The following is a 138,953-nucleotide window of genomic DNA, read 5'->3' as shown; positions in this document are numbered from 1 at the left end:
CCAGTCTGTCAAACCACCATTACTCAGTTTCCCAAGGTGATTCTGCTGATAGAGATTACTCCAGGCCAAACAACAGTCTATGTCATTGGACTAGCTAGGGTTGTGCACCAATGGGTCTGGTCACATGGGGTCTCTGAGAAGCCAACTTGCCCCATGAGCTTGACTCATGGACTAAAAGCAGGCTACTGATCTCTTCAGCTCCGTGCTGATGAACTTTCTTGCTAATGTTGACTCTGCAATCTAACCATACGTGTCTTTCTCCCATGGCAAGTGGAGGCACAGAAAGACCCAGCCCTTTGCTCTCAGGCTTAGAGCCAAGCTTCTTTAAATCATATGTCATGTTTCATTCCCACCCTGAGGCTCTTATACAGGAGGCAGCTCCCCATCCTGTGACTCCTGCCATGTGGCAGGTAAGAGCAAAGGATGAGTCATCTTAAAGATGGCATCCATTTCTCTTCTACGAAGTGCTCTACCCACTAGTCTCCATCCGTAGTTTCATTCTGCCCTATATCCATATAAAGCATATCTGGAAATTGAGAAATGAGGACTTGGGGGACACTAAGCCACCTTTGGAAATCAGAACATGAGGCCAACAGGTAGAGTAATGTTTGGGGAGTTTACACCAATTCAGACCACATAATGGACAATTTAGATAATGCTGGGAAATTGTTCAGTTTCTCCCCTATACAGTCTACATGCCAGTATTATGCTGGAGCTAACTCATGGGCCAATCATTAAATAAGAATGTTGTGAGCAAGTTGTTAAAGTTATCAGTAGTTAGAAATTGGCCATGGTGGGAGTATTTACACCACTGAAATCAACAGATGCCATAAATTAGGGCTTCTCCCATTTACTGGGAGGCGGTTTACAAGCCCATCACTAGCTACTGCCTCAGTCTCTCCTAAACTTTCCATATCACTTGCCTGACAGAGAAAACAATCTACTTCAGAAAGCCAGCTCAAGATAAGCTGCTTTAATATTTATTATACCACTTACATATTCCTTGGCTTATACAAATGGTTTGGTTTAGTTTATTTTCTTGGCTGAAGTCCACCTAGAAAATAAAAACAAGCCACAAATAACAATAGACTTACAGAGGGAGACTATGCAGAGACGGCCTAGGAATCTATATGTGTAATCTTCCAGATTCTCATAGGTAGTTTGGGAACAACTGGCTTTGGGGTTATAGTAGCCTATGTTCTAGTCCTAACTCCACCTTGAGCAAGCCAATTGAACTTTGAGCTTGTATTCCTCATCTTGCAGATTAAGATCACTCACCAATTTAGTTTTCAGATTAAATGGCATAAGGTCTGTGAAGTTTTCATATATGCTATTTAAATGTTATTCACTTCAAAATGTTTAGTTTTATTATGTCGGCAAATTTTCATTAAAACAACAAGAAAAAAAGCCTTGTTTTAGAGAGGCTAAGGTTAAATCTAATAAGCAGGTGACAGGGTACCCTGAAATCGTGGCCTCTCATCACAGACCTATCAGTTGTGACCTACATTCAGCTTACCCAGAGGCAGTTTCAGGTAGGGGTGCTGAAATGATTTGTCTATTTCCGTTATGTGGTAAAGCGAAAAAAGACTGACTACAGTGTTGTGACTCAGCTACTCTAGAAGGTGGAACTAATTACCTGATAAATGCAAACTATATTAGCGTAACCATGAATTGGAGATGTTATCAGCTTTGAGTCAGGAAATGCAGAGATAAAGTACCCACGATAATTACTGATGAAAGGAAAGATAGTCAAGGTTGGTCCCTGAATGAATGCGTGCCCAATATCAAAGATTTCCTATGTTTGCTGCAAGTTTTTTTTGAATAAGGTGAATTAAATTAAACTCAGTTTTGTAATTTTAAGAAGAAAATATAAACTAACCCAAATGCCACACATTATGGGAAGATGCAGGCACTTTACACTCATAACTTCAATGATAGTCAGAGTTTGGGCATCTCAGGAAAAATTTGCCCACAGTGAGTACCTTAGCATTCAATGTTCCTGTCAAAAAACTATTCAGGTCAAAACAGTTAAGGTTCTGGGGAAACCAAAAGAAAATCGAAAATAGGTTGTATGGCAATACTAAATTTTGGTTCCACAAGGAACGAGTAATATGAAGTTTAACTTGTAATTTTGCAAAGATGAAACATCCGAAGTGCTTTACTAATTTGAAAACATATACCTGGCACTAACAAATACCCTAGCATGATCATTTAAATCAATTACCGGCCAGGTGCGGTGGCTCACGCCTGTAATTCCCAGCACTTTGGGAGGCCTAGGTGGGTGGATCACGAGATCAGGAGTTCGAGACCAGCCTGGCCAACATGGTGAAACCCCCATCTCTACTACAAATACAAAAATTAGCTGGGTGTGGTGGCGGGTGCCTGTAATCCCAGCTACTCGGGAGGCTGAGACAGGAAAGTTGTTTGAACCCGGGAGGCAGAGGTTGCAGTGAGCTGAGATAGCACCATTGCACTCCAGCCTGGGCGACAGGGCAAGACTCCATCTCAAAAATAAATAAGTAAGTAAATAAATAAATAAATAAATTACTATGAATCGTTGCTGCCAAGACTTTTTGTTTATTTTTTATTTTTAATTTTTTTATTATACTTTAAGTTCTAGGCTACATGTGCACAATGTGCAGGTTTGTTACATGTGTATATTTGTGCCATGTTGGTGTCCTGCACCCATTAACTCGTCATTTACATTAGGTATATCTCCTAATGCTATCCCTCCCCGCTCCCCCCACCCCACAACAGGCCCTGGTGTGTGATGTTCCCCTTCCTGTGTCCAAGTGTTCTCATTGTTCAATTCCCACCTATGAGTAAGAACGTGTGGTGTTTGGTTTTTTGTCCTTGTGATAGTTTGCTGAGAATGATGGTTTCCAGCTTCATCCATGTCCCTACAAAGGACATGAACTCATCCTTTTTTATGGCTACATAGTATTCCATGGTGTATATGTGCCACATTTTCTTAATCCAGTCTATCATTGTTGGACAGTTGGGTTGGTTCCAAGTCTTTGCTATTGTGAATAGTGCCGCTATAAACATACATGTGCATGTGTCTTTATAGCAGCATGATTTATAATCCTTTGGGTATATACACAGTAATGGGATGGCTGGGTCAAATGGTATTTCTAGTTCTAGATCCTTGAGGAATCACCACACTGTCTTCCACAATGGTTGAACTAGTTTACAGTCCCACCAACAGTGTAAAAGTGTTCCTATTTCTCCACATCCTCTCCAGCACCTGTTATTTCCTGACTTTTTAATGATTGTCGTTCTAACTGGTGTGAGATGGTATCTCACTGTGGTTTTGATTTGCATTTCTTTGATGGCCAGTGATGATGAGCATTTTTTCATGTGTCTGTTGGCTGCATAAATGTCTTCTTTTGAGAAGTGTCTGTTCATATCCTTCGCCCACTTTTTGTTGGGGTTTTTTTCTTCTTGTAAATTTGTTTGAGTTCATTGTAGATTCTGGATATTAGCCCTTTGTCAGATGAGTAGATTGCAAAAATTTTCTCCCATTCTGTAGGTTGCCTGTTCACTCTGATGGTAGTTTCTTTTGCTGTGCAGAAGCTCTTTAGTTTAATTAGATCCCATTTGTCAATTCTGGCTTTTGTTGCCATTGCTTTTGGTGTTTTAGACATGAAGTCCTTGCCTATGCCTATGTCCTGAATGGTAATGCCTAGGTTTTCTTGTAGGGTTTTTATGGTTTTGGGTCCAACATTTAAGTCTTTAGTCCATCTTGAATTAATTTTCATATAATGTATAAAGAAGGGATCCCGTTTCAGCTTTCTACATATGGCTAGCCAGTTTTCCCAGCACCATTTATTAAACAGGGAATCCTTTCCCTATTTCTTGTTTTTGTCATGTTTGTCAAAGATCAGATGGTTGTAGATGTGTGGTATTATTTCTGAGGGCTCTGTTCTGTTCCATTGGTCTATATCTCTGTTTTGGTACCAGTAACATGCTGTTTTGGTTACTGTAGACTTGTAGTATAGTTTGAAGTCAGGTAGTGTGATGCCTCCAGCTTTGTTCTTTTGCTGCCAAGACTTTAAAAATATTATGGATCAATACACTAACAACATGTCAGTTTCTTTTATCAGTCAGAATCAAAATGTGGGGACCCAAAAAATTTTATTCAGATTTATTTTAATAATTTGAAGACATATAAAAATACAGAATAGTAGAGACATACATCAACATATACAGCTCTTCAGTCACTACTTAAATAATAATAAAAATAAAACTCAGAAACAGTGAATATTTTGTATTAGAGAAGCTTCTAGAAAAATATCTGATGACCCTCCTTATTATACAGATTTAGTGGTTATTTTCATTCACTAATTAAAACTGTCTGCAACAATTCCAGACATTTTCTGCTGTGTACAACACATTAATCTTAGTATATAAGTAGAAATCTGTTTAATCTTAAAAAGTCACAGTCACAAATTACAAAATAATTTACTAGACAACTAGCTTTTTAAAAATTATTTGTTAATCCCATATAAGGAGAAGGATTAGTTTCGACTGATACTTCAGGAAATTTTAGATTTACTGTGACAAGTAATTTCCATTTCCTCTTCTCTCTGAACAACAGCAGAGCCAGCGAGTCTTACTTTTTCCCATGCTAGGTTCCCTTCGGCAAACTCTATTTCCTAGTTGCTAATAAAAAAAAAAAGTCCATCTAAGCCACAGTAAAATATATGAGTTGCGTGGCTTGTGTGTGCGCATGAGTACATGTTCCCATGTGTGTTAATGACAACACCAACACACTACCATTGTGTCATTTACCACTGTTCCTTTGTGTGCACTCAAAGATAAAAATGTAACAAATTTTTCCTTCTGCCAAACCAACCTGCTTTAAGGAATATTTGCCTTGTCTTTGCCCTTCTGGTTTTCTATGTGCATGGAGCACATTCTCTTTTGTGTCTAAGGCACTGGTTACTCTAGGACTCCAGAATTTACCTTTTCCTTGGCCTTTGTAGGGGATCTCAAATCTAGACACGGCATGACACCAACTCAGATGTGTTTAGAATATATTCACTCACCATATTTTCCTGAGTGAATGACTCAATCTCCACAAGTCTCTGTACAATAAATTTTCTTTAATAATCTTAACAAGACCACCAAGGAGCTAGAAAAAATTAACAAATGTTAATTTTTTTTTTGCGGGGGCGGAGTCTTGCTCTGTCACCCAGGCTGGAGTGCAGTGGTGCTATCTTGGCTCACTGAAACCTCTGCCTCCCGAGTTCAAGTGATTCTCTTGCCTCACAGCCACCCAAGTAGGTGGGATTACAGGGGTGTGCCATCAAGCCCAGCTAATTTTTGTATTTTTTTAGTGGAGACAGGGTTTCGTCATGTTGGCCAGGCTGAACTGCCTCAGCTGATCTCCCACCTCAGCCTCCCAAAGTGATGGGATTACAGGCTTGAGCCCCCACACCTGGCCCACAAATGTTAATTTTAAAAGAAGCTTATACTATTGGGTCAGACAAGAGCATGTTCTGCCACTTGTTAGCTCTGTGATCCTGGGCAAGTTACCAAACTCTGAGCTCCAGTTGCTGAGTAAATAGGAATAATAATTATACATTTTCTGAAATGATTTTTGTGAGAATAAATCATCTCATGCATTGAAGTACATAACACTGAGTTAGAGCTCAATAATTGCTAACTATGATTGCTCTTTTCTATCTTATTTCCTATACATAGCTTTATTTTATGGGAGGTGAGAGATCTGGAAGGGATAAAAATTATCTCAACTTGGTGTTTAAAAAAATGTAACTAACAAGTGAAACACGGGCAGTTAGGGCAGTGGCCTAAGGGCCAGGAGGGTCAACCCGAACAGGCATTACAGCACGTTCGCATCTTTTGATCTGAGCCCTGTGCCCACTCTTGAGGCATTCACTGAAGCCATGCTGAGTCTTCACCTCCTAAGGAATTGGGCGAGTGCTGGAAACAAGTGGTCGAATCCTTGGGAAACAGTGCTGGCAGGCGCTTTGGGAGATGCGAGAGGGAGTGAATTCTCTGTAATGTAGTGAGATACTATTTTGATACAGTGAATATAGATTCTTCCCACCTCTTTCTCCCAAATCTGATATTTTCTGTTAAACTATTTTTCTCCCTCAGTTCAGCACTAGGCAAGAAGCCATGATTATCTATTATAGTACATAAGCCATTACAACCAGAGGGTTGTCACTGCATAACTGGAGAAGTAGAGCCTGGCTTTTGGTTTTGTTTTTGAAAGATAAAAATTGGATGACAACGTGGGCAGGCAAAGCCAATGTTTCTAGCTCCCAGCCAGACTGGGAATGAAAATGGGAAAGAGAAGGGGTAAATGTTGGTGTGTTCCTAAGGAGGGCCTATTCCCTGAGACTCTCCTAAATGGAGCCCTGGGTTGGCTGAGTGAGGACTGTGGACGTTTTGGTTCGTTTGGAGCAATGGTGTGCTGGAGACAGCTTCACCCTCAGGACTCACTGGAGCATTTCTTCCCAACGCCTCATTTGGTGCTCTCATGTTGCTTGCTTGAAATTGACCATGGTGGGAATATTTACACTGCAGAAATTGGCAACTGCTACAGATCAGAACTTTTCTCTTTGGAGAGCTGATTGTTAAGCATTTGTTCCTCATACCACTGGTTTGGGACCTCTGTCTTACTTCCCTGGTGCAGTCCAGAAAGATGGCAAACTTTTGGAAATCTGCCTCCTCCTTGCCCTATGTCTGGCAAAAAGTAGAAATGGCTGTGTGACCTGTGACCTATCTTGGCAGAAAGGTTGTATGACAGCATCCAGAATTTCCCATGGCCACAGCGAGTTATGGGAGACCACTCCAATTTGTTCTGTACTTTGGAGAGAGGCTCAAACGTGATTGAAATGGAGCCATGCCTGTGGGCATGGACAGTCAAAGATCATTCAGGAAGGAGCACATCTCAGTGGATGAGAGAATGAACAGGTGGGGCTAGGCGCTGTGGCTCATGCCTGTAATCCCAGCACTTTGAGAGGCTGATGTGGATGGATCACTTGAGCTCAGGTGTTCACAACCAGCCCAGGCAATGTGGTGAAACCCCGTCTCTACAAAAAAAAAAAAAAAAAAAGCTGTGCATGGTAGCACATGCCTGTAGTCCCAGCTACTCGGGAGGCTGAGGTGGGAGGACTGCTTGAGCCCAGAGGCAGAGGCTGCAGTGAGCCGAGGTCGTGCCACTGCACTCCAGCCTGGGTGACACAGTGAGACCCTGTCTCAAAAGAAAAAAATAAAAGAGTGGACAGGTGATGACACAGGACCAGCTTCCTTCCTCCCCACTCTGGTGGCAGAAAAGTAATGGTAGCAATAGACATAATACAAAAATTAGAAAGATTCTTGATTACAAGTGCCTGAAGTTGGCCCCATTCTACCACCCACCTGAATGGGACTTTGAAGAGAAGTTAAGTATTATTACAGTGAAAAATAAATAAAACTGTGTTTCTGGTACAGCCGAGCTTGTAGCCTGCACTTTGTGGGCACTACTTTAGCTCTTCGGAAAGTTGTAGTACCATTGGAGGTGTCTCTGCAAGAACCAGTTGAGAACCACTTCTCCAAGCCCCTTTAGTTGTACAAGTTCTATACATTTGATAAGTGAAAATACAAAGTGTTCATCAGCTTGCGATTTTTTTTCAGAAAAGCATCTCTATGGGAGGTGCAGTGATTAAACACACGAGCTGTGGGCTTTGACAGGGTTCAGATCTCAGCTTTGATAGGTACTATGTCATCTTAGGCAAGTTACTGGGCTTTTCTAAGCCTGTGTTGAGCTCCTCACATAAGAATTAAACAAGCAGGTCCACATAGGATTCTTACATAGCCACCTGTACACAGCAAACACTCACTACACATTAGCTATTACTAGAAGGGAAGTAACAGTCATCAGTAATAAGCGGATGAGGGGCACCTCCAGCTTCCTCTCAAATCCGTGACCAGCTGAGAGTTAGTTAGATGCCAAAGTTCAACTGAAAACAAGAGATTCTGACTCTAGATCCATGAGGAGTCCACATTATTTAATTCAATCTTTCGAATGATCTTGTGAGTACTGTCTTTCTTCTGCCAGTAAGAAAGTTGAGGCTAAGTTGAAATCCAAACTCAGGTCTTTTACCTTCAAAGCCACATTACATTCATCTCTACTGCTTTGGAGAGGTGGATGAGTGGGCACCTCCAGCTTCCTCTGAAATCAGTAGCCAGCTGAGAGTTACATGCCAAAGTTCAACTGACAGCAAGAGATTCTGACTCTAGATCTGAGGAGCCTCATACAATTTTTTTGACATTTGAGGTATAAGTGAAAAATGAAAAGGTTTTCATTAGAGAAGAATAAAGAATACCAAGTTTATTCTAAACACGCAAAGACAGCCATTCAACTATGTCAGTATAAGAATGGTGTCACAGTGGACCCACATATTTATTTTTATTTATAAAAAAACCTTAGTCTAAATTGCATATTACTTTGCTTTTACTAAGCAATTAGAGCTTGGTAAAAATAATTGCACTAGATAGTTAATGCAGCTGTATTTTGGGTATGCCTAGGAGAGCTCAGTTGGCTGTCCCACGGAGCCTGAGGCTGGGGCACCACCAGGCACCTGGTGGCAGCTACATAAATGTCAAAAGTGGTAACCTATGACCGGATGCGGTGGCTCATGTCTGTAATTCCAGCACTTTGGGAGGCCAAGGCGGAAGGACTGCTTGAAGCCCAGGAGTTCAAGACCAGCCTGGGCAACATTTGGAGACCCGCATCTCTACAAATAATGAAAAAAATTGCTGTGCATGGTGGCATGTACTTGTAGTTCTGACTACTCTACCAGGGAGGCTGAGGTGGGAGGATCACTTGAGCCCAGGAGGTCAAGGCTACAGTGAGCTGTGATGGCGCTCCACTGCACTCTAGCCTGGGCAACAGAGCGAGATCCTGACTAGAAAACAAAAAAAAAGTGGTGACCTAGATGAAAATACCCAGTCTAAGGGGCTAGTCCTTAAAAGTGCAACCTTAAGACATCACACATGAAATTAAGTTGTACTGAGAAAAGTTGCACTTGCTTCTTTGAGACAGCAGGTTTAAATTAAATGAACATTAAATTCAATTATTAAATTGAACCATAAGAAATTGCTATTTTTGGCTGGGTGCAGTGGCTCACGCCTGTAATCCCAGTACTTTGGGAGGCCAAGGTGGGCGGACGCTTGAGGCCAGGAGTTCGAGAACAGCCTGGCCAACATGGTGAAACCCCATCTCTACTAAAAATACAAAAATTAGCTGGATGTGATGGCGCATGCCTGTAATCCCAGCTACTCAGGAGGCTGAGGCACAAGAATCGTTTGAAACCAGGAGGCAGAAGTTGCAGTGAGCCAAGATCAAGCCACTGTACTCCAGCCTGGGTGACAGAGCAAGACTCTGTCTCAAAAAAAAAAGAAAGAAAGAAATTGCTAGTTTTTTGCAGGTAAAAAGTGGTAAAATATCAGCAATTGAGGTGGCTCAAGCTATTGATTAAGTTAAAATTTCAATTCCAGGCTGATTTTTCTTCTTCCCTAAAGAAGGACTGGATAATAATTATAGTAATAGGAGGAGGATTCTTTGTTATCATAGTCCTTACACTTACTGAGCTCATGAGGATCCCACTTCTAGTCTGTTTATATACATTAACTCACTTAGGACCACAATAACCATAAGAAATAAGGACAATTATTATTTGTATTTGACAGATTTATCAGGTTACATGTGGCAGCTTTATTAAATAATATCTGTAGTTTTGGGTGCTTATATTAAGTGTTGTACTAAGTGGCCTTCACAAATAATCTCTTTACCTCTGAGATTCACAAATGACCTCATTACTTCCCATTACTATGATTTTCCTTATCCTTCAGAGGAGGACCCTGAGGTGAGAGGTTCAGAAATTTTCTGAGTTTCACAAAATTAGTAGGGGGCAGAGGAAAAATTTAAAATGAGATTGGTCTACTTCTGGGCCTCAGTGTGTAACTATGAAGTGACTCTGTTTCAGTCTATGCTTTTCTTTCCATCTGGCCTTTCCAAGTCATAGCAGCCTCCCCCATCTTCTTTGATAATTTAGCGAGTTTCACTAAGTACTTGATAACTATCCTTGCATGCACACTGGTTTCATATGTGGCTGATTTTTGAGAATGTGGCATTGCCAAGGTGCTTGTGAAACTAGGCCAATCAAATGTATTGATTCCAATAAAGTTCTTATTAAATTGATTCCTCCTTATATAATTGTGAAATGGCCATAGAAACACCACTAGAGTTAAGCATGCGCAATTTCCTTAAATGGGATTCTCAGATAAGCATCAGCCTCTTAGAGCTTATGATATCTGAGAAAATAACAGCTAAACTCCCCTGCACTGATGTGGCAGTGAAATGATTTCTCTGGTAGTGGCTCATTTCTTAGTTACCAAGTAAAGTATTTACGGAATCTTCCCTTAGGTACAGATATTACGGTTAACATGAACAATGAGATGAGAAAATTGAGGAACCAAGGTGATTACAAAACAGCTAAAGCCAAACTGGCTGTTTGGCACCCACATTGAAAAGATTTTCTGAAGTCTAATGATTTAACTGGTTGTAAAAGATGTGCTGAGTTCAATCAAAGATGTCCAAACTTAGTTTAGATTTTCTTTCACACGGGATTAAATTGCTCTAAGTGGCCTGTTTCCTGCTGTGCGGGGTCCCCCTCCAGGTTTGCATATGAAGAGTAGGTTCTCTTGGGAGACTAGCCTCACTCACATGCACACCTTCACTCACATGGCTCCATCAGGAGCTGTGAAAATGGGGGTTTTACTGTTTAACTTAAAATATGAGTTGAAATGGAAAATAAAATAAAAGGGAGATAGTGCAAGTATCCGATATCCCTCCTTCAAAATGCAACAGGACGCCAAGGCAAGAGGATTGCTCGAGCCCAGGAGTTTGAGACCAGCCTGGGCAACATGGTGAGGCCCCATCTCAAACAAACAAACAAACAAACAAACAAACAACAACAAAACCTTGCAATGATGTGCAGCCTTGATGAGATAGAGAACAGGCTCCCTTTAGTACAGGCCAAATCACATGAATGGTTTCTATTTACTGGGCACTTACTATGTGTCAGACATTGTACCAAATGCCTGAATGAGGATAATCTTATGTACTTTTGCCTATTATTACCTGTATTTTACAGATGAGGAAACTGAGGTTTACAGAAACTGAGTAACTTCGCCAAGTCCATATCCTTCATAAATGGTGTAGTTGGGGCTGCAAGCCATGCCTAACTGGCCTTGGAGACCAGGTATGTTGCTGGTCTTGAGCACCATGGTATATTGCTTCTCATAGAAAATGTAGCCCATACACAGGCAGACTGAATCTGCAAGCTGCAGCCCCTTGACTGTAGAGTCCTGCTTTGTTCAGCTCTCCTGCACAGTATATTCCAGATTCCCCGTCTTGGGTGAGGGATTATAATGGCAGTTTATCTCCAACCACACACCAGTGCTCTCATGTCCTGCCTTCCCTTCAAATATGAAGTCTGCCTGTGATCTCATTCCTGTGTCTGAGCCGATAGAGCTCCTATTCCTGTGTCATTCTGTAAGTAGAGGCTCCTGTCCATCTGTCATGTAATAAACCTTCCTTCAGTGGGAAAAAGAGTGACTCAATAAATGTCCCTAGGAAAGCATAGTTCTGCAAGGCTTGGACAAATCCTTACCTGAGGATGTGATTTACTTGTTACAACGAAAGGAGGAGGCAAAAGCATGGGGTATTTTTTGGTCTTTATATCTTACTCTATGCCAACATTATAGTTCCTTAAAATTTAAATTCATTAATTCAATAAATAATATATACATATATAGTTCAAAATCAAAACAATATAAAGCAATTACATATAAAAACATATTTTATTTCTACCCTTGTCCCCATTCACCCTGATTCTCCCTCTAAATTAGTAAGCATTTTTATTAGTTTCTTGCATATTCATCTCATCCTTTTTAAATGCAAATATAAATACCTGTTTATTCTTTTTTTTTTTACACAAAAGCTGCACTCTGTCCTCACCTTTTTTACTCTAAGTATTTTAATAATACATAGAGAACATGCACTTTTTACTGTTTACATCTGCATAGTATTCCTTGTGTACCTGTCCCACAGCGTATCTAACCAGCCTCCATGAATGGGCGTTTAGGTTGTTTGCAGTCTTGTAATTACAAAAAACATTGCAATGAATTTGCTTATGCAGTGGTATCTGTAGGATAAACTCCCAGAAGTGGGATTGCTGGGTCGAAGAGTAAATGCGCTTTACATGGTTATTGCCAAATTGTCCTTCACAGGACTCTCCCACTAGCATTAGATAAGAGTCCCCTCCACTGCCCTGCCAATAGAGTGTGTTGTCACACTGGATTTTTGCCAATCTGATAGGCGAGAAATGGTTTCCTAGAGCAGTTCTGACTTAATAGTTGTTTTTTTTCATGACTGAGGTTGAGAGTATTTTCATATGTTTAAGGGTATATTTCCTTTCTGTGAAAAATATGTGTAGGGGAGTCTATGCCTGAGATGAGTTACAAATATTTTTGCTGGTTTGCCACTTATCTTTTGACTTTGCCTTGGTGTGTTATTATTATTACTACTCTTTTGCCTTCAGAGGGCCTTTGTTTGTTTATGTAGTTAAGCATCATTACTCTCTCATGATCTCTGGATTTTCAGCCATAGTTAGAAAGGCCTTCCCTACACTGATGTTACAAAGGGATTTGCCTGCATTTTATCATATTTTGACAATTCCTTTCCCCCTCATCTTTAAATCTTTGAATTATTTGGAGTTTATTCTGATGAGTATTACGTTAGTTATGGATCTAACTTTGTCCTTTTGCTCCTGACTACCCAATCGCCCCACCATTGTTCTATTTAAAAATCATCATGACTGATTTGGGATGCTGCCTTTGTCATATACCAAATCCCCATAGGCATTTGCTTATAATTCTGACTCTGCATCTTTTCCATTGGTCTATTTGTGAATTCATTTAGCAGTACCACTCTGCTTTAATTATTAAGTCTTTATAGCCTCAATAATATTTGGGGCCTTGTGATATTTCTTTTAGGGAAGAGAGAAAATCCTTTAGTGCTTTCAATGAGAAAGAGAGTGGCCCCTGTCAGTTATCTTGAGTATAAAAGTTTCACATTTTTGCACATCAATATATAGTAGGACTAGGCATTTCTATCACAAATCACCTTGCAAGGGAAGCAGCAGTTGGCCCTTACGTGCTTGGAGCTGGATGATACACGATGCTCCTTTTCACCCCCTAATTTGCCAGGAGGCATGAGGAGCATGTGAGTTTGGGAATGAGAGGGGTGGAGGCCTCCTGTCCTACTTGGATGCTTGAAATGATTCCAGGGAAGGAGCCGCATTGGAGGAGCACTGAGAAACCAATGCTGGGAATGTCTAATTGCTACCAAGTGGCATCTAAATTGAAAGCGTTATGCTTGATGCCTGTCTTGGAGTTCTAAACTTTTTGCTCACTGACTTTAAAAAATGTGCTATGAATTTAGAGCTCTGAACTTGGCTAACAAGCCCCCTAAACCATCTTTTTTCCCCCTAAACTATGTTCTCAAAAAACATAGCCACTGTGTGAGAAGCTCTCTGGATTGTCTTCAAGCAGGACAATTGTACACTCAATGATTTGCACTTCCAATAATGCTATAGAACAATGTTTAATTAAGAGAAAATGTATATGTAGCATGAACTACATCTGTGACTTTCCCTAAGGTGTATACAAACTGAGCTTGCCTTTTCATTCAACTACCATGATAATAACTTATTATGAGCCTGCTGCTGGCTTAACTATTTCCATGAATCCTCAAGCAGCCCTGATGGAGTTGGCTCTGAGGGTTTAATACCTTGCAAACTGCACACAGGAGCATGGCAGAGCTGTGTGTGCGTGCTTGGGTGACTGTGAGCTGAGCAAGGAGGTGGGAGTAGGAGTGGGCAGGAAACCCTCTATTCTTGATACTACAAATCTCTGAGTCATTTTCTTTCTCAGTAGGAGCCTTTGTTATTAATCCCTCGATTCTCTGCGGTTTGTTTTTAGCACACCTCAACCTCTCACAGTGGGAATGTCTCTCTCTTTCTTCCCATCACCTTCTCTTTCTCTTACTTTACAGTAGCAATTGTATCTTCTCTTATTCTCCTTCCAGATTGCTCTGATGTTTGAAGGAAGCTTCCATGGCTGTTCCGGGGTGTGGCAGGCGACCTCACAAAACTTGTTCTACATGTTGGCCAAAGATCTGCTAATTTCCTACTTAGGCAACATTGTACAATCCAGTTCTAACAGTAATAGAATTTTCTCTATAAACTCTTAAAGTGTTTTTAAAATTTATTTTTCTCAATAGAAGTAATATATACATTAAATAAATTTTAAACACTGAAGAAATATGTATTGTAAAAAGTGAAGGTGCCTCGTAATTCTACCTGCAGAGAAAACCACTTTAGTAGTCTAGTGATCCTCAATTTTTTTCAATAGGTATGCCAGCTAGATTCTTCTTCTTCTTTTTCTTTCTTTCTTTCTTTCCTTTCTTTCTTTCTTTCTTTCTTTCTTTCTTTCTTTCTTTCTTTCTTTCTTTCTTTCTTTCTTTCTTTCCTTTCTTTCTTTCTTTCTTTCTTTCTTTCTTTCTTTCTTTCTTTCTTTCTTTCTTTCTTTCTTTCCTTCTTTCTTTCTTTCTTTCTTTCTTTTTGACAATCTGGTTCTCTTGTCCAGGCTGGAGTGCAGTGGCGCTATCTTGGGTCACTGCAGCCTCCACCTCCTGGGTTCAAGCAATTCTCCTGCCTCAGCCTCCTGAGTAGCTGGGATTACAGGCACCCGCCACCATGACTGGCTAATTTTTGTATTTTTAGTAATGACGGAGTTTCACTATGTTGGCCAGGCTGGTCTCGACCTCCTGACCTTAGGTAATCCACCTGCCTTAGCCTCCCAAAGTGCTGGGATTATAGGCATGAGCCACAGCACCAGGTCAGATTATTCTTATTTTTCAAAAATGGGGTCACAGTATACACATGGCTTTTCATTTCGTTTTCTTCACTTTGGAAGCCTATCCAGCCTGTCCATATGTGGCAATTGCTGTTGTAATGATGAGGCAACATATTTTTGCTCCATTTCCATTTATCTCGTCTTTGGTCCCATCGCAAATAAAAAAAGTACACTGAAGTAAAAGTGAGGAGCCTTGGGTTTCTAGCATAGTTTTGCCACTAGCTAGCTGTGTGGCTACAGACAAATTGCTCAACCTCGTTGGTTTCAGTTTTCATTGTAAAGTGTTGGGAATATGATTTTAAAAGCCCCTCCTAGCTCTGTCAGATCAGGCCTATTGGTAATAGTATGTGTTGAGTACCTGCTATGTTCTAGGAACTGTTCTAGGTACTAAGAAAGCAGCAATGAATGTAGGAGAAGAAAACCCCTATCCTCACAGAGCTTTCATTTCAATGTTGAATGTATTCCCCTCTGAATAGCGCCACAAAACATCCGAAAACAAGTGCATCTTCTCCCTCCATTTCTTTACCCCGCAATTATTCTCCAACTCAGCAACTGAACTCTTGCTTCAAACCCTCCCACGAAAGTCCTCTAACAAATGCCAGCAATTAACCTTCTATTCACAACATCCAATGGATTCTTCTAGTCTGCATTTTACTTAAGCTCTAGGTGGAATGTAACACTATTATTTGTTTTCTTCTTAGACTGATTGTCTCTTTCAGCACTGATTTCTCTCAAGAATGACCATTCCTTTCCCTGAATAAATATGTAGTCAACCTTTATTATTTATGGAGTCTGTTTTTGCAAATTTGCCTATGCTAAAATTTATTTGTAACTCCAAAAGTGATCCTGATAGGGTTTTTGAGGTCACTCACAAACATGTGCAGAGGAGCACAAAATTTGAGCTTCCCGATGGGCATGCTCTCAGCTGAGGCTGACCAAGGTGATGCTTTGCTTTCCCGTTTCAGTTCCCATCCTATTAAGAAGTTTCCTTATTGCGGCCTATTCAGTGTGCATTTTCACATATTTGTGCTTTTTGTTGATGACTTTACTGTTTAAAATAGCCCCAGGCCTAGTACTGAAGTGCTGTTTAGTGTTTACAAGCACAAGAAAGCTATACTATGCCTTATGAAGAAAATAAGTGTTAGATAAACTTTGTTCGGGCATGAGTTCAACATTAATAAATTGACAATGTAGATTAAATATGTTATTTTTAAACAGAAACACACATAAAACAAGGTTACCACTGATAAGTTGGTGAAAACATCGTGACCAGAGGCTTGCAGGAACCTAACCCTGTATTTCCCCTAAAAGAAATGGTTCAGCATTTTCTAATTCAGGGTTCACAGTGGCTTCAGAGAATGTAACTGCCATGAATAATGAAAATCAACGTATTTTTAAATCCAACTTCTCTTTCCGTACTGTTCCTTAAATGTTGGCATTCCTTGGGACGCCCTCTTGGTCCCATTGCTCTTCTCATCCTGTGAATTCTCCAAGACTACCCCCTTCTCTCCTAGAAAGGACTCCAGACATGTATATCTAACTGCTGTATATGTGTATTCCATATTCCTGGCCCCAACTAAAAATCCCAAACTAGGAGTTCGAGACCATCCTGGCCAACATGATGAAACCCCATCTCTACTAAAAATACAAAAAATTATCTGGGTGTGGTGGCACGCGCCTGTAATCCCAGCTACTCAGGAGGCTAAGGCAGGAGAATCACTTGAACCCGGGAGGTGGAGGTTGCAGTGAGCCGAGATCGCGCCACTGTACTCCAGCCTGGGCAACAAAACCAAAACTCTGTCTCAAAAAAAAGAAAAAAATCCCAAACTACGCTTACTACCTCATTGATGTGTTCTTCCTTGAAGAGTCCCAATTTAATAAATGGTATCACCCAAGTAGGTAAGCCAGATCATGGAGAATCCTTCTTCACTTCTCTGATTCCTTCCCTACTCCCTCTAGCTCCCAGGTGGTTGACTCTATCTCCTTAACGTCTCTCAGCTCACTCTCTTCCTTTCTGCTCCCATGGCTACTCCTTAGATCTGGCCCCATGGTTGTGGCCTAGGGTGATGAACTGGCTTCTCAAGTCCTCTACCTACAGTCAGTATTGTACCCCCATTTCGACACCTTCAATCCATCTTCCACATTGGGGCCCAAATGAGAGTTCTGTTTAATAGCAGTGTAATAGCTGACATTGACTTCTTGGGTCTGTGTCCCAGGCATCATGCTAGAGACCTGACACATACTATCTGTAATCCTCAGGCTGCAGGTATACACAGTTATACCCATTTTCCATCAAAGGAACTGAGATTCACAGGTGATAAAACCCTAACTGCTAAGTACTAGAACACAGGAGCCTTTATGATTTAGTCTCTGGCCACTTCATTAATTTCATGTGTTGACAAATTTTTTCTTACCTCTCTGTGTATCCTACCCTCTAGCAGTTTAAAGCTACATGTGGTTTTCCCAAACATTTTGTGCTGCTTCACATTTCCATGCCATTCTTTAGCTATGCCCTCTGCTTGTCATGATCTTTCTTGCCTTGTCTATGACAAGGCCTACTCAACTTACTACACTCAGCTTAATAAAACTGGCTTTAATAAAACTTCTAGAGCTTCCCAAGTAGAGCAGGCCACACAGTCTTTTCTGTTCCCACTATACTCTGTAGAAACTTCTATTGCAGTGTCACCTTACCACATTTACTGCTTAAATGCCTTTCTCTATGTAGACTCTTTAGATGTGACACCTTTTCTCTGGGTGGACTCATTTTTGCTTATTACTTCTATGACGGTCAATAAGATCATGATTTCTAACCAATATTATGGCTCAGTTGCCTCTACTCAGCTGCCTATCCTAATATCTGCTTACTGGACCTTTGTACCAGAATGGTCCAAGCCAAATTAATTATTTTTTCTCTAATTTGCACTACTTCTAGATGCACAATGAATGAAACTCCATCTGTCTGCTGTTCAAGCAAGAAAATTTGGAATTGTCAATTTCCCCCCTACTTCTATCTACACATAGTGTCTATCTTTAAATTCTATTTACCCTAGAGCTATCCTAATAATATATTTTGTACCCATCACCTTTCTCTCCACCCCAATTGGCCACATCAGATCACTATCTTCCTGTCAGTGCACCCAGCTCCTAACTTGTTTCTCTACCTCCAATCTTGCTAAAATGATTCTCCTTATTCTCATCAGAGTGCTGCTCATAAGGAACAAATGGGATCTCCCCAGTTCATTCCATCTTAATCCTTTAGTGTCTTGCCATGGTCAGTAGGATAGTGTAAGCTCACAAGCATTACAGAACCCTTCATGCTTTTCTCTCCGGTTTTGTCTCTCTCTCTACTTCTCCCTTTCGTATAAGTCTTTCAGCCTCATCTAACTATTCACAGATCTTCAAAGGTGGAATTGTGTATGTTCTTTCTTTTTGGGCTGGGTGAATTGTATATTTTCTTTTTTCTTTTCTTTTCTTTTTCTTTTTTGAGATGGTGTCCCACTGTGTCACCCAGGCTGGAGTGCAGTGGCGTGATGTCAGCTCACTGCAACCTCTGCCTCCTGGGTTCAAGTGATTCTTGTGTCTCAGCCTCCCAAGTAGCTAAGACTACAGATATAAGCCACCATACCCGGCTGATTTTTCATATTTTTGGTAGAGATGGGGTTTAGCCATGTTGACCAGGCTGGTCTTGAACTCCTGACCTCAGGTGATCTGCCTGCCTCGGCCTCCCAAAGTGCTGGGATTACAGGCGTGAGCCACTGCACCCGGCCGAATTGTCTATTTTCTTTATGACTTGGCTCAGAGAATTTCTAGTTTGGATTATGTCCTCTACTTTCAGAGAACTCTGCCTCTGACTTTGCATACTGTGCAATTTAAACACCTTAAAGGCAGGAACTGTGTATAATACTCAGAGCATGGCCTAGGAGCCAGCATGGAGGAGGTGAGGTATAGATGTTTGTTGAATGACTGTATGAACTCACAATTTTGAAGGTGTTGACCATGGGCATTGTTGACCTGGTATATATTTGATTGACCAATGGCAGCATCACAAGTCATACCATTGACCAATGGACAGGATCACTTGTGATGGCATCTTCTGATGCCATCAAGGGCTGCATTCCCAGGAAAAAACAAATTACTGGGATCTTAGAGATATTCTCCCTTTCCTATGCCTTCAGAGACATATCTAAGCTTAGCTATGCTTTCCCTCATCCTCTGAGTTTCAGCAACAACCATCCATAGCAGTTAAGAAAATTTCAAATAGCTTTAAGTTAGGCAACAAGTTACCTTTTGCATAATGTTTGCATAATGCATGATGCAAAATGTTCCTATGTCACTAATTTTTTTTTCATGGAAAAAATGGTGTGCTACATCTTTTTGACTTATGTTTTAATTTCTAGATATTCTTCTTTCCTCCTGGCAAAGCTAACCATACGGTCGGAGGACTTGAATGCCCAGTGACGTTTGGTGACAATCTGAAGCCACCAAGGAAAGAAAATATTTCTTCTTTGTGGTACAGTTGTTTAAAACATGGTTGCAAGCAGGTTTAAGTAGGACTTTTTTTTTTTAAAGCATAGTTGATTTAAGCAGAAACTTGAAAAATAAAACACAAAAAGACAACTACAAAATAATATGCATAGCATGACCCCATTTTTGTAAAACAAGAATAATCCAGTTAGCATAGCTTAGAAAAAATGGAAAGAAAGAATATGCACTTGGCTGTTTAATAGTGGGTTTTTTTTTTTGTTTTTCTGGAAGTTATGATTATAGTGGACCTTCACTTTTAACATTACTTATTTCTGGTTTTGCTATGCAAAAAAAGGGCAGAAAACTCCGGGAAAAATTTTATTTATAGCTTTATCCTGGGGGCTGTTTTGCTTTTCTACATCTTCAGAGTGGAAATGCTGTCTAAACCAATCAGTTAACAATTTGGTTAACTATTGTTACTGCCATTATTTTGGTTTCCTGTGACACTGGAAGAATGTTTTCTAGCTTGGTCCCTTGTCCAAGCAAATGTTACCAATTTTTAAAAAAGAGACTGCGCAACATCCTCAGAAGTAGCCAAGTCTAGCATGTATCTTTTGTTTAAATGTGTGGGGATAAGTTATTCTATAAGCATATGATTATACTGTAAAATCTTAGACATTTATAATTCAGTGAGTAATGATTTCCCAAAAGCTAAAATTTGTCAATTACGTGCAGCTAGTAATTTCCAGGTTATGAGGCTACTTCGACAATGGGTGAGACTCTGGGGGTTGCTATGGGGAGCGCCTCCAGCAGTGAAGCTAATGTGGGCTTGTGCCACTGTCATAGGGGCCACACTCTGAGTCAGAAAGGACCTCAGGAAAGGAGTTCAAACGCCCAACTGATGCAAGAATCCCTCTGCAACATCCACGACTGCCAGACTCCTGTTTAAAACTTTCTGACAGCTTCCCACGCTCACAGGGCAAAGTTCAAACTCCTTGACGTGCTTCAGGAGGCCTTGCGCAGTCTGGCCTCTACTTACATCTCCAATTTTGTTTTTAAGTATTCATCAATTTGCTTACTAATTCCTTTATCAACCCATGCATCAAATATTTAGTGAGTGCTTACAGTGTACCAGGCACTATTTTGGGAATTGAAAATACACAACAATAAATGAAACAGACAAAATCCTCTTGGAGCTTTCATTCCAGCGGTCTAAGAAACACAGTAAACAGGCTGGGCACAGTGGCTCATGCTTGTAATCCCAGCACTTTGGGAGGCCAAGGCGGGTGGATTGCCTGAGGTCAGGAGTTTGCGACTAGCCTGGCTAACATGGTGAAACCCCGTCTCTACTAAAAATACAACAAAATTAGCCAGGCGTGGTGGCACACACCTGTAGTCCCAACTACTTGGGAAGCTGAGGCAGGAGAATCGCTTCAACCCGGGAGGCAGAGGTTGCAGTGAGCCGAGATTGTGCCACTGCATTCCAGCCTGAGCAACAGAGGGAGATTCCATCTCAAAAAAAAAAAAAAGAAAGAAAAAGAAAGAAACACAGTAAACAAATAAATAAAACATGTTGTGTCAGGTAGTAATGAATCCCATGGGGAAAAATAAAGCATGGAAAATGTAGTGATTTTAAATACAGGCACACATTCTTTGATACTTCTCCCTCCAAGAGGTTGAGCCTAAATCCTTTTCCCTCTAGTTTGGGCTGGACTTAGTGGCTCACTTCAAATGAATGAAATAAATCAGAAGCAATGATGTGCGACTCTGGAGCTTAGGCCACAGAAAGCACTATGTCTTCCTCTTCTCTCTCTTAGATCACACTCTCTGGGAGATGTTAGCTGCCACGTTATGAGCAGCCCTATAGAGACAGCCCTGTGTGATGAGAAATTGAGGCCACAGACAGCAGCCATCTGAGTGAACTTTCTTGGAAGTGGATTCCCCAGCCCCTGTCAAGCCTGCAGATGACTGCATCCTTGGCCAACTCTTGACTACAATGTCATGCGTGACCCTGAGCCAGATTCCTTAGAAATGATATGAGATGACAAATGTTCTTTGTTTTAATCTGCTGAGTTTTGGGGCAATTTGTTAGACAGTGATAGGTAACTAATACAAAAAGAAAATAGGGAAGGTTTATGTTGGGTGGTGCTGGCTGTTGCCAGGGTAATTACAGGAGGCCTCACCGAGAAGGAGACTTGCAGCTAACTCTTGAAGGAGGTGAGGGAGTGAGCCATGAGTACGTCTGGAGAAGATTTCTTGCAACTCTTCCTGTTGCACTGTGGTCATACAGAACTTGCCTCGGTCATTGGAACACACCATTTTCCTTCTTAACTCCAGGCCTTCCCACATGTTATCTCTTCTACTCACAACTCACACCTCCTCACTCTTCCCTGCCACCCCACCTCACTTCCAATGCTGGCCACCTCATTAACTCCTCATTTATCTATCAGGTCTCAGCTTAGATGCTGCTTTTTCAAGAAAGCCATTCATATCTGCCTAGCCTTGGGTAAGTACCCCTTCTGCGTGGTTCCTTGTGGTTCACAGTCATAGCACTTGACACAGTGTAGGATGATGGCCTTTTGTTTTTTTTTTTTTTTTGGCCTTTAGAGGGATTATATTCTCTGTGAGGACAGGGCCATATCTTTTGCAGTTGTAACTGCCACAGCCAGCAGAGTAATTGACACTTGGCAGGAACTCAGTCAATAGCTCCTAAGTGCATGAAGACATTCTGTTCTACCATCGAATGGCAGTCACAGAAACCCTCACCGTCTCAGTTTCCTCATCTCTAAAATACCCTCCTTCCAGGATTATGGTGAGGATAACAAATGCACTATGTAAGTCACCTAGCAGAGTAAGTTCTATAGAAGCAATAGTCAAATTCTAGTGCAGGAAGTCTGTTCCCTTATAAGACAGTCCCTTCCATTCCATTGTGCAGCAGTTCTAATTAGGAGAAAACTGTTGTCTTGAAACTGGACAAATTGAGGATAAATACCTTCTCCGATTAGGGCCCATTTTGATTTTTCATTCACAATTAGATGGATATTTTAGGACACAAGAGAACAATTCTAGTCAAATCTTTCCTTCCTTCTATTCATCAGGTTTATTGAGGTATAATTTGCTATAGTAAAATTCACCCTTTTTAGGCATGCAGTTCTATGAGTTTGGACAAATGCATGCAGTTTTACTACTGTCACCAGCCAACAGGTTTTCACTTTTTATTAATTCTCTGTTGACAGCTCAAAGTAGTGTACAGTTCTTACTTAGTACTGCTTCCACTCTCTGCCAAAACAAACTCTCCAATTTTAAATGATCTTGGCTTTTTCACTGTGTTTGGTGCTTGGACATCTGGGGGTGCCTGTTTTTGTCTGAATCTCTGCAGCCAGAAGGATTGTTATTCCAAAGTGTAACCAACCATTAACCAAAATATTATTACATTTATCCTGATTCCTTTTATTACTGTCTCTCAGAGCAGAAATTGTGAATGGGCAATGATAACCCTTTAGCTTCATTTGGGACCCTGAAGAGCAAAATTCTTTCTCTTCTGTAATAAAAATAGAAAAAGGAAGATTTTGAAACAAAGAGGGGTTTCTAACAAGAAATTTGCACATGTGTATGTTTCTCCCCTGCTCTGAAGTTCTATTATACTTGTTGTCAACACTGTTTGTCACTTTAGTGCTCCCGAATTACCACTCCTTTGTGTTTGACGGCACTAATTTGATTACAAGATGAGGAACTTTTCCCTGTTTCTTTCCTCCTACATAAAGAGGATGAGCACAGGACTGGGTACACAGTTAAACGCAATAAAAGTTCTTTTGAGAGACTAACTTGTAGGGAGAGGTGGCTTTTGGTAAGTTCATGGGAAGGTTCTTTGCAGATAGATCAGGATTTCTGAACAGAACTTCCATTTAGAAAGTCAGATCTTTTAATTTATTATGATGAATAAAGTTTTCACCAGATTAACTGTGGTTTCACTAATAAATTATGAAATAAGTTGCCTAGCAATACAGTGTAATAAGTGTAGACATCTAGGAAGGTGGATTATCTCAAAAGATCAAGGTAAAGTTTAGGTTCCATCAGTGGGTACAAAGAAATGAAAGAAGGAAGCCTTTGTGGCTCTTGAGGTAAAGTGATGCTAGCATCCACTTCTTTCCCCCAATCCTCCTCAGTTTATAAGTCATTGTCGAGAATACTAAACCACCAGGGCGATACAGGGGAATCCCACAGGTGAACATGACTTTAGAACATGCTTTCGGAGAGGGTCTCTGAAAGAGGTTTTCTGGACATCTCGGTCGGGGGAGCTCATGGATACCTGGCAGTAAGTACGCAGTAATGTCCCAGAAATCAACCTGATGCAATTTTACTGCAATTTTCTGTTCTTGGGTCATATACAAAAATATCAAAAGCACTTTCTGCTCTTTCTCAATAGCAATGAATGCAATAAACCACAAATATTTCCAAAGAGGTTACAGAAATTTTAATGTTATGAGAAAGTCAGAGGGTCAGGATAGGGTTGAGCCTAATGCATATGTGTAAGAGGCACAAGAAGTTGCTAAGAGATACTTATCCAAAATCTTTTTTTTTTTTTAGGCAGAATCTCACTCTGTTGCCAAGATGGAGTGCAATGGCATGATCTTGGCTCACTGCAACCTCCGCCTCCCAGGTTCAAGCAATTCTCCTGCCTCAGCCTCCTGAGTAGCTGGGGCTACAGGCACGCAGCACCGCGCCCAGATAATTTTTTGTATTTTTAGTAGAGATGGGGTTTCATCATGTTGGCCAGGATGGTCTCGATCTCTTGACCTCGTGATCTGCCTGCCTCGCTCTCCCAAAGTGCTGGGATTACAGACATGAGCCACTGCACCCAGCCTTATCCAAAATCTTTACAACCATTTTGTCTACATTTTTTATTAGTTTTTTTTTTTGGGAGGGGGCTAAGATGTTAAAGGATCTTGCAGAAATACCTATCTGCATTTAAGATTTTCTAGCGATTAATGCCTAGGTATGCATTAGTTGGCCGTTATAGTCTCAGTGATCTGGTGCCCCCTTGGGTAGTGGCAACACAGGCCAGGTAAATTTTTATAAGTTTGGGCAGGATGTACCATTCAGAGCATGAGGTGCTTCTATGGAGGTTGTGCCTCCATGGGAGAAACACTGGAGACCCTGGATAGCCTGGGAGTCAAATGAGGGCAACCAGGGCTGGCGAAACAACAAGAGGAGAACAGGTCTAATAAAGAAGATGGGCCTGGTTTTGCATCTAGAGTGCCCTCAAGATGGACCTGCAACTGAGGTGGATGGAGCTGCTCAGTGGTGAACTTGGTAGTCATTGTCATTGGGTCACCCTGAGGCATCTATGCCAGCTGTGTTAGGGAGAACTGGACAACTCTCTTGAGACACACAGGCATCGGCCTTCATGACCCAACCTTCCTTGAGTGGGTCTCCCAGGCCCGACTTTAGCCTAAAGAATAAAGCACAAAGAGGCTGCTGATGTCATGAGGGCAGGCTTTATCCTTCACAACATGAGGAAGTGGGCAGTTTGCCCCTCCTTCTCCCTTGGTCCCACATGTACTCTCTTTCTTCTTTCTTGACACCATTTCAGTAATTCTCCCAACCTCGGTTTCTAAAGTGAGGGGGAAATTTTCTATACACCTCCTCCCCACGTTCTGCTTGAATAATCATGTAATTTATGGGAAGTTTTGTAGGGTAGCCCTATTCTTACTTGATGTTCTTTTTATTTTACCCCAGGCCATCCCCAGGTCAAATATAAATTGGTGTTGTGTGTGTGTGTGTGTGTGTGTGTGTGTATGAGAGAGAGAGAGAGAGAGAGAGAGAGAGAGAGAGAAAGAGAGAGAGAAACAGTGGTATTTACTGGAATTACAGAAAGAAGCCAGAAAAATCTGACCTGTCTTGTTTCCTGCCCTAATGGAACTGGCCATCTAGTCAGGGAGATAGAAAAGTAACCTGGGCATTTTAATTCAGATTTACATGACCACGATAGGAGCAAACACAAGGTCCTGTATGCTTTAGTTAGGAAGTGGTATAGTTTTATGGATTCCAGAAAAGTTTTGTTTTTTTTTTTTTTTTTTTTTTTGAGATGGAGTCTCGCTCCATTGCCTAGGCTGGAGTGCAGTAGCATGATCTTGGTTCATTGCAACCTCCATCTACTGGGTTCAAGCAATTATCCTGCCTCAGCCTCCCAAGTAGCTGGGATTACAGTCACCCACCACCATGCCCAGCTAATTTTTGTATTTTTAGTAGAGACGGAGTTTCACCATGTTGCCCAGGCTGGTCTCAACCTCCTGACCTCAAGTGATCTTCCTGCCTCGGCCTCCCAAAGTGCTCAGATTACAGGAGTGAGCCACTGCATCGGGCCCAGAAAAGTCTCTTTTAATGACCAAGTATATCCCTTGCTTGGATCCCTAATAGCCGAAATCCAGCAAGTAGAGATGCATTTAGCTTGACACTTCACTCTGAGATAGCATGGTGAATGGAAAAAGCCCTGCATTCATCCTGGATTTGTCATTTTATGGCCATGTGACTTGGAGAAAGTTATTTCATCTTTCAGAGTCTCATATTTCTTATCTGTAGAACTGGAATAACAGAATTTGATGGGTTACTATGAAGATGAAATGAGATAAAATCTAGGGAACAGCTTGAAAATTATGGATGTATTAGTTTTATGGTTTGTGACAGTGTGATCTATTAAATAGACTAGGGTAGAAGGTGGAGGCTGAGAAGAAGGAGAGAGAAAAGGGTGAGTGAAAGAAGGTAGAAAGGAAGAGATGAAGGTCCCCAAGTCATGCTTGTTTCATTCCATGGTTTTGCTCCAAGGCAGTTTTGTTGTTGTTGTTGTTGTGTCTTTTTTTTTTTGAGACAGGGTCTCGCTCTGTCACCCAGGCTGGAGTGCAGTGGTGTGATCTTGGCTCACTGCCACCTCTGCATCCTGGGCTCAAGCAATCCTCCCACCCAAGCCTCCCGAGTAGCTGGGACTACAGGAGTGAGCCATCACACCCAGTTAATTTTTTTGTATTTTTTGTACAGACAGGGTTCACCATGTTGCCCAGGCTGGTCTTGATCTCCTGAGTTCAAACAATCTGCCTGCCTTGGCCTCCCAAAGTGCTGGGATTACAGATGTGAGCCACTGCAGCTGGCTTCAAGGCAGTCTTAAGTGCAGGTAATAGTTATTTAGAAATGCAGATAATAGACCTTGGTTATAGTGGAGAAAATGTAGGGAAGACTAGAAAGCGTGTGATGCAGCCAGTCATAGCTGTGCCCATAGGTAAACCATCTCATTTTCTTCCAACAGAAACTAGAATGACATCACCTAACTTCTGTCTTTCTTTTTTTCAGTCCTGAAAAACTGATGAAGTTCCAGAAAGCTCAGCAGGAGTATGTTTTCATAACTGGCTGAGAAGAGCCTGAAAATTTTTAAGTGGTGATAAGAACAAACAAGATTCAGAGACCAAGATGATGCCAAGCATGAAGAATTTTTACTCAACTCATACAGAACCTGAAAAGAGACATTCTAGTGAGGCTGGAGGATTGGGAATTGGGAGAAGAGACCAACAGTGGGCTGTTAGAGTGAGAGAGAGAGAGAGAGAGAGAGAGAGATCGTGCCGAAAATCTTCCCCAAGCAAGAACATCTCTGGTCATTTCCTTGACCTTTTTGGATAAAGTCTTACCTTGCAGATTCAGCATAAATCACCTTTCCATGTCCTCTCTCTGTGGGCGGTGTGTGGAGGTGCGAGGAGCAGGCACTGAAGCCAAAGAAATCAGTTCTCATTACTCACTGGCCTCCCTTGTTGTCTGAGTTTCTGATGAGGAATAGAAAATTTTTGGTCTTACTCAATGCATGATTTTGCTAAGGCTGTGTCGAGAAGTCATCGAAATAACTAGATGAAAGCAAACAGTCTTGGCCAACCCACTTATTGTTTTATTTTCGCTAGCAGTTTTCTGGATTAGGTGCCTCAGCTGTCTCTATGAGGGCAAAGATCTATGACCCACTGACTCCCTTTGTCTCTTTCCACAGACACCTTACACTCTACCCCACATTTACACCCACCCCACACTCCCATTCTCATCACTACTCCACCCCTTTCCATAGGGGAAGTAGTATTTGACCTCTGCTTTTGTTGGTTCCCCTGCCTATTATTTCAACTGGAATAGGGCAGGGGAAGTCACATCTGGGGACAGGATGGGACCTTTGGGCCACTGCTTTATTTCTCTTGGGCCCATGAATCAATGAAGAGGAGAAAGTCATTGAGAAGCATTTGGGCACCTGCAGATATGATCAGTGGCAACAGCAGTTTGGCGATTCTGCCTGAGGTGTTTGAATACGGCTTAAATTCCCCTCAAAGTAGACAGTTCTTATTCCATTTGTCTTTTTCTCCTAAGTGGCTGCACCTTTCTCAGGGACCTTATGCCAGCTTTCCATTCTGGATATGCCAATTATTTGCCAGATCTTTCTGACTGATCACAAGTACAGTACGGGACCACTCTTTAAGAATCACTAGTCCTTAAAACATTTAAAAATAGTTGACTTTGTTTTTCTACTGAATTGCCTGAATGAAAGTTTTGAGAAAATATTTTGTCATAGTCATAAATTAGTTTTAAGTCTAAATCTTACCCACTGGTGGCTCAAGTGTTTTTAGATACTGGTCATAGTCATCATTGCTTCTTATCTCACTAACGGTACTAAATTACCCCCGCCACTGGTGTCAGAAGCCTCCTAGCAGGTCTCACTGATGCCAATTTCTGCCTCCCCAATTCATAACTCTCTGGCTCTCTGCTTAGATTGTTGCTTTTTGCAGGTTCCTTCCATGCTTAACTGCCCACAACAGGTCTCTACTGCCCTTCATATCAAGTGCAGACTATCTGGCTGGTATTCAAAGATGCTCATAAGCTGTTTCCACCCTCCCTCCCTTCCCTTCTTTGCCATCACTTCCCAACATGTACATTCCATTCTAATCCAAAGAGTCATTTCTTTATCTTGAACTATGTTCCCATGTTCAAGTTTTATTTTTCTGCTGCTTCCTCTTCTTGGATAGTTCTTCTTCCATTCTTTCAACTGGCCCAAGTACTAATAATATTTAAAATGTTACTCAAATCCAGCATCCTTCTTAAAGTCTTGAATGAGTTTTCAGTATCAACCATCGGATCTCTATTGCAGTGGCTGTAATTTCATTGTAAAGATGTTTTATTCATTTAAAGTTAACTCATATTTGTGGGGCAATAAATACTACATAGAATTGTTATTTTTCTTCTTTGAATAATTGTCATCTCCACTATACTCTGAGTGCTCCAAGAGCAAGAAACATGTCTTTTTCATCTTGCATCCCTAGTGTCCAGCCCAGTGCCTGAGACATAGCAGTTGAATTGAAAATGTTACAGTATGAATTGTATTCTGAAGTTCCTTGAGGACAGGGCTATGTCTCAGTCATTTTATATGCCCCAAAGTCAAAGACAGTACCAGGCCCATGGCAGATATTCAACAATCTTTATTGCATTGAGCATTCAGAATAGAAAAGTAGGAATTGTCATGCTTGGTAACATTAAAGAAGGACAGAGATTAAATCTAGAGTGTGAATGGTCAGTTCTAGGAATCAGTAATTATGTCCTGGGTTTTGTCCACAAATTAAGAGGAGAGGCCTGAACAGATAGCAAAGGCCAACATGGCCACCTCCTGGGAGGTACAGAACTGAGCAGAGGAAGGAAGCCCTGGAAGTTATTACCCGAATTCGAGAACATTGGGACAAGATGAGAATTGACAAGATTTAACTGATTCTGAGGAATAATGACTTTAAGAACATTTTCAGTAAATTACAAAATACATATAGAAAAGTGAATAAATCATAAATGCATAATTCAATAAATTTTCACAATATAAACACACGCATACAGTCAGCCAGATAGAGAAAAACATTACCAGCATCCCAAAAGTCCCATTCCAGTGTCTCAGCACCCCTTAAAGTAACTACTCTTCTGACTTCCAATGTATTAGACCAGTTTTGCCTGTTTTTTGAATTTTATATGAAAGAAATGATATTACTTGTATTTTTCTGTATTTGGTTTCTTTTGCTCGGCATTTTTTCATGGGATTTATTCCTTTGTAGTTACATGTAGCAATATAATGTATACTGTTATTGCTGTATAGTATTCCAATATGTAACTATATTGCACTTTATCCATTCTGAATTTTTCAGTGTGGGGCAATTATGAATAATGTTGTTATGCATATTTCCTTACATATCTCTTGGTAAACAAGCTCATTTCTGTTGGGTATGTGGCTAGAAACTGAATAGTTGAATCACAGGGTATGTATTTGTTCAGCCTTAGTAGATAATGCAGAACAGTTTTCTAAAATGGTTTTTCCAATTTATACTCTTTAGAGTAGCATATGAGAGTTTCATTTGCTCTAAATGCTTGCCAACAATTGGTATTGTCTGTCTTTTTCATTTTAGTCATTCTGGTGGGTGTGTGGTTTTAATTCTGCATTTCCCTTTGCCTAGTAAAGTCAAACCCCTTTCATGTGTTTATTGGATCTCTTTTGCAAAGTGCCTGTTCAAGCTTTTGTCCATTTTTTTTTCTCCTGGGTGGTCTTTTATTGATTTGCAAGAACTCTATAAATTCTGGATTTGAGTCCTTTATTAGATGTATTACAAATATCTTTCTGGGATTATTTTTGACAACAACTCACTCGTAGTGGTTCCAAAAATAGAAAGTGTCAGTAGATATTTATTGATTGAAAGAGGAAAAGATTCTACATAAAGAGATATTTCAAAGGAAGACACAGGAGGGTTTAGGACAGTTTGACCATACAGGATGAAGGCAAAAGGAGACTCATGCTAAGATTTTAAGTCAAGAACAAGACTCATTAATTCATTGAAGAGATTTGACTTGTGCAAGGTAAAACATCTAGCTAAGTTGCAGAATCTCTATTTCCTGACTCGTGGTTCACTCATTACTATTTCCATGTCTTTCTCTCAGTTGCTACATATGTTGTTCATGAAGAAGCTCCTTGTAGTTAATAGCTGGTGTTTCCTGAACGCTTACTATATTCCATGCCTGCTGAATGGTAGGAGCTTAGTAAATGGAATAGTCAAAGATATTTACTGTAACAATCATTTGGTCATCTGTGCTTATAATTCATTCAGTCATCCATAGAACTTACTGAGGGTCTATGATGTGCCAGGGACTGTTCCGGGTATACAAACTCTTTGCTTTTGTGGAGCTGATGTTACAGTGAATGAATGAATGAGAAAATGAAGGAATAAAGCACATTGCCCCCTTTCTCTCATGCAGCACCTTGTGTGTAGCTTTTTGTCTCTGCTCCATTTCCTGGGCAGACCTCGCTCAGATATTTCCTCTCATACTCATGCATTCACAAACTGTGCCTTTTAATGGATGATTCCACTTGTCTATGACTACATTATTTATTGTAACTCTTTCCTTTTCCAGCCTGTCAAATAGTCTATGCACTATTTCTATTTGGTTCTTATATTTAATTGCTTGCCCCTGCCAACTCATTTGAGTACTTTTACTTTCTCTAAAGGCATGTTAACTAACTAATATGAATACAGTTTAAATTCTAATTCTCTAATCAGCATTTATGTACATTTAATCTTTTCTTTCAAAAGCAAGTCCATTTCAGATTAATCCTGAGGTTACTACAATATAATTAATGCTATTTTTGTATTTTTTTAGAAGTAAGAAATGTGGAGCCAAGATTCCTTATTTGGCAAAATATTCCAACAGCAACAAAACAGATATTTGTTAAACAGGTTGAAATATTATTATCTTCGTTTATTTGGTTGTAAGAATATGAAAGGAATAACAAGATTGCACCTCTTTTGCAACAGGCTACATTTCAGATCTGCCCTGATTCAGAGCGACATCTTGTCCAACTAACCCAAATTTGGGATAATTTACCCTATTTATAGTACACATGCAGCCGCTGAATTAGAACAGTGACAAAGAAAAGGAAAAAGGGGCATTTTCTCAGGATTGATATTTGTGATATTTTAAAACCAAATCACCCAGGCTTTGGAACTGTGTTTGGACAGACAATACCAATTGTTGGCAAGCATTTATAGAAAATGAAACTCTCATATGCTACTCTAAAGAGTACAAATTGGAAAAACCATTTTAGAAAACAGTTCTGCATTATCCACTAAGACTGAACAAATATATACCCTGTGGTTCATATTTTTAAAAGTTTAACAGGGTCGTGAGGGTGTAGCAAATGTTTAGTTTACTTGGCCCACAATGTTCCCATCAAAGGCTGAGAGGATCTGGTAAGACAACACCAAGAATCACGGAGTTTTGAATATGAATTTTTAAAAGTTATGTTTTAAAATAATATGTAGCGTCTGCAAAATGTGAAAAATGTTAATAACTCTAAAACTGATTAGAGAACTGGGATAAAATATTCACCGATATTAGTAAATTAATTGTGTTTTGAATCTCTGGTGGCAGAAGCAAGTGTGGGTTATGACTCTTTACACCTATTTACTCGCCAAAATAATAAATGAAAAGAGAGACTGGGATGTACCTGTGGTCTTCAAAAAATCTATGACAGTAGAGGGCAGATGTTAGGAAGCTAATATCAAATTCTGTTTGCACTAGAGTAGTGAAGAATTTCCATAAATGTTGCCTTCCTCTATCTTTTAAGTTGATTTCAGTACTTAGCATTAGTAGGGAGAAAAACATGCTCGTTTACATTATGACACATTCCTGTGGATAGAGTCTTCTCTTTAAGATGAGATATAATACTGACTGAGAAGACTCAGTCCCCAGGAAGAAGGGAAAGGTGGCTATGGTTGACAAGTGTCTTTGTGGGCAGATTGTGGCAGGTGAGGTGGGACTGGTAGGAAGTTACTCTGGGTACCACCAGGGTTACCTTAGAGCAGAAGTGGGAAGTAAATGCAGTTTATGTTTGAAAACCCCAGTCTCTAGCTTTTGTTTTTTGCTGTACCTCTAACCTCTTCTCCTCACTGGCTGTGAATCACTTGCTCTTCGTGTTCTCAGGAGATGAGTAATTGAATAATCCCTTTCTCCAAGCCAGCTGGGTACTTATTCACACCAAGGTAAATGTGACTAATAACAGCTTCGCATCTTACTTCTCCCATGAAGTAAGTAGGAATTAAATCTTATACACAAGACCTCAGTGAAAAAATTTTTGAAAGACTAGCAAAAGGGTATAAAAGAAGGTCTTTGGCAGAGACATGGTCGATACTCTTGGATGTAATGAGTTCACATTACAAAGATGTTAATTCTCCTTAAACTGGTCTTTACATTAAATAAAAACCTAGTAAAAATTTCTGCCATATTTTTCCAGGAACTTGACAAATTTATCATAAGCTTTATATAAAATATATATGAAAAGTCCACGAATAGCTAAGTCAGCCCTGAAAAAGTAGAGCAAAAAACGTAAAATTTCCTGTTCAGTTTTAAAGACACTCTTCAGTAATGACTGGCTTAAGAACAAAAAGAAAAATAAATAAACCAATGGAACAAAAAAGAGGACTCAGATATATATTTCTATGTATGGGAAATTCACATATGATAAAAGACATTGTTTAGTGGACTATGTTGGGAAAACTGGCTCACTATGTGGAGAAGAATAAAGTTGGATTTCTTACCTTTCATCACATACAAAAATGCATTAAAGACCTGATTGTGAAAGGTTAAGCCATAGAATAAATAGAAGACGAGATAGAAGAATGTCTTTGTGACCTTGGGATGGAGAGAGGCTTTTCAAACAAACCTTGAAAAGTGCAAATCATATAATTATAAATAATGTCTTAGATGACATCCAAATTAAGTCTTGCTGTTCAACAAAGGCCAAATAAACAAAGTGAATTGACAGATAAAAAATTGGGAGAAGGTCAGGTGTGGTGGCTCATGCCTGTAATCCAGCACTTTGGGAGGCCAAGGTGGGTGGATCTCTTGAGGTCAGGAGTTCGAGACCAGCTTGGCCAATATGATGAAACCCCATCTCTACTAAAAATTAGCCAGGCATGGTGGCGGATGCCTGTAATCCCAGCTACTTGGGAGATTGAGGTGGGAGAGTTGCTTGAACTGAGGAGGTGGAGGTTGCAGTGAGCTGAGATTGCACCACTGCCCTCCAGCTTGGGTGACAGAGCGAGACTCCGTCTCAAAAAAAACAAAAACAAAAACAAAACAAAAGGAGGAGAGTTTGTTATGGCTACAACCAAAAATATACAGGGAACTCTTACAAATCAACAACAGAAAAAGAGCAAAGCCCGCTAGAAAAATGAGTGACTAATGTAAGTAACCAATGTATAAAAGGTGGAAACCCGAGTGGCTACTAGTGTATGAAGAAAAATGTAAATTAAAACAGTAACAAGATAGATACCATTTTAAACCTCCAAAGCCTGGCCAAGTTAAAGCTGGATCATACGAAGTGTGGAGGGGGATTTAAGGAAACAGAGGAAGCTTTATTTGCTGGTGTGAGAGTAGATTAACACTCTTTCTGGAGAGCAATCTGGCAATATTTAGTAAATGCTAATAAACTTATCCTTATGACTTAGTGGACATACTTCAAAAATTATGTCAAAAATACTCTCAAAAAATACCATAAAAATGACTTGGTTAAGGGTGTTTAGAGCTACAATGTCTGTGGTCTGGGCAATTGGAGGCAGTTCAGGTGCCCACTGTTGGAGAATGAATAAGTAAGATGTGGTCGGTACACACTCTGGAATGTCACATTACAAGCAGAGGCTACACAAAGAAACATGGACAGATGGTAAGACATCATGCTCAGTAAAAAGGTAAGAAAGAGAGCCATTCCTGTAAAATAAAAATACCTACACACACTAAACAACACTTCTTTTTGCACAGGGATGCATCGATATTCAGAAATACACATGAAACATTAGAGCCATGACCTATGGCAATGGTAGAGGTGGTGGTAGGTGTTTAGTGGGGAGGGAAGGAGAATGATGAGGGTAGGATCACACCCACGCACGTGTGCACACACACACACAGAAACTTGTATGGAACAATGATCATGTGCACTGGACTGAAGAGTATGATGAGTACAAATCTTTTTACCTGTGATACCAGAAGTCTTCTTTCTTCTAGGGAGATTTGTGTCTTAAAGAATGCATTTCCAGTCATGGATTTTCTAGCATCAGTCAATGAGTTGGGAAACTATTTTATGTATGTGATCAATGAATATTTATTTTGCCACTATATGCCAGGCACTGTTCCATGTGCTAGGCACAGTATAGTGAATGAGACAGCCAAAGCCTACTTCTGGTTGAGGATTCTGATTAGTCCTTCTTGGCATTAGATCAGGTAAATTGTTACATATTCCAAATCAACCATGGGTATGGTCTGTCTGGGACCTGGGAGGTGGGCTTTGGGGTTGCTCTTCATCTGCGGTGGCTTTGGGAGAGACTTGAAAATTCACAAGGAAACAACTGCAGAAAAGGCCCATTATAATCTGAAAGTATTTAGCATACATATGTCTCTGGTTGCTGTTTTCACAGGATCACCTTTTTGTTATACCCACAATCTCTTCCATTTTTTTTTTTGAGACAGAATCTTGCTCTATCACCCAGACTATAGCACAGTGCGGTGATGTTGTCTCACTGCAACCTCAGCCTCCTGGGTTCAAGCGATTCTCCCACCTTAGCCTCCCGAGTAGCTGGGACTATAGGTGCACCACCACCCCCGGCTAATTTTTGTATTTTTAGTAGAGACAGGGTTTCACCATGTTGGCCAGACTAGTCTCAAACTCCTGACCTCAGGTGATCTGCCCACCTCAGCCTCCCAAAGTGCTGGGATTATAGGCGTGAGCCACTGCGCCCAGCCTCACAATCTCTTCTAATAGCAAATATTTCTGAGACTCCTAGTATGACTGTTCAGAAACCCCCATACAACACCAGAGCAGATTTTCCCTTTAGTGAGTTTTAGTTAAACTCATTGAAACTTAAGATCTAGGCTCCATTAACACTATCTTCTTGATGCTTGGTCCATCAGGGGCATACAATGAATAAGAGACACACTGCTGCTCTTAAAGAGGGCTTTGCAATTTTCTGACATTCTCTTTCTGTTTCACAGTGATTTATTTTCTATTCAGGAACAATAAGCTGGTAAGCAGGACTGGGTCAAACATCAACTTTAGAAATACCGTAAAGGCTGTCAATATGCTTTTATTGAGTCCTTCCTATGTGTGTAGCACTGTTCTAAGTGTTGGAGTCACAAAGACGAAAGAGACAGAGACTCTTCCCTCGAAAGCATGTAATTCAACGATGTCAAAACTTATTTTCCCGTGGAAAGAAAATTATGTATGCTGGTCAGTTTCCCAGGCAAACCCACAAAAGCCTATTTAATCGATGAATAGCTTAAATCTAGTGCTAATAGAATTATACGGAGTTCTGGGCAAAAATGGCCATATATAATAGGAAACTGAATAAGGAAGAGTTTCATCATCTTTTCTTGGGCCCATGGTCAACCCCAAGGAAACATTTGGAACACACCTATTTTTTTTCAATTCAGAAAAAAAATCTTATTTTTATTTGACAAATAAAAATTATATATACAGTATTTATGTTACACAATATGATGTTTTAAAAATTACTTATTTTTTAAATTGATGCATTATAATTGTACATATCTATGGAGTATAATTTGATGTTTTGATATAAGTGTATGCTGTATGATACAATTAGGTTAGTTAGTGTATCCATCACCTCATGCATTTATCATTACTTTGTGGTGAGAATCTTCAAAAGCCTCTCTTCTAGCTATTTTGTAAAATACAATATTTTCCTGTTAAATACAGTCATTCTACTGTGTAATAGAACACCGAAATTATTCCTTCTAATTGTATCGTTGTACCCGTTGACCAACCTCTCCCCATCCTCCTTTCCCCACTTACTCCCCCAGTCTCTGGTAAACCACTGTTATATTCTCTGCTTCTATATCAACTTTATTATTATCATTATTATTTTTTAGATTCCACATATCAGTGAGATCATGCAGTATTTGTTTTTCCGCATCTGATTTATTTCACTTAACATGGTGTCCTTCAGGTTCATTCACGTTATTGCAAATGACAGGATTACATTTCTTTTATGGCTGAATAGTATTCCATTGTGTATATATACCACATTTTCTTTATCCATTCATCCATCCATCTGTGGATACTTAGGTTGATTTCATATATGTTTTGATATACGCATGCATTGTGGAATGGCTAAATTGAGTGAATTAACATATATGCATTACCTCACATACTTGAAATTTTTTTTTGTAATGAGAACATTTACAATCTATGCTCTTTGTGATTTTTAAGCATACGATATATTGTTCTTAACTATCATCACCATGATGGACAATAGAGCTCTTCAACTTATTCCTCTTCTTTAACTGAAATGTTGTATCCTTTGGGTAACATCTCCCCATCTCGCTGCCCCTTGCCCACCCAGCCCCTGGCAACCACCATTCTACTCTTTCCTTCTATGAGTTCAAGTGTTTTAGATTCCACATGCAAGTGTGATCATGTGGTGTTTTTTACTCTCACTAATCTTCATTTTTGCTTCTTTCTCCTCTGGCCACCTTCACAAATGCTCAGTGTCCTCATGTGGTTCCGACCCTTTGCAGTGGCACCTTGCTTAGGTCTGTGCCATCTCAAAAAGTGGTCTAGGTTTTACAATTATTTACATCCCTACTTCCAGTTCTTCAACACTCCTGATCTTAACTAGTTGTGAGGAGAAAAATCTGATTATACAAATTTGCACTAATTCACATTCCTTCCCTCAGCAATAGGTATTTGCATTTTGATACTTGCATTTGCTTCCTTGCTCTGCGGGAGAATTTCCAGTCTAGTTTTAGGTGTATTTTTAAATAATTTGAAGGTAACGCGGAACCTCTATATTCCTATATTCCCTTCTTCAGACATCCATGTGTGTGTGTGTATATATGTATATATATAAAATGTTGCATATATATGTATATATATAGTATACACACATATATAATATATATACACACACATATATAGTTGTTATAGGATTATTTGGAAATATTATGTTGAGACTTGTGTGAAGTGTAGAATTAGGTAAAATTTTAAGATGAACTATATCCATGGTATTCTTTTATTTTAAAAAAAGTTTACATGTTAAGAAAAAAGGAGATCAGATTTTCAGCATTAGTATTTACAAACTTAAGTTGATATTGATTATAATTCAATTAATACAATTTTAAGATATATTTACTTCTGCCTTAATTGTTATGATCACTTAAAAATAGTTCCAAAAAGGGAAGAAAACAATAATTAGATTAGCCAAGACAGTTATTTTTGAAACATAAGTCTGGTTTAGAATTCAGCATGTTTAAAAATGAGATAAAATTATTTTAATAATGGAATGATCTGTTAGCTGTCATTACCATTTACTTTAAAGCAGAGGATATAGGACATGGGTCCTTTTTTTCTGATCACCTCCAATGAGATAAGAATCTATAAAGCTGGTAGGAAAATGAGTCCGTGACCAAAATGCTTACTCAGCCACTATAGGAGATCAAAACATTTTATACTAAATCTGAACTCTACTAAGACAAAACAATTGTGTTCTTTGAAAAATATGTAGGGTTTAGAAAATTTCTGGGATTTGTCTGTAAAATACCCTCCGGGCTCTAATAGTGACGTTTTAGGGAAACACTTGCATCTCAAGGTGGAAAGGATAGAGGTGGTGTTTTGTGGGCTCCTGTGGTGGTTAGGTCGTTCTCAGAAGACAGTACTGGAAATTAGATAATTGCTGATGTCATATTTTTCACAATTAAAAAAAAGTCAGTATCCTGGGGGCTATAAAAGCAGCAGCTTCTACCTTCCCCGTCACAAGCAGAATCTTCAGAACAGGTAAGCGTTTCGGCAAACTTGGTACAATTGGTTAGTTTGATGAAATACTTCTTGACTAATTTTGTTCCTTCACGTTGTCTTCGACCAGGTTCTCCTTCCCCAGTCACCAGTTGCTCGAGTTAGAATTGTCTGCAATGGCCGCCCTGCAGAAATCTGTGAGCTCTTTCCTTATGGGGACCCTGGCCACCAGCTGCCTCCTTCTCTTGGCCCTCTTGGTACAGGGAGGAGCAGCTGCGCCCATCAGCTCCCACTGCAGGCTTGACAAGTCCAACTTCCAGCAGCCCTATATCACCAACCGCACCTTCATGCTGGCTAAGGAGGTATACATCTCAATCCTGCTCTTTCTCGTTGGATCTACTTGGAATCCAAATAGTTCTTAAACTTTTCTTCAGAGCATCTCTAAGAGCTTTAGGAACCCACTGTTTATCCCTGAGGGTAGATAAATTTTCTGTTTTTTCAGAGACTCTTTGGGAATCTGGCTTTTTTTTTTTTCTTGAACTTCTTCCTTCCATTTTGGCCTTTATGATACATATGATGAATTTTTCCCAAAGAGCGGCCATTCAGTAATCCATCTGATGATTTTTTTTTTCCTTTATGCCTCTGTGCATTGTTCTAAACTCATGCACACATCTGAATTCTGCTTTTAGTCTTTATGATGTTGCTCTGGGGAGACGGGATGGGGCACATGTCTATGTATAAATTTTTTTTCTATTTGCTCAATGTCCAGACCCTTAGTCTTTTCTTCTCTTCCAGGCTAGCTTGGCTGATAACAACACAGACGTTCGTCTCATTGGGGAGAAACTGTTCCACGGAGTCAGTGTAAGCTACAGTTGTGACGAACAGGGCCGTGTGCCGTCCATGGGTACTTGGGGTGGTGGTGATGATGGTTTAGGTCTTATCCCTTATGACCCTTTCTGTTTCCCTTCCACCTGCAGATGAGTGAGCGCTGCTATCTGATGAAGCAGGTGCTGAACTTCACCCTTGAAGAAGTGCTGTTCCCTCAATCTGATAGGTTCCAGCCTTATATGCAGGAGGTGGTGCCCTTCCTGGCCAGGCTCAGCAACAGGCTAAGCACATGTGTAAGTTCAGCTCTCAGCCTATGCCCACCTACCCCTCCTTCCCTCCTTCCACAGAGACCCCCTTACCCCAACTCTCTCTCCTTCCCCCTACCCCTAAGCTAGCAGGAAGAAGTGTCTTGGCAGCAGTGTTATCAGGAGTCATTTGGGATCATAGAGTATTTGCTTTTGCTTTGACTGAGTCACATCTTGAGTTTATAGTGGTGAATGGGGTCTGGAACTTAAGTGTACAGAAGCCGCATTGGTTTGTCTTCGGAAAAAAGGCAACTCAGGTTGCGTAAGATGAGAAAGGTGTTGGGAAAAACATCTAGATGTGGAAATGGATCCATTGAGTCTAAGTTGTTGAGGGGAGGGGATGGCATGGAGAGAAATTAGAAGAGAAAGTGGGAAATGGGAAGGCTTAAAGTCGGTGGTGGGTCGGCAGACTGTTGCCCTGTTGATGTCATGGGAAGCCACAAAATCGGAGGCGTGTGAACTTGATGCCGCTGAACATTTGAAACTATGAAAAAAAGTTTGAGTGGAGTGGGCCCAGTAAAAGGCCCTAGGACTTACTGAAGAGGGCTTAATTTTCACATGAGATGTTTTATGTACATTTCTTGTTCTAAGCATGCAATTTTCTGGAGATACGATTGAGGTTTTATTCCTTACAGAATTTGCATAAACTACTCCGCTCTTTCCACAAATGCAAACCTCAGTAGGATTTCCCAAAGATGAAGAGAGGTCTCTTGTAAGGGAAGTGACTGGATTCTGGCGTCCAAGGGAATTCAAGAGCTCAGGAAATCTAGGTCACTGTTGAAATCTAGGTCATTGTGGGCAAAATTACTAAGAGCTTTAATTCCAGGTGAATTGTACTGTACCTCCATGGGTGTGGAGGTTCATAAAGTTTCAGCACAACATTAAGATAGTTATGCTTGTTATTGTTTTATAGCATATTGAAGGTGATGACCTGCATATCCAGAGGAATGTGCAAAAGCTGAAGGACACAGTGAAAAAGGTAGGACTGATAACTGTCAATGCTAAGTCATGCAATAGGAGAGACAAATGTTGTTTTTCTTTCCTTTCTTTCTTCCCATCACTTTGTGATTTTTCACTTGATTCTCCTACCACCAGGGCGATTACTTTGGTGTCTGTGTATGTAGATATATCTATATATCTAGATGTCAGTTTCCAAATCTTGCAAATTGTAGAATTCTAGAACTGGTTGGGATCTTAGCTTGTCTAGTCACATAACCTCAGATTCTGGGGATGGTCAGTGGCAGAGATAGGGCTAGAATGCAGGTCTCCTGAATCCCAAGCCAGCACTTTTCCCGGTGGTGATACAGATTAGTTTTGGTACCATTAATTCTTAGGGAAATTTCAGATTCCTATTGACTCATGTAATCTGAAGAAGTACTTGTTTAAAAACAGAAAAATGCCTATGGGCAAATTTATTTGAAGTCATTTTTGAAGTCATTAATGCATTGCTTTGAAACTTGGAAGAATAAACTCAGAACAATGAGAAAAGAGCTGGACTTGCATATAGGGCTAATTTCTGGAGTAATAAACACTTATTTTGAATTATCATAATATCTATCAGATATTGATTATAGTTTAAAAGCAAGAGCAGACAACCCCGATCTCTTTTATACAGGTTCAAATAGAGTAAAAATATTAGTAAGAGATTTATTAAAGTTAAATGGAAGTCTGAATTGGTAAGCTTTTTTTTCTTCCTCTCTCCCATCAAGACCTTCCATTCTAGTTTCTTCCTTCACTCCCTCAACAAATCCCTAGGGAGCATTTATCCATGGTGGGCTGGTGTACATTTCTATAGTGAATGATACCATCATGTGGCCTATTTGGTGAAAAGAACAACAATGGAAGGCTTAGACTAACAATAGTGACTCACCCCAAAACCGGAGGAATGATTAGGAGCAGTGAAAGTGACGCTCTTGCAAGCAGGTACAACTAAATACTCAGAAACATGAAGGCTCCAGTTGATGGAATTTTCAGTAACAAGCTTAACCTTAATTCCCCCTTTTTCCCTCTTGACTTTTTAAAAAAGCGTTTCTTCCTGAGCATCATTTAATGAGTGTGACTGTTTCTTCCTTTGATAATTGAAGGCTTTGTAGTTTTAAATTGTGAAGCCCAGTTCTCTTGTTATAGAACTATTATCTAGACATGGAGGGCTGAATGTTAGCATGCCACAGACAAGGCATGCTTTACACATCTTGCTTAAAAAATTACTGATTTCATCTTGCTTGTTGTCTTTAGAAAAGTGAAGTGTGAGAGAGGAGAATCTCATGGTGATCTGTGTGATTTTCAAGACCTTTAATCCATTTTGAAAGAATCAATTTCATATTTGCAATGGGTTGCCATGTGGAAGAGTGATTATGCTTTTTTGCTGGTAGCTTCAGAAAGCACAGGAGGGAGAGCAATGTTGTTCAGAGAAAGATCAACAGGAGGAGAAACTGTCAGAGCTGTCTGAAATAGGGTGGTTTTGGGAGGCATTAATTCCCTCTCGTTGGGGGTAAAAGCAGAACGCAGGTTGGTAGTAAAATGCATGACAGACAGTAGGGGACGATAAACTTTAAAATTCTTTATAGTCTTGGAGTCTTTGAGATAGAAAAGAATATCTTTTTGGCCTTATGTCAAAAGAAGTATGGAAAGGTGAAAGGGCGGAAGAAAGCAGGAAAAGGAAGAACCATGTATTATACAGAGGACAATGGTGACAAGGTTTTTCTTGAAATAATGCAAATATGATAGATTAGAGGAATTTCAGTAGGGAATGCTTTTCACTTGAATTTGGGTTTCCTCTTCGATTAAGTTTGGGATCCTCATCTGCATTTGACTTGGAGAGAGAAAGAATGAATGTTAGGACCTATATCTGGTTTTCTATTAACTAAAGCAAGTGGAAAAGACTTATTTGGTATTTTTCCCACAAAAGTGAAAACTTTTCTTTTACTGTTTGTCAAAAAGGTGGAAATAGAAAAAGCCTTAATGTATTGGTGAATACATGGTTCAAAGTCATTTGAGTAGAGATGTTTTAAATCAGGAGTGTCCAATCATTTGGCTTCCCTGGACCACCTTGAAAGAATTGTCTTGGTACACACATAAAATACAAGAACAATAGCTGATGAGCTAAAAAAGTCCATGCATAAATCTCATACTGTTTTAAGAAAGTTTATGAATTTCTGTTAGGGTGCATTCAAAGCTGTCCTGGGCCATGTGCGGCCTGTGGGCTGCAGGTTGGACAAGCTCCTTATAAGTAATCTGTCATAGATAGTTTTGGAGCTGCAAAACAGGCCAAGGCATAATGGGTGGCACTCGGGATCCCCCAGATCCCAGCCTCACTTCAGTCTCCTTGCTCTGGTTAAGAAGGGGTGGTCAACTCTCTGCCCAGCTTTTAAACAGCTTCATTAGTGTGAGGTGCACCTGAAATTGATGCCTGCTGGTGGCCTCTCAGTCCAGAGAGCCGTCATTTTAAGCTCTTTGGCAAATCATACAATACTAAAGGGATATTACTATGAATGTTTTACAAATGCTTAAAACTCGGTTTCTGTCTCCATCAACCTAATCTTGCAATTTCTAATTTGTTCACTTTAGAAAACATGGCATAAATGCTCAAATACTTTTGCATTCTTATTTTCACAGCTTGGAGAGAGTGGAGAGATCAAAGCAATTGGAGAACTGGATTTGCTGTTTATGTCTCTGAGAAATGCCTGCATTTGACCAGAGCAAAGCTGAAAAATGAATAACTAACCCCCTTTCCCTGCTAGAAATAACAATTAGATGCCCCAAAGCGATTTTTTTTAACCAAAAGGAAGATGGGAAGCCAAACTCCATCATGATGGGTGGATTCCAAATGAACCCCTGCGTTAGTTACAAAGGAAACCAATGCCACTTTTGTTTATAAGACCAGAAGGTAGACTTTCTAAGCATAGATATTTATTGATAACATTTCATTGTAACTGGTGTTCTATACACAGAAAACAATTTATTTTTTAAATAATTGTCTTTTTCCATAAAAAAGATTACTTTCCATTCCTTTAGGGGAAAAAACCCCTAAATAGCTTCATGTTTCCATAATCAGTACTTTATATTTATAAATGTATTTATTATTATTATAAGACTGCATTTTATTTATATCATTTTATTAATATGGATTTATTTATAGAAACATCATTCGATATTGCTACTTGAGTGTAAGGCTAATATTGATATTTATGACAATAATTATAGAGCTATAACATGTTTATTTGACCTCAATAAACACTTGGATATCCTAAGTCTTGTCGTTTTGTGATTTTTCTCCTTTAATGTCATCATCATCATCATCATTGTCATGTTACCATTCCCATAACTTTATTCTTGACTCTAAGAAAATGAGGTAGCTATTAGTATTATTCTAATTTTACAAATGAGAAAGCTGCATTAGAAACATGTTAAGAAACATTTTATAACTATAAATAGTTGACCCTTATTGAGCCAGGTCTATCTGATTTCAAGGCTCTCTGCTATAGTGCCTATACTGATTTATTATGTTGACTCAGCATGTACCTTTGAAAAGAAAAAAGTTGAGAAATTGAAAATAACTTATCATTAGTCATTTATGGATAAAAGAAAGGAATGATGTTGCTGGAGAGAAGTACATGTAGCCTCTATTGCTATAGATAAACTGTTTTAGTTCTAGTTCAGGCCTACTGAAAGGTGCACTCTCCAGTATCCCTGAAAGTAAGACACTAAAGGAAAAGGAAAGCTGTGTTTTGGGGAGTCATACCTACTAGTAAGTTTGGCACTGATAGGGAAGTCTCATAGGTGGAAGATGGGCAAGATATTATGAAACACACATAGAAAGGAAAAGGGGTTCATCTTCAAAATGTGTACAATGCTACAGAGAAGAGAGAGAAAGAGGTAGAGATAAAGGTTGGATTTGTTCTACCAAGAAGAATGGACAAAGGATGCCAGCAATGAAGAGCCATTCCTGGGGGAAGGGATTTGAAAGATTGTGTAGGTCTTTTCATATGAGGTCAAAGTCAATGATCAGAAGTCAGTCATGAACTGCTAAGGTATTTTCTTCTCCAAAAAATCAGGACCAACTTTGCAGGTCACTTGTCAGTTGTTGGCCAAGTTCCTGCAGGATTAGGTCCAGCCTGGTGGTGAGAGGGGAGCACATAGAAAAAATTCCCAGCAAGCCTTTGTCTTTTCCTGGCAGTCAGCCCCTCTTTTGCTACCTTGCCCGTTGCACTCTTGCAACATATTTTCATACTTTCTCTAGTAAATCTGCCTTTCTTTACCCACAACTGTCTTGGTAAATTCTTTTACCACCTGTGCCACCAGCCTCAGATAGTTGTCACTCACCCACAACATTTTGGTGGCCCATATGGGGAGCTCTCTCTCCTTATGGGGAACTCTCTCTGCATGGGGGCTGTCTCTCCTCATAGGGAACTCTCTTGCCTCTCTCTCTTTCCCAACTTGGAACCCTCAGTGGATAGCATCTAAGCACGGAGACAATTGTAGGTCTCTGGCCAGAGCTACACTCTGGTGGGCTGAAAGGTGTCCCCGTGGAAGCATCTGACTTCCATGCCCATTCAGGTGAGGCACCTAAGTTTATTTTCTCTTTTCAGTCTTTCAGCAGCCAGCTTCTAGTATCTCTCTGGCAATTGATGGTAACTGGCCAGGGCTGTTCTCCGGTGCTGCCTAAAGGTCAGAGGGTGAACAGAGTTATCTGCCTCTCCCATTAGGCAGGAAGGCTTTTTCCTCTCTTCTCTGGTCAGAAGTCCCTAATCCCTAAGTGTGGCATGACTGGTAGCGGAGGCTCATTCAGAGCGAATTCACACATGTTTTGGGTGCCTCAGACCCTCTCTTTCTCATTCTGAATTCCCCCATGGACTCAGCCAGCCATTCTGTTCTGATGTTGCTGAATAAGGTGAACTCAGACAGCCTCAGAACAGTGAGTCTTCCCTTCCCTGCCCCTTCCCTGGGCTGGCGCCAGGTGGAGTTCTTCCTTTACCTTTTTCCTCGTATCTAGGCTGATCATCTAGCGTTAAGTGAGTACCTGGACTAATCATCCAAGTTAAGGTCCCCAAGTGGCTGAGAGGTCTTTACTAATAGGTAGGATGCCCCATTAGAAAGTGCACCCAAGTCCCCTTGGTGGATGCAAGTGGACCGCTTTTCATCTCGGTGGGATGCCCCAAGAGAAAATGCAGTTCAGTGTGAGGTTCCGTGATGTAGTGGTGAGTACTGGGAACTCTAAAAATGCAGTTCATGAGGCTCTGAGTGGTGTGTTTTCCAGTCCCGCCATGGGACAACCCCATCTATTCTTTCAGACTCACCTCTAGGCTGCATTCTAAAGCATTGGAACAAACTTAACCCTCAGACTCTCAAAAAGAAGCTTCTAATTTTCTTGTGTAATACAGCATGGCTCCTATGCAGGCAATCCTCAAATTAGCCTCCTTAGTCTTTATAACCAAAAGCAGAATAAAGAAAACAAAGCTAAGAAGAAAGAAAAAGACAGAGACAAGAGGCAGGCTTAACTGTTGGCTGCTTTACAAGTCCCCAACCCCCTCCAAGTTGCCCTAAGCACTCTCCTCCAGATAACCACCACTGGAGCAGAAGAGCAGGCAAGAAGAAAGGCAAACTGATCCAATGAAATAAAAGGAAAAAAGCCCCATATGGCTTGCCCCCTCTGCTGCAAGCTCCACCACTGGAAACGGGATTGCCCTGAGAGCCGAAGGGCCCCTGGAACAAAATCCCAACTCCTAATGGCCTTAAGCTGAAGGGGCTCTCGGCTCTGGCTGGAACAGGTCACCTTAGCTGGTGACGGGTGGAAGTGGGAGAAATTCGTCTCACACTGTGAAGTCTGGGGTGCTAAGGCTTTCCCTGATGGGAGATAAATGAAAGTGGTAGAGGTGCTGGCCCTGCTCCACAGGCTGTGCAGTGGCTGGAAGGCTCACAAGCCCTCCCATAAAACTTAACCTTTTCCTCTCCATTCTTTGCTTTTCTTTTTCTCTTTTTCTGTTCATTCCAGGGGTCCAGCCTTAAAAGGGAAAGACAGTTTCTAATGTCCTAACCCCTGATTTTGTCATTCTCTTTAAATCTCCAGCTGGTTACATATTATGGCCTGTTTCTGTGCACATTTTAAACTAATGGGCAAATTACAACGAGAAAACTTCAGAGCTCAAATGGTCAATCTGCACTACAGAGTTAAGTAGAGTCTCCTAAAGCTCTCTGTCTTCCCCCTCTTTTTTCTGCCTGCTTTAAATCTGCTGTTACTAAGCTGCCAGTGCTGAGATAAGACTCATTATTTATGGTCTAACTAGAATATAAACATTGAAAACTCATTTAAAGAAAAAAGGTAAAAGAGGTTTTGTTAAATCAAGCAGCCTAGAATTTTTAACCTCCTTAAAAGTTAATGAAAATAAATCCAACACCTCTTTTAAATACTACTCTTAAAGCGGCTCTTTTTATTCAATTTTACTGCAAGCTCTCAGTAATTATCCATCTGCCTCCCTTGAGCAGCTTCATGCTCTTAATATTAATGCTTTTATAAGGGAAATAGTACAAAATTGCTATTTGCAGGGAGACTTCCAAAACTACTACCCAGATGAAATTTCTTTCTTTCTTTTTTCTTTTTCTTTTTTGAGACGGAGTCTTGCTCTGTCACCCAGCCTGGAGTACAGTGGCACAATCTTGGCTCACTGCAACCTCCACCTCCCGGGTTCAAGTGATTCTCCCACCTCAGCCTCCTGAGTAGCTGGGACTACAGTCGCCTGCCACCATGCCCGGCTAATTTTTATATTTTTAATAGAAACAAGATTTCACCATGTTGGCCAGGCTGGTCTTGAACTCCTGGCCTCAAGTGATCAGCCCGCCTCAGCCTCCCAAAGTGCTGGGTTTACAGGTGTCAGGGCCGAAATTTCTTTATACTTGTCCTAGTAATGTTATTTACCCCTAAACCACAACATTGATGTGCTAAGATACTAGGTATTTGTTTAACTGTTTTTCTCATACTCTTTGCAGCCCTTCTTCTTTTCTAAGTTTACTATATATTGTCATTTTCCTTAAATATGGCTCTGTTTTGTTGGTGTCTATCATGGCTAACTATTGCCTCAATGGCTGCAACCAGGCACCTGCTCTACCCAGTAATATCTCAGGTTACTAACATACCACATCGTACTAACTGCTGGATATGCCCACATAGGCAGGCAGTCGAGAATAACATTACATTCCTAGCCATCCCACTCTCTAGAGAAGAAATGGCTACCATGCAAGCCCAATACTTGATACTCTGGATTTGACTACACTATGTACACGTACACCAAAAACACAGGTATAGGGGGGGCACCTAGGCCAATTGATCTCTCATGGCAATCATCCACTGTAACCCAGTGAATAGGGAAGGCACCAGAAATGGCCTGTAAAGTGAGACTTCAGAAACTCAGAAGGGCCTGGCCCTTTCCTAGGGGCTTTAACACAAGCCCATTGTAATTACACCTTCAACTATAAAGAGACACACCAGGAATGGGAGCTGTATGATGACTGATGAGTTCACCGAGGACCTCCACAGGTTTTCTCTATGGTGGGAAAACAACAAAGTTAATGCCAGCAAAATTTAAAATGATTCCTTTATGCCTGTAAATAGTTTAGCAACTGGGATGGAATATATAGGAATAGGGGTTGAAACTGGACAACTTCTTAACCTCACTAATACAGCTTTTCCTCGATTTTCCTTTAACCAATTAATATTTAGAACTCTTATCTGTCAGGCCCCATATTTACACAACACAACAAGTGAAACTTTGACTCCCTTATGTGTGGATAACTACTTTTTCGGTCATTGCCCGTTCACATTTAATCCCCGGGGACCATGAAATCCCCTTATTTATGCAAATTATACTGGAATCCAAACTGATCACGCCTATGCCTGGTTACAAAGTCCCTCCTTGGGAGTTTCATTAAAAGGAATTGGGTTCTTCTTTTTATGGGTATCCATCATGTTTCTAGCCTTGCCTATTAAGTGGATGGGCACCTGTACTACAGCTGCAGCCATACCTGGAGCGCATATATATAACTCCTCGAACTTCATAACCTCTGGCCAAGTTCCAAATTTGGTGTTCTTCCTAAGTGGAGCCCTCTAAAGATCATCAGAAGAAAGAAAACAAAAGTGGAACTTAACCTCCCACCATTTGGCATCCTTGCCACTGATAATCCCATTATGGAGAGAAATGGTCTAGAATATTCTATAGTCAGTGGACTCTTGGTTTGCAGGTATACCCATGCTCAAGCACAGCATTTGTAATCTCACTGATATGGTTTGGCTATGTCCCCACCAAAATCTCATCTTGAATTCCCACATGTTGTGGGAGGGACCCAGTGGGAGGTAATTGAATCATGGGTGCTGTTCTCTTGATAGTAGAATAAGTCTCACAAGATCTGATGGTTTTAAAAAGGGGAGTTTCCCTGCAAAAGCTCTCTTCTCTTGTCTGCTGCCATGTGAGGTGTGCCTTTCACTTTCTGCCATGGTTATAAGGCCTCCACAGCCACATGGAACTGTGAGTCCAATAAACCTCTTTCTTTTGTTAATTGCCCAGTCTGAGGTATCTCTTTATCAGAAGCAGGAAAACAGACTAATACACTCACCATCTTAGTCCAGCAATCTTGGAAACCTAAAGTCACAGCCATTGAGGCCCAGAAACAGGCCCTAATTTCATTGTCAGGGGTTGTCCTGCAGAATCAACATGCTTTAGATGTGCTTACCACCAAGGCAGGAGGCACTTGTGTGCTGTTAAGTGAAACCTGCTGCTTTTACATCAATACTTCAGGTCAAATAGAAGAAAGTTTAAAAAAGGTAAAAGAGAATATCAAGGTATCAGAGGGCCTTCAAAAAAGAGTTCGTCAAGATTTTTTTTTTGGCACAACTATTCAAAATTTCTCCAGCTGGGTTTGGCCATGGGTTGCCCAACTTCTCCCCCCTATAATAATGTTCATATTAGTTTGTTTACTTGCACCACATATTTTTACTGCAATATCTCATGTTGCGTCTTCTAGAATACAATAATCTCAAACCAAAATGTTACTGCAGCGAGGGATATCAGCTTCTAAAAGAACTCCATGACTCTCCTTTGGATGCAGCAGAACAAAATTTTAGGCTGCAAATGCGGTTCCCCCATAGTCTCACAGCAACCCGGCTCAATTTAAGTCCTAACTTAGGGATTTAGACCCATGGAACCTCCTAACTGAGCAGCAATCCTAGGTAGGGCCAACTCTTCACTTCTGGTCAGCAGGAAGCAGTTGGAAGATGAGACCTTCACTCACATGCCAAAGATTTGTCATTCTTGCTCTGTTAGGGGGGGAATGTGAAGTCCTAATTAAGGAAAAGGAGTTAGGCTGGTGGGACTGAGGGAAAGCAAAAAAAGCAAGTAGATAAGCTATAAAGTCTGCTTTTCTTCATGGTCCAGGACATATAGCCCTCCTGTGCCCAGCTTACCACCAGACACCGGCGAGTTAGCTCCCTGCAGCCTTGGCGTTATCAGTACTGCAGGCAGCACTCTTCGGCCCACGTTCCAGTCTACAAAATCCCCAGCAAGCCTTTGTTTCCCGGCAGTTAGCCCGTCTTTTACTAACTTGCCCATTGCACTCTTGCAACATATTATCATACTTTCTCTAATAAATCTGCCTTTCTTTACCTACAACTGTCTTGGTAAGTTCTTTTACCACCTGTACCATGGGCCTCAGATAGTTGCTGCTCACCCATGGCAGGTTCCAAATGCTGAGAGGCACTGATGTTCCCTTTCAGGGATGATAGAATTATAATATTTTTTTTTCTGTGATTAGCTGAGGTTAAGGAGTCTTTCCTTTTCCAAATGAGTCTCCATGTAATGACTAGAGCAAAAGTTGATATCATATTTTTTTTGGCCAGTCTTCTGGAAACTGAGCTATAAGTGGAAGAATATTTACCCCTAAAATTGGAAGGTAAGAAACTGAGAGACTTTATATTCTGATATATTTCAGAAGTAGCTAGAGTCAACCTTGGTTTTTCCTTCCCTAACCCTGCACATTGAATGTGTCAGAAGTCCTGTTTGCTCTAACTCCAAAGTAACGGCTGAATCTGTTCACTTCTCATTCTGGCTAAAGCCCATCCATGCCACTATCATCTGTCCTCTAAATTACCATAGTATTGAAGTTTCTAAAGTTCCTCCTACTGTCTGTTTTTAACTCAGGAGCCAAAGTAAACTTACAAATTAAAAACAGTAGATTGGGCACATCCTGGCTTCCCCTAAGGGCTTCCCTTCACAGTGAGAATGAAACTGAAAGTTTATATCATCACCCCACCTCTGCAGTCTCATCTGCTATCACCCTTCCCTTGAGCTCTCTGCTGCAGTCACAAGGCCTACCGGCTGGTCCTCACATGCACCAGTCTAGCTCCTGACAAGGAGTCTTTGCACTGGCTGTTTTCCTAAGCCCAGAACAATCTTCCCACTAATATTTCATGATAATTCCCTCCCTTCATTCAGGTCCTGCTCAAATGTTACTGCCTCAGAAAGATCTATGCTGGCCACCCTATCAAACACAACCTCTTCACCACCCTCCACACCCTCCCCTCCCCTCCCATCACCCCACTTCATTTTTCTTTGTTGTACTTAGCACATATGAAATTAGTTATTTATTTACTTTGGCCACTTATTTAATTTTCAGTATGTACTTATTGGGTGTTAACCTGATGCCATGGGGTGTGAAGGTAAACATCATACGTACAGAGCCCGTGTCCTCATAGAACTTGCATTCTAATGTAAATATAACAGAGGACATATAGTATAATAACAAGCATGGATATCTGCTATGAAGAAAAACAAAGTAGGGCGTGGGGGTAGAACTTAATGGGGGTTAATTTAGGTAAGGAGATCAGGGAAGGCCTCTTGGAGGGCAGATATCTGAATGAGGTGGGGACATGGGCCATGTGAATATCTGGGGATATCACCTTGAGATGAGGCAAGTTTGGCGTATTCAAGAAGTAGCAAGAAGGTTGGGACTGGAGTAGCCTGGGTAAAGGGCAAAGCTTAAGATGAGCCCAACATTTGACTAGGACCAGGTATGTGTGTCTTTGCAAGCTAGAGCAGGACTTTGGATTTTGTTCTAAGGCTGAGGAAAAGCCACCAGAGGGTTTCAAGCATGAGGAAGGCTTGGTATGACTCATGTTTTGTAAAGATCACTCTGGTTGATAATGCAGAGTAAATCTAGGAGGAGTAAGGATAGAAGCAAGGCCAGGACGAGAGTCTAGGAAAGAAGCAATGATTGCATTGGAGTGGAAGGGAGCAGAGCCAGAGAAATCTGGCTTGTGACTCTTACTGTGACACTCAGCATGGGTTGCCTGGGAAATAGGAGTTATGTATGAATCACATTCACAAACAGGAAAAGAAATTCTTTAGTGTTTCTTCTGGTTCTTCATTTATACTATATTATTCACTAGCAGAAAGTGCTCCGTATAGGAATTGAAGGAAGACAGGTGATTTTTTCTGAAAGGAAGTTTTTAAGATTTGAGTGAAGACACTTAGATGAGGAGAATGAAGTAATACCAAGGGTTGAAGGCTGAAGTCCTCTTGTCTCGGAGGCAAACACAGCCTCAGTGAATTTATCTTCTGCCTGAACCGAGGAGATTCACTGGATTTTTCTTGTAACAGCCCCTTGTTCAGGAGTATTTTCATTGGAAAATTGCATCAACTCAGAAGAGACAGAATCATTAAGCATTCCGTTTCTATGGGAATGAGGGTTTAAGTCACTTTACCAGGCAAAGGACTCCATTCTACTGTGGTACAGGCAGAGGGTAAGGGAAAAATAAAGCGGTGGTGGAAGAAAGAATCCACACTTGTTAACTTGGGTCTTTCGAATTGCTATAAAAGCAGGAGCTGTAGCAGATAGGATTTCTGTTCATTGTTTGTCTTCTCCCCTCCTTTCCTCCCTTTTATTTGAAGAGTACTTGTGGTGGCTAATATTTTTGTTTTCAGGTGGGAATATGACCACAATGACATCATCCTATAATGATATGGTAGCTGATGAGATTCTATATGTTTCCTAGGCTGCCAATACACATTTTTCACCTGGATAAAGATAAGAGTGGATGCTGAAGACACAAGGGATGCAAGGTGTCCATCTGGCCCTCCAGATCCATATTCTGTACTTTTCCACTCTACTTGGTGCCCAAAGAGGCTGACGTATATGGATTGGTTCATATACATGCAAGCTCCCTGGCTTTTGATTGTATTTGGCTAATGGAAGAAGTACCGGGAGATCGAAGGGTGGGCTGGGGGGTGGGGAGGATAAGGTCAGAGTATCTAATCCCTTGGAGCTCTCCTGCCAGGCTGCCATGCTGGTTGGCTATGTACTTCTACCAAAAGCCTCAGCTCTTGCAGACAGCCCTTCTCCATATAGATATCTTTGTTAGTTCTGAAAACCACTCTCAACCCTTACTTCAACAGCCAGCTAGCTGTTGTTAGTCTCAGGGAATTGCACTATTTCTTGTTGGTTTCCTTGAGCTCTTTCCACACCTGTTATGGTTTGAATGTTTGTGTTCCCTCCAAGATTCATGTTGAAACTTTATCTCCAATGCAATAGTATTAAGATGTGGGACCTTTAGGAGGTGATTAAGTCATGAGGGGTTCTCCCTCCTGAATGGGATTCAGACCCTTTTAAAAGAAACTCCACACAGCGTTAGGCCCTTTTTTTTCCATTCCACCTTCACCCTGTGAGGACACAGCATTCGTCTTCTCTGGAGAATGAACAACAAGGCGCCATCTTGGAAGCAGAGAGAGAGCCAGCCCTCACCAAACACCAAACCTGCTGGCACCCTGATCTTGGACTTCCCAGCCTCCAGAACTGTGAGAAATAAATGTCTGTTCTTTATAAATTATCTGGTCTGTGGTATTTTGTTATAGCAGCACACACTAACACAATGCCTTAAGAAAATCAATCTATTATTAAACTCTTATCCATTCCCCAGTTTGAACGTAGCATACATTTTCTACTGGGACTCTGCCCTATTTACTCTTCTTCCCCCTTCCATTTCCCGCCCCTCCCCAACTCCCACCCAGCAGCAGGATGGAGTCTGGGAATTTAGGTGAAATCATTTATGGACAATAAATAAAACCAATTTTGGGTGTGTCTGAGTCGTGTGTAAATTTTTGATCCTGTAACAAAACAAACTTGGAAACAACAGTATTTTGATTTCTAAAATTTAAATACTGTTTAATATTTTGTTTTCCTGTTTCTCCAACAGTTTTCTCCACAAAGAAGTAGAGGTGCTGAGGCCAATGTGCACTATCGCCTACAGGAGCCTAAAATTCCCTTCTGCCCCTCAGTCCCAGGAGTGCCCTTGCTCCTTTCTGTGTTTGCTCTTCCCTCTCTGCAGCATCCAAGGGCATTCATAGGAATCTTTGTTTAATTTGGGCTACTATGCAAGCTACAGGATGAGAGATTCTTTCACTGGAATAATTCTGACTCCTCTTAACCTTGCATTTTGGCTGATTCTGTTGTGTGTGGCCCATCTTCCTCCTCTTTTCTTGTTACAGCTACTAAAAATATTCAGGGTGACCCAACGTGTTTCTATTAGTCACAGTCCCTTCATTGTTTCTATGGGGCTTAACCATCTGGGTTCATTCTCTGCATCTTGAATCTTATGTTAGCCATGTGTGTGCAGTTTAATCTCTATAGCACCTAGAAATTGACCAGCTGAGTCCTTACCAGTAGGCACTGTTTCTTTTTGAAATTCACAGGCTGTGAGGTGCTTTTGTGAGCTGTTCTTTCATCTGTGACATTTTCATCTTGCCATCGCCACAGATGCTATTTTTAAGCACAGTAACTGCCCAGGAATTTTAGAACTCTTACATTGCTGCTTGTCTCAGTGAAAGCCTTAGAAATTTCAATTCAATTTAGTTCCTAAACGATTTTTTAGATCATAGGATATACAAGATCCTGTGGGATGGGCTTTGAAAACACAAGGTCAGATTTTATTTGGATGCTGCCCTGAAGGAGTCTGCAGTTGTCTTGCGAGGAAGACAGGCATGCAACAGCCTAGGGCACAAGTGGACTGACATGTGCTACCAGTGAGGCACCAACAAGATGACAATCATCATTGGGAAGGCACCGAAGGTTGCATTTAAGCTGATCTTTTGGAGGACAAGAAGGATTTAAATGGGTTCAAATGACAACACTGTGAAATTTCCCTTTTTTCTTCCCCTTTGCAATCCAGCCGTAGTTAATTGCTCCATCTTCAGGGCTCTCAAGGTATAATTTACATCTCTCTTAGCATTTATCACACTGTAGTTTAATCCCTTGTTATGTGTCTATCTTGAGAATTTTTAAGGACAGAAACTGTTGCCTACATTTAAGCCCCTATACCCTGAAAATGCCTGGCACTTTATAGGTGCTCAGTAAATGCTTGAGATGGATACACAAAGGATTGAATGGCTTTCTGGACCCAAGGACCCAGATGAGCAAAGAGTTGGGGATGTGAAAGTGGATAGAGTGCTCAGGCGAGGGCCACAAGTCCGTGTGGCTAGAGCACAGCTTGTGTGGGCAATGCAGTGGGAAACGGCCAGTAGCTGGTAACATTAATTCTCTTCAGTTTTCTATTTCTAGTCCCTGGAAACGCAGTTCTTGATGGGACTTATGCAAAGGGAGCTTGGTGGACTAACAGGATTTGGGCTCATACCGGGCCTCAGCCCCTAACCTGCTACAGGCTGATATGACAATTCCATCAACGCTGTGTACTTTCACTTTCTCTTTGGTGAGTTTAGGCAGCTGATACTCATGAAAACTTCCCACCACCAGGTGCTCACAGGAATGATACGAAAGCTGGTGCCACTGATGGTGTGGAGTAAAATCCATTCAAAAAACTAAATACACAGCAATTAAGTTGTTTCTGACACAGCCAGACAAGAGGTGTTCCCTCAAAGGGAACACTCAAACTGTAGGAGACCCAACTACAGCCTAGTTGGATTGCTTTTATTGATAATTGCTGACATGTGAAGGCTGCTAGGAACCCTGCGGTTTAAAGCCATGGTTGAATCATCTTGAGCTTTCTTCCCATGGTTTTGCCAAACTCTCCAGGCTTTCATCTTCAGAAGGTTGTTCCAATGGGGCTTGTCTACAGAGTGCATGTGATCTGCTCTTCACTGCCCCAGAACCTTTGCATGGAAAATTCCTTGTCCTTAAAATGAGAAGTACACCTATCCTCATGGAGAAATTAAATCACTTCCATCTTGGCTGGAAGAATAATTGTTTAAATTGAATTTTAATGATACTCAGAAATGAAAAATAAGGTGCACCGCGACCAAGCTCCTCTCCCTCTCCCCAGGCGGGGAGCCCAGGGAGATGCTGATTTGCCCTCCCTCCAAATGGACCTGCCCTATAGGCAGAAATCCCCTCATAATCTGTTTGGTCAAATATGTCTCATATGTTCATTCTGATCATTGGCTTAGATTAGGAATGGACAAGATTTTTGTTTGTTAAAGGAAAAATAGTAAATATTTTAGGCTTTGTGGGCCACATATGGTCTTTGTTGTATATTTCTTCTTCTTCCCCTCCTTGTCTTTCTCTTCTTCCTCCTTCTCCTCCTCTTCTTTTCCCCTACTCCTTCTCCTCCCGCCTTATCTTCCTTCCTCCTTCTCCTTCTTCTCAGCCCCTTAAAAGTGTAAATACCCTTCTTAGCTCATAAGCCTTACAAAAACCAGCTACAGGCCAGATTTGCGTCATGATTTGCTGACTTTGGGCTTAGATCATCCACAGTTCATCTCCTGGCACTACACACACTGACACCCAAACAAAATTCCATGATTAAGATTAAAAGACATTGGTTTTGTGGGCAACTATTAAGATCTGTTATGAGGGCAACTATTAAGATCTGTTATGAGTGGCAGATGGCAGATAAATTCAGCACTGGGTGTGACCCAGAGTTAACAAAAATTGCATTAAATTTCCATATCAACCACAGTTGTTATTGCAGAACAATAAAATAAAATCGTGACTATCGTAGCATTTTATCTTGTTAGCCATTTTATAAATAGGGCGTGTTAGGTTTACAGCAAAACTGAACAGAAGGTACAGAGATTTCCCATAAACACCCTCTGTCCCATGGATGCATAGACTACCCCATGATCAGCATCTCCCACCAGAGTGATATGTTTGTTATATTGATGAACCTACCTTGCTGTTAGCCATTTTTGATAACAATAAGTTTTTTTTTATTACAATAGACAATAAATCTCTGTATCATCATGGGAACCATCTCAGATTCTCTTGGTCTGTCTTGCTCCACTGCTGCCACTGCAGTGATCATCTCTGGCTCTTTCTTCCACTCTGGACTCAGATAAAGTGCCATGGAATAGGTTGTGGAATTTACCTTCCCCTTGGCTGCTAAAGAGAGCAGGTACCATCCAGAGGTTGAAGAAGTTAACTCCTCCTAGAGCAGGCGAGGAAGCTGGCATCTAACTTTCATTCCCCTCTCTCCTTCCCCTGGTCTGACCCAAGGCATGCTTCTGCATAGCCTTTGTGGAGACATCCTACATGGCCAAGAGGCTGGCTGTCTCTCTTCATAAAGCACTGGCTAGATCACTTATGCATTGCCATGAACTTGCTCCCCATCCTGGTTGACCTAATTTCTTTTTTCCATCACTCTCACTCTTCCCTAATAGAGCTTCAGCACAGAAACTTATCCTCATGCTCTATCTTCTGGGGAACCTGGGCTGAGCCAATTTCCTATGTGAATCTAAGCTCCATAACGGTAAGAGTTTGTAGGGGGGGCAAGGGATGGGGGTAAGGGGCATAGACAAGATATCTCTTGGCACCTAGTAGAGGCTCAACACATAATTTTTATTTTGCATTTTGAAAGAATTAATAAATGCATTGATTCAGGGCACAACCCATGGAAGACATGAGCACTGACAAGTTTGCTAGAAGAACTGGACACCTCTTATTAGTGGATTCCCACCATCAGAGAGCACCTAGGCCTGTAATACAAAGAAACACAGACATATTTAACTGCAGTAAAGGGAACAGATGGTGTGTAGGAAGTTATGAGAGAAAAGATGCAGAGAGAGAGAGAGAAGAAAAGTCATCGGCATCAGCCAACACAGGGCTGCACTAGAGGCTCCTATCTAACCCAGACACTCAGCTCATCTGCCCTCCTACCCTCTGCTTTGGTTTGAAATGCAGAGGAGAGACAGGAAACAATGATGAAGGCAGGGGAGGGGATGCCCACTGTGGGTTCTGTAGATGTCTAAGGCAAAATTAGGAGATAAAGAACTATTTGTGGCTGCCCAATCTCAGAAGAGGATCAAGAAGAAGCTTCCAGAGAAGCCCTCCGAAAGCAGAGCTCATCATTTTATGCCAAATGTCCCCACATTTCTTCTTCCTCCTCCTCATGGCCCAAATAGCCCTATAGTCTATTTTGTCCCACAGGGCATTCTGTGGTGATGGTAGGGAGGTGTCTCCGGTAACCCGATGGTATTTATTGGGCACATACCATGGACCAGTCACTGTTTGGAACTGAGGTAACAGCAACGAACAAGCAGACAAAAATCCTTGCTCCGATAGAGCTTAGATTTTAGCAAAGGGAGATAAATAGCAAACAAAATGCACAAATGAAATATATCATATGTTAGATAATGATAACGGCTTTGGAGAAAATAAAACAAAAAAAAGAGATAGAGGGAGTGGGAGTCGGGTGAATCCTAATTAGGGCATTGTATTCGTTTGCTAGGGCTGCCACCACAAAGCCCCACACACTGGGTGGCTTAAATAACAGAAAGCTATCCTCTCACAGTTCTGGAGGCTACAAGTCTGACATCACAATGTCGGCAGGGTTGGTTCCTGCTGAGTCCTCTCTCCTTGGCTTGTAGATGGCCCCTCCTTGTGTCTTCAGTTGGTCTTCCCTCTCTACCTGTGCCCTCATCTCCTCTTCTAATAAGGACTCCCGTCATACTGCATTAGGGCACAACCTAGTGACCTCATTTTTAACTTTATCACCTCTTTAAAGATCCTATCTTCAAATCTAGTCACAGTCACATTCTGAGAAGCCGAGGGTTAGGACCTTAACATAAGAATTTGAGGGCATGGAGGACGACACATGCGCCCCATGCCTCCTTTGGCCTATAATAGGCATCCAGGAAAAGCACTGCTGGGAAGGTGATATTTCAGCAAGGACTTGAAAGAGTTGAAAGGGCTTGCTAACTATACAGAAAAGCATTTCAGACAGAGGGAACAGCAAGTGCAAACGCTCTGAGACACAGGCCTGCTCCATGGGCCTCACAAGAGTGAGGAGCCTATTGTGCTGGACTAGGTGAGCCAGGAGGAGGAATAGGAATAGAGGTTGGGGGGCAGGGAGGGTTAGGGGTAAGGAGCATAGGCAAGATAGGATAGGTCCTTAGGCCGCAGAAAGGATATTGGCTTTTACTCTGGGTTGGAGGGGGATCCTTAAGGGAGAAATCGCATTCCTGGTGCCCTGAAAGTTCAGGCTCAAATTCATTGCTCAGCCCAAGCAGAGTCTATCACATGCTCACGTTGACTGCCTCAGGGACACGGGTCAAAGAGCTGAAGCAACAATTAATGTGTTTTGACAGAAAAGATACATCTATTTCTAGAGCTCTCACAATTGTGACTTCTAAACATCACCTCAATTCTTGATGTTATTACTGTGAACCTTCTTGTTGATGTACTTAGAAAATGAAATGGAAAGGTTATTTTGATGTCACCTGTGCTTTGATAAAACTTGGGAGGCTTTGTGCACTGTGCGTTCTTTTCTCCTTTTTCTTTTGCTGGGCTAAGAGTGAAGATGAAAACAGCAGGGAAGCTATTTTCCATCACCTTTGGTGTGAGCGATGATGGGCAATCTGCTGACTTATTTTTGAAATATAGTTAGGGTACCATATTCTTTGCAGATCATGTAGATGGTGTACTATTCATTGTCAGAGAACGAGTAGCCAATATGTATAATGCCAGTTTGTCAAATCTGAAAATGCTAAAATAACCCCAAACCTATAAAGCTATGAAGAGTATTGATATATTGCAATAATAGCTATTTGAGCATACAAAATTTTCCTCAAAGGTAGGTTTATTCTCACACTGCCTATAAGGATATTTTGGAATGATACATATGTAATGTTTACTTATTAATCCAGAGGCAAGATGGTACTGTGGGAATACCGTTGGGTTTGTTGTTCAAAGACATGGGTCAAGGCCCAGGTTTGTTACCTCCTGGCTTTGTGCCTTCAGGCAGGTCACACAACCTCTGTCAGTATCGGCTTTCCCACCTGTAAACTGGAGAAAACAAGATCCCCTCTACTTCTTATAGCAGGATTGGGAAGATCAAGTAAAGAGGTGGCTTTGGGAAGTACTATTTACAATTAGATATTGTTATAATATATATGCAAGAGCTTTAAAATACCATAAACATTTAAGTTTTACTATTCCTTAGGTATTTCCTATTTTCATTTCTTCCTTTTTTCTTAGGTTACTGTCCCATCTCTTATTTTCTGTAGTGCCTACCACAGCTTCAGACATTCCTTGGGAACTGCTCTAATGTGGTGGGAGGCTGCACAGACAGTGGGAAACACGTGGGCTTTGGAGTTTCATGAACATGGATTGGAATCCTCTGCCACTTTTGAGCTGTGTGCCACTGGGCGTGTGATGAGACTTCCCTGCAGCTCAGATTCTTCCTCTAAAATGGAGCAATGCCAGCTGCTTTAAGAACTAACAACATTCTCAAACGTAATAGGAAATCTTTGGTTGTGCCTGTATTTTAGGAAACAAAAATTGTCTCCCCCCAACTGCCTGTGGAATATTAAGTCATCACTCATGACATTCAAGGTGTCTCTTAATTCCACTAATTTCTGGTTCAACAAACAAGTGACTAGTTCATGATTTCACCTCTTAAAAAAGCATTTAAATGGATCTAAATATGTTTTAAAAGCTGGATGAGGTATGAGTCTCTGCTTCTTAAGCATGTTTTTCTAGAGCTACTAAAAAGCTTACATTAACAGTATAGTTGAAAAAGTATTCTTCTGGATTATAGAAGAAGGGAAGTACCAGATAAGACTTGGTAGAGATATGACTCAGGTGTAGCTTCTCTCTCTACTGCTGCATCTGTGGTGAGGCTCTTCTTTTCTTTTGTTTTTTTGCTTTCTTGCTTTCTTGCTTTCTTGCTCTCTCTTTCCTTCCTTCTTCCCTCCCTCCTTCCCTTCCTCCTCTCCTCCTCCTTTTTTTAACAGTTGAGATGAAATTCACCTAACATAAAATTAACCATTTAAAAGCGAACAATTCATTGGTATTTAGTACGTTCATAATGTTGTGCAACCATCACCTTTATCTAGTTCCAAAATATTTTCATTACCCTCAAAGAAAACCCCATACCATTAAGCAGTTACTCCCCATTCTGCACTCCTCCCAGCCCTGGGCAACCAACTTTCTGTTACCTGTCTCTGTGTACTCATTTATTCTGGATATTTCATATAAGTGGAATCACACAATATGTGACCTGTTGAGGCTAGTGTTCTTCACTTAGTATAGTGTTTTCAGGATTATCCATGTTATAGCCTGTATCAGTACTTCATTTAAAAAATGTTTGAATAATCTTCATATATATATTATATATACCACAACTGGTTTATCCATCCATTCATTAATGGACGTTTGAGTCTTATTTTCTTTTTTAAAGAATATAAGTCAAATGATAGAACTCCTCTACTCAAAATTCCCATATAACATGAGTAGAAGCTAAAGTCCTATCAACAGCCTAAAAGGCTCTGCATGATCTTCATCCGTTTCTTCCCTGGCCTGACATCCTCCCCGTCCTCCTCCGTTGCTCTAGAACAATCCACACAACCTTTCTAGCTACAGTGAACCTGCTAAGCATGCTGTTTCTCTTAGCCTATTGCAGTGACAGTTGCTTTTGGCTGAAACAGGTAACTCCATTGCTCACTCCCTTACTCCATTCGTGATGTTACTTAAATGTTCCCTTTGCATTGAGGCCTTGTATGACCATCTATTTACAATCATCTCCTATCTCAGCACCTCCACCTCTCTTACTCTAGTCTATCTTTCTCAAAACATGTAGTATTTTCCAACAGTCTATATCGTACTTAAGGGATATAACTTACATCTATTATGTTTATTTATTGTCTGTCTGTTCCCCCACCCCACTAGAACATTTTATGAAATTAAGAATTTTGTGTGTTTTGTTTATTAATGCATCTGTGGCCCTAGTGCAGCCTGGAAGGTAATGAATACTCAATAAGTATTTGATGAATGGCTGTGTTAATGATGACATGTGCAAACCTGCAGAGTACAAGTCAGCTAGCCAAGGGCCAGGACACACAGGTGGAGGCTCTCAGGGAATGTTCATGTGCTCCTCCCCATCATACCCTTCTGCTTATCCAGCTTCCACGTCTCCTTTCCTTCCTCTCCAGTCCATTTACAACACTCCTCATTCCTTCTCTAACCTGTTCTCATCACGATGGTAAACAGGTTTACCATTCTGTTGGTTACCAGGCTTACCATTGTCCAATGTAGTGGGGCCTATCTTTTCTGGAGAGGCAAAACCACAGTATCTTTGCATCAAACATATTTATCTATCTATCACTGTTTCTTATCTACATCCTCTGGCTCTATTCTGGAAAAAATATATTGAATTTCAGTTTTTATAGTATGATTATATAAACATAGATCCATGTACTTCTTATGCACAGCTGCATTGATTTTAGGATTTAGGATCCTAAGAAATTATGCCAATCACTGAGATCATTAAATAACATATTTCAACCAATGTAAGATGTTGTACACTGGAAATTGCACCACTACTTTGTTTACCACTAATAAAGGAAAAAGTGCTACTAATTAAACTATGATGCATTTCTTTCTTAAGATTTAGCACTTGATTTTTGCTTTTCAAATAAATATGTAATTTTGGTCATTTCTCCAAAAACAAATATTTACTTTTCTAATATCAAATTTGTGCCCCACTGCTGTTCTGTGTCTTTCTATGAACATATTAACATTTGTTTTAATGCGGAATCATAATCTTTCTGAAGACCTTTTAAGTAGCAATTAAACACCTGTAGTAACAACCATGCACACAGTTCAAGTGAAGTGATGTCATCATTAGTGGTTGTGACCAAGTTCAGGACTGCGCAGGTGGGGATAACTGTGGATTACAATGCACACTGTCATTTAAGAGACATTAAAATGTAAAAAAAAAAAAAAAAAAGGTGTGTTTCAGTGTCAACCAAATAGGTTAGTAACAACAATTAGTTGTTGTTTTTTCCCCATAGGAGGAAAGCAGATAAAAAGCGGTGTCACTGAAGACTCGAAGTGAGCTAAGATTCTGCACAGGAGTTGGTGAGCTGAGTTTGCTCATGGGCTACACTGGGCCATCAGAGAGGGCAGCTGGCATTCTTTTGGGTGGGAGAGGACTTAAACTTTAAGGAAAATGACCGCCATGCTGGCTTTTGGAAATTGGGGCAGTCAATTATATTTTTGGCAGATCAATTGTTTGAATATTCTCCTGTACATTACACAAGAGTGGCCTCCCTAAAATATCCTCTTAATGGTCCAAGTTCACCCTCTGGATGTGTGTGGGATTAACTCAATTCCTTATGCCTATGTATTTTTTTGGACATATTGTCAGATTTTTGCATTTCCTTCACTTTTCTCACTTTCTTCAACCATTTCTGAAGGCTCCTGAAGGCTCATGATAAACTTTAACATTATTCAGAGTATTACACATGCATTTCTTATTTATTATTTCATAAATAATAAATCAGTAGCTACCACTTCCAGAGTGCCTCTACAGCTGTCATTGTGCTAGACATTCTATTTAGATTACGGTATTTTTGCTCACGACAACCCTCTGTAGTTAGGTGTGATTATTGTTCCATTTTAATGATGACAAAAACGGAAGCCCAGAGAGGACTAATAACTTCCCCAAGGCCATACAGAATCAGAGTGAATCAGAGTTTTGAAACCCAATCTCTTTGTAATTAATACCAACTTTTATACTTTCTGTGTAAGTTACTTATGAAAGTGGTTGGGCGCGGTGGCTCATGCCTGTAATCCCGGCACTTTGGGAGGCCAAGGCGGGTGGATCACGAGGTCAGGAGATCGAGACCATCCTGGCCAACACGGTGAAACCCCATCTCTATTAAAATGCAAAAAATTAGCTGGGCATCAGGGTGCGTGCCTGTAGTCCCAGCTACTCTGGAGGCTGAGGCAGGAGAATCACTTGAACCTGGGAGGCAGATACTGCAGTGAGCTGAGATGGTGCCACTGCACTCCAGCCTGGTGACAGAGCGAGACTCCGTGTCAAAAAAAAAAAAAAAAAAAGATACTCATGAAAGCGATATAATAAATATACATTCAGTGAAGCAGAGAATTATCTTTTCAGTTGGTGCTCCTACAGTATTATGCATTTATTCTAATGGCTCTTCTGTTATTTAGGACACTTTGGGGGCTCCTCTTTGGAACTGTGTTCAGGGCCCATGTTTTGAACGTCCTTTTTAGTGGCCACTATTTACTCTTTGAGATCAGATCTTCCTGCTTATCAAAGGACCCTAATGAGGCAGGTTTGCTGACTAAGATGGAGGATGACTGTGATCCAGTGGGTGATATGGTCATTCATACAGAAATGGCCACAGTTTTCTTGAGTTGGCTGCAAACCAAAGCAGAGGCATTCTAGGACTATATATGGATTTTCCTTGTGTGATGATGATTTGAGGGATGTAAGGTATTTATGGAAATGTAACTACCAGAAGTTAAAAAATAGCCAGAACCCACATCAACTTAATTTATCAATATTAGCCACTTGAGTTATCAATATTAGCCACAAGTTTTGTTGGTACACACCAGGGATCTGAAATTGGCTGCTCACGGCAGTATATGGCTCTGGGAGGTGTTTTGTGTCATCCTTTTATTGCACTCTGTGTTTATAGCACAGTGTGTTAACAGGCTATGTGATTAGACAGACTTTAAGACTGGTGACCATATAAGCATATTAGCCGCAATTATCTGGTATCTACCCACCCAGTGTGTTTGTATTAATCCTCGCCCTCTAAGGGCATTTGAGCTTTTGATCCCTCCAAGTTCACACTGTTTCTTTCCAAAGGAACTTATAATACTAGGCATTCCTCTGCTCAAATAAATAAATAAATAAATAAATAAATCCCTTTGTGTATTTCATGTCCTAGTTCAAACATCCTTTCAGCCACTCCCAACTGAAACGACTTCTTTCTTTTTCTGAATTTCATAAAATTTCAGTGAACTTCACTCAGCACTCCCAGTCAGCTGACTTCTGCTATAGTTTTTTTGTGAATAGTTCTCATCTCAATTGATAGGGTGTGTCGTTACCAGTGATCTTGCTCCTGGGGAAATAAGGCTTGGATTCTTCCAAGAGATCCACTCATGTTTTGAAACAGCAGACATCAGTCCAAGCATTTTTCTTATTTTCCCTTTTTCTTCTTGGTTGTTTTTTTTTTGTTTTTTTTTTGTTTTTTTTTTGTTTTTTTGACAGCCCTGCTTGCTTTCATTTGGAATTTAGTCTTGGGTTCTGATGCTTGTTATTGACTGACTAGTTTTGATGACTCTCTTAACTCACAACCAGATTTCTAGTGTTGACTTATCCCTGATACACATTAACTCTATTCATTCTAGGCTTTAGTGACCTATCTCTGCTTCTCAGAATATGACTCTGGGCTGCCCTCTTCTTATATTGGGGCTGCTACCCAGAATGAGCCATATTTACTGTCTAGGAAGAACTGGGACAGAAATGAGGATGGGAGTTTATGGAGAATCCTCCTTGGTGGCTCCCTCATACCTAGCACTGGTTTTTGTGTAGGCAAGTCTTTAATAAAAATGTGTGAATGGAAGAAATTTAAAAAATAAAGCAGTTATGGTAGCACGTCATGATGTGACAAAAGTATTTACTCAATTAATAATGGATGCACTTCTTTAGATGAGGTGCCATGGTAGATGCTGTATTCAAAGGTGAAAATATACGGTCTCTTTCTTCAAGGAATTTGCACTCTCCTGGAAGTTGGGAGTTATAAGGAAAGTCTGAGTGGTAAATTTGGACAGAGATGACAGAGAACTTATTACATTGTGGACCTTAGTCCCAGGTCCAGTTCCAAACATATCTTGAATATGTTAAGGGGAGTTACTGTTTCTGCACTGGAAATGTTCTCGCTGCTATCTGCAGAATAATGGCCTCTGGGGGAAGCTGGGTGAAGGATGTGGCAAGCAATAAACACAAGACCCATTTGAATCGTGAGCAGATTTCCTGGGGCTGCCCATTTCTACCCCCTTGTTAAATTTTTTCTGGGATTCTGGTTAGAAAAGGAGATTTTTCACATGGGGTTTAAAAAATTATGACACAGCCCCCTGGAAATCATCCTGTTTTTATTGGCATGCCTTTTAAAATAATGCAAGCTGCTGTGATAGGCAACTGAAATTCTGAATTCTTTTGGAAATGAGAACGCAATCTTACCAGTAAGGCTGAGCTTTTAAATAATGTCAGTTGATGGTGTGATCAGCGTTTTTTGACTATGAAGCAAGCTCTTAAAAAAATAGAACAACCAAAGTGATCTTCCTCTATATAAACTGTAAATTATCTTTCACAGCACCTCATTGGACTGGTGGCTTTGAGGGCTACATTAAGTAGGTTATCCTCTCATCTAACCGGCATTAGTATCTCTTGGGCTGCTGTGAGTGACACACGCTGAGTGGGGTGAAGGGAAATGCTGGTGAATTTCATTTTGAGGTGTGGGTTGCTGTTAGTCACTCTGTCTCTTGCCATTGCCAAGCACAAGCAATCTTCCTTCACCAAAAGTTGTTACCCAAGGGGAACATTGTCCCAAGCTGTTGACGCTCTCTATATCAAAGCAGCATGGCTCAAAGCAACGATTCCAGTAAGTATTAGGCTCTGCTTAAAATCATGACCTCAAGGACATTTACAATCTTGGATACAACTTATTTCTCTTTGTATTATTGTAGGAAGACCGCATAAAAAATATACGATTATTAAAAAAGAAAACAAAAAAGCAGTTTATGGTAAGTCAGAAAGTCTTCTTCTTTTTTACATTTCCACTTATTTGATGTTTATTTCCCCCTGCATTTAAATTTTTTTCAGAGAGTAATTAAGTAATGATCGGGGGACATTAAAAAACGATTCATAATTTACCATATGCAATTTCTTGTATCTTATTTTTAGAAAAACTGTCAATTTCAAGAACAGCTTCTGTCCTTCTTCATGGAAGACGTTTTTGGTCAACTGCAATTGCAAGGCTGCAAGAAAATACGCTTTGTGGAGGACTTTCATAGCCTTAGGCAGAAATTGAGCCACTGTGTAAGTATACACAACAAATACTGTGCATTTGATCCTAGAAACCTGTTTAGAAGTCAGCATGTAAGAATCTGTCTCACACCAAAGGGTGAGTAAAACGAGCTTTGTAATTGTTGGCTTGTAGTCCAAATGGAGAGGTCATCACCAGGGAAATAGCATTAAATAACTGTACATTACTCAGAATGCTGCTATTTATTATTTCTTAAAGAATGGCTCATAAAACACACTGAAGAGAGCTAAAGTAACATGACATGGTTTTCAAATAAATACTTTAAAATCATTCTCTCATTATGTGATTCCCAAGTAATCCATTCATCCATTTAATATTTCTTGAGTACCAACTTTGTGCCAAACACTATTCTAAGTCTCTCTTTCTCTCCCTTCCTCCCTCTCTCCCTCTCTCCCTTCTTCCCTCCCTCCCTCCCTTCCTTCCCTCTCCCTCCCTCCCTCTCCCCTTTCTCTTCCTCCACCCTCCTTCCCTCCCTCTCTCTTTCTTTCTTTTCCTTCCTTCCTTCTTTCTTTACTTCCTTTTCTTTCTTTCTCTCTCTCTTTCCTTCCTTCCTTCTTTCCCATAACAATAATAACTAACTGATGCCCTTTTTCTTATTTACTTATGTTTTTAAAAAAATATTTGTGCCCCTTTTAAGGCATAATCTCAGTAAAAAACTTAAAAAGGGATAGACATGCCTTCTTTGGTACCTAAATTATTTGATGCCTCAGTATGGTCACTGTCATAGCAAGCAGTGGAGAATTAATTAAGAAGGTAAAAGTGATCACATTTCTATGAAAAATTCCACAGCAATAAAGACCAGTGCAGAAAACAAAACAAAACAAAACAAAACAAAACAAAACAAAACAAAACAAAAACACTGAGCCAGAATCTGTGCAATGTTAGTCGAGTTGCCTCTGTGGGGAATATTGAAGCTTTTCTGTGCCCTTGGTTGGGGTCCAAGTATGCTTTCTCCAGCCTCCTGCAGTTGTAGCTTGCAGATGGTACAAAGGTTGGGTTGGGAGCCTTATTGCAATCCTTGGGAAGCCAGTTGGAAAGGAGCTCTTCATCCTGGGCATCATGGTCACTGAGACTTAAACACTGGGCCATTAGAGGGGGGGGGTGTTTATTTTTTAAGAGTTAAGATGTTTTTTTCTTGTGGTCAACTAAAGTGCTCCGTAACCCAAATTTCAGCCCAGAGTACATGAGGCATTTTATGAGTGTGAGTAGATCGGCTAGGTTAAAAAGAAAAAAACAAGCAAAAAAAAAAAAAAAAAACCACCAAATTTAAGTTCTCTATTTCTTTGCTTAGTTTGTGTTTGTTATACCCTTACTTAGGTTTGGATTGCATGTTTTTTTATAAACTCTCATATTTTATTAAAATTACAACACTGATAAAAAGAAATTACAAATTGATACCTCTTTGCAAAACACAGGGAGAATTCTCTGGGCCAGTTCTGGTGCCTGAAATTTTGTTCTATGCTTAAACCTATAAGACAACCTTATGAAGAAAGTACATGTGTAACTATAAATAGTCTCTTAAATTTAAGTTGCATTGTTAAATCCTTGCCTGATACAGTACAGAGTGTCTGGTCAGAACCCCCAAATCCATGTCAGGTTTTCATTACTAATTTGGTTTTGTTGACCCAAATAGCTAGAGAACACATAGCGACAGTTATAACCTAAAACGAACAATATTCTAGATGAAAAGCTTAGGAAACCTGGATATGTCTAGGAACTCTGGTTTTTCTTGGTTTGTTTCTGGTGAAGTTTTCCTAAAGTGGGTGGGACAGTGTGGCGCCGCTCTGGTTGGTTGTTGCTGCTTCCCAAAGGGTCTGGCTCCCTCCTGTGGCCAAATACGAACACATCATCTCATCAATCTCGCTAGGCAACACGTAACTCCGCGCTTTCCTTCTTCCCTGCTCCCACCTCAAGCCTATCAGTGTGAGCATCAGTTGTCTTACAAGCTGTGCAGTTTATGCCCTGGGGTAAAGCAAGCTCCCCCGTGAAACATAAAGCGGCAGGATTGGCCTGAGCGTTAGAAAGACTGCAGACATTGATTTAGGGAAAAGGTAACTGGCCTGGTGTCTATAATGTTTCAGCCAAACATAATTTTATATTTCTGGCAGCAGAAACTGGTATCTGTCTGTTTAATACAAATTAACTGAGCACCTACTCTATGAATCTCTGAATCAGTGGTTGGGAGAGGGCTTAGCAGACAGAAGTTATAAAACATGAAGTAAACAACATTAATTTAAATATGATATTTTGTTAATAAAAACGGACACTAAATGTAATCAATGTATAAATGGTCAACCTATTGAAACTAATTATACTTGCCGTATTTCCCCTGCCGTCCGTACTATTGAGGTTGTTGTGGGAAAAATAAGTAAAACAAAGCTCTGGGGATTCAGAGCAGTAGTGATCAAGTCACAATTGGTCAAGTCCCTTCTTGAAAGGGGGGACTGTGAGAGGGGGCCTTCCGTTCTGCACGCTCTGAGCTTTAGAAAGCTTTCCGCAGAACCTTGACATATTTTAAAACTGATCCAAGGCTTCTTCCACGATCGGGAGACAGAAGGAAATGGCCCATTCTGTTTCCTGGAGGCGGTACTCTGGGATAATGCTTAGGTTAGTATGATGCTATAGGCTAAACAGGATTCTGAGGGGTTGATTGAGCAATGAATGCTGCATTGGTAGTGCTGCTGCAGAGTTAAATGCTGTCTGTGTTCTGAACAGCTGATTTACACAGAATTTTGGCACACAGCCTACTTGCTTAATGTGTGCACTTAATATTTGAAATTATGCCAACAATAAAACATTGGTTTGTGTTCTTCTGAAAGTTTCCTCTGCCCCAAACCTTGGGAATAATTTTAAAAAAGCAAAACATATGATATTGATTGCTTTAAATCATTTGAAGAATCCAGTAATTATGTATTTTGTATCTTAATACATTAAAGGTAATAGTAAGGATTACTACAGCTCTTTATAAATTGTTAGCTTGTGCATGGGATTTTTAAATGCTCTTATCAGTGTACCTGTTTTATTTCTGTTGACAATTTTTAATGGATACCAGAGTTATTAAAAGATGCTTACTCTGCTAAAGTTGCAAAGACATTTTAATTTGTGATGGTAACTTTTTTTCAGATAATTATATTTTACCAAATAGGGTATGACTCTGGTTGGATTTGTTGATTACATGCTGAATTAGGTGAAAATTTTCACATATCAAGAGCAAAGTACTAAATTATTCCTTTAAAATTTACAGTAGCCTTCCCTGGTAGGTTTAATAGGAGTATTTGGGTTGGGGAAATATTGCAATTCCAATGATGGAATACTTATGTACTATATTACCAAATCTCATTACCTGGATTATATTTGAGTTATCCTTGGTGGGTGTTGTTTTGTATCACCAGAAAGAAAAACTTAAAGATGAACTCTGGTATAACCCGGAAGTAGTTACTGGATCACATGTTGTCAGCTAGAGATGATCAATATCTATTTCACTTGCAGTTCATTTGCATGGAACTTTATGATTACTGGCTGCAGATAACAGTACAACTCTTTTGACATTCATATCACCAGCCCACTATTGAACATTTCTAGGTTTTAGATAGTTCAAAATTCAGATATAAAAATAAAATGCTCATGGTGAGCAACTGGTCCTATCCACCTCCTTTCCATTTATTCTTTTTTATTCCTGTTCATAGGCAACATTGTGTCACTCATTACTATTTGATAAAGGTGATGAAATAAATAATTGCCACATTTTGAGGGTATGGATTTGCACTTGATGGATATTCGTCAAATGGCTGAGACCTCGTGCTTTCCTTCCTTTTCCTTCCTTCATTCCTTTCCTTTTCCTCCCACCCCATTCCTCCTTTCCTTTAATATACTTAAAAAACTGTCCATGTGCCTGCTCCAGAACAATTGCCAAATGATGAATTTGTCAATGACCAAGTTGTTGAATTAGTTTTTTCTTTTATTTATTTAGTTTTAGTTGACTGGCTTTGTTTTGTCTTCATAAGAAAGAAGCTTTTGTGTTGAGGACTGTTGTGTTCGTTTCTGTTCCTAATTCCCACTTCTGGAAATAAAGATCAAGTAGCAGGGAGAGGGGAGACTTGAGGGCATAAAAATCATAAGATCAGAATGTTTCTGAGCATGCAGAATTCTTATGACTATATTTAACATTAATATATTTGTATACAAGGGAGAATATATAAGAATTTGGCCAGGTACGGTAGCTTACGCCTACAATCCCAGCACTTTGGGAGGCCGAGATGGGTGGATCACCTGAGGTCAGGAGTTCGAGACCAACCTGACCAACATGGCAAAACCCCATCTCAAGAAAAAATACAAAAATTAGCCAGGCGCGGTGGCGCATGCCTGTAGTCCCAGCTACTCGGGAGACTGAGACAGGAGAATCTCTTGAACCCAGGAGGTGGAGGTTGCAGTGAGCCAAGACCGCACCACTGCACTCCAACCTGGATGACAGATATCTATGACACCTTCTTATTATCTTAGTGTCTTTTGAAGAGATTTTACATTTTATGAAGTACAATATAATAGTTTTTTCTTTAATGGACCATGTTTTGGTGTCATATTGAAGAAATCTTTATTTAACACAAAGGTCATGAAAAAATTTTACATTTAGAAGTTTCCTCATTTTAAATATCACATTTAGATCAATGCCTTTTTAACACATCTATTGACAGGATTGTATGATTTTTAATTTTTGGACAATTGAAACAATGAATTACATTGATTTTCAAAGTTAAACCAATCTTGCATTTCTGGGATGCACTCTACTTGGCAATAATATATTATTTCTTTCATACATCACTAGATTTAATTTGCTAAAATTTTGCCTAAAAATTTTGCATCTACATATGTTAGATGTTAGTCTACGGTTTTCTTGTAATATCTGTGTCACTTTGATACTAGCATAATCCTGGCCTCATAAAGTTGAAAAGGGTTTACCTTTTCAATTTTCAGAAAGTGTTAGTATAGACTTATTTTTTCTTAAATGTTTGGCAAGATTTACCAGTGAAGCCATTTTTGCTTAGAGTTTTCTTTGTGGGAAGATTTTAAACTATGTATTCTATTTTTTAGTAGATGCAAGGTTATTTTTTCAGATTATCTATTTCTTTTTGAAGGAACCTTGGTAGTTTGTGTCTTTCAGTGATTTTATTCATCTCATCAAATTCACCAAATTTATAGCCAGATAATTTTTCATGATATTTCCTTAATATGCTTTTAATATCTGCATAGTACAGGATGATGTCACTTCTCTTATTTCTGATATTGGTAATTTTTGTCTTTATTTTTTCTTTCTCATGGGTCTGGCTAAAAATTCATCAATTTTATTGATTTCTCAAAGAACCAGTTTTTAGTTTCATTGATTTTTCTTTATTACTTTTCTGTTTTTATTTCAGTGATTTTTATTCTGAACATTATTATTCATTTTCTTCTATTAAATTTATATTTAGTCTGCTCCTTCTAGTTTCTTAAGCTAGAAACTTGGGTCATTAACTTGAAATTTTTTTTTCTTTATTTGGAAGCTGAGATTATTAATTTGTGATTTTCTAACTTTTTATTATAGGAGTTTAGAACTATAAATTTCCCTCTAAGTACTTCTTTAGTTACATTTCACAATCTTTGCTATGTTGTGCTTTCATGTTTATTTGCTTTAAATTACTTGCTAATTTCCCTTTTTATTTTTTCTTTTATATATGGGTTATTAGAAGAGTGTTATTTAGTTTTTATATGTGGGAATTTTTCTAGATACTTTTCTAATTTTGATTTCTAATTTGATATCATTTTGGCCAGAGACCATACTTTGTATGACTTGAATCCCTTTATATTTGCTGATCCATGTTTCATAACCCAGAATTTGGTCTATTTTGGTAAATGTTCTATGTATATTTGAAAAGAATATGTATTCTGCCATTGTTGGGCTGAGTATTTTATACATTTCAATTAGATTTAGTTGTGACAGCTTTTTACTTTTTCTCTCTCTTTATTAACTTTTTTCTACTTGTTTTATCAATTATTGGTATCTCTGACATTAATTGTGAACTTCTGTTGCTTCTTGAAGTTCTATCAGATATTGCTTCATGTATTTTGAATTTCTGTTATTAGGTACAGAAATGTTTATGATTGTTATATTCTCTTGATGAATTGACACATTTATCATTATAAAATTACCCTTATTGTCCCTAATAATATTCTTTGTCCTGAAATCCACTTCTTTTTTGATGCTAATAGAATCACTCCAGCTTTCTTTTGATTGATGTTAGTGTGCTATGTCTTTTTCCATCCTTTTACTCATAACATATTCGTGCCTTTTATTTTTCTCATTATTACTTGTTTTAAGCAATTTGATTATGATGTGAATTGATGTAGTTTTCTTCAGGCTTCTTGTGCTTGGAGTTGATTGGGAATCTTGTATTTGTGAGTATATAGTTTTCATCAAATTTGAAATTGTTCAGCATTATTTATTCAAAAACTTTTTTCTGTATCTCCTTCTGTCTCTTCTCCTCTTGGAATGCTAATTACACATATATTAGCCCATTTGTAGTTGTCCCACAGCTCACTGATTCTGTGGGTTGTTTTTTCCCAGTCTTTTCTGTGTTTCATTGTGAATAGTTTCTATTGCTACATCTTCAAGATCACTAATCGTTTCTTTTGTAGTGCCTATCTGTTAGTCCCATTCAGAATATTTTTCACCTCATACATTGTAGTTTTTATCTCTAGAAGTTTGAATTGAGTCTTTTTAATATTTTCCATTGCTCTATTGAACATGATCAGTCTTTCTCTAACTTCTAGAACATATGGAATAGAGTTATAGCAACTTTTAAAATATCCTTATTGATTAATTGTAACATTTGTGTCCACTCTGGGTTGGTTTCAATTGATTGATTTTTTTCCCTCGTTATGGGTCATATTTTACAGCATCTTTGCACGGCTGGTAATTTTGATCAAATGTCAAATATTATGAATTTTACCTTGTTGGATCCTAGACATTTTTATATTTCTGTAAATATTCTTGAGTTTTCTTCTGGGACACAGTTAAATTAGTTGCAAACAGTTTGATCTTTTCAGATCTTGTTGTTTAAGCTTTGTTAGGCAGGACCAAAGTATTGTTTAGTCTAGTGCTGTTTTTGCCACTCATTGAAGCAACACATTTCTGTAAACTCTACCATATTTCCTATGATTTTGCTTTCCTTTCTTCTTTTCCTTCTCTTCCTCCTTTTTGAAATGTATTTGTTCAGGACATTCGGCCATTTGTCTCACAGAGTTTCTCATAGTCTGTATTTTCTGACTGCATTTTCATAGTGTCATTTAATATATTCTCCTCTTTATTTACCATACATTAACAATTATACAGAGAGACTTGATCAGATTTAGCTTGATGTTTTAGCTAGAACACTTTATAGGTAGCATTGTTTGCTTTCACTGGGTCACATGATGTATGATCTTTATTTTTACGATGATAACAACCCCTGACAATTATTGTCTAGATCCGTTAATTCATAAGGCACTACAAAATAATAATTTTTAAATTCTATTTTATCTTCTTTACTCATAAGCTGGGATAATTCAATAAATAGAATCTACTCCTATTTGGATGTTCTGAGGAACTTATCATATAAGAAAGCCAGGTTAAATACTTAATTATCTTCCTTTATTTGCTAGCTTTCAACATAAGTGGTTGGTTTTCTGATTTTCTCCCATAATGACCAATGAATTATTAATTTTGTTGTCATTTTCTCTGTTTCATTATTAACTCATGAAATTATTTCTTATTTTTGTGAAGCTTATCTGATTTCTCTAAGGTACCTGCCTTTTGGGCTTCCTTGCAAGTCCGTTTTCTTGAGCCACTCTTAAGATAAAACAGCATGACAAATTATCATGATAGACTCCAAGGACTGGAATTCCCAGTACCACTGTATTTGGACATCCTCTCATTGCTTCTGGTGACATTCTAAGCATTTTGCAGCACCTAATAAAATATATTTTCCAATTAGTTTGATTTGGGTAAGTCAGATAGTATAATTGTTCAAAAAATAAGTTATGTGTAATGTAAACTTCTTTATGTTTATACTCTTTCCTAGCCATAATATTTGGAAAATTGTTTATGTAAGAAGACATTTTAGAGATTCTTACAGAACTCAAATACTCTCAGACTTGAAAGAGAATTTAGCAGTCACCTTATTGGATTCATAAAATAATTTACCTAATTGCTAGTGATCAAAATAGAAATGAAAATAATTTCTGTTAGTTTTTAAGATTTCATCGTCTACTTTAATTAACATTTTGAGAGCCTGAACAGTAATTGGTATTTAGAGAGACACATTTCTTCATGTCGGTTGCATGTAATTAATTTTAAAGTCTGGCAAAAATTGGCAAACAGAATATTGTGTTTCCATTTTTTGTAGACTGTTTAATAAGTAACTTGTATCATCAATTGCAAATAGCTTATCAACTTGTAAAATAATACCATTCATTCATCCCTGTAATTTAAAATTGTAAAAATTGCAACTGGTTGAACTGATAAAGCAAGAGTGAGACCAATCCTGTCTTATTCTTTTATCAGCTGCAAAGTCTAAAACCTGTGTCTTCAATAACAGTAGCCTCATCTTAAGGTCGTTGGGAGAATTAAGTACCTAGCATGTAGTAGTTCTGCAGAATTGTTAGTGCTTCCTTTATTGCTTTTCATGCACAGAACATTAATTTTTATTCCAATTACATTTTCTCAACAATTTACGAAGGAGTGGTTCTCTTAAGTAATCAGATACTTTTTTAGTGCTTAAAATTAGTATTATATTGTATAATGTGTATAATTTATAGTAGTAGCTTATTTATTTTTTTATGAGACGGAGTCTTGCTGTGTTGTCAGGCTGGAGTGCAGTGGTGCAATCTTGGCTCACTGCAACCTCCACCTCCTGGGTTCAAGCGATTCCCCTGCCTCAGCCTCCTGTGTAGTTGGGACTACAGGCGTGTGCCAGCATGCCTGGCTAATTTTTTGTATTTTAGTAGAGATGGGGTTTCACCATGTTGGCCAGGATGGTCTCGATCTTCTGACCTTGTGATCCATCCACCTCAGCCTCCCAAAGTGCTGGGATTACAGGCGTGAGCCACCACGCCTGGCCAGCAGTAGTTTAATTTAAAGATAAATAGGCTGAGCATGGTGGCTCATGCCTGTAATCCCAGCACTTTGGGAGGCTGAGGTGGGCAGATCACTTGAGGCCAGAAGTTTGAGACCAGCCTGGCCAACATAGTGAAACCCTGTCTCTACTAAAAACAAAAATAAAAATAAAAATAAAAAGTTATCTGGATATGGGGTGCATGCCTATAATCCCAGCTACTCAGGAGGCTGAGGCACGAGGATTACTTGAACCCAGGAGGCTGAGATTGCAATGCGTCAAGATTGCACCACTGCTCTCCAGCCTCAGCAACAGAGGGAGATTCTGTCTCAAGAAAAAAAGATAAATAAATTATGAGTAATTGGTTTTAACTTTGGTAAAGGTATTTTCTAATTATGTTATTGAATTGTTTTGCTGACAAATTCATTTCTTGGTTAATGATACATAATTTCTCTGTCAAAATTGTGAGGCATGAAAAATGACGGAGAAAAAGCAAGCTGGCTTCACTATCCCTTCTTCTGCATCCTGAAAACCAAAAACAAATACACAGCACTATGATTATCACCAGCAATATCCCAGAATGCTAATATATGAGGATAAGACAGTTCCTGAGGCCTCAGAGAAGTGAAAAAATTTTGGGCAGATAGTAACAGAATTGGAATTTTACATCCACAATGCCCCTCCCCCAATCTGCCAGGCACCAAGCACAGGGAAAATTTTCTCCCAACTCACAATTACTACACTGGAAAACGTGGGATTGAGGTGGACAATCAGCTTTCCCATCATCTTGAGCTCCTGGGTAGGATACCTATACCTGCCTCAACAAAAAGTCAAAATGTGTGTGTGTTGGGGGATGGAGTTAAAGTATAGTTTTTAAAAGTTTTTCCTTGGTTTGTTTCTAGTCCCTTTTTATTTTGATCAAATATAAGTTGTCATCTGTTTGAAATAACTCGTTATATTTATAAGAGGTTTTTTTGTAAGCCTCGTGGTAACCACAAAGCAAAAACTATAATAAATGCACTAAAAATTAAGAGCAACAAAATAAAACATACTGCCAAAGAAAATAACCACAGAAGACAGTAGAAAGGAAGAGAGGAGTTAAAAAAAACAAAATGAAATAAAAAAAAAAAAACATAAAACAGGTAACAAAATGTCAGTAGTAAGTTTTTACCTATCAATGATAACATTGAATGTAAGTGGACTAAATTTTCTAATTAAATGACAGAGTGGCTGAATGGATAAAGAAACAAGACCAAACAATATGCCACCTATAAGAAACTTGCTTCACCTATAAAGGCTCACATAGACTGACAGTTAAGGAATGGATAAAAGATATTCCATGCAAATGGAAACCAAAAAAAGAGCAGGACTAGCTATCCTTTTATCAGATAGACTACAAGCCAAAGTCCGTAAAAAGAGGGTAGAAAGTCACTATATAATGATAAAGAGGTTAATTCAGCTAGAGGATATAACAATTATAAATATCTATGCATGCAACATAAGAGCACCCAAGTATATAAAGCAAGCATTAATAGATCTAAAGGGAGAGCTAGACTGCAATACAATAATAGCAGAGGACTTCAACACTCCAATCTTAGTAATGGACAGATCATTTAGACAGGAAAAGTTAAACTACACATTAAACCAAATGGGCCGATGTGACATTCACAGAATAATTCACCCAACTGCTACAGAATACACATTCTTTTCATCAGCACATGGAACATTCTCCAGAAAGACTATATTTTAGGCTACCAAACAAGTGTCAGCACATTCAAAAAGTCATAATTATGTCAAGTATCTTTTCTGACCACAATGGAATAAAACAGAAATAAACAACAAGAGGAATCTTGGAAACTACGAAAACTCATGGAAATTAAATAATATGCTCCTGAGCAATCGATGAGTCAGTAAATATATTACGATGGAAATTTAAAAATGTCTTAAAATAAATAAAAGTGGAAACACAATATACCAAAACCTATGGGATACAGCAAAAGCAGTCCTAAGAGGGAAGTTTATAGCAGTAAATGCCTACCTCAAAAAAGTAGAAAGACTTCAAATAAACAACTAATAATGTATCTGAAGGAACTGGGAAAGTAAGAACAAACCAAATTTAGTAGAAGGAAATAACTAATAAATGTCAGAGCAGAAACAAATGAAATTGAGCCTACAAAACAATAGGGAAGTGCAATAAAATAAAAAATTGGTTTTTTTGAAAAGATAAACAGTGGACATTTAGCTAAGAAAAAGAGAGAAAATACAAAATAAAATCAGAGATGAAAAAAGAGACATAACAACTGATGCCACAGAAATACAAATAACTATTACAGAATTACAGAATATTACGGAAAATTATATGTTAACAAATTGGAAAACTTAGAAGAAATGGATAAATTACTAGACACATGCAACCTATCAAGATTAAGCCATGAAGAAAGACAACCTGAACAAACCAATAATGAGTAACAAGATTGAAGCTGTAACAAAAGTCTTGTATTAAAGTAAACCCAGGACATAATGGATTCAGTGCTGAGTTCTACCAAACATTTTAAAAAGAATTAATTCCAATTCTACCCAAACTCTTAAAAAATTAAAGAGAAGAGCATATTTCCAAACTCATTCTGTGAGTCCAGTTGTACCTTGATATAAATCAGACAAGGACACAACAAAAAAGAGAAAACTGCAGGCCAATGTTTCTAATGAAAACAAACACAAAAATCCTCACAAAAATATTAGCAAACCAAATTCAACAACACATTGAAAAGATCATTCACCAGATCAGGCTGGATGCATCCCAGGGATGCAAGGATGGCTCAAAATGTGCAAATCAATAAATGTGATACATGAAAAGAACCAAGAACAAAAACCATATGATCATTTCAATAGATATTGAAAAAGTATTCAATAAAATTTATATCCCTTTATGATAAAAACCCTTAACAGACTAGATATAGAAGGGGCATACCTCAGAACAATAAAAGCCATTTATGATGAGCTAACATCACACTGAATGGGGAAAAATTGAAAGCCTCTCCTCTATCATCTGGAACAGGACAAGTTTGACCACTTTCACCACTTTTATTCAACATAATACTGAAAGTCCTAGTCACAGCAAATAATCAAGAGAAGGAAATAAAGTGCATTCAATTTGAAAAGGAAGAAGTTAAATTATGCTTTTTCACAGATGACATGGTCTTATATTCAAAATATCCTAAAGACTCTACCTAAACTGTTAGAACTGATAAAAAAAATTCCGTAAATTTGCAGGATACAAAAATCAATAGCATTTATGCATGCAAACAGTGAACAATATAAAAAAGAAATAAAAAAGCAATCCCATTTACAATAGCTGCAAAAATATAAGATAACTAGGAATAAATTTAACCAAGGAAGTGAAGGATCTCTATAAGAAAAACTATAAAACATTGATGAAATTGTGTATAAAACAATGAAATTGAAGAGGACACACACACAAAACATGGATATTCAATGCTCCTTCATTGAAAGAAATAATACTGCTAAAATATCAATACTACCCAAAGCTATCTACAGATTAAATGCAATTTCTATCAAGATACTTCTAGCATTCTTCACAGAAATAGAAAAACATGGTAAAATTTACATGGAACCACAGAACCACAAAAGACCCCCCAAAAGCCAAAGCAATACTGAGCAAAAAGAACAAAGCTGGAAGCATCACACTACCTGACTTCAAAACATACTATAAAGCTATAGTAACCAGAAGAGCATGGTACTGGCATTAAAAACAAAAAACATAGACCAATAGAAAAGAATAGAGAACCCAGAAATAAATCCATACATTTACAGCCAACTCATATTTTGACAAAGGTGCCAAGAATATACATTGAGGGAAAGAACAGTCTCTTCAATAAATGATGCTGGGAAAACTCGATAACCATATGCAGAAAAATGAAACTAAACTCCTATCTCTCACAGTATAGAAAAATAAAATCAAAATGGATTGGAGCCCAATATAAGACCTAACACTATGAAACTATTGGAAGAAAACTTGAGGAAACACTTCAGGACATTGGTCTGGGCAGAGATTTTTTTTTGAGTAAGTCCTCGAAAGTACAGACAACCAAAGAAAAAAATAGACAAATGGGATTATGTAAAGCTAAAAATCCTCTGCCCAGCAAAGGAAACAATCGACAAAGTAAGAAGGCAACCTACAGAATCGGAAAAAATATTTGCAACTATCCGTCTGACAAGGGACTAATCAGAATATATGAGGAACTCAAAGAACTCAATAGCAAAAAGCAAATAATCTGATTTAAAAATGGGAAAAAGATCTGAATAGACATACAAATGGCCAACAGGCATATCAAAATACTCAATATCACTAATCAGAGAAATGCAAATCAAAACCACAGTGAGATACCATCTCACCCCCGTTAGAATGGCTATAACTTAAAAGGCAGTAGTGATGCTGGGAAGGAGGTAGAGAAAGGGGAACCCTGGCACACTGTTGGTGGGAATGTAAACTAGTATAACCGCTATGGAAAACAGTATGGAAGCTCCTCAAAAAACTGAAAGTATAACTACCATGTGATTCAGCAATCTCACTACTGGATATATATCCTAAAGAAAGGAAATCAATTTCTTGAAGAGATAACCTGCACTCAAATGTTTATTCAGCACTAGCCACAGTAGCCAACATATGGAATCAATCTAAGTGCTCATCAATGGATGAATGGATAAAGAAAATGTGGTATAATGAAAAAAATGAAATTCTGTCATTTGCAGCAACATGGATGGAACAGAGGTTTTTACGTTAAGTGAAGGAAGCCAGGCATGGAAAGACAACTATTTCCTGTTCTCACCCATTTGTGGGAGCTAATAAAGTGGATCTCATGAAGACAGTGAATAGGTTGAGTGTGAGCAGAGGCTGGGAGAGGTAGGGGTGTGGCAAGATGAAGAGAGGTTGATTAATGGGCTCAAAAATACAGTGGGAGGAAGTTACCCTGATTTAATCATAACACATTATATGAATGCATCAAAATGTCACATGTACCCTGAAAATATTTACATCTATTATGTCTCAATAAAAAATTATGGGGTGCAGCTCTATTGCTGAGTTCGGAATTTAATTCACATGCTAAATTGTGTGAACTAATTCTGATGAATGACAATAACACTGAAAAATGTAAAAACCTGCACTAATGTTATCCTACTATAGTATCTATTTGTATTTAAAGTATTAAAAAAACTCTTTCTAATTTTTTTCTATGGTTGGAACATGAAGAAATGTCTTACAAGGGTTTAAGATTATTCTAGGTAAGCTAGCTTACCTATATCAGATGATCTTTGTAGTTATAGAGAATATAGAAATTGGATAATGATGTTTTGTAAACTTTTCTGTTCAATATCTACTGAGTTGTTGGATATTTGTCTTTTTATTAAAATTAAATGTCTGATTATGAATTTGGTTTCGCAGAGAGACACTTGGCTAATAATTTAGTCCCTCTTTTCTACTTTCATGAAAACTTGCTTGTAAATCTAATCATGCTTTCTTCAAATTATGCTAATTTTGTTGTTTTCTTTCAAAGTTTCCTATAAATCTTTCTGGTGTCAGTAGTTTTGTGTTGGTGTCCTAGTGCTTGTGCTGTTTTTTTTTTTTTTTTTTTTTTTTTTTTTTTTTTTTTTTTTTTTTTGCCAAACTGATATTTATTTATTTAGTCTATTTTTTAAACATTATACTAGCATAATTTTCTCAAGTATGGCTTTAAAAGCACTTCAGATAATATTTGTAGGACCCCATGTGAACAACTGTGCAAAAAGTCAGTGAATAAGATCTGCTTAAGAGTCTGTATCTGCAGTAAAACAATAAAATTAAGTTTAGTCTTTAGTTGAATCTCTTATCTGTCACTCTTATCTATCATCTGTATTTTGGAGAAGAAAAACTTTCAAGAAACCAAGGCTGTGGTCACAGTAGAAACCATCTTAGCCATTAAGGTCAACTAAAAAAACAAAAAACAACAAGAAGGGTGGTTATGATCCAGTCTGAAGTTGTATATTGAGGTCTATAAAAATGAAGGTCTTATGTATGGTTTTTCACTTACCCTCTGGCTGTATATTTATAATATGATAGAGTATAATCTAATAAAATCCTTTTTGTCGAGAGAGGATTTGAGGCCATTCTCCGTGAGAATGCAGTCTGGGCAGTTAATTCTCTGAGGAACCGTGACACATGTAGCTGTCGACTCATAACCCACTATCTCCTTTCCTCAAATTATTGGTGTTGGGGTAAAAGCTGAGTGTTGGGAGAAGCTGAGGCGGGGGCTTGCATGTCTGATATAATGTAAAAGAGTCTTGGAACATGTGCAGGGTCCAGAGTCTAAAACCCCTCACGGCTTTTGGAACACCAAGCTCTGTGCAAAAGGGTGGAAGGCTACCCTGACGCACCATAATCTAAGCCTAGGGCATAAAACCCGTAGGGGCTAGGATAGCATCCAGGGCTCAGGGCATAAAACCCCTCGTGGCCTCTGGAATGTGTCTAGACTTGTCGGCTCCTTGCTCTCCCAGGATCGATTGTATCTTGAGTTAAAAGAACCTACTCTCCATTATCTCAAGTAGCAGAGCATATGCTAAACTGTCACAGCTGTAAATCATGTGCTTAATGCAATGCTCCCTTTCAACCCCACATTCTCACCACCTGTTTCTTTGTTTGATCACCAATAAATAGTCTGGGCTTCCAGAGCTCAGGGCCTTTGCAGCCTCCGTACTCGTGTTGGCCCCCTGGACTCACTTTCTCTCTCAAACTGTCTTTTCTCATTCCTTTGACTCCACTGGACTTCGTTGCCCCCACGACCCGGTGTTGGGTCTGATTACCCCAACAATCAGTAGAGGTTTTCCATTTTTGCTTTAGCCATCATATGCAATACAAATTTGTATGATTTTTTTGAACACATAAGGAAATTGGAAAAAACTAAGGATTGTATTGCTTGTTTATCTGATTGTTTTAGACAAAGTTATAAGGGTCACTAATGTCTAGGCCATGCTTCAAATTTTTAAGAAACAAGTAGGCTTGTGGACCCTGAGGCAGTAAGTCGATGCCTGCATTTTATTTGTTGATTGATTTATTCAGCAAATGTTTATTATTTAGTATTTGCTGAACACTATTCCAGATGCAGGGGACTCAATGAAAATCGACAGACAATACTTCTGTCCTCATAGAGCTCATTGAAAATGCTGGCTGGGCGTGGTGGCTCACACTGTAATCCGAGCACTTTGGGAGGCAGAGGCGGGTGGATCACTTGAGGTCAGGAGTTCGAGATCAGCCTGGCCAACATGGTGAAACCCTATCTTTGCTAAAATATAAAATTAGCCAGGCGTGGTGGTGGGTGCCTGTAATCCCAGCTACTTGGGAGGCTGAGGCAGGAGTATTGCTTGAACCCAGGATACGGAGGTTGCAGTGAGCTGAGATTGCGCGCGCCACTGCACTCCAGCCTGGGCCACAAGAGTGAAACTCCGTCTCAAGAAAAAAGAAACAAAGAAAGAAAGAAAGAAAGAAAATGCTTTCTTCCCATCTTGGCTAGTCTCAAGTTGTGATTGGTGCTGCAAAGGGAGCACATAGGAGGATGTGCTGCAGCAGAGGTGGAGGTTCGGGGCCATAACTTGGATTTAGTCCGAGGTATTCAGCTGAGACCTGAAGGGTGTTTAAATTATCTCTGCGCTCTCCAGCCTTTGAACACCTTGCTTCCCTGCCTACTCATCTCTTCTTCCTGCTTTTTCCACTCATCTTTCAAGACACAAGTCACTTTTTTTCTTCTGGAAGACTTCAGAGGTTACCTCTCCTCTGTCTCCTGGAGCAGTCATGTTTTTGTTTTAATCACAGTATTTGTCATATAGAATTGTAATTGTGCATCACTCTGTGTCTTGGCAGACTGTGAGGCCTCAAGTGTACCCTGGGGTGATTTTCATGCAGGGTACTTTTGTGCATTAAATATAGGTTTGAACTGCATAGGTCAACTTACATGTGGTTTTGTTTTTCAATAAATACACTAGACAATTTTTTGGAGATTTGTAACAATTTGACAAACTTGCAGATGAGATGTGTATCCTAGAAATATGGAAAAATTAAGAAAAATATGTCATTAATGCATAAAATATATGTATGTACTAGTCTATTTTATCATTTGCTACCATGAAGTATCCACAAATCTATTATAAAAAGTTAAAATGTATCAAAACCTATACACACAGACACTTACAGACCATATATGGAGCCATTTGGTTTGTAAACAAAGGTAAAGATACAATATTAAAGCATCTGGCAACTGGGAACCTGTCTGCTGCCTTTTGGTTGGTAGAAACTGCTTCTACCAATCAATGTGTTCAAATTGCATGTAAATTGCACATTACCAATGAGTAATGTGAGTAGAGACAAACTGCTCACATGAAGATAATTAGCTGCACAAAATTACTTGTGGTAATGCTGTACTACTATAATAATTCTGTAGCCACCTCCTGTTGCTATTGTAGTATGCTCAAGTGCTGTGAATATCCACTTAAAATGCTGTATAATGTTAATTATCTTCATGTGAGCAGTTTGTCACTGTAGTAAATTGCCCATTGCAGTAAAAAGTGGTCTCTTGTGTATTTTTCACTGTGTTTTGTGCAATATCATAAATCTTGAATAATACCATGGGTGCCACAAAAAGTGCCACTGGTGATGCTGGAAGTGCTCCCAAGAAGTAGAGAAAAGTCATGACATTACAAGAAAAAGTTGAACTGCTTGATATGTACCACAGAGTGAGGTATGCAGCTGAGGTTGCCTGACAAGTCCAGGATAAGGACCATTGTGAAAAAAGAAAAGGAAATTTCTGAATCCCCTGCTACAGCTACACCAGCAGGTGTGAAAACCTTGCACTTTTCCAGAAACACCTTTTTAAAAATCTCCTATTGAAAATGCAGCTTTCATGTGGGTGTAGGACTGCTAAAAGAAAGGCACATCTATAGACCCTGATATGATTCAAGAAAAAGTGAAGTCATTATATGACAATTTAAAACAAAAGAAAGATGAAGGATCTACAGCTGCAGAATTTAATGCCCTCAAAGGATGGTTTGAAAATTTTAGAAAGACATTTGGCTTAAAAAAACTGTCAAGATAACAAGAGAAACAGTTTCTACCAACCAAGAGGCAGCAGACAAGTTCCCAGATGCCATTAAAACAATCACTGGGAAGGAAGGGTATCTGCCTGAACAGGTTTTTGATGTAGATGGAAGTGTCCTATTCTGGAAAACAATGCTACAGTCATTTATCAGTAAAGAAGTGAGCACCAGGATTTTAAGGCAGGAAGGAATAGGCTAACTTTAATGTTTTGTGCAAATGCAGTCAGGTTTATGATCAGGACTGCCCTTATTTGTAAAGCTGCTAACCTCTGAGCCTTGAAGGGAAGAGATAAACACCAGCTGCCAGTCTTTCCATTGTACAACATGAAGGCCCAGAAAATGAGAACATTTTTTTATGGATTGGTTCCATTGGTGCTTTGTTCCTGAAGTCAGGAAGTACCTTGCCAGTAAGCAACTGCCTTTTAACGTTTTTTTGATATTGGGCAATGCTCCTGGCCACCCAGAACCCGAAGAATTAAACACAGAAGGCACTGAAGTAATCTACTTGCCCCCATATACAACATCTCTAATTCAGCCTCTAGATCAAGGGGTCATAAAGACCTTTTAGGCTCATTACATGTGGTATTCTACAAAAAGGATTGTCAACAATATGGAAGAGAACACCAATGGAGGGAACATCATCAAAGTTTAGATTACACTATTGAAGATGCTATCATTGTTATAGAAAAAAACATGAAAGTCATCAAGCCTGAAACAATAAATTCCTGCTGGAGAAAAGTGTGTTCAGATGTCGTACATAACTTCATAGAATTTACAACAGAACTAATCAAAGAAATCACAAAATAGATTGTGTCTATGGCAAAAAGATGGTGGGGGCAGGAGCAGGTTGAAGATATCAAGATATGGATCTTGGAGAAATTCAAGAGCTAGTAGACACTGCACCACAGGAATTAGCAGAAGACGACTTGATGGAGATGAGTGTTTCTGAACCAGTGCCAGACGATGAGGAAGAAGACATAGAAGAAGCAATCCCAGAAAACAAATTGACATTAGACAATTGGCATAAGGGTTCCAATTATTCAAGAGTGGTTTTAACTTCTTTTATGACATGAACTTTTCTATGATACGAGGACTGAAACTAAAGCAAATGGTGGAAGAAGGGTTAGTACTGTATAGAAATATTTTTAGAGAAATTAAAAAAGTCAGACAGAAATTACTATGTATTTCCTTAAAGTTACACCAAGTGCCTGCCTCTCCTGCCTCCCCTTCCACTTCCTCCACCTCTTTTGCTTCTGCCATCCCTGAGATGGCAAGACCAACTCCTCCACTTCCTCCTTATCCTTAGTTTGCTGAACATGAAGATGGCAAGGATGAAGACATTTATGATGATCCACTTCCACTTAATGATTAGTAAATATATTTTCTCTTCCTTATGATTTTCTTAGTTACATTGTCTTTTCTACAGCTTATTTCATTATAAAAATACAATCTATCTATCTATCTCACAAAATATGTGTTAATTGATTAATCATGTTATCAATAAGGCTTCCGGTCAACTGTAGGCTATTAGTTTAATTTGGGGGGGGTCTAATGTTTTACGCAGGTTTTTAACTTCATTGGTGGGGCGGGGGGTCAGTGCACCTAACGTTATCCAGCATTGTTCAACTGTAAATCATTCATTGTCAACAGTAAATCAGTGCTATATGGCAGAGGCATTGCTGTATGCTTAGCATATAGTAAGTATGTGATAAATATATATTGACTTAATAATAAAGAATGAATGTTTCCTATGACATGATTATCTCACATTTTTCTCTGAGCTGATTTCTAGTTATTCTAGCCCTACCAATAATTTGCCTCTGGTCCAGATCATATCAGCTTCTGTTGAGTTTGTCAAATCGTTCAGCCATTCTTATGATAAAACTGCTGACCCTTTATCACACATTGTAATTTCAGCCGCTGCAGCTAGACTCAAAAATATAAAGAAAAGGAAATCATTCTTTGAATAAATTCCTCTTTCCAAGCAAAGCAATCTGAATTACGGCAGTAAAATCTGCCATCCTACTGGACCTGTGGACACATTTACAACAGTATAAAGAAAATGAGAACTCTGTAGATCAGATCTTTACTAGGGGTCACTCGTAGTAAGCAGTGCTCAAGGCACCGGGAAGCATTCCTTCAACCAGAGTGCAGTTGTGTGGCAACACTGGCACTGCTAGTTTTTTTTTTTAATTGAACAGTGTTTTCCTCCTTTTTGACTCTCATTACTCTTCCTAGAGTAGCATGTGCCTTTGGTGTGAGTGAGGGACAAAACCTCTCTGGCACTTCCCACCTGCTGTGGGATGCATTGCACATCCAAGTTTCCCAGGTAGAAGACACAGTTGACAGGAATGCCTGTTTTATTTAACTTCGGTAGTGTCCAGAATGTGGCTGGTTCTTTGGTCTCTTACCTTCAGTGTTAAATCTTTAAATCCTGGCCAGGCGCGGCGGCTCATGCCTGTAATCCCAGCACTTTGGGAGGCCGAGGCGGGCAGATCATGAGGTCAGTGGATCGAAACCATCCTGGCTAACACGGTGAAACCCCATCTCTACTAAAAATACAAAAAATCAGCCGGGCGTGGTGGAGGGCGCCTGTATTCCCAGCTGTTCGGGAGGCTGAGGCAGGGGAATGGCGTGAACCCCGGGGGTGGAGCTTGCAGTAAGCCAAGATTGCGCCACTGCACTCCAGCCTGGGAGACAGAGCAAGACTCTGCCTCAAAAAAAAAAAAAAAAAAAATCTTTGAATCCTAACACATGATTTTAGAAACATGAGGAACTACTTTTAAAAAGGATTCTATGCATTAAATATTAGGATGAAGTTTTACTGAGCATTCACAGATGCACTAATGACAGATTAGAACATTCCACTCATCCCAGAGAAAGAATCCCATGTTGTATAGTTTGGTGCAAATGTAACATGAAATACACCTAGAAAGCATTCTGAAGTCAGGGCTCTTATCACAGTGAGGTCTAACCCTGTGTTCATGAATCCTGCAAACTGTACCTTAAGCTGAGCAGTCTGTGTCTGCAGCCCCTTGATCACAGCAGTCTGCTGTGCCTAATCATGAAAGCCCCTTTCACAGGAAGAGTCTCTTCCCTCCTATGCAGGGTCTGATCTGAAGGTAGCATCCCAATTTGGGCAGAGCCAGAAAACCGTCACCACCATGAACACCCCTGAAGAGACCTGTTGGTTGACCTCAGCATTTTGATAGATGTTATCATTTAGCCACTTTCATTTCAAGTGTTTGAACTAAGTGTTATCTTTATTGATATGACATTCTTTTGTCGAGAGGACATTTAGAGACTAAATGTTATCATTTACCCACTTCCGTTTCACGAGTTTTAACTCTTATCTTTAACTGTTAGATAGTGACACTATTTTGTCACGAGCATAGGACTCCCTGTGGGATGTTAGGTGAGTGACTTAACTACCTGGGCCTTGGTCTCCCTTTCTGCAAAGTGCAAACAATCGGCTTATTCAATCTCCTTGGTCTATTCCAGTGCTAAAAGTTTTATGAGTAAAAACTAAGTAGATAAATTAGGCATTTTCACATTTTCTTTCCTTTCTTTTCCTTTATTAGTCCTATAGAAATTTGTGGGAGAATAGAGTAGGATATTAACTTTCTCCTGTTTGACGCCCAGGTGATTCCTGTGCTCAGATAGGGTTTGAGAATTCACTTGCACAAAGCGGACTGGTAGTTTCCCCTGGCCAGCCAGCCTACAAGCCAGCTGCTCGAGATACTAGCCTGCTGCTTCTCCTAATTTCGAAAGTAATATTTAATGTCCTAGGTGCCTTCTCCTTGTAGTCTACACTGAACATTGTTCTGTGCTTTGTACATGATAGGCAGAGTGATTTTTTAAAAGGTAATTTTTTTTTCTTGTCATTCTCATGTCCTTCATGCTTCCCACATTTCTCTTGCTTAATTGCTCCAGCCATGCTTGCTTGCTTTCTTTCAGTTTCTGGAAAGCACTGAGCTTTCTCTTGCCTCGGAGGAGCATATTTTCCTCTGCCTGAATTACTCTCTTGTGTCTTCTCCCCAACTTTCTCTCTCCTTTCCTCAGTTTCTCATATAGCCTGTGCCTTCCCATTTCTGTTATCTCAACTTAAATGTTGATATGGTTTGGCTCTGTGTCCCCACCCAAATCTCATCTTGAATTGTGATCCCCAAATGTGGAGGGAGGGACCTGACGGGAGGTGATTGGATCATGGGGGAGGTTTCTCCTGTGCTGTTCTCATGACAGTAAATGAATTCTCATGAAATCTGATGGTTTAAAAGTATGGCACTTCCCCCTCTGCTCACTCTCCTGCCACCAGGTAAGATGTGCCTTGGTTTCCCTTCACCTTCTGCCGTGATTGTAAGTTTCCTGAGGCCTCTCTAGCCATGCAGAACTGTGAGTCAATTAAACTTCTTTTCTTTATAAATTACCCAGTCTCGGGTAGTTATTTATAGCAGTGTGAAAATGGGCTAATACAAATGTCATTTTTCAAAAGACCCCTCCTTGACCACCCAGTTGAAGGTAGGCGGTTCCTATAAATCCCTGTCATAGAGTTTCGAGAGTTGCTAACACAGCTTTAATTGTAATTTGTAAATTTTTGTTTTTGTTTTATTTGTCATCTGCTTTCCCATGAAACTTTAAGCTCTGTGAGGAAAAAGATCATGCATTATTTATTTTGCCAGTGCATATCTAGTGCTCAGCACATAATACCTGCTCTATAAATATTTGTTGAATGAATGAAAGAGTATCATTAATGCCTCTTCAACAATATTATCTGTAATTACTGTTGATTTCTTAGATTTCCTGTGCTTCATCAGCTAGAGAGATGAAATCCATTACCAGGATGAAAAGAATATTTTATAGGGTAAGAATTCTAAATCCTTATATTAAAAAACTTTGTTTTTTAAAATAGGAAAAATTTATTCTCTTATATCTGTACTTTATCTGCAGATTGGAAACAAAGGAATCTACAAAGCCATCAGTGAACTGGATATTCTTCTTTCCTGGATTAAAAAATTATTGGAAAGCAGTCAGTAAACCAAAGCCAAGTACATTGATTTTACAGTTATTTTGAAATACAATAAGAACTGCTAGAAATATGTTTATAACAGTCTATTTCTTTTAAAAACTTTTTAACATAATACTGACGGCATGTTAGGTGATTCAGAATAGACAAGAAGGATTTAGTAAATTAACGTTTTGGATATAAGTTGTCACTAATTTGCACATTTTCTGTGTTTTCAAATAATGTTTCCATTCTGAACATGTTTTGTCATTCACAAGTACATTGTGTCAACTTAATTTAAAGTATGTAACCTGAATTAACTCGTGTAATATTTGTGTGTGGAGTGGGATGTGGGGGGTGGAGGGGGAATGACAGATTTCTGGAATGCAATGTAATGTTACTGAGACTTAAATAGATGTTATGTATATGATTGTCTGTTTAAGTGTTTGAAAATTGTTAATTATGCCCAGTGTGAACTTAGTACTTAACACATTTTGATTTTAATTAAATAAATTGGGTTTCCTTCTCCTGGGTGTCCTTTTCATGACAGCATGCTAGAATTTCATGGAGTGCAAGGGGTAACTACAAGATAACAGCAAATAAGATGCACAAAGTAACTAACCCTTGGAATAATTTACCAGGAATGCCTTTGACAGGAAACCCAAGCCACTAAGACCACAAGCAACCAAGATCAAATGATGGTGAATCTTGATAACACAGCTTCAGGGTGCCGTACAACTAGGAAAGTTCATAGAAGCCGAATGAAAGGCTAAATGCAGTTCAAATTCCACCACAGTCAACTTTTCATAATGTCTAAAAACCCCATCTACATACTTAGCCCTTCAGTTAAATGAGTAATATGGCCTAACCATTGTTTTGCCTTAAAGGGACTCTGCTCAGTGCTATTGGCATACAGCATGGAAAACAGGAATAGTTTCTGATGGCACATCCTAGGCCACCAGCCAATTCATTCCCACAAGGCTTTCATTGTGCCCCTGCTGCACTCTGACAATTCTGGGACTTGGCACCTTTTGTATTAATAGGTGGGACTTCACCAAGGTCTTCATGGATTATGTCTCTAGAAGCTTTTCTCTTCATTGCTTTCCCACCACCTAGGTCTTCGTTTCAGTCTTGGGGTCATTAGGCTGTTCCCTAGGAACTACCCTCTCTTGATTGATTTCATATTCCAAAGTGATCCCTTTCTGCCTTTCCCCATCAACACACTGTGGTACCATGCCTGATCTCTTCTGGGGATGTCATTCCTAGACAAGTATACAGGACAGGAAAGGTGTGGTGAGCTGCAGGGCATTGGTGAGGGGAGACTGGAGGACTCTTTTCATCTTGCTTTTTACCCAGAGCTTTCTGGGCAGGCTCCTGGGCCATCAGCAGCAGGGCAGTCTTCTTTCCTGAGAAACATTAGGAAGAGCTGGAATCTGGGGGATCAGGACCCTGCTCCCTGGCTTTGCCAAGGACTGGGGGAGATGATGCACTGACAGCCTTTCCTTGATCCACTTTTAGGGCTCTCAGCATTTTCCAGGATTCGGCACCACTGGCAGCTCAGTTGAAGTGTGCTGGACTTCCACGAAGGCCAAAGTAGCCCCCAGTCTTGGTCACAAACCATGGGGACAGCTTAAGAGCTGTCCCATTACTTGGTGTCTCCAGACATGAGAAGGGCTGAGAAACATTCATTTGCCAGCCAGCAAAGAAATATTTACTATGGGGGCTTTAGATTCTTAGGAGTAAAATTTCATTTGCCTCCCCAGTGTTGCTGGGTGATTGAATTTAATATTTGTTTGATTGTTTCCGAAGTTCTTTGGTTTTCCAGAATAGTCAAGAGGTTGCTAAACTCAGTCAGGAGCAATAGAGGAATTTAAAAGTCACCATCGTGTGAAAAATCAATATCCAAGTGCTGGTGTCTATTCACAAACTTCTCAAATGCCAGGGGCAAAAGCACAGTTTTTGTGTGCTTGAGTAAGGACTGGTATATTGAAAGGGCAGCAAGAGAGAAGCTGTAATCTTGTGCACAGTGGGGACACTGTGTCTTGGTGGTGCTGCTGTGGGTTCAGGGGTGAAGCCCTCTGATTTACAGGCCCCACTCTGGATTTTATCAGAACCAGGGATGATGACACGTTGGGAAATGCCTGTGCATCCCTGAACCCACATGAGCTGCTGTATAAACCTTAAACCCATTTAGCATTTGTAGGAGGTGATCCCTTTTGGTAGATCCCTCTTGAATGAAACAAAGAGACTAAGTATCCCATTAAGATGTTTTGTCTGGCCGTCTCTTGCTGCTTCTCTCTGCCATGTGAGGACACAGGAAAAGACAGAAACATAAAAAAATTTTTTAAAAGATAGTTTTGTCTGTCAACCATTATATCAGGCCTAGCTCAGGGTAGAGCAGAAGGAGCTTGAGTACCAGTGGGTAGCATGGAGTGTTGCAAAGAACCCTCAGCAGGGTTGAGAGACCAGGCCAGCCCCCATTTCCTTCAGGTCTCTCTGGCATCATCAGTAGGTCACCTGCACAAAACAGTGACACCCCAGCCCCCCACCAACCCCTGCTCACTTTTCTCTAAACCACTCCTCTCCTGCTGGCATGCTTTGTTTGTTTATTGACGGTCTCTACTACATCAGAATATTGGCTCTGGAGGGCTGGGCTTTTGTCTGTTTTATTCTCTCTAGGGCCCCCAGCACCTAGAGCAGGCCCTGAACCCTGAGGAATGGAATATATCAGTGCTTCCTGACTTTGATTCTCCAAGTGCACTTATACTCTTATTTGTGTAACAATGAATTTAAATTAACACGTTATTTTCTTTGGCCCAACTGAAGCGTAAATAAATATGTGACTTTAAAAGTAGATAACTTAAACAAATACATTCCTAACCAAAACATGTTTATATGCGTACATATAGAATCATTTTGCAAACTCTGGGCAGAACGTGTCTCACACATTGGGAAACACTGCATTATAATGAATTTCCACTGCCTCATTCTGCCTCAAACTTAGAAATATATGAAATTAGAACCAGATCATTTTAACCTGCCCACAGATACCAGTTTAGAAAAAGTCAAGCCACGATGTTCAGGTTTCAAAATGGTTTCAGAGCTCCCGTCATTTTTTCCGGAGATGGAAGGACGAAAGCACACTCACCCAGTCAGTCACTCCATGGTTCTGATGACTGTGGCTCTTGACAGAGGGTGCTAGGATAGTGGCACGACCCTCCTCCTTCTCCCTCAGCCCTGGTCAAGAGGTCATGGTGGATACAGCTCGAAGGGAGGGAAGCCACAGGAGTTCGTGAGGCTTGTGGATTGTTCAGATGCACACGAAGGGGTAGGAACAAAAAGTGAAAGCTCTGTCAGGCTAAGCTGGAGTAGCAGCAGAAAATCTCAAAAATAGGCCGGGCGTATTGGCTCATGCCTGTAATCCCAGCACTTTGGGAGGCCGAGGCGGGCCGATCACCTGAGGTCAGGAGTTTGAGACCAGCCTGGCCAACATAGTGAGACCCTGTCTCTACTAAAAATACAAAACTTAACCGAGCTTGGTGGCGCACGTCTGCAATCTCAGCTACTTGGGTCTGAGGCAGGAGAATCGCTTGAACCCGGGAGGTGGAGGTTACAGTGAGCCAAGATCGTGCCATGGCACTCAAACCTGGGTGACAGTGAGACTCTGTCTCAAAACAACAACAACAACAACAACAACAACAAACTCAAAAGCAGATGCAGAACTGTGCTGTGAATTAATGTTCATCATGAGAATTCATAAGAATGGATGTCCTTCACTACGTCTGTGAGTTATGAACTAAAATGAAAACCAATCGATTCTATAAATATTTATTGAATGTTCTGCTAGTCATGCAGTCATGGCTGAGGTGTAATGATAAATAAAACTCATAGTTTCTCCCTAGCAATTTAGAAACTAGGAAGGAAGATACATATCAAAGACAATTAGTGCAATGCAAGCGATCATGGAGACGTGTGCAAAGTGCAGCGACGTGGAGGTCTGCACTCTGCAGAGGAGGTGAGCCTTGAGAAAACATCCTTTAAGACTCAGCTCAGGTGTCACCTCTTCCAGCAACCCTTCCTTGATCCCTCCACTTCTAGGCTGGCTTAGAGTCACCTTGCAAAGCACATCTTCAGAATAGCACTTACAACATTGTGTTGTAATTTTGTTTGCTGCTTGAGGGGGGATCAGAGCTAAAGAAATAGTTTAGGATGACTCTAGGTTTCAACATTTCTTACTAATTTGAAGTAAATAAAGACGCAAAAATGCATTGAAATGAGAGTCTAGCATCTCATTTGGCCAAACGCAGAAACGCCTTGAAATGTGGACTTTGTAGAAGCCTGGCATGTCATAATTTAAAAAGACCAATGAGGCTACATTGTCCAACTTTGCATCTTATACCAGAATCTCCTTCCTAACACTGTCCTCATCTAACTTATGCTTGACCGCTCACAATTAAGAAAGACTAGTGACCCCTTGAAGAGCCCTCGCTAAATCCAAATAATCCTGCCTATTAGAAAATTATTCATATTAATCTGAAATCTGTCCTCTTGAAATTTATATATATTTTCCTAGTTACAAACCTATAGTTTCCTATATTACAAAAAGTAATATATGTTTGTTGTAAAACTGAAATAACACCAAGGTATATAAACTAATCATAGCTCACTGCCTTTCCACCTCTACTTTCCCAAGTGAGCCAATGATGGCAGTTTGTGGGGATTTTCCCACAACTTTTAAATTTTTCCAACAACAATATAAATATATGTTCATATAGAGTATCTTTCCCTTCTCTAGAAACAAAAACGTTATCATATCATTTATTCTACCCTTCAACTAGCTCTTTCCATTTAACACATCGGGAACATCCTTCCAGGTATGTAAATGTGTGTATACACATGTCTGGGTATGCATGCATGCATATGCATATGGGCAGATATAAAAATATATTTTTATATAAAAATTAAAATGTCATATTAGCTATGAATTATATATTTTGCAAATATAATGTATTTTATTTATTCGGTAGTCCCAGTTAATTTCAGCTTTGTTCATATAGCACAGGCTGTAAATGTGTGTCCTAATCTGTGCTCTTATTTTTACAGAAATGCTTTCTAGAAGCAGGATTGTGGGATCAGAACATATGCCAAATATTGCCAAAGTACTTTCATAACTATTTCATTGCTAATTTTTCCCCACATTCTTTCTTGCTAAAACTGGATATTATCAATATTTGAATATTTTTGCCGGTCTGGTGGCTGCAAATTACATCATATTGTTTTACTTTGCCTTCCCCTTAAAGCTTGTTAAATTGATCACTTTTATATGTAGATTCTATTTACATTTTTCTTTTTTGAGACATTCCCCCAAATGTCCTATGGGCCATTTATTTAATAAGTTTGAAATCTTACCTGAATCTAATTTCAAATGGTACAATTAAAGTAAAATGTAATCAAGTTTAACAGTTCAAATAATCAATAGAGAGAAACACCCCCTGGAAAGGCACATTATGCAGTCTCTCCACCGCCTTAGCATCTCTCAGGAAGAGACTGCTGTGAGGATGGCTTCTCCTTGCGTCCCCCAGCCTAGACTGGGGAGTGCTCCACACCAGCTCTTGCTGCTTTGGGGATCCAAGGGAGAGGGAGAAACCCACCATGAATGTAAGCATTTGCACATGTTGTGGGAGGTAGACGTGGAGACTGAGAATCCTGTAGGGTTAAGGCAAGCCCCTCACTTGCCTATTCAGGACCTGCTCAAAGCTTCTCCAAGCTCCCTCTTCTTCCCACTCCTGCAAAATAAGAGGGCAGATCATCCTACTGATTTGGGATGAGAAATACTTGCGCTACTTTCCCATTAATTAACTTCCATCCATTAACTCCCAGCAGCCTTTAAGGATGAGAGATGTTGCCCTGGTGTCTTCGGGAGCCCACTCTTCCCCCTCCATTAAATACCTTGGTGTATCACTGGTTTTATGTTTTTAACTTCTTAAGAAAAAATGCTTCATAAATAAAGGTACTTGGTATAAATAAATTCTTCATAAAGATGGATAAAAGTATCTAAGAGATGTGGCTATCCTCTTTAAAATTGCAAACCTTTTACCATGACATTTCACATCTCATTTTTCCCTCTCCAAAACATGTATCACATTCTAACATACTATATAAACTACTTACATATTATTTCCATTTAGTATTGTCTGCCTTCTTCTACTAGAGTTTGAATTTCATGAGGGGAGGGACTTTCATGTGTTTTGTTCACTGTTGTATGTCTAGTATCTAAACAGTGCCTTACACAAGTATGTGCTCAATAAACTTCTCTTGAATGAGTAAATGAGTGGACTCTGTGTTCAAAGATAAGGGGAAAGAACCAACAGAACCCCGTTGCCAAGGATGCTAAAAATTCCAACCGTGGCTGGTTCCCAATCTCACCCTCTATGACAGGATAGAAACTCTTGTAAGTGGTAGGTAAAATGGCTCCCAACCATGTGGTCACATATCCTTTAAACAGAACTATTTTCAAAGTGGTTGGTTCAAATGAAGCTCTAATGTTTTCTATTTTCCATTTACCCATATCATTTATGATTTAGTCCTTTTAGATTAGGCTTAGAGTGGCTTAGATGAGAAGGTACATTTGGGGGTTAGACATGGACAGCCACAAGTGTCATTAACTTTTGCATAATAAGATGACCTTTTGAGACTTTTTTTGGAACTGGTGAGAAAGCATTCTCTTCACAGAAATTATGTCCCTTTGGTACTTTTTAGTCATTTGCAAAATTTGGTAATAATTTCCTGCAAGGTACAGTGCATAGAGGATGGTTGAGTCCCAGCCTTTCATCCATATGTTGTGGTTGGGAGCCTACTCTAGGGTCCTCTAGTCACAATGATTGGTGAAGATTCAGGAATGGGCCTATGACCCAACAAGGCCCAATCAGAGTGGATTCCAGGATTTATAAATGAGTTCTGGAAAATGAGTCTTTCTCTTTTCTATGAACTATAAGCTTGGAAGAGTATTGGTTGGAATTGCTGCAGCCATCTTGCCACCATGAGGACAGAGACTGGCTGAGAATCAAGCCAACATGTTAATCACTCAGTTCTGAAAATCCACACTCTCCTCTGGGATTCTTTCTGCCTCACTTAGATGCTGCTTCTTGATCTTGCAAGTGAGTTTCTTCTCTATCAGAACACTACAGATTGGAGGACTCAGGGCTAGTTGTGGCTTCTTGTAATCTCCATGTACTCTATTGCTCTCTATACAGCTAATTCAACCCCATGGCTTTAAATACTATCAGTGTGCTAATGTCTCCAGGGTTGACCTAGTCCCTGAATTCCATGCTCACACATTCAATTATGTACTCGATATTTCCATGTAAGACATCTCAAAAACAATATGTCAAAACCGGAAAATTTGTTTCTCCTTCTAAAATCAGTTCATTCTCTAGTATTCCACAACCTGGTAATACAAAACGTAAAGATATCATGGTTAAGCACACAGACTCTGAAGCCGATAAAGCTTCACATAGAGGCTGTAATTTAACAACAAAGTGAGGTTAATCTGTCCGTCCCTCTCTTCCCTTGTCTGTACAATAGGGATGAGAATAGTACCTATCTTGTAGGGTTGTTGTGGGGTTCATGTGAGGTAATATATGTAAAGAGGTTAGAGCCATGACTGCTATATAATAAAAACTTTATACGCATAAGTTGTTATTATTATATGATAAATTGTCACCTACTCAATTGCTAGGGCCATTTTTGCAATTACAGGGATTTTTTATTTCTTCTTTTCCCTCATATCCCAAACCAAATTCATCAGCACATTCTTGCAGTTCTACCGCCCCAATATATCTCAAATCCTTCCGCTTCTCCTATCCCCATTAGTATACCCTGGCCCAGGTCACTGCCATGTCTCACCTGGACACTGGAAGAGTCCTCCTTCTAACTGGTCTCATTGTTTCCACTCATACCTTGCCCCTGAATCCAGCTTCATTGAGCTTCTAGAGAGAACTTAAGAAGTGTAAATCAAAGCATATCCCTTCCTGTTTGATGCCTTTCAATGGCTTCCCTTGCACTGAGAATAAACCTTATTATCTGGCCAAGAAAGACCTACATTAATTGCCTAGCCTTTCTCTCTGACCTTGTCTCCTGGCCTGTGTTGTCTCTTAGCTGACCTTTCTGCTTCTGAAAAGTGCAAGTTCAGCTCTGTCTTGGGCATTTGTAGATGCTAGCTCCTCTCCCTGGAGTACCCTTCCCCAGGCCTTCCCACAGTCCGTTCCTTTCATTTACGTGTCAGCTCAAGGGTCTCTTCCTTTGACATGACGTTCCCAACCCAGCTGAGGAAGGATCTCCATCCACTCCTAGTAATTCCAAATCACCTTTGTTATTTCCTTCATATTATCCTCATGCTTTGAAATTATCTTGTTTCTTTGTTGATTGCCTTGTTTATTATCTTCCTTTCTTTGACTCTACTAAAATGTAAGCTTCATGAGAAGAGAGGTCTTGTGCATATTACCTGTGACCCTACCCATCTGTTCATTTTTGCCACCTCTCATATTCTCACTCCCATCCCTAGTCAAATGAGATTCCTTCTCTGAATTCTTCTTGCTGTCATGATACCTGTTAATACTTGTAGAATGCCACTTGTCACACTGTATTGAAACCTTTGACTCCCTTGTCTGATGCTCCCACCAAATCAAAGGCTCCTCGAGAGCAGGGATTATACCTTGTTGATCTTTGTATTGCCAACATTTAAAGGACAGCTTAGAACACAATAGGGGCTCAAAAGAGTCTAGTGGACGAATTAAGCATGATTTATTACATGCAGCAGAAGTTTTGTCAAGTTTGTCAGAATGAAAAGAGGCATTATCAGTTCTTTGAGGATAAAAGTAGTAATTCTCATATTAAGAGATGTTTTGAGGATGATTCTCGCTATTAATCTGTGGCAGAAGACTGCTTTGAGGAACATGGCATATGTTTGCTTTTTCTCCATATCTCTGAATAGATGTTAGCTCTTATAGACAGCTATTTATTTCTTTTAACCACTTGTAATTTTCCACTCAACAACTTCTAAAAGAGGCAGTAGAAGTATGTTTTATTAGTTTCAGAATAGATTTTTTTTAAGAGTCTGGCTCCATTCTTGGAAAGGTTGAGTTTATAACTTATTTTTAGAAATTTCTGTTCTTAAAACATAAAATAGCTCTGTTTGTTGATGGTGCTTAATCTATTTTGTTGCTATTCTGCTTTCCCCACAACTGTGCTTTCTAAATTCTGACACGTTCCATGATCCTCAGAAATATATTGGCTGTGGCCATTTGGTTAAATGCATGGCCTAACGTGTTGTTTTCACCAGACCAATCACCAGCTGGGTAATGATACAGATTATATTATCATAGAGCAAAATGGCCTATGGGGCACTTTGGGTGCACTGTTTTCTTAACCCTTAAAATAATCCCATGAGGCAGCATGAGCATTTTCTCACTCGTTAGCCTGACATTCAGGGAGTCCTTATCTGGCCTTTTACTCTCATCAATCCTAACCTAAAATTCAGCATATAGTAGGTGTTCAACAAGAGTTTGTCAAATAAATGACTGAATAAGTTTAAAAATCCATCTCTCATTACCCTTTGACATGTATGCCTCCTTCAAGATCAGTCTATTTTTTTAAAAAGCCCCCAACACGAGACAAGCTTATTTCTGCTTTCATGTCCTTCTGTGTGCCAGATTGTCCATCTGCTATGTCTTCTCTACTCTTTTATTTCAAGATAAATTATATATTTTCTTCATGATCTCCTCTGCTCTACTAAGTCTTGCATGGCCACTGTAGCCCACAATGAATATTCCCTTTTGGTTAATTTCCCAGTGTGATTGAAGATTACCTATAAATACATGCTGAGCTTTCTCTATGTACCTGATTTTGTGGAAACTATTTACGGTTCTGCTGTTTTATTCTGATATAGCTTTCCAAGTGTTTCCTCAAATTTTACTACATTGTGTATTTTACTCATTTAGCCAACAAAGATTTATTTGTTTTACTTATTAAGTGTCAGGCTCTGTCCTAAACGTTAAACAGGTGAACATACCATTCTTGATAGGGGGACACAGAAATAAACAAAGGAGTAAACATAAAGGATGTCAGAATAACAAGAACAAACAAGCAGGAGTGGGGGGGTTTCAGGGACTGGGGAAGGGCGGGGACTGGTTTGCTCTTAAAAAAAAGGCTGATCAGAGCTGGGCACAGTGGCTCATTCCTGTAATCCCAGCACTTTGGGAGGCTGAGGTGGGTGGATCACGAGGTCAGGAGATTGAGACCATCCTGGCTAACACTGTGAAACCCTGTCTCTACTAAAAATACAAAAAAATTAGCCGGGTGTGGTGGCAGGCACCTGTAGTCCCAGCTACTTGGGAGGCTGAGGCAGGAGAATGGCGTGAATCTGGGAGGCGGAGCTTGCAGTGAGCTGAGATCACACCACTGCACTACAGCCTGGGTGATAGAGGAGACTCTGTCTCCGAAAAAAAAAAAAAAAAGGGCTGGTCAGGAAAAAGCTCACCAATGAGGTGACATTTTTGCACAGACCTGAAGGATCCTTACAATGACTAAGGAGTAGAGAGTAAAAAGATTATTGATTTTGGTTTTGTAATTTATGTGGATGTAGAAACAGGCTTGGGGATGTTAAATATTTTTAGTAGCATCACATAATTATCATGAAAGAAGTTAAAGCCATGATCTAGAAGATTTTACAATTCTCTGATTCACCTGTTGTGCCTTATTTTCTCTCAGGTAAGCTTCTTAGTTATCTGGTTACTTTTAACAAATGGCAGAAACAACTTCTTAACTATGGAAGATTATGTTCTTTTGATTTACCAAATTATTTATCCATATATGCAGAGAATATATTTTCTGAATGAAAAATTGGGCAGCAAACTCTGAAAAGTTCTAACATGCTCAGAGGGACAATGGGACCACATAATTGAAGTTGGCACCAAACCATGAATATCTGGTCATCATAATAATATAGATGCCTTGGACATAACAGCAAGCACTAACCACAAAGTAATGGTGTACTTTGCCCATAAGAAAGAAACAAATGTGTGACTGAAATCAGCTTTTCTCACTCTATTGCATGGAATATATAGTATTTCCTCAACATATTAGTTTTCCTGTTTTAAACTTACAAAAGTGTTTTCTTATTTAACAAGTTTAAGAAAATGGTGCAAACTATATTTTCTGTATGGGGAATTATAAAGCCCATCAGAATGTTACAGGTTGGAGAAGTTCCACATTAAAACAACTCTTTAACTTTGTTTAATATGAGTTTCTAGAAGATTGTTTCTTCCAAGAATACATTGGCCTTGTAGGCACTTAGTCAGATCAAATGCCTTGTTACCTAGAAAACAGTTTGGAAAACACCAGTTCACACAAATGGTTATCTTGAGATGAAGCAGAGCTAGAAAAGTGTATTATTAATGAAGAAGAAGAAAAACAACAACTACTGGATTTCTCTTCAAAGAATAAGAAAAACATTTAAGGAAGCAAAATGCTGATATGATAAATATGTTTGGAGGAGATTAGAAGAGATTTTAATAAGTATATATAGATAATAATTTTTATGTTTGCTATTTGTATTTATTGAAACAAAGTGAATGTCGTAAGTGTGAAATGCACTGAAGAGACATCTCAGATTGCTGCTTCCTGCTCACCTCATCTACTGAAAAAACATGGTGTGTCACCACAGTGACTTGCCTTTACCCACAAGTGAGGAACTCAGTTTTATTTCCTAGATAAAATGGAAGTGCCAACGATATTCACTTTTTTTCTGTTCATCTGTAACATCTTGGGAATGACCAATGACACTTTCCTACTGAGAAAGAAAACTTTTCATGGTAGTAGTAACCACAGATTTGGATGATGACTCACATTATTACATTAGTAACATCTTTTGTTCTATACTCCACACAAGGAAAAAAGTGCTGAATGCAAAACCACAACTTCAGCTGTCGGTGGAAATGATAGTTAATGGTGCTTTGCTGCTACGCTGGGGGCCAATTCTTGGTAGAGAGGATTATCTTGAATGTGGTTTCTAAATCAATAGATAAGTATGAATTGTGGCACAAATTATATAATATAATTGATTATCATACTTTTAAAATAGATTGAATCTTTTTTGTAAGAGAAATCTGGTTGTAAATTATATTAAAAATAAAATTTTATCAATAAATATATATGTAGATATATATAAGTTATAAACAACTCAGAAGGCCCCTAGATATGGAATCAATTAATGCTTTCTATAAGTTATTTCAAAGGCTAACTCTAAATTATAGTGGGAATAATTTTGGGCTTCAGAGTATGAATTTGGAAATCCTAAAGCCTATATTGGAGAGTTATGATAATCAAAATGGCCAAGACAAGTCCTAGGAGACAATAGCATTTAGTTGAGTGCCTTTAAGAAAATCTAGATTTGTCAAGTAGCTGGTCAATTTTCACAAACATAGCTGAAACAAAATATATTTCAGAATAACATAGGCTTTCTGTGACCATTTCTACACTTGTAAAGTTCAATGTCTAAAAATGTTGGGATGACGTTTTTTTCCCCTCAAGTATCACTTAAAAGAAAGCTTTTAGGCATATAATTCACTTAGATTTTTAATTTATCAATAGTTTCTAAAATAATCTTCTCTGAGAGTGTTGTCAAGGTAAATTCTAAAATGTATTGTTTTAAATTTGTCATGTAACAGGACATTTTACTTCAGAGCTCACAATTGGTGACCATAATATAAAATGTAAAAGAAAAATAAATCCTTTACTACTATTCTGTAATGTGAATTTATTAGTGTCACCACTGAAGCAGCTACAGATAATGATGCTGCCAACAGAAATTTTAGGTGGATTGTGATAAGCATTTCGAAGCAAGTTTTGCCTATTTTCCATAAGCAAATTTCCCGATTAATAAATCAATACTCCTTTAAGTGGCCCATTCTTTCCTTTTTGGATAATGATTTTGAAAGAGAGCTTTCTAAGACATATTACATAGGTTCCTCTTACAATAAGTTTATTCTACGTCTCTAAACTTCAGTTTCCTCCTCACTGAAACGAATACTTTCAATTCAGAGACTCCTAAATTCCCTCCTAGCTCTCATATTTCCTCCTGGCTATAGGCATGTTGGTGTGTGAGCATGGGTCATATTCACTTCTTCCTTTCTGTGTGTGGTTTCTCTTTCTTAGGAGCCCTTCTTCCGATGGCCTCATCTGTTGGTATTCATGCAGACTTGGGCATCCTCTTCCCCAGGTTTCCTGAAGGAGCCCAGAGCTCTTATTCCTCTGGGAAATAGGACCATCGCTCCCTCAACCTCCTGCTAACCACAGGCAGGATTGAAGAAGGGACCCGTAATTTTGTGTCCCTGGTAGGATCTTCAATGTTCACAGCCTCCCCATGACTCTCAGCTTTGAGACTACCAAGGATAATCCCGTGATGCTCTTTATGCTTGTTTAGGACGGAGGGCCCAAGAAGCCCAGGACATCCAGGTGACCCCTCCGTCCCAAGGCTTTCATTTCCGTGATGGCACTGCACTTCCTTTTCCCTCACTTCATCTTCCACCTATCTCCAGCTTCTGAAACCCTTTCAGTGTGTCCCCTGAACTCACTGTCAGTCACCAGCAAGATCCCTTATATCTTTAACATTTTCTCTGAACTTTGCTTTCTTACTGTAACTGACCAGACTGTCCCTTGGAGACCTGGTTCCTTTGCAGATTTCTCTAGATGCATCTGTTTTCTTTCCCTTTTCTTTTGCACCCTGGGCATGTAGGTGGAGGTCGTTTAAGTACCATTCTTGTGTTTCATCAAGGCACACCCCATTCTCCCTCTCTTCTTCTTGAAACTCTTTAGTGTCTTCCTGCTTTAAATATCCTATCATCAGACTACATTATGCACTAATCCCCATGGTCATCATGTACTGATCCCTCAGGTGCTCCTCCTCATTCTAGAAAGATTTTACCTATTGCTCACTGTCACACTCTCCAACACCACCTCATATCATACACTTCAATATGTGTACATGTGGTACTTCAAACACGCTGGTCTCTCCATTCCTGATCTCCCTTCCACTCAGATCTTGCCCTTTATCTTACTTTAGCCAATTCTTCCCATTGGGAGGATCCTAGAAGTTGCATTGTAATAGCAACAGCCCCCATTCCCCACATTATCTCAATGACATGACTCCTACTCTATGACTTTTCAGCTTGCCCTTTCTATAACCCACTCTAGCTGTCATTAAATTCCAATGGAATTGAAAAAAAACATTATTCCTAGCATCTTTTCACGGTTCCTCTCCACTTTATGTCTTTACTTCTCTCATTATCGAGCCTCAATTCCATGGTCTGTCATTTGTTCTTGTCTTCCTTCATCGTATTTTCCTGGAAAAACTCCAATCAATCATGGCTAAATCCAACTCTCTGCTGTCTACCCTGAGCTTTGCACTGGATGACAGTTTCTTAAGTTGTAGTGGAAATACTTTTAAATACTTTTAAATAGGATTCACATTACAAACTAAGGTTATCAAGTCCTGGCATGTGCCAATAAAGATGATTATCATCATCAACAACATCGTAGTTCACTGTATGCCTGGTAGAGCTCTAAGGGTTTCATAAACATCAACAACACTTTATTGATTAATTGATTTTTTGAGACAGGGTCTCACTCTGTTACCCAGGCTGGAGTGCAGCCTCACCATCTCAGCTCACTGCAGCCCCGACTTCCTGGGCTCAAGTGATCTTCCCACCTCAGCCCCCCAAGTAGCTGGGACTACAGGTGCAAGGCACCACACCAGGCTAATTTTTGCATTTTTTGTTGAGACAGAGTTTTGCCTTGTTGCTTAGGCTGGTCTCAAACTCCTGAGCTCAAGTGATCCACCTGCCTTGGCCTCCCAAAGTGCTAGGATTACAGGCATGAGCCACCCAACAACACTTATTCTTCACAGCAACTCTATGGGATAGGTGCTATTTTCTTCCCTACTTTTAATTGAGGAAAGTAAGATCCTAAAAAGCTAAGTAACTTGCCCATTGTCACACAATTAGTGAAGATGGAGCTAGGATTTGAACCAGAATTTTTTGTCTGGGCTTTAAATTGCTAACCCCTACTGCCTCCTGACTTAGGATTCACTCAAGAAAAAAAAAAAAAAAAAAAAAAGGGCATGAATCAAACAAAAAGAAAAGAAAAAAAAGGGCATGAATCAAACAAAAAGAAAAGAAAAAAAAGATAGGTAGATGTACTTATGTAACAACATTATGTTAAGTGAAACCGTGTAAGGAGCCAGCATGCCAAGTACTTCGAGCAGGCTCCCTGAAGGTGGTTTATTGGAGTTATCTTTATGTGTAGCCACATAAACTGACGTGGAGTTTACGCTCCACAAACTCACTGTGCAGATCCCGAGACCTCTTCCCTATTTCTCTGGCTTTGCCCTCCTTTGGTGTGGAACTTTTCTCCCCATTCTTGTCAAGAGAGATCTATGAGCACAGCATTCCCAATCTCCCTCCACCCTCTCCTTCACTTTGCCCTGGGTGGAGTGACTCTTCTGCCTGCTGTGTTTGGGAGGACAAACAGGGCACATGTACCCAGCCCCTTCCACATCTCTCTGCTTTTCCTCCTGGGAGTGACCACCTCTGGGGAGCACTGGCTTTGTCCTGCTCCCCCAGGGTCTTGGAGAGGGTGTCCATCCTGTCCAGCACCAGAAGTCGGTTAAATATTAAATTCTGAGGTTCAGTTTTAAGACCCCCATTTGCCCACAAATTAGAGCTACATTCTCTGTTATTTGCTTTATCAGAAAGAGGATAATACTTTGCTTTTCCATTTGTTTCACTCTTTGTCGTATTTTTCAATGGGCACAGAACCAAGAAGAGAAGAGAGATGTTATTTATTGGTTGTTACATTGAACTCCAAAATTCACTCACCTTTCAGCAAGAATTTAAGCATTTCCTTTTTAGACCTCCTCCTCCTCCTCGTTCTTCTTCCTCTTTTCTTCCTTTTCTTCTTCTTATAGGTAATTGCACAATGAAGGAATCCCCTATGGCCATGTTTTCTTCTGCCACATGATGTCGTTGCTGAAGAGTGTCCCTACACAGTGTAATGGGTGAGGCTGGCTCAGTCCTTATATGGCTCCTGAAGCTTGCCAAGGCAGGAGATTTTGGTTTCCTCATGACGAAGTGCCCAGTGTGCCCCAAGTTTATTTCCCAGCTTGCTGATTTTTTTTTTTTTTTAAGACAGGGTCTCATTGTGTTGCCCAGGCTGGATTTGAACTCCTGGGCCTTCATATTCCTCCCACCTCAGCCTCCCAGGGAGCTGAGACTACAGGTATGCACCACCATGCCTGGCCAACTTTGCTGTTCTTAACGCTCAGCTTGTTCAGTCTTCACACCTGGCCACCTCTCAGATCCTCTTGGCCCCAGGAACACTTCTTCAGAACTGGTTCCAGCATCTGGCCCCTCGTGCACCCAACCATTTTCCTTTGTCTTGAGATCCATCCCTTTTAAGTAACCAAAATACAAGGGGACTGCTTATTCCTCTTATTTTGTTCTTGCTAGGTAATGGTGATATTTGCCCTATGTAAACTCTCTCTGGCTGCTCATCTGCAAAATAGAAATAAAAATAGCACCTATTTCATAGAATTGTCAGAGGGTTAAATGAGTTAATGCATGTAACTGTCATATAGTAAGCATTCATTAAATAATTTGACAATAATTGTTATTATAATATCTTGTTAGAGGAGAAGCAACGTCCTCACTCTAAAATATAATTGACAGAGAAACCAGCTACGTGTACATAAAGGGTGGTTGTAGTGGATTGAATAGGGTCCTCCCCAAATTCATTAGGGTAAACCCTAATCCAATGACAGATGTCCTTATAAGAAGAGGGAAATTTGGCACAGATACACATAAATGGAAGGAAGTTGGGCATGTGAAGATGGAAGCAGAGAGTGGAGTTGTGCTGCCACAAGCCAAGGAGTGCCAAGAATAGGCAGAAGCCAGAACTGGTAAGGAAGCATTCTTCCCTAGAAGGAAGCATGGGAGCATGGTGCTACCGACACCTTGGTTTCAGGCTTCTAGCCTCCAGAACTGAGAGAGAACAAATTTCTGTTGTTTTAAGCTGCCCGGTTTATGGTGATTTGTTGTGACAGCTATAGGAGAATAATGCAGTGGGAATGACAAAGTATTAGAAATTAATATTTACTAAATCAGCCCTGGAATCTCACCTATAAATATATTACCCTAATACCACTTCCATTATTAGTTTGGAAAAATAACATAAAGGTCATGTTTTAAATCCTTTTGCTTTAAGCCAAGTATAATAAAGATCATCTTTCTAAATCACTCCTGCCTCCAGCATGGCTTCCAGAAAATTAAGACCTTCAGGAAATTACTTATGGTATAAGCAAGCGAGATGGTCAAAAATAAAGATGTATTATTCCCATTCATCTAGACTGGACCATGTAGGTTTATCATCTGTGATAAGTCCACACCCCAAAATGAATAAGCCGCTTGGGTTCTGTGTGCTTTGATCCTTTTACTGATGACCCCAAAAGAGTTTCCTTTGAGAGAAAGGAAGATACCAGATGGGGAAACATCCAGGGCATGGAATGCACCACAAGTGGACTAACTCAGCCAAAAGAAACAGGAGGAAATGGCGTGCTTCAAAGGTGGGTGAAAAGTGTAAGGAGAAGCAACAGCCAAGAGTGAGTGAATGGGCTAGAGATTTACCAGTGGGCGGGATCCCGAGAGGGCAGGGACTAGAAATTGGAGGGGCCAGAGGTTTATGGAAGGCATGTTGATAGCACTGGTAAAATCATATTATATGTGCTTTATTTTTTATTTTTTGAGCACTTTAAGGTTTATAGAAAATTTGAACAGGGTAGTGTTCTCATATCCCCCTCCCTATTTTCCCCTGTTACTAGCATCTTGGATTAGTGTAACATTTGTTACACTTGATGAGACAATTTTGATATGTTATTAACTAAAGTTCATCGTTTACATAAGGGTTCATTCTTTGTGTTATACATTCTATGGGTTTTGATACATGTATCCACTATTACAGTATCATACAGAATAGAATTTGTCCTAAAAATCACCTGTGGTCCACCCATTCATCCCTCTCTCCTTTCCCATGAGCTCCATGACAACTACTGATATAATTAATTAATTATAGAGACAATATCTCATTCTGTTGCCAAGACTGGAGTTCAGGCGTGCGATCGATCATGGCTCACTGCAGTCTCCACCTCCTGGGCTCAGGCGATCCTGAGTAGCCTTCCAGATTGGCTTGTTTCACTTTGTAATATGCATTTAATTTTCTTCCATGTCTTTTTGTGGCTTGATAGCTCATTTCTTTTTTATCACAACATAACATTCCATTGTCTGGATGTATCAGAATTTACTTATTCCCTTACCTATTGAAGGACTTCTTTGTTCCTTCCAAGTTTTGGCAACTATGAATAAAACTGCTATAAATAAAACATTCCTGTGCAGGTTTTTGTGTGGTCATAAGTTTTCAACATATTTGTTTAGATACCAAGGAGTGTGATAGCTGCATTGTATGGCAAAACTATGTTTAGTTTTGTAAGAAACTAACAAATTGGCTTCCATAGTGGCTGTACCATTTTGCATTCCCATCAGCAATGAATGAGAATTCCTGTTGCTCAACATCCTGGCCAGCATTTGATGTTGTCAATGTTCTGGATTTTTGCCATTCTAATAAGTATCTAGCGGTTGTCTTGTTGTTTTAATTTGTGATTCCCTAATGATATATGATTTTGAGCATCTTTTTATGTGCTTATCTGTGATCTGTGTATCTTCTTTGGTGACGTGTGTGTTCAGATCTTCTGCCCATTTTAAAATCAAGTTGTTTATTTTCTTATTGTTGAACTTTATGTGTTTACGGTATATTTTGGATACCAGTTGTTCATCGAATATATGTTTTGCAGATATTTTCTTTCAGTTTGTGGCTTGTCTTTTCATTTTGTTAAAAATCTCTTTTTATTTTTATTTTTTATCTTTTTTTATTTTTTGAGACGGAGTCTCTCTCTGTTGCCCAGGCTGGAGTGCAGTGGCGCGATCTCCGCTCACTGCAAACTCCGCCTCCCACGTTCATGCCATTCTCCTGCCTCAGCCTCCCGAGTAGCTGGGACTACAGGCGCCCGCCACCACGCCTGGTAGAGATGGGGTTTCACTGTGCCAGCCAGGATGGTCTTTATCTCCTGACCTCAGCCGCCCACCTCGGCCTCCCAAAAAATCTCATATTTTTTTTCATTAATCATTTATAATAAATTGCATCTGTTATGTGCTAGGCTCTGTGCTAAATGTTGGGATTACAAAGATGAGTAAAACAAAATTTCTTGTCCTGGAAAACTTCCTAGCTTAAAGCATATAAACAAAATTATAAGATAATATGATCAGTACAGTGACAGAGCTATATATAATATATTAAGGGAACACAGGGGATGAGAACTGCATTCAACCTGAGTGAATCATCAAAAGCTTCCTGAGGCTGGGCGCGGTGGCTCACGCCTGTAATCCCAGCACGTTGGGAGGCGAGGCAGGCGGATCACTTGAGGTCAGGAGTTCAAGAACAGTCTGGCCAATATGGTGAAACCCCATCTCTACTAAAAATACAAAAATTAGCCCTATGTGATGGTGCATGCCTGTAATCCCAGCTACTCAGGAGGCTAAGGCAGGAGAATTGCTTGAACCCGAGAGGCAGAGATTGCAGTGAGCCAAGATTGTGCCATTGCACACCACTGCACTCCAGCCTGGGCGACAGAGCAAGACTCCATCTTAAAAAAAAAAAAAGCCTCCTGGAACAAGTGATGTCCAACCTGAGTCTTAAAAAGTAGAAGTTATCAGGTCCATCAGCTGACAGTGGGTTCAGCAAGAGCTTGGTGCTGAAATCCAGATGGCAATGCTGGAGTTTAAAATGGGAGTCAGAGAATGCTGACATGAGGATGGGTGGGTAGGCAGAAGCACAGGGATGGTCTCCTGCAACAAGTTAAATAACTTTCAGATATGAGTGACTCTTATTTGAGGGAAGGCCTTCCCTAATCAGATTTTCCTTTTGGAAAGAATCCCTGAAAAAATGATGCTCAGGGGGCTATAAGCAGAGATCAAGAGCTAGTTAGGCAGCTATCAGGGTTCAGGAAAGATAATAAGGCTGTTTCCAAGGACGGACAGAAAGCTAAAAATATTAGACAGATTAGGAGATAAAATTGGCAGAACTGAGGAGACTGAGCTGATGTGGGAGAGGTTTCCTCTCAGGGTACTGGATAGAGTTGATGTCACCACCATGGAGAGAAAACACAAGAGGAGGATGCTTAGGGTGGCTAGATTATGTTTAGGGTGACTAAGACAGCTGCTTTGAGAGCCACCTCACACCTGGCAGCCTTGTTTGTTGGCTTTTTCAGGTGTAACAGTCAAGGTTTGACCAGGAAAACAGAAGCTGCTTTAGGTATTTTATTCCACTTGCAAGGTTGCGTGAGGTTTTAATGTAGGGATTTAGAGCTCAAGAGCTTGATTCAACCATTGTAGGGAGCTGTGGTCAGGCAAGCCACCACCAACAGTGTCAGTCTACAGCACTGAGCTGTGTGCAGGGCTCCTATGCACCCTGTCAGTCTGTAGCACTGAGGTGGAAAATTATCAAAAGCTTGCCAGGAAGCTGTTTTGAACCTCACATCTGTTCATGCTCCCGCCTCTAGAGAATAATGATCTCACTTTCTAAATCTCTTGCAATTGCCTAACTCTAACCAGGAAATATACAAGGAAGAAGATTCTGGGAAATGTAGTTTCTGGTTTCACACATCACAGGGAAGATCTTAAAATGGCTTGTGGGTTCTTTAAGGCTGAGATAAATCAATCAGCTCCTACTGGAAATTCTAATTTATGATTCAGATAGTTGAAACCATAGGACAAGTAAAAACTCCAGAGCTGTGAGAGGAGAAGCAGAGGAAGATGCAGGAGGAGAAAGAATGAGGCAAATGTGCACAGAAAGTGGAGATGATCAACTATGTAGCACACAACCAGAGAGAGATAGGGAAAGGTCTTGAACCATGGCTGAACTTCCTGCTCTGGATTCTCTGAGCAAAACCTGGGTTCTTAAATAATTTTTTTTCTTAAGATAGCTTAAGCTGATTTGTAATTCTTCTAAACAAAGGAGTCTTAAGCAAGATAACACCTGCTCTAGGCCGTCTACACCGCAGTGGGCTGGGTGGATCAGAGGTTCTGGAGAGAGGTCTGTCCTAGAGGTAGAGATGGACAGGCTGTCAGCATACAGAAGTAGTAAAACTGTGAGAATGGGCCGGGTGCGGTGGCTCACGCCTGTAATCCCAGCACTTTGGGAGGCCAAGGTGGGCGGATCACGAGGTCAGGAGATCGAGACCATCCCGGCTAACACGGTGAAACCCCGTCTCCACTAAAAATACAAAAAATTAGCCGGGCGCGGTGGCGGGCGCCTGTAGTCCCAGCTACTCGGGAGGCTGAGGCAGGAAAATGGCATGAACCCGGGAGGCGGAGCTTGCAGTGAGCCGAGATCGCGCCACTGCACTCCAGCCTGGGCGACAGAGTGAGACTCCGTCTCAAAAACAAACAAACAAAAAAAAAAAAAACCAAAAAACAAAACTCTGAGAATGGAGAAACTTGGACAATTTTTTACTTTACTGAAAGATGCATGATAATGTGGATATTAAAGTAGTTACAAATGGAACTTTACAATATGTTAGGGCTGATGAGAAAAAAAAGACAATTAGTGTTCGACAAACAAATAAAACTGGAGTGTGAAATGAAGTTGGAAGGATAAGATGGACAAATATATAGACAATTATGTCTTATTTGATAACGGTTATAGAAGGGTATATTTACCTTCAGGAGTGCTTTTCAACTCTTTGAGTTTTGGCATGTTAGTTGGGTATCAATGAAAAAACTCTAATTTTGAGCTTCTTTTTCAGTATGACTAATAATAAGCTCAGTTTTTGTTTGTTTGACTCTGAGAATTGCTATACATTTTTATTTACTGGGTTATATTAAATTTTAGCAGGTGCATTTAAATGATAATAAAGCTTTCATCAAAGCAATATTTTCATTTTATTTTTATTTTAGGACAAAGTTACATTCCTATCTTTAAAAACAGAAATTTCAAAGCTCTAATGACATGCTTCATTTGTACATGAATGATGACATATGATCCTGATGGAGTGTGTCTAAATTTTAAATAACCACTTTTTGTGAGGTAATTTGTAAATTACAACTATGTGATGGGCCCTGTTATTTGTCCATCCAGTACCTTTCCTTCCTCTATAGAAGCTGGCTTATATGGTACACATGATTTGTGAGGGGGCGTGTTGCCATATTTTTTCTGACTCTTTGGGTGGGAATTCATTTGAACTGTTGGAGCCCCACAGTTGGATTTTCCTGGATGAGTACAGAAGCCTCCTAAATTGGCCTCTCAGTTTCTGCCCTTGTCCCATTAGAGCCAAATTTCCATTTGCTGACCACAGTGATCCCATTAAAATATATCTCAGATCATGTCACTCTCTTGTTCAAAACCCAGTAGAGAGTACCCCATTTCCTCTAGAATAAAACCCAAAATGCTTTCTGGGGGCATGATCTGGCCCCTGGTTATCTTTCCAACCCCACTGCCTGCTCCTCAGGTCCAGACACATGACCCCTGCTATGACTCAGCCCTCGCTGAAGGGGCGTCTGTCTTGACTTTTTCCATTTGGCTCTTCTCTGCCTGGGACATGGTTCCCAGTCGTGTCCATGACTCCCTCACCACCTTCAGTCAGGTCTCTGCTCAAATGTTCTTTCCTCAGAAAAGTCTTCCCCAACCCCCCTATCTAAAATAGCACTATTCCATTCTCCTGCTTTCCTTTTTCAAATCATAATCACAACCTGACATTGTATTACACAATTACATGTTTGTTTATGTTAATCTTCTCCACTACAATGTAAGGCCCATGGGGACAGGAGTTTTGTCCCTTTTTTGTTAGTTCTTGCTGTTTCTTCAGTGCCTAGAAGAATGTCTTGCACATCAACAAGTATTTTTTAATAGGCTTTATTTTTTTTGAGCACTTTTAGGTTCACAGCAAAATTAAAAGGAGGGTACAGAGATTTTCCGTATGCCCTCTGTCCCCTACACATATACAGCCTCTCCCCATAATCAACATCTCCCATGAGAGAGGTACGCTCGTTACCACTGATGAACCTACAATGGCATCATCATCATCCAAAGTCCATGGTTTGCACTCTCAGTGTTGAAACTTCTATGGGTTTGAACAAAGGCAGAATGTGTATCTCTCATTCTGAGTCCCACACAAAGTGTTTGCATGTCCTAAGAATGCTCTGTGTTCACCTTTTCATTCCTCTTGCCAACCTCTGGCAATCACTGATCTTTCTTTTTCAGACTGTCATATGGTTGAATCATGCAGTGTGTAGTCTCTTCAGACTGGTTTCTCTCACTTAGTGATATGTATTGAAGGTTCCTCCATGTCTTTTTATTGCTTGACAGCTCACTTCTTTTTAGGCTGAATAACATTCCACTGTATGGATACACCACAGTTATGAAACCATTCATCTGCTGAAGGATATCATGGTTACTTCCAAGTTTTTGTAACTATGAATAAAACTACTATAAACATCTGTGTGCAGATTTTTGTGTGGACATAAGACTTCAACTCCTTTGGGTAAATACAAAGGAATGTTGTGATTGGTGGCTGGTATAGTGAGAGTAAGGTTAGTTTTATAAGAAACTGCAAAACTGTCTTCCAAAGTGGCTGTACCTTCAGTCAGAGTTCCTGATGCTCCACGTCTCAGCCAGCATTTGGTGTTGTCAGTGTTCCAGATTTTTGCCATTTCATAATGGGTGTGTGGGTATCTTGTTGTTTTAATTTGCATTTCCCTGATGATATAAATATGTAGCTCAGCAAGTATTTGATGAATTAGTGCAGTGTTTCAATTAAATGCCTTAATGGCTAACTTACCTTCCAGCTGGTGAATGCTGCTCTGTGGGAGGCAGGATTGACATTGTCTCACAAAGAGAAGCAGAAGTGACAGCTAGAGAGACAAATCCTGTCAACACTTGAGTACCTGTCTCTGAGATCCTTTCTTTGATCAAAATAGTGTGACTGGAATTTTCGTCACTTGTCACCACAAAAGTCCTGGCAAATGCAACTTGTTGGTATACTGACACTAATGCCGAAAAATAAAGGATGTAATAAAAACTGAAAAAAAATATGAGGGAATAATTAATAACTTCTCATAGCAGATACTACCTGCCTTGCCAACATCCTCTCAGCAGCCTCCCTCTCTCTTCTTACCCTCTGCCTGTGACTGTAACAGTTCACTATTCTTGGCCTAAGGGCTTCTTTCTATTTTCACATGAGGAAGACTGGAAGAGCTAGGGGTTTAATGCCCTGGGAGCAGTGCTCAGACAGTGCTAAAGATAGTCGCAGGATAGATACCCCAACTTCTTCGTCCCTTGGGCAGGATAACTTTGGGGTATGGGCTACACCATCACCCAGAGGTCTATAGTGGGCTGAGTCTCAGTTGACTACAGTAGCTCCCTTTGGGAACCACCCTGAACTGACTTCCTTCCCTTCCCTGAATCTCTTTGCCTCTTTTCTACTGGTGCTTCCTAGAATCACCACCAAAAAAAAAAAAAAAAAAAAAAAATCCTTGTCTCAAGCTCTGTTTCTGAGGTAACCCAACCTCAGTTTCTATATGTAAAATATTTCAATTTAACCTGAACAAATACGTTAAACATGAAGAAATGTACAAATACAACTTCTAAATCAGGTTACAAGGGAAAAAAACCCATAAAATGGAAATAAAAATGATGAGCACACATTGTGCTTGCTATATGCCAAGTATTATTCCAAGAGCTGCACATATAACTCATTTGAATCCCACAAAAAACCTGTGAAGTAGAGTCCAGAGACTTTAAGGAGCTTGCCTAGATTCACACAGTTTACACAGCTGGTAAAAGATGGAGCCTGGACTCAAACTCAGTCTTGCTCCTTTGTCTGTGCTGTTTGTTAACCATGATACTATCATAGAGATGTTTTAAAAAGGTGATTTATTAGTAATGACATGATATCATGAAAGTATTATGCCCAGTTATGTTGTTTATATGAATAGTGCAGAAAACGAATAACATTTGTTGTCATTATAATCTCAAAGAAGACAGGATCCTCATATAAACAGGAGCAGTTATGAGATAAACACATTTTTAAAAAATCCCTTTAAATGGATGTCAGTTCATGAAAGTGATTTGTCATTAATGTCCAACAGTGAATGACTATGAACAGCAGCTTTTGAGATTGGCAGTAACACAGCTTTTAGGAAAACAGAGGGCAGGCATAGTTTAAAGCTAACATCAGCATGTGTAATGAGGTATCATCCTATTCCCTATGTGGCTTGGGCACTAACTTGCAGCTGAAGAATAGAGATCTGTTTGGGCTTGCAGCCCTGGCTAAATGGCCCTGCTGGTTCCACCCCCCAGGTCTGATGGTCAAGAATTATTGGATACTTCATGTAAAGCACTCAGCCAGGCACTTTGAGATAGATGAAGAAGACTAAGAGGCAGTGTATACTCTCTAGGACCTTAAAACCTAGTGAGGAAGAAAAGCACATGAGGATAACTTGGACTTTTTTTCTTCTATGAGAAAAACATCTGGTAAGGTTATTCAGACCACTCAGCTTCATATGGATTTATAGATGTTGGTGCAATTTTTACTCCTTGGCTTCAGCTATTGAAGCTGTGGCAGCAGGTGTGATTACCTCAGAAGAGCGAAGGTGCAAAACAAACTCTTGAGGTCTTGGGAGCTCTGCAGGTGGTTTCCTTGCAGTTCTTCAAATAAAAGGAAGTCTAAGAGCTTCCTGACTCTGTGATAGAGAATGCTACCATGCAAGGCCATCACTTGAAGCCTTTGCTCTTTGCAGAGGCAGAAGCGTCCCTGAGTGCATTGAGACGCTGGGCTGAAGAGAGGAATGACATCAGCACCAGGTGGGGGAGAAGAGCGATTTCCTTTTTTCTCAGGGTGACCCACAGGAAGGACATGGGAAGTTAGGTCAGAATTGGCTTGACACCTCTGTCCTGGGAAATCCTATCAGGTGACTAAGAAGAAAACAACCCACCAAGTTACTGCTCTTTGCCGAGAGATGGAAGGCACCTTGGGGGAAACCCCTGACCACAGGCCAATAGAACAGAATGTTGTTAGTCTTGCTGAAAAAGCCAACCAGAAAAATACTTCTTCAAATTCACCTGGGGTGACAAGAAATATTTCCCATTCTTGGGTTCTTTCACTTTCCTAATGGAAGCATAGATTGAACACTTTGTGAAATGTCATTTAGATTTTCCCTCTTGTGATTGGCTTTATTTTTCTTTTTAGGAAAAAAAAGACAGAGTGCAGGGCATACTTTTTTTGTGGTTGATAGGATTCCTAATGCAACCATAAATATGACCAGCATATAAGTCATGATCTATGATTCTAATTAGCAAATGATGTTTCTAATTTTCAAATAGGACAAGTTATATATCATTAAGTTTTGGGATGCCTAATCTTTTTTATTCCATCAATTTTTATTTTAAGTTCTGGGGTACACGCACAGGATGTACAGGTTTGTTACATAGGTAAATGTGTGCTATGCTGATTTGCTGCACAGATCAACCCATCACCTAGATATTAAGCCCAGCATCCATTTGCTATTCTTCCTGATGCTCTTCCTCACCCCACTTCCCCAACAGGCCTCAGTGCGTATTGTTCCCCCCATGTGTCCATGTGATCTCATCGTTCAGCTTCCACTTGTGAGTGAGAACATGTGGTGTTTGGTTTTCTGCTCCTGTGTTAGTTTGCTGAGGATAACAGCTTACAGTTCCATCCATGTTCTTGCAAAGGACATGATCTCATTCCTTTTTATGGCTGCATAGTATTCCATGGTGTATATTTATACCACATTTTCTTTATCCAGTCTATCATTGATGGGCATGTGGGTTGATTCCATGTCTTTGTTATTTTGAATAGTGCTACAATGAACATATGTGTGCATGTGTTTTTATAATAGAACGATTTATATTCCTTTGGGTATACACCCAATAATGGGATTGCTGGTTCAAATGGTATTTCTGTTTCTAAATCTTTGAGGAATTGCTACACTGTCTTCCACAATGGTTGAACTAATTTACATTCCCACTAACCATCTAAAAGCATTCCTTTTTCTCTGCAACCTCACCAGCATCATTTTTTCTTGACTTTTTAATAATCACCATTCTGACCGGTATGAGATGGTATCTGATTATTATTTTGATTTACGTTTCTCTAATGACCAGTAATGTTGAGCTTTTTTCATGTTTGTTGGCTGCATGCATGTCTTCTTTTGAGAAGTGTCTGTTCATATCCTTTGCCTACTTTTTAATGGGGTTGAGTTTTTTTTTAATGTAAATTTGTTTAACTTCTTTGTAGACTCTGGATATCAGACCTTTATCAGATGGCTAGATTGCAAAAATTTTCTCTCATTCTATAGGATGTCTGTTCACTCTGATGATAGTTTCTTTTGCTGTGCAGAAGCTCTTTATTTTAATTAGATCCCATTTGTCAATTTTTGCTTATGTTGCAATTGCTTTTGGTGTTTTTGTCATAAAATCTTTGTCCATGCCTATCTTCTGAATGGCATTGCCTGGATTTTCTTCTAGGGTTTTTATAGTTTTGGGTTTCACATTTAAGTCTTTTATCCATCTTGAGTTAATTTTTGTATAAGGTTTAAGGAAGGGTCCAGTTTCAATTTTCTGCATATGGCTAGCCTATTCTCCCAGCACCATTTGTTAAATAGGGAATATGTTCCCCCTTGCTTGTTCTTGTCAGATGAGATGGTTGGGGATGCCAAATCTTAATTAAAGAAACTGACACATGTTTAGAGTTGCCTGAAGTTAAAAAAAAAAAAATTCTGTGCTGCAATCTAAAAGAAGCTACCCTCTTTGAAGAAGAAAAGAGATAAGAACTTTAGCTTTCTTACTTAGCTTTATGATACCCATTGCCTTTCTAAGTTAAAAGATTAGGAAAAAACCTTTAAATGCCAGTTACCACAAATTCTTTTGGAATTAGGGAAATGATAGCTAAAATTATAGCTAAAATAATCATGCAAGCAAATAAATTAAAACAAAAAAGAAAAAAAAAACATCAGAATGCAAAAAACAAAACAAAACAAAACAAAAAACCCAAATTAAAGTTTGATAAATAGCAAATAAACAGTGGCTTTATAGGTTTTTCAAATTTAAAAAGTCTTAAGAAGGCAATCCCAACAAGGAAGTATTATAAACATGAAAGGAATAGGTTTTTGGGCAATGTAAGTCTGAGTAGGCAGTGACGGTGTTTGCTCTAAAGCCATTAAAGTAAATTTAAGAATTTACTTTTTTTTTTTTTTTTGAGACAGAGTCTCACATTATTGCCTGGGCTGGAGTGCAGTGCCGTGATCTCGGCTCACTGCAACCTCTGCCTCCTGGGTTCAAGTGAATCTCTTGCCTCATTCTCCTGAGTAGTTGGGATTACGGGTGCCTGCCACCATGTCCAGCTAATTTTTTGTACTTTTAGTAGAGACGGGGTTTCACTATGTTGGCCAGGCTGGTCTCGGACTCCTGACCTCGTGATTCGCCTGCCTTGGCCTCCCAAAGTGCTGGGATTACAGGCGTGAGCCACTGCGCCCAGCCAAGAATTTACTTTATATGTAATACATGTATATATTTTAGAGACAGAGTTGCTTAGGCTGTTGCCCAGGCTGGAGCACAATGACGTGATCACAGCTCAGTGCAGCCTTGAATTTTTGGGCTCAAGCGATCCTCCCACCTTGGTCTCTTGAGTAGTTGGGACTACAGGCACAACACACCATGACCAGCTAATTAAAAAAAATATTTTTTTGATACAAGGTCTCAATATGTTGCCTAGGTTGGTTTTGAATTCCAGGCTTCAAAAGATCTTCCTGCCTCGGCCTTCTGAGGCACTGGGATTACAGGCATGAGCCACTGTGCCCAGCCAAAAATTTATTTTAAAATATGAAATATACATTTTTCTTTTTCTTTTAAAGACAAGGTCTCTGTCATCCAAGCTGGAGTGCAGTGGTCTGACCATAGTACACTGCAGCCTTTAACTCCTGGCCTCAAGTGATCCTCCTGCCTCAGCCTCCCAAACAGCTGGGATTACAGGCCATATTTCTTATTTACATAAAAGCTGTAGTCAAGATGCGAGGTTTCAGTAGCTATATTAAAATGTAAAATGGCTTAAACCTAATAGAAGTTTACTTTTTGCTCATGTAAAGTCAAAAATAGATGTAACAGAACAGGAGCTATCTCTTCTCTAAGCAGGACCAGGATCCTTTCATCCTGTGGCTCCACCATCTTCACCATCTTCAATACTTGGACTGTGAGGTCACTGTGCATGTTCGTATCAAGTTGGTCAACAGAGAAGAAACATGGAAGATGGCCCATGGAGGATGGCACACATCACTTCCACTCACATTCCATGGGCTAGAACTCACAAATAAATTTGATGAACAGCAAGCCAGCCTCTGTTCCAAAAGTCTTCCTAGACAGAATGTACATAAGCTGATTTAGTATCTGCACAGTCTCTGCAGTGATGCCTCTCTTTGTTGCTGCTTATTAAAGTGTTAACAGGATCAAGGATTGACCCAGAAATGGAATATTAAAAAGAAAGTTATGCTATAAATTCCACTGAGGGTTTTGTCATTTCAAGAGTGCTTCTGAATGTCCCTGTTGAGGTCATTTTTTTCTCTGTTTTGCCAAAAAAAATCTGCCCTCATTTTAATGACAATCTAGTTTTTTTGTTTTGTTTTGTTCTTTTTTTTTTCTTTTTTGAATCTCATTACCTTCAATATGTTTGGTCAGGTTGGATTGGTAAATCTGGCACATGGGGTTGCCTGTACCTCATCATGAAATCCAAAGGATACCTAGAGGGTCCTTCTACCAGTTTTTTTTTACTCAGCACTGTAGGATTAATGCCAGCAGGCAGTCAACTCATCCGTGTTCATTAGACTCACTTTCTAGGGTTTGATTCTGGAGCAGAGTGGTACAAAGATAAGAACAAAAGCATTGGAATTTACCAATTTGTTCCTGCATGGTGCTCTGCAGAAGGGCTGAGTAGTTTCTGCGGCAGAGACCTTCTGGGATTGCCTGGTAGATTGTCTGTATTGAACATGGTTCCTCAGCTATGTCTTCCATCCATGAGCTCCTCCATATGCCTTCATTAAATGTTACCTTTCAGCTAAAATTAGTCAGATTTGTTTTTTCATATATGTGCACAAATAATTTTAATGATATAATATTAGGCACGTTAAGCTTTCAGGAGCAAATTAGAGAGCAGTAGCTAGGCTGGTTGCAGCTGAGTGGTTAAGAGCATCAACAGTGAACTTAGCCACACCCAGCTTTATCACTTACTAGGCCAGTGACTTTGGATAAGTTGCTTATTTTCTGAGACTCATTTTTCTCCTCTATAAAACAAAAATAAATTTGTCTTCTTTGGATGGTTGTCATAATTAAATGAGATGGTGCATATAAAGCACTGTGGCAGCTGTTAATTACTATGAGGCACCATTATTTTTGCTGATAGAAATCTTTAGCTGCACACACACTTATTCCTAAGCTCCGTTTTACTGGAGCCAAATCCAGATTTATTAAAATTTTTTTTGACTTTTGCAGTCTTTACACTAAGGTTAGGGTCTTCAGTTTAGATATTGCTTGACTAATAATGGCCTTTCCTAATTTGGGAAATTATAACATATAGGTTCTGCAAAACCTAAGACTAAAAATAACAAGGCCTATGGAGACAACTATAGTTGGGACATTCCATTCAATACTTCTCAAACTTTATACTCAGAGCATTAACAAAAGCAACAAAAGTCCTAACCAAAACCAGGCATTTAAAAATCTCTTGGGAATTTCCGCCAGTCATCATAGTGAATCCATTCTTTGCAGCCTGGTAATTTGGACTGCTGCTTCCTCTTTTGAGATGTAGGGCCTGAGGACATGTGTTTCTGGTAGAGAACATTTTGATTCCGATTAAAAATTCCACCTGAGGTACAGCCATTTTCATTAATCCATTGATTTTATACAGGAGGAAAAGTTCCTTCATCTGCACTTGCTGCTTCCCAGATAGTGGAAATTTAGCAATTCTTGAATCCACTAAACCAATTACTACTGGTATTAAAGTAAAACACTTCTATAACTTTTGACTTTTTAAAAAGGTCTTCAAATATTGCTAAGGCTTTTTCCTAAATGTGAGAAGACATATGTTTGGTTGTCCTTTTTTTTTTTTTTTTTTTTTTTTTTTTTTGAGATGGAGTTTTGCTCTTGTTGCCCAGGCTGGAGTACAATGATGCGACCTTGGCTCACTGCAACCTCCGCCTCCTGGGTTCAAGTGATTCTCCTGCCTCAGCCTCCCAAGTGGCTGGGATTACAGGCATGCACCACCAGGCCTGGCTAATTTTGTATTTTTTGTGGAGATGGGGTTTCATCATGTTGGTCAGGCTGGTCTCAAACTCCTGACCTCAGGTGATCCACCCGCTTCGGCCTCCCAAATTGCTGGGATTACAGGCGTGAGCCACCATTTAAGCCTTGGTTGTCTTAAAACATTAACATGCTGGGAAAAATCTAGTATAAACCAAAAATAATTCCACATTTTATCAACATCATTTTCTTATTTGCCAATTGAGCATGAGGTAATCATAAAAAAGTTATAGCAGAACAAACAGTTTAAAAGGGAAAAAATAAAGGAATATTATGCAGTACAGGATTAACTTCATCCGAAGAGAGGTTTGGTCTTTGTCTCCAACACTGGGGATGTAACCTCTATGCCCTTGGAATGTCCTGCCTGATAAGAGTGTCTTTGGTTTCCTAGAGGCCTTAAGCCCTGCGACATAATCTATGCTAACAATGTGATCTATGGTGGGAGCCTTGGGCCACAAAGTATCAAATTGACCTCTGAAAGGGCTAGAGACCAAAGTCAATCATACAGGTGTCAATCTTGTCTATGTGACCAAGCTCAATAAAGTCTCCGGACAGCAAGACTCAAGTAAGCTCCCCTAGTCTGCAGTACTCTGTGTATATTGTCACACATCATGGCTGGGAAAAGTTAGCACTGTCCACTTCTCTACTGGTAGAGAATGACTGGAAGCTCTAAGCATGGAGTGCTCCTGAGCCCTGCCCTATGGACCTCTTTCCTCTGCTGATTTTAATCTGTATTCTTTTGCTGTAATAAACCATAATCATGAGTATAATGGTTTTTCTTAGTTCTATGAGTCCTTCTAGTGAATTATTGAACCTGGGGCTGGTTCCAAACTTTCAGCTGGTGTCAGAAATGAAGGTGGCTTTGGGGACTCCCAGATGTTCCAAATACCACAAGGCTTATAACAAAAAGCCAGTAACTCTGATTCATGCAGTTCCATCTCTAAAACATACTTCTCTGAGGCTATCACTTTCAATTCCTTTAGCTTCATTTCTTAGCTCAACTTCTACTTACCCAGTAAAACTACCTATTTCTTACATTGAATTTTTCCCATTTCAGGTAATATGACTATGACTTACTCTACCCTATACACATATACACTTAGCCCCTTTGTCCTCTGTCTTCCCATTATAGCTATATTACACTTTAGGTGGTAAAATGGACATGACTATGATTAGGTAATTCTTGTTCATGACATTTGTGGTACAATATTACATTTTTTTCGTGCACAATATTTGCTTTTCCTGAAGTTAATAATTGGCTTTGTTTGGTTGGTTTTCTTAGTTTTCCACATACTCATCATTAATTTACCTTCCCCTACCCCAGTCTCTGTCAGGGGTGAAATTTCTTCGTAATGTTCATATTAATTCCATTTCTTTTCTTGGAGACATTTCTCCTGGGCTTCCCAGTCCTTTAGTTCCAACCAGTGCTGGTTGCTCTGTAGGCCTGCTGCACAATGATCCTCTTGGGACTTCCCTCACCACCTGCTAGAAAATAGTCTAGCTTTTTCCTGTGTTAAATCCTTTGTTTCCTGGATCCCAGGTCTTCTTCCTTAATTTAATTTCTTTATTTAGGTTAAACACTTTCTTGACTTTCTCAAGATGCTTCATGAGAAAGGGCACATGGGACATAAAGTCATGAAATCTCCCATGAATAAAAAAAATTGTCTCATCCTAACTATTAATTGTTTGACATAGCGTGAAATTCTAGTTTGGACACTATTTTATTCCAATATTTAAAAACATTGCTCCATCAACCTCTAGCTTCCAGAATAGCTATTGAGAAGTCCGGTGACATTCTGTTTCTGCATCCTTTGTATTTATAATGTTTACAACCTATGTTTTCTCTCTTGAACTTTGAGGATCTTCTCACATACAAGATTCTCCGAAATTTAAAAATGCACTCCAAGGCCTGTCTTTTTATTTTTATTTTTTAAACTCATTGGGCTGGGCATTCGTTGGGTTTTTCATTTTGGAAACTCACATTCTTCAGCTATGGAAAAATTATACAAATAATCTTCTGAAAATTTTCTTCCTTCAATTACATATTTTCTCTTTCTGGAGCACCTGTTACTTAAGTGTTGGATTTCTAAGTAGATTCTTTAGTTTTCGTGAATTTCTTTATATTTTTCCAGTTCTTGGTCATTTTGTTCTTTCTTAGAGATTTCTTCAACTTTATATTTCAACCCTTCTATTGCTTTTAAACTTCTGCCACCATTTTTTTTGAGACTGAGTCTCACTCTGTCACCCAGGCTGGAGTGTAGTGGTGCGATCTTGGGTCACTGCAACCTCTGCCTCTCGGGCTCCAGTAATCCTCCAGCCTCAGCCTCCTAAATAGCTGAGACTACAGATGTGTGCCACCATGCTTGGCTAATTTTTATATTTTTAGTAGGGACGGGGTTTCACTATGTTGGCCAGGCTTGTCTCGAACTCCTGACCTCGAGTGATCTGCCCACCTTGGCCTCCCAAAGTGCTGGGATTACAGGCATGAGCCACTGCACCTGGCTCTACCACCAGCTTTTAAGTTCTAAGAGCTTCTTCTTCTCTAAATGTTATTGTTCCATGAATCTTCTATTACTTTTTAAATTTTTTTCTCTTTGTTATTTTTCTCGGCATTAAACTTCATTTCTTTTATTTATTTTTTCTGTTTGTTTTTTAGACTTTGTATTTTATCCTAAAGTATTTTTTCAAGTATTTTTCTGTTCATTAATGTTGTTTATGTTTTATAACAAAGTCCAAATTGTTGGATTGGGTACATTAAATATATTGATTGGACTTCCTGACTTACAAGCCTCTTAGTAGGGTGATACTTGAAACTGGTGAGTTTCACTGGCAGGAACCCCACATTAGTACATCTTTTCTTTTAGGCTTGGCAATTTCCTAGACACTAGGAATATAAGCCTGATAGTAAGCATTCTGGAAGCCTCGTGTTCTCACTGCTCAGTATGATGACTTTCAAATAAATCCAAACCTTATGAAGGTACTTACTTCCTTCTCAGCTATGCTAAATATCCAGAAGATATCCAGAACCTTGCTGGAAGGTAAACTTCCAGTCTTCAAACAGGTATACGGGGGCAGTGGTGTGGCTAAGTGGGATACGAGGGATCTAACTACATCTTATATACATTTTTCAACCAATTGTCTTATTTTCAATCCCACCCTGAACTTCCTTCTTCAGAAGTGATTAATAACACAATTCCTGAGTTTTCTACTAATCTGCAGTGTGAACTAAATTTCCTCTACTTGGTACTTGCCGCAGTGGAGAAATCTAAAGTTGAAGTTACTCACCACTTGCTCATCTTCTTTCCATCTTCCATAACTTCATTGACATTTCTCATTTGCTTTTGGCTTTTTTTGTTGTTGAGGCTTTATAGCCTTTTATGTTGTTATTTTTGTCTTACGGATTCTGAAAGAATGTAGAGGTAGCATGTATTCTATCTGCCATGTTTCGTGTCCTCAAAACATGTGACCCTTATCATTACTGCAGCAAGGGAAGAGAGAGCTGGAAGGATTCTCAGGGGCTTTCTTTGGCCTTGGCCCAGAATGGTATCTCATGACTTTTTTTGGCCAATCTACTCTAATCCAAAGTAATGTCTGTCATTACTTAGAGTAGATTGGCCAGAAAAAAGTCACAAGATACCATTTAATTGAAAGAGGCCGTGAAGTATCTTATTCCATTTGCTAGGAGGAGACTGAATCTGAATATTGGAAGCCACTAGTAATAATGACTGTGCATTTAATGAGCTCTTACCACATGCAAGGCATTGCACTATTACACATGTTGACATAATTTATACTCATGAAATCTTTTGAGACAGTTATTATTTATATCACCTTTTTACAGACGAGGAAAGTGATACCCAGAGAAGTTAAGTAATGCACTAATAATCGACAAGACAGTAAGGAGCAAAGTCATGATTGAACACACACAGCCTGACTCCGGAGCCTTTGAACTTAATCATTAAATCACTTTGGCTCATATTTCGTTAATCCACAGAAGTTTATTGGGAAAAAATTTTGTGCCAGGCACTGTGTTATGTAGGTAGAAAAAAATAATGAAATACTTTGTCTCCAAAAGCTAACTATATTTACCTGTGGAAAGTGAAATCATAGGTGATTTTTTTCTTTTCTTATGCTGTTCTGTATTTTCTGTTTTTTTTTTTATTTAAAAGATCCCACATAATTTTACAACCATTAAAAAATATTTCCATTTGAAAAATCAATGGATGGGAATTTAATTCTGATACTTCTTAAATTGGTTCAGGGATTGGTGACATGGTAATAATGACAGGTTAAACACTGGTGAGAAAAGAAACTTATCTATTGGCTCATCATGGACTCAGAATTCCTCTGCCAGGTAGCATAGGAGAGAACGTGAACCTGCCAGTCTGCTGTATAGAACTTTTATCATGAGAGATACAGGAGTAAGTTTCCATTGGAAAAATATACAAGTTTTCAAAGCCTCATGCCATTGCCATTTCAGGGGCTACCCTGAGGACAACTCATTTCTTGAGATCACTGGGGTAAAAAAGCACATGACCTGAAGGTTTAAGTACAAGCTGTGAAGTATTATTCCTACAAATTGTATGTATGTTTAAAAATTCAATCCAATTCAAAGCTCAAATTCAAATTAAATTAAAAACTCAAGTGATGGGTAAAATTTCCCAACTTTTCCACCATTCAGACAATGATTTTTTCTGAATTTCTTTCTTTTCTTTTTTTTGTTTGTTCGTTTGTTTTAGACAGAGTCTTGCTCTGTCACCCAGGCTGGAGTGCAGTGGTGCAGTCTCGGCTCACTGCAACCTCCGCCTCCTGGGTTCAAGTGATTCTCCTGCCTCAGCCTCCTGAATAGCTGGGATTACAGGTACACGCCACTATGCCCGGCTAATTTTTGTATTTTTAGTAGGGATGAGATTAGTATTTTTAGTAGAGATGGGGTTTGTATTTTTAGTAGAGATGAGGTTTCACCATGTTGGCCAGGCTGGTCTCGAACTCCTGACCTCAGGTGATCTGCCTGCCTTGGCCTCCAAAACTGCTGGGATTACAGGCATGAGCCACTGCACTTGGCTGATTTCTCTGAATTTCTAAGTCTGTTGGAGTCTTTACTTCTTGCAACCTTAGTCCTTAGTAATGTCTTATATTCCTCATAAATCACAATCATAGAAATGTAGGATATTAAGAATAGAAGGAAACTTAGAGTTCATTTAGAGTTAAGTCTTCATTTTAAAGATGATGTGGTTAAATATGAGGCATGGGTAAAGGCTTTGTTCAAAATCTCACATCACTTGCAGACACAGGACCAGAATTTGGGACTCCTTTCTCTTAGGCCAAAGTTCTTTCCCTTATATTACTTCATGGATTGTTACGTTTTCCCCCAATACTAATTTTCTTGGAGGAAGAGATTATGCCTTTTACTTCTTTGTAAGTTGAATGAACCCATATGGAGGATCTAAGAGGCATAACAACAAGTAAACCTTTGCCCTAATAGGGAAAATAAGCAATGAAATATAAATAAGTCAGTATCTATCTGGATTTCAGTGTTGAGAAGGATTCAGCAGTGATATCTGGATTTAATAGAAAGGAATGCCGTGACTGATTAGTGACGTCTGCCTTGGGTATAGGAGGAGGAAACACAATACATATGTCAATGTGTGTATTTCCCTCTGACCAATAATAAGTCCTCTTAACGATATGAACCACCTGGAGAGGATGTACATGGAGAAAAGGTGGGGAATATGGATACCTATTCTACCTATTCAGCAACAAGAACAGGAATCAATCCTAGCTTCCAATGTGGTGACATATGCTCCTACCGGATTGTCTCACTGCTAACTTCTTTGTAACCCCTAAAGCTATGGATATCTAGTAGGCATTCAATTCAATAAGCACATATTAATTAATTGAAATTGGGATATAAACCAACATTTTCACAATAGAACTTTTCATCCTTCTTTGGAAACCCCATATCAATCGAAGTATTTGGCACTTGGTGCATTAAAATTCCTTGTGGAACAAAAATACAACCTTCAAAGCAGGACCATGAATCTCTGGATTATCAATACACAATCCCATCTGATATAAAATTAAGAATATTGTAATCTGATGATTGTACTGTGTAAGTAGCATACCTTCTATATTCTTTGAACCACTCCTCAAAAATGGCCAGAAGGCACAAAAGAAAAGGGGGGATTCAGAAAAATCTTCCTCTAACTTACGGGATTTTATGAGTCAAATTGCGGGGAAAATCTGACTCCGTGTGGACTTCTATTCTGTATGTCATGCTTCTTCCGTAGGTTTGGCTTGCATGATGTCAGGAGTTCCGGAAGTCAAAATAGCGTGGGGGCATGGATCCAATATTGACTCATATTGAGTGGAAGAAATCTACGCCAAAGTCTGGATGAGATAATTTGGTTGTGAGTGCTAGGATGTGACTGCTGATGACAGAGGAAAAGGGAAACCAAGGTGTAAGTTTTGGCTTACTGACTACCTACTCAGTTAAGACTGAGGATAGCATGAGATATGATTGAAATGTTGCTGATGTGTCATGTATAACCATAGCCAGTTTTCAGAAAAAAAGTCTAGTTGAAAAGAAAAAAGAAAGTTTTCAGCCCCTCTGTTTTAGTAATATGGTCACACCTTGGCTCCTGATGGCTTTGCAAAACTTTTAAAGTATATCTTGATGGTGACTTATTCTGCAGTCTCAGAACTGGCCAAACCAACAAAGTGTGAAACCTCTAGTTTGCATGTGCAACAAAAGGTGTTTTACAGGCAGAAAAGAGAGAGAAATTTCTTTGTTTGCAAAGTTGACAAGACAGGAAAAGATCACAAACGTATATACTTATTGTAGTGATAATGTTCTGAACAAAAGAATCATATGTTGAAAGATGAAAATCTAATAGCAGATGTTTCACTGCCAGTCTGGAATGCAGGACCAGCTGCATAATTTGTGGAAACAAGTGCAAAACGAAAATGTGTGTCCTTTGTTTGAAGAGTTATTAGAAATTTCAAGGAAGTGACAACAGAGCATTAAACCAAGTGTGGGCTGTTCTAAGTTCAGGGTCCTGTCAGACTGCACAGGTTGCATGTCCATGAAGTCAGGTTGGCTGGGATGTCTAGGCAAAAATTTCAAAAATATATTTCAGAAACAATTTCAAATTATACTTGCAGTCTTACTATGTTTTAAGGAATTAAAGTGTGATTACTATCTCACAAATTCTACAGAAGAAAAAATCTCAGAAACTAAAGCCTGATAGGGTGTAGTTATTTGAATTCACATATCTAACGTAGAGGTACATGCAATCATCTCAATGGATATTGATAGATTGGGGGATGGATTGACTAAGGGTTCCATCCTCTTTGGGAAGATCTTGGATTTAGACTCAGTTCTGCATTAGCCAGTTGAATGAATTTAAGCACATCACTTGTCTTTCTGGGTCTGGATTTACAAATCTAAAAGGTAAGGGGTTGACCATAGATAATCTATAATTCCATAATTCTGTGCTTGGCCATGCCATCAAGAGTTATTAGAGCTTGGATTTTAGCCGTGTAATTACTCTTTGTAAACAGTTGCCACACTGTAAACATATTCTTAATATAATCTGTTATTTTGAATAGGCATTCTCAATTTACAAGTGGCTAGGCAGTATATCATTCCCTCTTATGGATCCCACTATTCTTAACTCCTCAATCCTAGTACTACATTCCAGTGGAGCAATCAAGGACCAGGCAGAACTAATTTTTACTTATTTCCAGACAGTTGGGAACATTCCTTCCAGTGACTCAGAGGTTGGGCATTGGAAGGTATTGAGAACCTGCAAAGTGTCTCAGGCTCTGACCCAAATCCCTGTGCCACCTGCAAGCACGTTCTCTGGACGTAATTTTTCTTGAGCAGAGCAACAGTAGAGCTTTGTATGCAACAATGTAATTTTTACATTCTTCACTTGCTTAACATGAGGTTTGGTTCCACATAAATGTTTTGATCTTATTTATTCTTTGGGAAGATCGCCCCTCAAAGAGCTTTCTGGCTTTTTTTTCCCACATAAAAGAATACACGAAATTGTCGCAGTCAGCAAGTGTTGGCTAAAGAGACACAGCATCATGTTTCTAACATTAATCATAAATATTATTTAATTAAAAACTAGTTTCTTACAGGTTAGGCCTGATAACATCGGAATTAGAATTTGAGGGCAAATAACTCAAAAGAGAGCCTTAGGCAAGCATTCGAATTTACATTTATTCAGTGCTCTTTATGAGCAAATCTCCATGCTAAAATATTTTAGGGAAGAGAAAGCCATCATAAAAGCAATGAAACAATTTCTGATTTTCAGAAACTCAATCTAACATGGCAGAAGACACGCGAATAGCTATCTTCAATCAAGATTGAGGAATCAGAACTCTTAGAAAAGTATAAACCAAGACTTGTATAGAGAATCTAAGATTAATTTTAAGGAGGATAATTTTGGAAAAACTCAGGGAGATGGTAATTTTTAAGCCGGGCTTGGATGGATGGCTACTACTCTCAGGGGCACAAATGAGGGGAAAAAGAACTCAAGACCAAAGAAACAGCATGAGCAAAGGTCCAGGGTACTTTTTTTTTTTTTTTTTAAAGAAATGACTAGGCCGGGTGCGGTGGCTCACGCCTGTAATCCCAGCACTTTGGGAGGCCAAGGCGGGCGGATCACGAGGTCAGGAGATCGAGACCATCCTGATTAACACAGTGAAACCCCGTCTGTACTAAAAATAGCACAAAAAAAAAAAAAAAAAAAAAAATTAGCCGGGCGTGGCGAGTGCCTGTAGTCCCAGCTACTCGGGAGGCTGAGGCGGGAGAATGGCGTGAATCCGGGAGGCAGAGCTTGCAGTGAGCCGAGATTGCGCCACTGCACTCCAGCCTGGGTGACAGAGCAAGACTCCGTCTCAAAAAAAAAAAAAAAAAAAAAGAAATGACTAGTCATCCAATGTGCCAAAATAATAATAAACTTTTATTAGTGATTACTATATGCCAGGAAAAATTCCTAGCACTTTATGAGGATTACCTGATTTAATTTTCAACTGAAGCATGGAAGAAGATACTATTATCAAGCCAGTTTTACAGGTAAGGAGACTGAGTCATAGAAGATTTAAGAAGCTAACTCACAATCATATAGCTAGATAGTAGAGGAGTCAGGAATCAAGTTTGCCCCATAACTGCAATACTGTTATGTACACAGTACAGGTAGAAATGCAAAGTGGGTTTGAACCAAAGAGTGGAGGGCTTTTTGTGCCATCCCAAAGTGTTGTACTTCATAAATAAATTACAAAGGAGGAGAAAGAATCCTATTTTTTTTTGTATCTGAAAGACAAAGAAATAAAAAGTTAAAAAGATTCTCTGTTAGTACTGATTATTTGGAACAATAAATTGTTTAGAGCTATGCTGTTCAATATAGTAGCACCTAGCAGTATGTGCCCATTAAGCGTTTGAAATACGACTAGACCAAATTGAGATGCACCGTAGGCTTAAAATATACACTGTATTTCTTTCCTTTTTTCTTTTTTTCTTTTTTTTTTTTTGAGACGGAATCTTACTCTGTCACCTAGGCTGGAGTGTAGTGGCGCGATCTCGGCTCACTGCAACCTCCACCTTCTGGGTTCAAGCCATTCTCCTGCCTCAGCCTCCCTAGTAGCTGAGATTACAGGCATACACCACCATGCCTGGCTAATTTTTTTGTATTTTTAGTAGAGATGGGGTTTCACCATATTGGCTAGGCTGGTCTCAAACTCCTGACCTTGTGATCCACCCGCCTCAACCTCCCAAAGTGCTGGGATTACAGGTGTGAGCCACTGCGTCTGGAACTCCCCCTGGGAATATTCTCTACACTGTATTTCAAGGATTTAATATGACAAAAAGAATGTCAAATACCTTATTAACAATGTAGTATATTGATGCATACTGAAGTACTATTTGGGATATATTGGTTTAAATACAATATATTTTAAAATTATATTTACCTTTTAAAAAAACTTTTATTAATGAGGCTACTAGATCATTTAAATTTACCTGTGTGGCTTGTATTGTATTTCTACTGGGCAGTGCTGATCTAGAGCAATTTGAAACTTGTGGTAGATATTTTACTAACCAACTCTGATGAAGGACTTCCTCACCAAATTGTTCTTTTAACCGCATTCTTTCCTTGCTTTCTGGTCATTTGCAAGAAAAATTTTAAAAGGCTGCCCCTTTGTAAAGGTTTGAGAGGCCCTAGAATTTCGTTTTTCACTTGTTCCCAACCACAAGCAAATGATCAATGTGCTTTGTGAATGAAGAGTCAACATTTTACCAGGGCGAAGTGGGGAGGTACAAAAAAATTTCCAGTCCTTGAATGGTGTGAAGTAAAAGTGCCTTCAAAGAATCCCACCAGAATGGCACAGGTGGGCATAATGGGTCTGTCTCATCGTCAAAGGACCCAAGGAGTCTAAAGGAAACTCTAACTACAACACCCAAATGCCACAAAACCTTAGTTATTAATACAAACTATCATCCCTGCCTATCTGTCACCATCTCATCTTAAAAAACTTGTGAAAATACGTAATCCTCAGGAGACTTCAATTAGGTATAAATACCAGCAGCCAGAGGAGGTGCAGCACATTGTTCTGATCATCTGAAGATCAGCTATTAGAAGAGAAAGATCAGTTAAGTCCTTTGGACCTGATCAGCTTGATACAAGAACTACTGATTTCAACTTCTTTGGCTTAATTCTCTCGGAAACGATGAAATATACAAGTTATATCTTGGCTTTTCAGCTCTGCATCGTTTTGGGTTCTCTTGGCTGTTACTGCCAGGACCCATATGTAAAAGAAGCAGAAAACCTTAAGAAATATTTTGTAAGTATGACTTTTTAATAGTACTTGTTTGTGGTTGAAAATGACTGAATATCGACTTGCTGTAGCATCTCTGATAGGCTGTCATCTCTTGTAGGCAGTCATTTTGAGATTTGGTGTTATTTTGTTAATTATTGACTAGATGAGTTCCTTGACTAAATAATCTAGATATTGTTTTAACCTTCTGCTCAGTTTGTATAGAGACTTAAAAGGGATTTATGAATTTTCCAAAAGATGGGCATAATATGGGTATGAAGCATAATGATGTTAATAATTTTGTGGTGGGAACTCATTCAGTTGTGATAGTCAAGGAGTATGCAGATTGAAAAAAATGATTGGTTATTAGTTTTTGACTTCTCAGACTCTAAGGTCAAGATTAGCATTAAAAAGGTAATAGGAAATGTTTACAAATTAAAGTCAAAAAGGTCCTTAAAGCTTTGGCTTAAAAAAATAACTGATAGGTGATTTTCTCCAAAAAGTGATTTCAACATTCTGCTTCTCTATCTATATTACTTGTGAAGTATTCCGGAACTTCGTTGCTCACTGGGATTTTGGAAGAATTATGATTCTGGCTAAGGAATGTTTAAAAATTTTAAGTGAATTTTTTGAGTTTCTTTTAAAATTTTATTGATGGTTAATGAAAAGTTTTTACATTTTAAATATTTCATTATTTGTTTAAAACTTAGCTGTTATAATTATAGCTGTCATAATAATATTCAGACATTCACAATTGATTTTATTCTTACAACACAAAATCAAATCACACACACACACACACACACACACACACTCGCACATGTTTGGAACTATCTTTTAAAGCTCGTATAATAATACCCTACAGGAAGGCACAGTAGATGTAATAGAAACCTGTACCATTGGGGGGCAGTATTTTATAGTGGGGTGGCTTTGCTGTTTTTTGTTTTTGTATTTTTTAGCCTAGCTTGAAAATACTTTCTTTAGCTTACTATAGTTTTTGGGACCTTTGGAGTATCAGCTTTGTTGAGCTCATTTGTGACATTGCAATTTAATGGTTATATTGGGAAATAAAAAAGCTAAAAGAACATAATAGTCTTTGTCTATATCTCACATAAGCCTTTTGGGAATACTTATTGTTAGAACTAAGCAGAAGAGTTGAAAAGGAAATCAGTGAATATTGTCACATCTGAGTTCAATGAAACTTGAAATATATTTTTAAGGCAATTTATGGGCTAATTGTAAACCAATTTTTTCTTTTTTTTTTTTTAGAATGCAGGTCATTCAGATGTAGCGGATAATGGAACTCTTTTCTTAGGCATTTTGAAGAATTGGAAAGAGGTAAGCTGAATATTCCCATTTGGCTAATTTTCCTGTTGCTTGCTTTCTGATGGATAAATTCACATCATCCTCTGTTTGTGCTCTTTCCTTCCAAGGAGAGTGACAGAAAAATAATGCAGAGCCAAATTGTCTCCTTTTACTTCAAACTTTTTAAAAACTTTAAAGATGACCAGAGCATCCAAAAGAGTGTGGAGACCATCAAGGAAGACATGAATGTCAAGTTTTTCAATAGCAACAAAAAGAAACGAGATGACTTCGAAAAGCTGACTAATTATTCGGTGAGGCTATTTAAATTCTTTCTTTGGTTTCATTGCCGAGGGTCTTGCAAAGCATTTATTCTCCAGAAAGTAGACATTAGCTATTTAACAGTTGCTAAAGCTATGAACTCAACTCATGGCTGAAACTCTACCTTACTATTTCCATTCGTGTTTGGGTGACTTTGCAAAGCCAGTAAGAGAATCGCTGAAGTATGTAATGTAGAGAAATGCTGGCATTGTAACTATTGCGTAAAGACAGGTGAGTTGACAAATCCAGTGAAGAGGAAGTAGGTGAGGAAGAAGCGGGGAGTACTGAGAAGCAGTTCTCTCATTGTCCCTTGCTCATATGATGGAAATTCTCTTACTTTGAATGAGAGGCTGTCTGTCTTAATGGAAAGAGCAGTGGGAGGAGCTGAGAAGATGTGTGTTCTCCTCCCAACTCAGCCACCAAGGAACTGTGATGAATCACATGGCTGGCTGGGGCTCAGTTTCCTCATCTTAAAAGGAAACTGTTAGGCTCACTGTATAAGTTTGATGACCTTCTTTGCTCCAAAACTCTACAATGCAAAGAATAGAAAATGAGAATGAGATAGAAGAAAGCTACAGTCTTTGAATAGGTACCAGGGACACCCCACTGCAAGTCTCTAGCCAACCTATCAGATTGTACTGCCCAATTAGAAGCAAGAATGGTTGCTGTTTGTTTGTTTTTAGGGAAAAATAGATAGAATTTATACCTTATGAAAAGATTGTTCTATCAACTCTCTATCAACTTTCAGAATATCTCAGCTGGAGAACTCCTTAGACTCCTAAGTCTTACCTCATGAACTTGTATCTTTAAGTTATGGCTTCTATAAACAGAAAGATAACGTTGAGGCATAAAGACAAATCATGTTTTTCAAAATGTTTTCTAGAAGACAAAGGCCTCTAGATTCCTTTGGGGTTGACTTTGATATAAATGGGCTCAAATGAGAGGGACCAGGGTCTTCAAGCTAGCATTTGTGTTCTTAGGATATGTGCTCAGCTTTCACTATTGCTGGGCCTGCCTCTCACTCCTCTCATGTAAGCCCCCAGAAACAGAAAGGAGAGACATGGCAACAGGTCTCCTTTGGTTATAAACTAGACACTCAGCACTTGTTTCTAATCCAGTGGTGCCCCTGGCTTACTGTTCAGTCCTGGATAAGTCTCTTAGTTTCTTGGTGATGATTTGAACATTGGAAAGTAAAATCTGTCACTTGCAAACACACAGCTTGTCGAAAATTTTTTCTACTCTGCAGGAACTGGGCCTTAAAAAAATGAAAAAAAATCTGTGGTTTCTTCCTTCTGGAAGCTACAAACCTCCTGTTTCTTGATGGGCAATCTTGAGTGAGCTCTATTAATTATTATTCTCTTTGGCTCAGTTGCTAAGCTATTTTATGCATGTTATGCCCTTTGACAATTAGTCTTTAGCTGTAATCCCCCAGCCATCCTCAGAAATGTGGTGAGTAGCCATAGTGTTCCCAAGATTAGAAAAAATGTAATGGCAGAGCCAAGAGGAAGGTAAATGGTCCACATTTTATGAAGCATCATCTAAATGGCCCTATTGGTTAGAGTGAGGAGATGCAAGTAGTTCAATTTGCTTGCCTAGAAGGCAGGGTACTGGAAAAGTTGTTGCAATTCTTAATTTTAAACTTTATATATCAGTAAGCCATATATAAATATGATTGGGGGTGTTTATTTTAAAATCTATTATGGAAATTGAGAGACTGACCTAATCTGGGAGAAATTAAAAATTACAGTTTTCACTCGTTTTGGATTTGGTGTTTTCTAGGGTACCTAACCTAGATCAGTGGTTCTCAAACTTAGGTGGATGTCAGAATCACCTGGGGAGCTTAGTGAATGCACAGGGCACAGTCCTTCCACTTCATGCACCTGGATCTCTGAGGTCTTTGACAGGTTTCCGGATTAATCTGCTATGCACAACAGTGAGAATCATTGACCTATAGTTACTCATTTGATGCATACAGGAAAGACTGAAGTATAAAGTGATATAATTGGTAGATTGATGATAGAGAGGTCATAGAAACAGTCTCATCCTCCTTTAGATGAGAAAATAGAAGTTCAGAGAGGTTAAGTAGCTGGCTCAAGGTCAGAATTATTGCATGCATGAGATTCAAACCCACCTTTTTATGCTGACTCCACAACCAGGAGTCTTTTCACTATATAATTTCAAGAATTCTATAGAAGTAGATTTAAAGATATGTGATGGACTCCACCACATTATAGCACAACTAGAAATGTAATTGTAATTTTTAGCTTCAACTGCTGAAGAAGTAAATATTGTATATTAAGGTAATACGGTCCATTTTTTAAAGGAATACTTTTATTTTCACTGACCATCATGACATTAGCAGAATATCCTGATGGCTTATATGCCTGAAATTAATTTTGCTCTTTTCTTTCCCGATAGGTAACTGACTTGAATGTCCAACGCAAAGCAATACATGAACTCATCCAAGTGATGGCTGAACTGTCGCCAGCAGCTAAAACAGGGAAGCGAAAAAGGAGTCAGATGCTGTTTCGAGGTCGAAGAGCATCCCAGTAATGGTTGTCCTGCCTGCAATATTTGAATTTTAAATCTAAATCTATTTATTAATATTTAACATTATTTATATGGGGAATATATTTTTAGACTCATCAATCAAATAAGTATTTATAATAGCAACTTTTGTGTAATGAAAATGAATATCTATTAATATATGTATTATTTATAATTCCTATATCCTGTGACTGTCTCACTTAATCCTTTGTTTTCTGACTAATTAGGCAAGGCTATGTGATTACAAGGCTTTATCTCAGGGGCCAACTAGGCAGCCAACCTAAGCAAGATCCCATGGGTTGTGTGTTTATTTCACTTGATGATACAATGAACACTTATAAGTGAAGTGATACTATCCAGTTACTGCCGGTTTGAAAATATGCCTGCAATCTGAGCCAGTGCTTTAATGGCATGTCAGACAGAACTTGAATGTGTCAGGTGACCCTGATGAAAACATAGCATCTCAGGAGATTTCATGCCTGGTGCTTCCAAATATTGTTGACAACTGTGACTGTACCCAAATGGAAAGTAACTCATTTGTTAAAATTATCAATATCTAATATATATGAATAAAGTGTAAGTTCACAACTACTTATGCTGTGTTGGACTTTTTCTAAGTGAGACCTGGAGTGAAAGAACTACCTATTAATGAATTAGTAGGGAGGGGAGTCTTCTTAGCTGTGGAAATTTTAGAGTTGCATTTGGTTCCATTAAATGTGGTATTTCTTTCCACTAGCATTTTGTTGGCTTTCGCTTTTCCAGTTAGCAGCTCTTTGAATTATCTTTCTAAGATACAGATTTAATTATGTCACTATTCAATTCAGAGGTTCTGCTATGGAATGTAGTTTAAACTGCTTAGCTTGGCACACAGAGATTTATTTCTAGCCCCTTCTCCACCTTCCTATTTCCTCCTTCATTTCAGAATCTTCCTCTCCCTCATCCAATGCTGGCAAACACCAGTGGGGGTGGAGTAGTGGGTGTAAGCTCTAGGGAGAAGGCTTGGATTGGAATCCAAGTTATTCCATTACAAGTAGTGTGACCTTTAATACATTATGTATATTGTCTAAGTTTCAGCTTTATTGTCTGAAAAAGAAAAATAATTGTGTGTTCCTCATAATATTGTGGTACGAATTGATTCTTTCACTCAAGAAATATTTACTGGAGTACCTACTACATGCCTGGTGCTGTTGTAGACCTTGAGATACCTTACTCAAGCAAAACAGCCAAGGATCCCTGCCCCTGGGGAATTTGAAATTAAGCAAGGGACAGATAAACAATGAACAAAATACATAATATGTAAGTCTATTGCATGGCATTCTCTAAGGTGATTGGTGTCATGGAAAAATAGTTAAAGGAGAGCAGGACAGGGAAATTAGGAGTCCTATGTATGGTGGAGTGGGAGGGCTAGAGGTTTAAAAGGGTAATTATATGTGGCCTTATTGAGGAGATGCCATTTGAGGAAGCGCTTTAAGAAGTAAGAGAGGTAGCTATTTGAATTCCAGGCAAAAGGTATATCCTTGCAAAGGCTCTGAAGAGATTTTCCTGGAGTGGTAGAAGAACCAGCAGACCAGTGTGCTGGGCCCAGAAGACGGAAGAGAAAATCAGCCACACTTGAGAGGAATTCAGGGGAAGCAATGTCCTTAGGGGAGGGCCAGTTTATCTTTTGAGAAGGAGGAAGTTGAGGATATGATGGATTTGGTTAGTTCTGGGCTGTAAATTCCAGAAGACCCAGTGAGACAAAGTAAGAGAGGTTGTCATAAAAGGGAACGTGCATAGGGATGTGTTGTGAGTCTGAGACTTCTTATGATTACCGACATAAACAAGATAATGGATATAGTGAGATTAGTTCTACCAGCTGTGGAACGTGTAGTGGTGGCAAGATCATGAATGTCAAGGATAGAGAGGGTTAGACATCTGGGGCTTCCTTCTCAACAATTTCACATAAACCTCCAACAGCAACAGTAGGATTATGTGAAATAGATCACACAAAGGATCATTTGAGTCATTGACAATAATCAGGGGTCATTATTTTGATTATTGGGTAACTAAGTGACAGTGGGTGAGATCTGATGCTAAAACTTTTGAATCTTTGATGAAGCAAGATTGGAAGTAAATTTGGTTAATTTTGGCACAACTACAGCTAATATGATCTGCTACTGGTGTCTCCACTCTTGTTTGAATTAAGATTCATTGATGCAGACTTTGATGTATAAACAGATGAAGGGCTACTGTGAAGCTGTCTTGCCTGGACCACAGTTCTAGACCATACTTCTGGGGAAGGGATTGGAAATTCCCACCATCGATCATCTTGAGCAGTGATTAATCATACCATGTGTAATGAAGCCCCAGGAGATAAATTTTAATCTAGGGCTGGATAAAACA

The 138,953-nt window shown here is 39.4% G+C and overlaps 3 protein-coding genes and 1 long non-coding RNA gene across 4 annotated transcripts, besides 3 other annotated features; 3 read left to right on the top strand and 1 right to left on the bottom strand.

The window, feature by feature from the left end:
* Positions 1,419 to 1,478: a silencer, noted in NCBI's record as "silent region_4645". NCBI's record gives its function as "represses an Ori minimal core promoter by ATAC-STARR-seq in GM12878 lymphoblastoid cells {active_cell/tissue: GM12878}" and the evidence as "EXISTENCE:reporter gene assay evidence [ECO:0000049][PMID:35858748]".
* IL22 (interleukin 22) lies at positions 38,326 to 43,688 on the top strand. Its single transcript, NM_020525.5, has 6 exons — positions 38,326 to 38,347; positions 38,436 to 38,667; positions 39,101 to 39,166; positions 39,283 to 39,426; positions 40,352 to 40,417; positions 43,054 to 43,688. Exons 2-6 carry the CDS (start codon positions 38,482 to 38,484, stop codon positions 43,129 to 43,131), a joined length of 540 nt encoding a protein of 179 aa, NP_065386.1. The 5' UTR covers positions 38,326 to 38,347; positions 38,436 to 38,481; the 3' UTR covers positions 43,132 to 43,688.
* Positions 50,586 to 50,725: an enhancer, noted in NCBI's record as "active region_6633". NCBI's record gives its function as "activates an Ori minimal core promoter by ATAC-STARR-seq in GM12878 lymphoblastoid cells {active_cell/tissue: GM12878}" and the evidence as "EXISTENCE:reporter gene assay evidence [ECO:0000049][PMID:35858748]".
* Positions 66,120 to 90,581, top strand: IL26 (interleukin 26). Its single transcript, NM_018402.2, has 5 exons — positions 66,120 to 66,344; positions 66,430 to 66,486; positions 66,647 to 66,781; positions 89,847 to 89,912; positions 89,999 to 90,581. The coding sequence occupies exons 1-5, from the start codon at positions 66,174 to 66,176 to the stop codon at positions 90,083 to 90,085; spliced, it is 516 nt and encodes a 171-aa protein (NP_060872.1). The 5' UTR covers positions 66,120 to 66,173; the 3' UTR covers positions 90,086 to 90,581.
* LOC105369818 (uncharacterized) lies at positions 90,577 to 109,025 on the bottom strand. The gene is made up of 3 exons (XR_001749193.2): positions 105,986 to 109,025; positions 93,202 to 95,839; positions 90,577 to 92,351 (listed from the first exon to the last, which is right to left on the bottom strand). It is a non-coding gene; the product is annotated as an uncharacterized LOC105369818 (long non-coding RNA).
* Positions 115,963 to 116,022: an enhancer, noted in NCBI's record as "active region_6632". NCBI's record gives its function as "activates an Ori minimal core promoter by ATAC-STARR-seq in GM12878 lymphoblastoid cells {active_cell/tissue: GM12878}" and the evidence as "EXISTENCE:reporter gene assay evidence [ECO:0000049][PMID:35858748]".
* On the top strand, positions 132,190 to 137,162 carry IFNG (interferon gamma). The gene is made up of 4 exons (NM_000619.3): positions 132,190 to 132,428; positions 133,671 to 133,739; positions 133,835 to 134,017; positions 136,443 to 137,162. The coding sequence occupies exons 1-4, from the start codon at positions 132,315 to 132,317 to the stop codon at positions 136,575 to 136,577; spliced, it is 501 nt and encodes a 166-aa protein (NP_000610.2). The 5' UTR covers positions 132,190 to 132,314; the 3' UTR covers positions 136,578 to 137,162.

This window comes from Homo sapiens, chromosome 12 (assembly GCF_000001405.40).
Source record: "Homo sapiens chromosome 12, GRCh38.p14 Primary Assembly".
NCBI lineage: Eukaryota > Metazoa > Chordata > Mammalia > Primates > Hominidae > Homo > Homo sapiens.
This window is presented reverse-complemented; position numbering and strand designations above follow the sequence as displayed.

Bases quoted from the DNA above. Each gene is read 5' to 3' on its own strand.
- IL26 (NM_018402.2), top strand. From the start codon at position 66,174: ATGCTGGTGAATTTCATTTTGAGGTGTGGGTTGCTGTTAGTCACTCTG. The intron at 66,782-89,846 runs GTAAGTATACAC...TTGATTTCTTAG, and splicing joins GGCAGAAATTGAGCCACTGT to ATTTCCTGTGCTTCATCAGC. The intron at 89,913-89,998 runs GTAAGAATTCTA...CTTTATCTGCAG, and splicing joins TGAAAAGAATATTTTATAGG to ATTGGAAACAAAGGAATCTA.
- IL22 (NM_020525.5), top strand. From the start codon at position 38,482: ATGGCCGCCCTGCAGAAATCTGTGAGCTCTTTCCTTATGGGGACCCTG. The intron at 38,668-39,100 runs GTATACATCTCA...CTTCTCTTCCAG, and splicing joins CCTTCATGCTGGCTAAGGAG to GCTAGCTTGGCTGATAACAA. The intron at 40,418-43,053 runs GTAGGACTGATA...TTATTTTCACAG, and splicing joins TGAAGGACACAGTGAAAAAG to CTTGGAGAGAGTGGAGAGAT.
- IFNG (NM_000619.3), top strand. From the start codon at position 132,315: ATGAAATATACAAGTTATATCTTGGCTTTTCAGCTCTGCATCGTTTTG. The intron at 133,740-133,834 runs GTAAGCTGAATA...TTTCCTTCCAAG, and splicing joins TTTTGAAGAATTGGAAAGAG to GAGAGTGACAGAAAAATAAT. The intron at 134,018-136,442 runs GTGAGGCTATTT...CTTTCCCGATAG, and splicing joins AAAAGCTGACTAATTATTCG to GTAACTGACTTGAATGTCCA.